This window comes from Haemaphysalis longicornis, unplaced genomic scaffold (assembly GCF_048455015.1).
Source record: "Haemaphysalis longicornis isolate Haplotype H1 unplaced genomic scaffold, Haemaphysalis longicornis Haplotype H1 scaffold_1, whole genome shotgun sequence".
Taxonomy (NCBI): domain Eukaryota; kingdom Metazoa; phylum Arthropoda; class Arachnida; order Ixodida; family Ixodidae; genus Haemaphysalis; species Haemaphysalis longicornis.
This window is the reverse complement of record NW_027526203.1, coordinates 251869468-252003786: the sequence shown is the minus strand read 5'-3', so window position 1 is coordinate 252003786 and position 134319 is coordinate 251869468. Positions and strand designations below refer to the sequence as shown.

General features: G+C 45.4%; 2 protein-coding genes across 4 annotated transcripts; both read right to left on the bottom strand.

Moving 5' to 3' along the window:
* Nucleotides 1-39980: 39980 nt before the first annotated feature.
* Nubpl (NUBP iron-sulfur cluster assembly factor, mitochondrial) lies at nt 39981-74898 on the bottom strand. 2 transcript variants are annotated; one of them, XM_077675647.1, is made up of 10 exons: nt 74739-74898; nt 69773-69914; nt 69617-69651; nt 66809-66899; nt 66081-66120; nt 59910-60000; nt 50946-51039; nt 49317-49523; nt 43149-43231; nt 39981-40315 (listed from the first exon to the last, which is right to left on the bottom strand). In XM_077675647.1, the coding sequence occupies exons 1-10, from the start codon at nt 74862-74864 to the stop codon at nt 40262-40264; spliced, it is 963 nt and encodes a 320-aa protein (XP_077531773.1). In that variant the 5' UTR covers nt 74865-74898; the 3' UTR covers nt 39981-40261. The 2 variants fall into 2 exon arrangements, with proteins under 2 accessions (XP_077531773.1, XP_077531780.1); XM_077675654.1 differs by having other exon boundaries at nt 49341-49523.
* A 1104-nt stretch (nt 74899-76002) lies between these two features.
* Nucleotides 76003-126294, bottom strand: Atf6 (bZIP_ATF6 domain-containing protein ATf6). Of its 2 annotated transcripts, XM_077675634.1 has the most exons (13): nt 126038-126293; nt 120274-120320; nt 115166-115303; nt 110692-110950; nt 109048-109451; nt 108088-108165; nt 107855-107962; nt 105994-106085; nt 101495-101800; nt 98473-98643; nt 93857-93980; nt 90127-90211; nt 76003-78994 (listed from the first exon to the last, which is right to left on the bottom strand). In XM_077675634.1, exons 1-13 carry the CDS (start codon nt 126144-126146, stop codon nt 78702-78704), a joined length of 2214 nt encoding a protein of 737 aa, XP_077531760.1. In that variant the 5' UTR covers nt 126147-126293; the 3' UTR covers nt 76003-78701. The 2 variants fall into 2 exon arrangements, with proteins under 2 accessions (XP_077531760.1, XP_077531766.1); XM_077675640.1 differs by lacking the exon at nt 98473-98643 and having other exon boundaries at nt 126038-126294.
* Nucleotides 126295-134319: the final 8025 nt, after the last annotated feature.

Here is a 134319-nt window from a genome sequence, read left to right as displayed (position 1 = left end):
GCACGGTCAAAGGGTCTTTGAGAAGCATACGCGCGTCACAGTTTCGCGTAAAGACCAGATCAATGCAACTCCCGTGAATGGTAGTGGGGCACGTGTCGAAGCCGGCAGAGAGACAATGCATAGAGTGCCTGGTGTGCATGTACTCGACCAGCCACTCGCCACTCTTCTTGCGCACGTCAACGTTGAAGTCGCCAACCAAGACTATGGGGTCAGAGGGCTTGGAGCGCACGCGCACACTTTCCATAGCGGCGTCCAGCTGCGCGGCAACGGCGTCTCGAGCGAGGTTGGGAGCGAGGTACACGGTCACCACAAAGACTCCGTCTCCGGTGTAGGCAAGGGTGTACAAGTCCTTGTACGGAGACGTGTCTCGAACGGGAGACGTGGCAACGGCGTGCGATATCAAGTTCCCATACACGTTAGACACGAGACTAACACTGCAGTACTCGCCGTCCTTGCCGCTTCGAGCAAACTAGTACAGCTCGCTTCAAGCGCATGCGTTCGGCATTGAGCGCGGAGAGATAACACCTGCGGGCGCACGCCGTCGGAGCACGACAACCCCCGACTAAGAAATGCATTCGCATTTACGACGACGACGACGACGAAGGCAGAACTACGAGGCGCGCGCTCACGTGCGCTCGCGCTGGAGGAATGCAGGCGCAGGCCGCTCGATGGACGCAAGACAACCCCCGACTAATAAATGCATTCGCATTTAAAACACCGGGACACTCGTTTACGCCGCGCGCTAGGGAGCTTCATGCTTCGAAGACAAGATGCATTTACAGCAAATCTGTATACCTGTGCCTCCAACGGTTTCATATTCGTTGGCAAAAACGCCAAGGCGCTAAGGATACAATAATACACTGCATGCTTCGCTTTTCTCAGGTTTCACGTTAGTGGAGATAGCCCAGGATTTTTTTTTTATGTGATAGCTTCAGTTAACTCAGTGGGTCAAGATGGGGGTGCTTAGAGCTTTCTAACAATGTGAAGGTGGAAAGCCTAGTTGGACCTTCTGTTGATCTGCTGCTGAGATTTCTGTTTCACTTCTGGCTTCTGCACAGGGTAATTAACCACCCCCACTACCATCGCGGCACTCCTGACCTCATCATGGCGGTTGATCTGCGAAAGGCGTTTGACAACGTTAGCCACCTGGTCATTCTGGAGGAACTGGCTCGTGCCTACCCCAGTGCCCGCACGCGGAATTGTATTTGAGCATTTCTCCAAAGCCGGCCTGTACGCCTTCATGGTTCGCACCCTGGATGGGAACCCACGACCTAATACCTCGACCGCGGTGTTCCCCAAGGGTAGATTTTAGGCCCTCTACTTTCAACCTGGCCATGACCAGAGTATACCTCGACAACTTGAAATTGACTCAGGCGCCCGCTTCACCATATACGCCGAAGATATCACGGTCTCAACGGAAGCGGCCATCTTTGATTCTTTAGAGGGCCAGGTTGTTCAGCTACAGGCCGCGGCTAATAGCCTTGAGCTCCCTCTGGCTCAGCTAGGTCTGCAACTCGCACCTGAAAAAACCGAATTTCTGGCAGTGTATACGGTTGTAAGCCACCTGACCCGCCCCACGAAATTGCAGTCAACATAGTCAACTGCGATGTATCTACTTCAACTGAGCCCATTACACTCCTATAGGCCTTCCAATTGGAACAAAAAAGAGTCCTGGCATTTGGCTGAAAAGCTATAAAGAGAAATGGAATGCCATATCGCACTCTATCCGTTGATTGTCTAATAAATATGGTGGAGCATCGCAGAAAGCCATCCTGATTATGGCCAGGGCTGTCACTGCGAGCACCCTCACGTATGGTGCAACGGCTTACGACCTCAACAAGACCAACATCAAAACCTTTCAGGTCCTACATCGGGCGACCCTCAGGACAGTCACTGGCTTACCAAAGCATACACCTATTTGTAAACTGGAGCAAGCTGTACCTCTTCCTCCTATTGAAGCCATCATTCAGGAGGCCAAAGCCCAAGCGGACTTCAAAAGACCCCTTACACACCGGGTACACGCCTTAGCAGCGTGGGGTGCCAGAACACCACCAGTGCTTCCCGAATCCCGATTACCCAGTCCCCATAGCACACTGCCGCGGCGACCAGCAGTTGATACTTCTACGCACAGCAAACCTTTCTGCGACAGCGGCGAATCCGACGCCTCCAAAGGGATCGCCTTCAGAACGAACTGGACATTTTTACGGACGCAAGCATAAACCATCATGGCGCGGGCATTGCTTGGACATGCCCTGAGGCCCCGATTCTCTCAGGGTACACCACCATACTTGGCAGAGAACTTTCCAGCCTCGATGCGGAGCTGTACGCTATTAACCACGCAGTGTCAGCTATCGCATTTGATTGTGACCCACCTCTACCGCCCTCCATAAACATACTCACAGATTCTTACGAGGCCCTCACAGCTTTACGATCGTATGATTCCACCCACCCTGTCGTCCGCGAAATTCTGTTTCAAATTCAACTCCTCCAACGAAACAACACCAACATCCGCGTTGACTGGGTACCTGGCCACGAACCATTTTCTTCAGGCAACCAGGCGGCTTCTGTGGCCGCTCAGGAGAGTTCCCCCTGTTATCCTCCACTGGTGCCTGGGGTAAGGCCGTCGCGGTCCCCCTCTCCCTCCCCGGCGATGCACATTCACCAGCACAAGAAGGACCGACGCACCCGTCTAAAAGCCCTAACTCCAGCTGGCTACCTCAGCCGCCTAGCTCCTATTCCCCGCTCAGGCGAAATTTTTATTAACAAATATATTGCAAATTCAGCCTACACACCCGAAACACTTCGCAAGTAGTATACCCCTCACCTGCCCCCTCGATGTCCTTACTGCCGTACCACCACTCCATCACACGTCACATACCTAGTTTGGTGGTGCCCAGCTTTCGCCAGGCATCGTATACATTCAATTCGCCCCAACCCCATCCCGAACAAACTGATGCACAACTATTATATGAAATAGCAGTTTATTCCATTAAAGGTGGTCTAGCACGGGTTGTTTGAGCGGGTCCTCCTTCGAACGAACTGGCGAACGTGCACAAACCCTATTGCGATCACCACGAACTGGCCCATGAATTGCAGGTTCCAAGAACTGGCCCAGTTAATGTGTCTACTGAGAACGACCAGCATTTTATTTTCTCTTACCCATTCCTTTCGCCCATCGTGACCAGTGGTCATCCTTTTCTATTAACCCTTTCGGCCCTGGTGTCCTATATTTAGGACATTAACCAAAAGTCTTCTAGCAATTTCAGAACAAAACGAAAACAGATAGTTTTCTGGGAAATAGTTCTTTAAGGATGCCCCTTCTGATTGATATAACTATTGTTCGTTTTTTGCTATAGCTGAACACATGAAAGAGGAAGGCATTGCAGTGGAGACCAAATTGACGTAAGGGTGACTCCAAAGACTGAAGTCATAGTTAGATTACATGGCTGACAATCGAAAAATATTTGCACTACCAGCTTCAATTTTTGTATGTGGGTTAAGTTCTTCCCAAAATTTGGGAAAACAAGCAAAAATATTTTTTCTACTCGACTTTATTGCCTAATTTTAATTGCCTAATAAACTAATTATTTGTCATGCCTGTTGATCCCTAATTACATGCATCACAAGCTCGATTTTTTGTTTGTAAACTAATATGGTACAAATATTAAAAAAACACATAGAAAAAATCTTTTCAGTAGAAAGAAAAAATTCTGGCCTGAAAGGGTTAAAGGTTCTCTCTCTCTCTCTCTCTCTCTCTCTCTCTCTCTCTCTCTCTCTCTCTCTCTCTCTCTCTCTCTCTCTCTCTCTCTCTCTATCTCTCTCTCTCTCTCTCCCCTCTCTCTCTCTCTCTCTCTCTCTCTCTCTCTCTCTCTCTCTCTCTCTCTCTCTCTCTCTCTCTCTCTCTGTTTCACTTTTCGGCCGCGCCCGTCACCACTTAGACACAATGGTGGAAATAAGCAGCAATTTCAAACTGGCGCATCTTTCAGTCGTATTATTGTGCACGTTTTAGCATTCCGGTTACACGAAATGACAGGCATAAAAATGACATATTTATTCATCGAACTGGAACATGAATGAAGATACACGTGCGCACAAGAAGAGGAGGGGGGGGGGAGCAATATCGAGTCCACACACAAACAGAGCATTTCACTTCCAGTTAAGGCTGAAAGTTGGGCTAGTTAATTGGTGTTGACTAAGAACCATATCGCCAGAGAAGGACCAAGAAAGAAGCCGACTAGCAATTGTCCTGTGTGCTTTTTTTCTGATTTCCCTGTCTCTTTTTTCGCTGGCAATATGGTTCTATTTCACTTCCGGTCAAGTAAGTAAGCTTTGCACATCGACCTTGATCTTTTTGGTTAGGTTAGGTTAGTTTAGGTCAGGTTAGCTTAGACGCGCAGACGGTGCGCGTCTGTGCGGGGAGGTGTCCCGATCGGCCTACCCAGGACACCGTGGAGACGTACGGCTCCCCGCAGTGTGCGTTCGCCATCCAAAGAGGCGATGTACTGAGTAGAACAATGCTGCAAAAACACGAATGCGCTAATTAATTGTGAGTGCGAAAATCTTAAAAGTCTAACCAAGCACCGCTGAGCGTCCCTTGGAATTTCGCATTGCGGGTAATGTTCGCTCTTATCCCTTGGCCGCCTTCGTCGAAGAAGCTGAAGATACCAGGGGTCAGGGACTCCTAGCTGACGACTGAAAAGGAGGAGAGGGCAGCCCCACCCCTTCCCCTTCTAGCTTCCTTGGAAAGAAAAGAAGTTGTTTATCTCTCTCCCCTCCCATGCTCCATCTTCCGTGTACCGGCGTAGACGGTCGGAGAGTGGCAGCCGTGTTGGCCGGCGCTGGCCGGCGGCTGATTTACTTTACCCATTCACCGCACCCTCTCCAGGAGAAGAGCCACTTTTATTGTAAAGCGTAAAACCAAGGTACAGGGAGCACTTTTTGCGCTGGGTGAAATATAAAAAGTACAGCGGTCAGCAGCACGACCACACATTTGCGATCGCTTTTCAGTTCAGTTCAGTTTAGTTCATTCATCACTCATTTACAGAAATATTCCATACACTGTTTGAACCCATAGCCGATTAGGGATACTATAGTATCCCGATAGTTCAAATCCACGATAGTACTATTTCAGTTGATTTTTGTGTACCTATAGGTAATGTTTTCTACGCTGAATTCCCCATCCTGCGCTTCAATCTTCAGTGCTCAACGAGCGAGTTACAGCAGATCGCGTTTAGACTGACACTGACGCGCTGGCGAGTTCTCGTTGGCGTGGTGTTGACATAAACATCGATTGATTGAGGGCACATTGCCGAATCAGCTGGCTCTAGGCCTGGTGCGAACACGCCTCTTACGACACAGGGACGAGCCAAGCAAGCTACAAAGATGGTGGCGGATCGTCTGGCAGTTGAGCGTCTCCCATGACGCAGATACCGTTCGGACACAGACACAGCGTACGCTTCGGCTAGTGAACGTTACGGGCTTTATAAACTAAATACTGCTTTATCAACCGGATAAACGATGAAAAGTGTTTATTTGTGCCAGTCTATGCAATGCAAACAAACAGAAGTTTGACAAATTCACTTCCTTATGTCCAAGGCCCTAACGCATTCACTAGGCCCGTCCTAATCCTTTTCCCTTTGCGCACTTTGTATTCTCTCCATTACTATGACTCGGCACATACCCACGTTGGCATCGCCAAGCAATGAGGGTACCTAGCTGGAACGTACGTTCCTACTCGCGTGATGGGTGCCTCTGCAATTAACACGCTCAAATTACTCACGCAATCTTCAATACGTGTCCCCAACATATGTTTCCAAGCCGAAGTACACAACTTATAGGTACTCGTTCAATCCGCTAGATTCACCGACCTGTGGTGGTCTTGAAGAATCGTTCCAGCCTCGCATACTGCAGGTTCATAGTACGAATTCCACCCAGACCTAAATTTTCTCAAAATTTTCTTCCGCTTACTAACCCCCTCTTTTTTTTTCTTTGAGCCATCGCTATTCTGTGAGTCTAGCTGAGGCCCTTTGTGTGCCGCCTGTAGCGCAGGGACGAGTGGTTTTCGATCTACCAGATTATTTAATGCTTTCGCATTAAAAACACGTAATTTCTGGAGATTAGCGCCTATAGTTTAAATGTGACAAGTTATCAAAAACGTTCTAATTAACTCATCATGTATATAGTAATATTCAAGATGATGTCTACAAGTTACGTACTAAAAACTGACGGTTGACAGCCACTTGAAGTCCTATGGCTACATGAGAGGGTATACATGTTTCTCGGGAAACTGTACACCGCAAATATACATGCCGTTACTGCTTGAGGCCCACATTCATGCACGCGTGACACATAACCACGCAGAGAAATGACGAATAATGAGCCCATTACCTTACTAGGTATACTTGGGAGGCCATCTGCCCCACGCCAATAAAAACGTAAGCACGCAGGTGCACATGGCGCATGCCCACGCTGGAAGTTTCTTTTTCTCATTTTAAAGCAAGGACTTCCGGGTGTATCGAGGACTTCCGGGTGTGCACAACCAGAACACCGAAAACATCCCATGCGGCCAGAAGTACCTACAAACGACGAGGTTTCCACAAAGTCAGATGCTTACGACGCCGCGTCTTAGACCGCTTAACCGCTTAACGAAATGGGACAGTAGACGGACTGTTGCCTTTGCTACACAGTAACTTTCAATTTACAATTTCGACTCACCCCCACAACTGCTCCCTATGTATTTACAATGGGACACTCGATAGACAATCGCTTCAATGGCCTTCCGAAGGCCTTTGAAAAGACTGTGTAGCACAGGTATTAGGTTTATGGCACTGCCAAAAGGGACTTGGGACTTTGCAGCCAGTGAATCCGCTTTTTTCGCCCTCTCTGCGCGTTCGTCGCAACTTTCAAGCCCAGAAAAGCCCTGGCTCACTGCGCAGCACGTGCACAAGGCGCAGACAGTGAGTCCTCGCACACAATGCCCCGCCCCCCCCCCCCCCCCCCCCCCCCATGGCTTTGAAATGTTTGTTGGATGACGAAGTGGGAATGCCAAGGGCTTGTTTGTACGCTTTTTGAAAGAGACAGTTTAGCTTTTCTTTTTCAGGGTTTTTGATCGGTGCTAGGAAGGGCGTCGCATAGGATACACGGCTGGTGATAAATGCCTGCACTAGTCTAGTGAGGTTGCTTTCTTTATCTCGTGATGCTTGTTTGCGATTCTAGATATGAGGCGAGCTATCTGATGTGCGCTTGCAGTGATCACCCGAATGGTCTCAATGTTCGATCCAACTGCTTGTATGCGGAGATCCAGAACCCTGATGCACTGTACAACAGGAATGGTCTGTTATTGAAGTGAAGCTGAATGTCGGGAGTTGCGTACGTCTGTACAGTTTTTAGATGCGACTGCATCTCATTCACTCGCCTTGTCCCTGCATCCGGCGTCGTCGGCGTTGTCGTCAGCGTCCGCCCCTCCCCCATTCTCCTCGCCGCGCCAGCTGCGCTCTCCGCCGCTCACCCCCTCTCCTCTCCGATAGCGAACACTCTCTTGTGAGGGGCATTGGATTGGATTCGATTGGATTGGCTTGGATTGGCTTGGCTTGAATTGGATTGGATTGGATTAAAGTGGATTGTGTTGGATTGTATTGCGTCAAAGCCGCGGCAGACGCACTGGCGCCGGCGCGTCCCCTCACCGTTATGCGCGCTATAAAACGCGGTGCCTGCGCCGCTCCGCTCCATCGTTCCAGCGCCGTTCCTCCGCTGTCCAACGCTGCAACGTGAACCCCCTATGCGTCGCATCTACACAGGGGTTCCCGCGAGGGGAGGTGGGAGTTTTTTGTAAAAAGTTTCTTGGCCAAGCCGGAAGTGCGCAGGCCGCAAAAAAATACAATGTACATGCTTACGTTCAGCGCAAGGCTGAAACGTTTTATGCCGGAAAGCTAGCGAAAACACCTTTCTTCCTTACTGTCATAAAATATTTTTGACACATTTAAAATTATTCGTTGAATTTTTCGTGCTCGAGAAGGCTTACGATTTACCTAGAAAGTTTTGACAAAGGGTATACGTCAGCGCCGTCGTGATGAAGGTTTTTAAATTATAAATTCGGATTTCTGTGGGGAACATGCGAAACCTTTGGGAGTTAAGTAGTCGTCCATTACGTCGTCTGCTCACTCCAGCGTTGTCTCTATTTCTTCATTGCTGCCCCCTGCCATCCAGATGTTATATCATCCGCGTATAGGTAGACTGCACCTGATACAGCTGCGACGGGGAGAAAGGTTGATCATACACGAAATTTCAAAGCTGAGATAACTATGTAAAATGCTTCCTTTTTATCAGGAGATATCTCCCAGCAAGTTTCAACAACAACCGTTCGACGTAACATATTTTAAATTCATTTCAATCTTCGCCCGCACGAGAAAGCCCAAAGCGGGCCGACATGACATCACCTGGTACTTGCTCCAAACTGCCGACGTCGGGGCTCCCGTGACGAAGCCGACGCGCTGGCTGTGGTTGGAGCGCGCTGCTCCGGCGTGTGTACACGTCATGGTTTTGGGACTGACGTCATGCTGCCCGGGCGCGTGGGGACGGTGGAGACCTCGGCCAGTCTGGGCGCGCGCGCGTCCAGAGCGGCAGCGGTACGGCAAGAATGGTGACGTCACGTGATACCTCCTGTCATGACGGCCGCTCGGCGTTCGTTTTGTCAAAACCGAAACTGACACGAATAAATGACGCCGTAAATGAATGTTTACGCTGCGCTCGACCGTTTAATGTGTCATTCTATGATTAGTGGGCTGGTAGGCACGCATAGCAGCGAAAAAAACGTAACACGAAATTCGTGTCAGTACTCCTTTAAATAGGCAAGGAGAGGGAACAGAGCCCTGCGGCGCCCCTCGACCACCAGTCTTATTCCACGTACCACGAGTTGGGCAGTGCGGTCGGAGAGGAAGTATTTGATGTAGTGGTAGGCGCGCTGACCAACTCCTAGGTTGGCGAAGTTGGTCATTATTGCTTCGTATCACAGGTTATCAAGCGTTTTCGTTAAAGGGAAGGTGAAGCGGTTTTAGAATTAAAAGAAAAGTTGACTAGCAGCAAGTACACATTGAATATTTCATGTGTACGAAATATTTTCGCAATACATGCAATAGAAGCGGCGCAATGAGCAAACAAAAGTGGCCCGATGCCCCGCCCCCATCTCGCCGCGCGATGCCGGAAGACCGAAGAGCGCGGGCGAAAACCGGCTGAAAAACGTCATACCTGGACTTCCGGCCGGATCGGCCGCCTCGGCCATGCTCTTTTCGCCGTGGTTCTTTGTGAATGATACTTGTTGTTGTGGTTGATAGCACTCATTTGTACAATTTTCGTGTTCAAAAAGTATGCACGAACGCCAAACGAGGCATACGTTATCATGCCGTATTCCCAAGTAGAATAATGCCACGCCGGGATGCTTGATAACTTACGGAAGCGACAGCCGAGGTGGCTGTGCTTGATGACAGAGAATATACTACATTACGTTAAATACTTTGTAAACCGCTTCAATGCGTTTTTTTTTTTTTTTTTTTTTTTTTTGAGGCGACGGACGTGAATGTTCACATTAGATTCATGAAGGATGGGGAATACTGCTGTACTTTGGCCGGGGATGTTTCATTCCGTTCCAGAAACCAAGTCACATTTGTTCAGGAAATACTTGTTTCGTTAAAGGCGTCGGTGTTCTTTCCCTATGGGCTCAGGACAGTGTTAAAAAAAACAACAATTTTTTGGCGAAACTAAAACAAGGGGCCAATCCTGATAGAAGTTCTCTCCCGGCTAAGAGGTGAACAGTATTCCTACAAAGTAAAAGAACCAAGACAACCAGATTACTTATTTTGCAAGTATACATGTCACGATAAGGGGATGTTTGTCTGGAATTAAAAAAAAAAAATGCCACTCCGAACCACCACCGTGCCATAATTTGTGTTGACTGCGGGGGCCTAATTTTTTGCCCAAGATTCCGTGTGGCTGCATATTATAACCTGGCAAGCACTTGTTGTCACTGAACCTCAAGTGTGCTCCAGTGATAGTCGGTGATATATATTATGATGATACTAAAAAAAATGGGAGCGAAGAGTAAATACACGGCCTCTGTCCGACTAGCGCGGTAAATGCTTAAATCTAGAAATGCTGAAACAGGACAACGATTCATTATCACAAACGTTTGGTGATTGTTACCTAAAGGAACGTAACTACAACGTAACTGCCTTGTCCGACTGGTCTGTTAATTATAACGAGGTGGCCGTAATATTGTAGCAGAATGCGCAACGCACAAGCGAATATCAAGCCCTACTACAGCCAATAATGCTGAGCAGGCACTAGTATGCTGCAGTGTTTTCAGAATAAATGCATGTGAAGCAGTAAGACGCCACTCATCGAGGTGCAGCTAGCAATCGCGGAGGCGCCGTAGCGCCGCTGCCGAAATGGCGCGCGCGTGTGGGTCTGTGTACGGGGATGAGTAACGGGGCTGGGGTGGGCGACAACGAACAAAGGAAATGCGGAAGCAGAGTCTGCTTGTTGGTTTATGCGTGTACCGGCAAGATTTGTCTCGCATATACGTTTACAGCGCATGAACGCTATTTTTTCGCGCAGTGCACGTACGTGCTTTTCGCTGGTAGATTGTTTATATAAAACGCCCATTAATCTTCGGCATAAATGGTTTTGTGTATAATAAGAAACAGTTAAGGCAGTACCTAATATTAACATAAGGTATGAAATCCCCCTATGCTGGTTGCCTAATTCAAAAATATTTTGATGGAACCCACTAGTCGACGTCACAGTCACTGCTTTGTGGTTCTCTGTCGTGTAAAGCAAATTTAAGCTCCAAGATAATTGAACCAACTGCACGGGAAATTATAAAACAAACTTCCAGTCATGTGCGAAAATTAAACTGCAAGCTAAATTGCCGCAAAGGCAACCGTGCGATCGTTCGCAATGCTTCCGACAACCCGCGCAGCCGAAGGGTGTCCTCCTTTGACGTCATGACGGGCGCAACCAATCAGGGGCGTCAAAAGACGAAAAGCGCGCGTCTTTCAAACGGGGCCGCGCTTTTTGCAAGATAAATGCCACTTGGACTCACGTACGATAAATTTCAATGTGATATTCGGAATCAGCGCGCAAGAAACTATATAACTGTTAATCTAACTCAATTTTTTTGGAAAGCGCTTCAGCTTCCCTTTAAATCGAGACCCATGACGACCCTCATATATCGAGCGGTGAACAGCCTTTCCCGTTACCCGTCTATGATTTGGTGTTTGATGAGAGAGCTTCGGTCTGAAACCGACCATTGTGTGTGGGAAGAGGTCCTTACACTCCATGAAATTAGTTGAGGACTACATGCTCTAACATTTTACCCGGACACGGAGTGAGCGAAATGGGTCGGAGATAGTCCATGTTGAGTTTTTTTACCCGCTTTGGATCCCGGATCATTGTTATCTTGGCAGTTTTCCATGTTTGGGGGATTGCACCGCGTTCCCAGCAGTGATTCATACAGCGCGCAAGCGCTTATCTACTTGCAATCAATAATCCTGGGCATCTTGTTGGTAATTCCCTCACGGCCCGGAGCTAATTTAAGGCGAAGGTCCCGGATGGCCTCACGTACCTCTAATACTGTGATGGGTTGGTCAAGATCGGTGTTAGGTAGGCCAGTACGACGGGAGAGGTACCACAACCGTTAATCAATGTAACGATTTCGTATTTCCTGAAAAAGGTCATTGTCAGATCCCTCACATGTATGCAACAGGGCACAGGCGCGTAGCCAGGAATTTTTTTTCGGGGTGTGCTAAGGTTGTTCTCGATCCCCCCCCCCCCCCCCGACTCCCGAAAGAAAGAAGAGCGCGGTAGTTTGCAAGCGCCCTTAAAGGCTACGAAGATAAAAAAATTACGCCCACCTCCCCTCGCGGGAACCCTGGTTTGATGCGACGCTGAGGGGGGTTCACGCGCAAGCGGAGAGCAACCGTCGACCGAAAGGCCGCCGGAGAGCGGCACACCGGTTATATGCGCAGCGCGCCCGAAGGAGAGGAGACCGCGGAGAGAGAGAGTGCCGCGGCTATGACGCAACACAATCCAACACAATCCACTTTAATCCAATCCAATCCAAATCCAAGTCAAGCCAAGCCAAGCCAAGCCAATCGAATCCAATCCAATGCCCCTCGCGACAGAGTGTTACTGAGAGAGGTTACTGCTTTGAACTTGCTGCTTTTTTTTTCTTTCTCAAACCCCCCACAGGAATGGGCGATGTAGGTATTTGTAACAAAAAAATAAACTTGTTACTGCGGCATCGTCGTTTCCGACAGCGCGCTGAAAGCACAGCACAACTGATGTATCAGGCCCTGCCGCAGAGGCGTCGGCGTTTGATATTTAGTTTCGGTATTTTTATTATTACCTGTAACCTGCATAAACGCTGTTGGATCTTTCCTTGTAAAAGCAGCCCACAAAATTATAATTTACTCGCATTATTCGCACTTAACCCGACCCAATTGCGCAAGTGGCAATAACAAAACGCTGTGCTCGGCTGCGTCTATCGAGCTCTGCTCGGCGCCTAATAAATATTCGTAAAGTGTGCTTGAACAATTTTGCAAGCATGGATGGAAGTGTGCCATCCTTTATAGAACCTGCAGTACCAACAAATGTTCACGCAGTGCGGTTGGCTGGTAACGCCATTCGGTTGCAGGCACAATCCCTCGATGTTCAGCATGTCATCGGTGGTCTCCCTAATGCCGCAAAACACTGTGTGACTGGCGTTATAAACTAATTCGCCTTCGAAAAAGCACCTTCGTGTCTCATCGCCAAGTGAAAAGATGGTCTGAAGAGGCACTAATGGGCCCGGATTGGCTTTTCCCTCCAGACGCGCGCGCTTACGCGACGTCCCGATCATTGTCCCGTCCTCCATTTTGGATACCCCGTCGCGCCACCTATACTCGCTGGAAAGTGCGAATACTGCACGCACGGTCACCTTGTGCAGGCATTGCAATTAATGGCCATAGTTTCATGTGATTACTTGCTTTATTTTAACGTGTGGAGTATGATGAGTGTGACATCCGCAATAAATGGGCGCAGGCCGTAAGAATGAGTTTCATTTATTTAGTTGTTCTTGTCCAAAATGCAGAGGAAATTTTTTTGCATATAAGCTGCGCAGTAAATTCTCGTCCCATAATTCTTAATGCGATGCGCTCGCGTTTACATGCCCTTTGAAAGTCGACTTACCCGTCTAAATCCACCCCTGTCTGGCGAATTAATGTTCACGCGCTCTCCTAGCGCATTAGCCCCGTTACATGGATGCGATGCGCTAGAAAGTTGATACGATGCAATGCTATGCGCCACTTGTCGCATTAACCAAGCAACCACCGGACGTCCGTCGGCCGTCCGCCGTACGTCCATTCCGGCTCTAGCGGACGTCCGTATGACGTCCGTTTCAGGGCCGATGGACGTACCATGTACGCCCGATGGGCGTCCGGCTTGGGGTGTAAACGCGGCTAATGCTTCAATGTTTTCAGTGTCTGTGCCATTGGGGCCTGGTTCAGCTGCGCGAAGTTGGCGGAGGTATCCCAATCAACAATTTGCAGTTATTCACGAACAGTCCTCGGCGAACCTGTTTGTATGGTGGGGGCTAGAATGTATACAGTGGTCGCGGCCTATATCTTCGCGAGTGAGGACTCACTTTCGCCATTTTTGGTGAAAGTGAGTCCTGGTGTGGTATCCCGAGATACACTATTGCATATATTCGTGGGGGACACATGGATTCTGTGAGGAGAGTAAGTTCAAGCTCCTTAGTATCTTGCCACAAAACACGGCCTTTCTCCACCTCCTTCCGGTAGCCCCAAGCCGGGTGCAGTAAATTAATTAAAGTCCCCGACTTCAGTAAAGTATGCTTGCTTGCGATGTCCAGTAATTTGCGGAAGAAGAGAGGACGAACAAGATACCTCACCCGCACTTCCTGTCCGAAATGACCTCAAGAAGCACTTGGTCGACAGCCGCTATGCCGGTCTCATGCTGTATGGCAAGAGGGTGGTCGCAAGCGTTTGGGATTCACCCGAGGCCTCGTCAAAATAAGATCTATACCCCGAAAATTTAGCTCTGCAGTCGGTTTCCTGCGAGGCTACGTCCGCAGGCTGCCGCAGGTTTCCCCGCTTCCGAGGAAACGCATGACAGCTCCATTGGCATATAATACTGTCTGTTATTGCTGTTTTGACCCATGACGGCCACTGGGGGGATACGGATTTTTTACATAATCCCCAACCGAGGGTCTTAGATATGGTTTCGATTTATGGGGTCCTATCCCCGACGTCTGCCGTGACAGGGTTCGAGGGAAACACTTCCGCAAGGGTGGAGAGCATGTCTGCTAATTTTGAGAAGCGCGGGCCTCCATTTTGGACTAGGGCTGATCGGGCGGTTCCTGCGGGTTCGGTTCACAGGATTGTGCACCCGGGGTGGAGAGCCGTCCTCAGAAGCACAGACAGGCAGTGATGAAAGGGGCTTAACGGAGACTAGGAACGGCGTGTTAGTCTCGGTTCCTTGCGGGCCATATGGCGCACTAAGGGAATTAAGTAATTTTGATTTTAAACCGAGCATTTTCTGCATTTAGTTAACTGTTCCCTCTGATAATTATTTGTTTTACTCGCGTTAGCTCTGCCTCGAGTGCCGAGGGTGGTCCTGTCGTGTCTGCCTAGCTCACCTTATTTTGTTCTTTGCGCCGGGGACTCCCAACTGCGACTGGGGCGTGAGGCGGACCGAGTATTGCACATGTGTTATGCCACTGCGGCGATGTCTGGAGCGGGAGCGTTGCTGGACACCTGTGTCTTCTAGCTCTCCACGTCCGTTCTCCTTGGCAGTGGGGGGAGGCGTGTGAACGAGTTGAGCGGCTGCGGTCCGCTTGGAGCGGAGAAGGTTAGGAATTCCGTTGTTGCAGGTTTCAAACACAGGGAATGACAAATTTCCCCACGAGACGCGGGTTAAATTTGCAGCCCATGTAAGGCATGTCTGGCGCCAGGCACGATCACGTGGCCCCTTCCCCCCCACCTCTCATTACTGGAAATTTGTGGGTCACGTACTGGTTAATTACCCTAGAGAAAGAGCTATACAGTGTAGGTGAAAGCGAAGAGGATAACGGAGAAAGGGGTATCGATGTACTGAAGAGGGAATGGGGACGGGCGGAGGGAAGTGGTAAGGGGTGGAGGAGTATAGGAAAGTGGATGAGGTAGAATGTGAATGGAGAGGGGGGAAGGATCAATGGACAAGGTAAACGAAAACGATCGATGGGAGAGTGAGGAAAAGAGTAATGCAGCGGCATGGAATGTGTGGTAGAGGGGGAAGACTACAGGAGAAGGAGGAGGAGGGACGGGAAGAAAACATATGGGTGTTGAATAAAGCTGCACGGAAAGTGGAGATGAGGAAGAGCAAAGTTAGGGGGAGGAAAGGAAGAATGAGACAGGTGCGGGAAGAGTGGAATGGGTCGGGAAAAGGTTGAGGAGAAACAGGATGGGTATATTGGGAGACGAGTGCGGGAGAGTGGGGAAGGGGAAGATGGAAATGGGAAGAGCAGAGCGCAAGTAGCAGGTGGGAAGGGAGAAGGGGCGTCACGTGGTAGGGGTGACAGTAACGCTGTCGCCCTTCGGTGCCATTGGCAGCAAGGCCAGCAAATACGCAGTCAATTTTGAAGCAAAGCTGAACCTATAGTCGAGCCGAGTTTCGCCGTCGCCAGCAATTTGACCTTCATTATGCTGCAGCTGCTCCGTAGCCTTCGCAAACGCATCATGTGACTCGCCGCCGCCGACCTGCACCACCTCCACGTACGCCGCCACCGGATTGGCGCATGCGCTCTCCGCAGCTGAGTCGCCGCCTGACCACGTGACTCACCGCGCGCATGCGAACTTGGCCATGGATGAGAGCGAGGCTGGGCCGTCTAGCTTCTCTGAGCGTTGCGCGGGAGCTGGAGACTTTGATCTCGTCGGCAAGCCCCGTCTGACCACCCCGCGGATATCGCCTGGCGAGCTGCTTCACTGAAGAAAGTCCGGAATGCCAAGCGCGCAAAGCTGGCATCGTAGACTGAGGAAGTGTCTACCCAAGCCTAATAACAGTCATGTCTAGCCACTTACCTTGGCACAGCCGACATACCTGGCTTAATGACGAGCGTATACCTCAGTATTATAATTACAGCTAAATCAAAGGGTAACCAACCGAAACCAAGACTTAAAGGAGCCATGAAGAGAAAACACAACTTTGGTTCATTCAAAAGATTGCCTCGTTAAAATCATACTGACACCACTTTTAACGTAAACTTCGCTCAAATAAGCTACATAATTAGGGAAAAAGGGGATGGCCATGCGACCCACTTGCTCATTTCCCGCAACAGAACCTATGATGTCTTACCAGCCAGCTCTGCGATTGGCGGAGGGCGGCAAAAGCAAACGCAAATTAGGCAGAGCTTATAAGCTTGCCGAACAAGCTATTTGCGCTTAACTCTAGGGCACATTCTTTTTAAAGCCATAAGAATGATGGGACAAACAGTGGAAGTTACGAAAGCACATGTAAACATAGAAGTACCGCTGCGTACTGCTGCTGTTGGTACTGCGCGCACTATGCTTCGTTTAGCTGCACAGGACTGCGGGGCCTTCGGGTTGTCTCAGACGACACTGGCTGATTGACGCAAGCATGACGTGACCATATTTGTCGAGTGAGCACTATGTTTCATGAAACGATTGTCTCCGTGAACAAAACAAGCCAGTTAAAAATATGTTCACAAACAAACCAAAGGCAGAAAGCGGCTTGCCACGGTGTGGTGGCGCCATCTTGGTTCAACACGGCCCTTTGATGTCATTCAGACCACGAAAACGCACGATTTAGCGGGAAAATCAAAATTTTAACTTAGATGAATTAATTTCTCACTGAGCAAAGCATCCTTTGCATTCGGACAAGCGCTGGGGGCACTATAAAACACGAAATCTTTCGAATAACACAAACTTGTGTTTTGTCTTCATGGCTCTTTTAACTAGGCTAAACCAAGCTTTGGCTTTGCATATCCAGGGTTAGCTGAGCTAAGCTGCAGCCATTTTTTTCTAGGGAAAAAAAAAACCAGGCAAACTTCTACTAGGCAATCGTGTGGGATACATGAAATGTATGCAAGCACACGGCTTAAACTGTTAAGCAATCTCCCAATTCCTATGCGATGTCATGCCACCTGACAATTTAATTCCATCCAAGCAAATTACACGTAGATTCCCCACTACACCCTATAGTTCCCCAGCATACAGTGTGAATGACCGCTCATACAATCCCACAACAGTGGAGACACGATACAGTTTTAGTAGAAAAAACACGAATCAGCCGTTTCCCGAAGCCGTTCCAGCAGCTTCTATAGGTATGACAAAAAGATTCCGAGTCAAGAGGTCCAATGAGTCAAGAGGTCCAACGCGTCAAAAGGTCCAATATTGGATCTTTTGACGCGTTGGACCTCTTGTCTCTTTGGACCTCTTGGCTCACCGTGGACCTCTTGACGCGGCTGAGGCGAGTCAAAAGGTCCAACGAGTCGAGAGGTCCAAGCTTTAACAAATCACCGCAAGCTGCCAACCGCACTGCGTGAACGCTTGTTGGCACTGCAGGTTCTATAAAGGATGCTACACTTGCATCCATGCTCGTAGAATTGTTCAAGCACTCTTACGAATATTTATTAGGCGTGAAGCAGAGCGCGGTAGACGCAACCATGCACAGCGTTTTGTTATTCCCACTTACGCAATTGTGTGGGTTAAGTGCGAATAATGCGAGTAAATAATAATTTTGTGGGCTGTCTTTACAAGGAAAGCTCCAACGGCGTTTATGCGGGTTACAGGTAATAATAAAAATACCGAAACTAAATATCAAACGCTGACGCCTCTACGGCAGGGCCTGTTACATCAGCTGTGCTGTGCTTTCAGCGCGCTGTCGGAAACGACGATGCCGCAGTAACAAGTGCATGTATTTATTAGAAATACCTACATCGTCCATTCCTGTGGGGGTTTGAGAAAAAAAAAAAGCAGCAAATTCAAAATAGCAATCACACATACTGCTAAAAAAGAGAACGAAGCACAAACAACCCAACAAAGCACAATATGCAACTGGAATGCAGCATTTATTAAAAGAAACCAGTACGTTAATGAAAGAACAATGACGTTCTCCAGTTTGTTCGTCGCTTCACTTTCTTCTCGTGCATGCGCATAGGAATGTTATGTGGCGGTACGGCGGCTTTCTTCAACCGTGGTTTCAGAGGCTGCAGACCATCTATTATTAAACGACACACCCAACATGCACAAAAGACACACCATCAATAACTAGAGTTATCACAAACTGCGGTTTTGGCTGTTACACTTGAAATTCCAAGTGTGGTGACCGTGGTCACTTGGTTGTGAGCCTAACAAAAATAAATAACCACACTTTTAATTTCACGATAAAAAACAAAAGAGAAGCAGTGTAGACAAAAGGAAATATCTTTAAAGCAGTCGCTTCAGAGCCAAACGCAATGCAGTCGCGCGCGGCGAGGAGAGGGGCTTCCCCAAAAGCTCGCAACCGGCTTGGTTTGCTCAGGTCTGCTCGTTGTTGTGAACTTTAGGCTTAGCATCGCGGTGGATATTTGACCGCCGCTATCTCTACAACTGCGAATTGCAATATATAGCAGAATTTTTCACCGCACTAACTTCCACTTTCTCGCATGTGGAAGTTCTTTTCCGCGATCAGGTTGATTTCGAAGAGCGGCGATAAGCTGTTGCTGCCGTGGTATGGCCCGGTTCGAGCCGCTTGCAGTTCCGTGCGGGCAGGCGCGCCGGCGTGTTCACAGACACGGCCGACGTGCGCGCCGATCGTTTCCGAATGCTGAAAACGCTTCACGATTGCCTGGTTTATCCTTTTTTTGTTGGCGGACGACCTTTTTTTGTTGGCGGACGACGCACGGAATTCACAAATTTAGCACGGCTTTTGTCGTAGTTGATCGGTTGGATCGGGAAACGAGCCGCTGCTGACGGGCAGTCGCGCTGCTTGCGAGAGCGACGCAAAGAACGAAAGCGCCTCTTGGGCACAGCTTTGGGGCGCCCGCTATTTGAGAACCTTCGTCTCCTCCGAACGCCAGGTGATTTTTATTATTTTTTTTTCGCCTTCGCTGATGCGCCACCACTTGCGTCCGAACTGACTTGCGCGATTTTGAGCACTGCGGCTGCGGCAACTGCGGTTAGCGTGACTTAACTGAGGTGGGCAAGTTCAGTTTGCGTTGACCATGGTTAGCGGGGTAACCGCAGTTTCGTCTGCCGTGTAACGCAGCAAACTGCGGTTTTGTCTAACCGCGGTTCGCTTGACCGTTGTTAACTGCGCTCGTGTAAGTAGGGTATTATTAGCAGTCTGTCTGTCTACTTTTCGCCAACAACCATATAGCAGTCGTATAGTACAGAATCATCAAAATAGCTAGAACAATCAGTAACCATCACAAGCACCCATTTATCGCAATCTAAACCCGCAAAACTTAAACCAGATATTACTAGGACATTTTATTGGATCCAGCGATTTTATAAAGTGAGCTGAAGGAGGCTCGTTGGACCTTTTGACGCGTTGGACCTCTTGACGCGTTGGACCTTTCGACGCGTTGGACCTCTTGACGCGTTGTACCTCTTGACCCAAATTGGACCTTTTGACTCGTTGTACCTCTTGACTCGGCTGTCACGTGACTATTGGACCTCTTGTCTCGTTGGACCTCTTGACTCAATGGACCTCTTGACCAGAAGCGTGACAAAAACCACAGTGAAACAGATTCAAAACCATATAATTGTACCAAATTTCATTTGGCTAATGCACTCATAATTACTAAACCGCTAATTACAAATGGTCATGTTGACTTTGCCAGGCTCATTTGGACAGTTGAGATCAACACGCTTCTTATTGGAATACATATCCAGCCAATTCAATGCCATTCACCCGAGGACAAGCTGCTACGTACCGTATTTTCGCGATTTTAACGCGCCCCCAATTCTAAGGCGCAGGTAGGTATGTGGGCAAATTCGAAAAAATAACTTGATGCCGATTCTGTCACGCATATCATACATGGCTGGAGACATTTTATTTGATGCATGCAGCAGCTGTCAGAGCAAACGCTTTGTGGTTCATAAACTTGCCTATCTGGCTTTTGCTGGCTGGAACAGGCACGCCGCGCGGAATTTCTCCGAAGCCGGGAGACGGTGATCGGCGGACAGCTCGCTCCGGCGGAGGCGGCCGGCGACATCCGTGCGGCTTCGCAGAAGCGAAGGGAAAACAGTAATGGGAAGTACAATAATGGACCGTGCCGTATAAATAAACGAGAAATATAGGCTAAACGCGCGTTCACATTCTCTCAACTCTCTTGAACCTTAGAAGGGGCGGGTAAATGAAAAAGTTGCGGACATCGTGGGTGTTTTCGGTGGAAAAGAACGCGTCTTTTGGACCCACCCATACTTAATTCCCTTCATCGGCTTAGCCGATGCCTATGAAGGGACTTTAACCCACGCGTATGTGGTGCTTAAATAATGGCTGCCGCAATTAATAGTAGTGTTTTGCTGTGATGGCGCCGCTTCTGTAGGCGTTTTGTACAACCTTGTGATCGTCGTTTTCGGATACTATTTACGTTCACTGCCGCATAATGTGCCACCCGATCTCCGCTTATGTGTTGTTAAGTTGACTCAATTCCACTGCTTTCAAACAGAGGCTGTCCAATCCGCTAGCTTTTATTTTCAATAAAGAAACAAATGAAAACGTTTTGTACGCGGAGGCGAGAAACAAATGTGGTGGTGCGTGTAAAGAATAATGACTCAAAAGTATATAAATATGTTGAAGCAAGATGTTTTCGCAATAACGTTTGGTCTGGTAGTTCAAATGCGAGTTCTTAAATGTTTTTGGTAACCCCCCTTCCGTTTTGGTAACTTGAGCATCGAGGCACTTCAAAATCTTACCGGCAGTCAAATAAGCGTAACGTAATTTCAGCCAGGAGATTTCTGTTAAATTAATTATCACAAGCCAAAAACGCACCTGTAAAGTAATGTCTGTATTTTCATGTACGTTTCATTATCGCGCGCCAGTGTATGCTACATGCATGCGTAGCTGTGTTGGCCTATATTATTTTTCTTCATATAATGCTAACATGTTCGCTTGTTTACCACTTGATTCAACGTAATGGCAGCATCACCTTCGAAGTTTTACTGCCCAAATTAAAAACTAGGCCTTACTACACCCATGGAAAACGTCGCAATACGCACATATCACACCCACATGATACGCATGGTCTTCTGCAGGACACCGGGAAAAAAATAAAACACCTGAAATATCGTACACTGCGGTGACTTACACTGAAATAACGTCCCAAAACTTAGCTTTGCACATCATATAGCAGTTTGTTTGCCGAATTAGGGGGAATTGCAATGTATTGTCCCAATGGGACCTTTGAGGAATCAATAAATAAAAAAAAAGATTGTTCTCAAGCCACTTCCCTGCGACCTGAGCCGTGCACAGCGATCGCGTCGCACGCGGCTCCTTTTACGCCGCATCCGACGCCATGAAAGGAATCGAATGTTGTATCGCATTCAGCAACGTATGCCGGTGTTCATTTTTCAAGAAAGTAATTGTTTCTAGCGGAACTACGGGACGTTTAGGGCGCTACTGATGCTGGCGCGCACGTTACTGCCATTACTACGCGGTCCCGATCACCGTCTCGTCCGCCATTGCCGTTTTCTGCAGCGCCACCTGTAGGGGCTGGAAAGAGCGGACTGGCTGTGTCTAGCGTTCCATCCAGACGGAACGATATACAAGTGCTAGAGTTCCGTCCAGACGGAATGGAGCTCTGCGGGTTATCCTTCCGTCCAGACGGAATACAAATGGGAGCATATAGCGTTCCGTCCAGACGGAGCCGGCGTGAAATTTGTACAGTTCCGTCCAGACGAAAGCAAAACCGGCTGATTAGATGCCATGCTCAGTCTTCAGATTTGGTGTAGACAATAAAGAAAAAAAAAAAAGATTTGGTGTAGAGGGTGCGCTTCCGACAATGGCACTCTTGTACCGGGTTCGATTTCCCCCGGACATGCTGTATTTTTTTTTTTTTTGCGCGGTTGTGCCAGCGTTTAGTAACAGCTAACTTCGAGAGCAGTCAGTCTTGATTTTGCACTCAACCGGCCGCTCCGCTACCGCTCACTAGAGCCAAGGCCGACGTATCCATCGCCAGCATGGAGGAAAAAAAAGCTTAGGAGAGGCCCCCAGCTATCCCCGCGCATTGGCAAAAGTGTGGAGGAAGTCACGTGTTTTCGGCGGCCATTGGAAGTCGCGTTAGCAACGGCGTCCTAGCAACAGCCCGCCCGCCGTTCGCCAGTCATGGAGGAAAGGCAGCGCCTGCCTTGTCGTCCGATTGCGAAGATTGCTGCTTCGCTTTGCTGCGCTGTGGTCTTGCGGTACTCGAAAAGGATGCTGCGAGTTGCGACAGCTGCGCCGATGTGAATATGTCATTTAATTTCTACTTGCAAGTGCACCTTGTACCGCGTCAAGCTTTTGCTCCGGTCGCGATCACGACGCGCCTATTGAAGTGCAGATATCGTGAACGCGCCGTCCCGTCGTACGCGCGGACACCCGTCAGGTAGATTTTCGGGAAGCGATACACGGTGTGCAGTACGTAGGCGACTTGCAACCGAACGATTCGCAACTCAATTTTTTGGTTATCGCCGCTGCAATATATAGTTTGCTAGGCCGGCAATGCGCGGCAGTGCCTTTGCAACTGTTACAAGGTAGATTCCCAGTTGATATAATTCCATCGTCCTATTACCTTAGTAGGTGTCCGTCTGTTGACTGGAAGAGTGCTGGATCTGGAATCTGGATCTTTTTGTGGTCTCGCTCTGGATTTCGCTTTTCAACGCTTCATACTGCGAGGTTAGTGTATGATTAACGTTTTCAACTGATATCACCTTGAATTTATTGACACTGAGACAAGTTGAAACTTGGCGAAAAAAAGTTTATTGACGCCACCCACCCTCTCATTTTTTTTACTCAATAAAACGTTTTGCCTCCTGCTCCTCCTCCTTCGCAAAAAATTCTATCGAAGGCACGCGAACAACGGTAAAAACATTCCACAATTTTTTAGCGTGAAATCTGCATGAAGTACTGCTTACCTATATATATAGAACGGCCGTTTAATTAACTTCTCTGGGATTGCCAGTGAAACTGCAACGCAAACTTGAGCACTTTCCAGTACCCCAAGTAGCACAGAACATTAGAATAACGTTATCTGGAAGTTGCGAAAGTTTAAATAACGTTAAATGTTACGAGGCAATGTTTATGTAACGTTTAAAAAAAACATTCAATGTTTATGTTATGTTAGAAACGTTATTTTTACGTTGAAAACAAACATGTATGTTAACGTTTTGTTCCCAACATTTATTTAACGTTTAGGAAACAACTTAAAACCAATGTTAGAAATACTAATGTTATTACAATGTTCATACTCAACATTAAAGTAATGTAAATATACAAACATTATAATAACGTTCAGGACATGTTCAGGAAACAACTTATCACCAATGTTAGAAATGGTAACGTTATTAAAATGCTCAGGACTCAACATTAAAGTAATGTACAAATTGAAACATTATAATAACGTTCAGGGCATGTTCACGGCAGAACATTAATGGGATGTAAAAATGTAAACATTATTATAATGTTAAGAAGTACCCGCAAAGCAACGTTATAGGTAACATCTTTATTGCAACATTATTACAATGTTCAAGGCATAACGTTGAAGTAATTTTAGAAATTTAACGTTATTAAAATGCTCGAGGTAATACTGTCAGGTAACATAATAAATCTGAACATAAGCATAACATTTATGTTACAACGGCAGGGTGATGTTATGCTTGAAGCATTAGCGAAATGTTCAAAATAATTGCACAATACAACTGGCTTTTACCAAAGTCTTCAGGGGTACAGGGGGTCAAAACAAGTCCTCCCCCCGAAATTTCTCGTGAGGGAAGTAGGGAGGGGGGGGGGGGGTCATCCAGGACGGGTGATTCGCGCGAACGTGAATCGCACGCGCCAGATAACGCTTCCAGGCTCCAGCACGTACCGGTCGGTTCTTCTGGCTCCCTCTTCACCATTTTGACATATTAAAGGGGGGGGGGGGGGAGGATATTTCGGGTTATTTCCTTATTTCACATATATAGAACTTTGCATCTCGTGCCGTCGGCGTGTCGCCACCGATTCTGCTATCTTTGGCGTGTCTTCCGCGGCCAACTTCCAGCTCGTTTGAGCAACTCTGGCGGCTCAACCCCCCCCCCCCCCCCCCCCCTTCCCATCCGATATAAAATCCTGGCTACGCCAATGCTTTTAAAAATCGCAGCCACATTATTTCAGTGCTTGACTGCATTTTGACGCCGCCGGAGATGTGCTGAGACAAATGTTGTAAGTGTGTATGCGTGCGTGTTTATTTTGTGTTATGAGCCCAGCCCAGCCCAGGACATGGGCAAGCCAACGTGTTGAGGAGGATAAATTACAGCGCCAATCGTGTCATCAGTTGTGGTTTTGGCCGCTGCGAGTCCGCGCGAAACATTTCTCAGGCAAGGCGGCTTTCCCCTCAGTTGCCTTTTGTTCCCTCAGAGGAATAGCTCCGTCAACAACCGGTCCCATTTATGACCAGTCCTATTGTTGCCCACCGCCGCTCCCCTCGTTTTGCAAGGCGTGTATCATGCGGGTGCGCGCGGCGGGTGGGGGCTTGCTCCCCCTCTCAAGACCTGCAGGGGAAGTGCGTCAAAAACCTGTTCTTGTGTCTTGTATTCCGGCGTGAGGCTGCCTGGTATTTTTCTTTTCTGTCATCTGCACCGAGCGCAAGAAAGAGCGACAGCACAGAGCAGCAGAAGGTGTTTTGCGTCATCGAGAAATACACTTGTTGCCGGGAAACAACGATTTGCAAGTCAAATGCAGGTTACTTCAAATATACACGAAGGCACGCTTTTAACTATTTTCAGTAAGCATCATATGAAGTTAAATTTATTTTAGGAATTGACTAGGAATGATTAGGAATGAATGACTAGGATGAATGAATGAATGAATGAAATAATGAATGAATGAATGAATGAAATAATGAATGAATGACTAGGAATGAATAGGAATAGAAAAAAAATGAATAGGAATTGACAGTGTTATGTGTAATTTTTACATTCCTGTCACGTTTGCACCGCAAATTCTGCGCCATTGAAGCAGAAAACAAAAATGCGAGAGCTGCTTCTTATCAATGCGGCGATCGAATTAACACCCATTGGATGATTTGGTAGATCTGTAACGAACTCACACCTACAGTGAAAGCCAGAGTTGCCCTGCGCATGCAACGCGAGACTGCGACACCGCAGTTTCGCGTTATTTTGTTTCGCATTAGCCATATAAAGTACAACAGTATTGTTATGGTCCGTCAGCCACAGAGGAAGGATACATGAACGCCAGTGCCTAGCCTGCTCGCACATGTGATTAATTGTAGCCAAAACAAGACGCTGGGCGCGCTCAGGTCGACTCTGAGGTGTACATGTATTGAAAAGGAAGAAGCCGAAGCTCTGGCGTTCTTGGTCTGCGCGGGGCCTTCTGTTCTGTAAATACGCCTTGTTGGTTGATGGATTGTAGGGTTTAACGCGCCGATGCAACGCAGGCGATGAGGCGCGCCGTAGTGAAGGGCTCCGGATTAATTTTGACCACCTGGGGATCTGTAACGTGCGCCTAAATCTCGTACGCACGGGCGTTTTTGCTTTTCGCCTCCATCGGAAAAGCGGCCGCAGCGGCCGGGAATCGAACCAGCGTCCTCGTGCCCAGCAGCACAACGCCTTAGCCACTGAGCCACCAAGGCGGGTGTAAATACGCCTTGTAAATACATCTTCGTTTCACGTCTTCCTCTCTGTAACACTTTGGTGGCGGTTGCTAACCATATATCCATGCTCCTGCCTTGAGCCTATACGAGCGCGTAAGTGCTCACTATCGATGATACCCTACGCTCACGCTCGCGCTACAAACGGCTAGCCTCCTGGTTATAAGTTTAGTCGGGAAATCGACTTCATGATGTCGATGGGCGGTGGACCCTAGGTGAAATCAAGCACCGGGACCCTTGCGAAGTATCTAACCAAGCTGTACAGCCTTCCTTTGTAGCCGCATTACTGTATTTCTAGAGTGGATTTCAACTTTTAATATCTACGTATATAAACTGCACTCCGCTGTCGCTCCAATTCCTCCCCATAGCGCTGCGCTGCAGGCACGATTGCTGCCTAAATATTTTGATGTCTGCTGCTGCGGTGTTGTTAATTCACTGCAAAAGCTATAATGTTTGACAACTGTATTACCTTTGATGAAACTTCATAAAAATATTTAGGCGACGAAATTGAAACTTTGAAAACTTCCCTTTGCGGCAGACGTAATCAATTCGTCAATTTTGATGCAAGCCTAGGTTTATCCGCCGTGTAAAAGCACGCACCACGTCGAAACATAGAGTTACGCGTACAGTTAAACCTGTATGTAAAGAAGTTGATAAAAATTCAAAATTTTCGTTACATGCAGGTTTTCATTATATGCAAGTTTCGATTTAAGGCACCCGTAAATGAAGCCGAAACTAAATCAGAATACTTGACATCAGGGACAGTGAACTCTCCCTTCAAGAATTTATTTCAGAGTGAAAAAAATGCTCTATTTGCGGCTTCTGCTTTTCCACGAAGTTTTTCAGTACACGGCAGTCCAAAGAATCAAGGTCACTTATACCCCTGTATTCGCAAGCGTAACGTAACTATCAATTTTGCCTTTTGACACTCTTCGCTGCTTTAACCAGTTTCAAGGAGCAAACGTGTGCTGAAAGGGCGCCCTTTCGCGAACTTGATGCTATTTAATTGTGCACTCAAACTTTTTGAGAAGGTGCTAGCTGGGATGCTGTACCGAACGACAACGTTGATCCTACTTGCCTGCGGAGACGGCACCTGAAATTGCGAGCTTGTCTTGAAAAGACAAATCTTTTTGTTTTCTAGTAGCAGAACTCATCACCAACGAACCTACACCTCAGAAATCAGTGGAGACGCGCGAATATACTCACCGACAGTTGGGCCTAGCACCTAAGCGACACCACACTCACATTGGAAACACACGGTAGTTTGCAGCGCGGGCAATGTTCGCTAAATTAGTGCATATCTCGAGCCAATTTTTCAGAAAAAGTGCAAAAAACGATGGCTCATCAGCGTAGCGAATTCGTTACATGAAGGTGTAACTGTTGCCATGCCTTCGTTATATAGAGGTCAGGTCGAAAACGCATCGTTTTCAATGAGGCTGGCAATGGGGATTTGAAAAACTTTGTTAAATCCAGGAATTCGTCACATGGAAGTTAGTTACATCCTGGTTCAAATGTAATTGAAATGACTCCTTTTTTCCCATTTTGTGCCTTGCAGACATTGTGCTAACTCAAAGCCCGAATTCTTCTCACAGGCAAGGGCAAAACGATTAGGAAGTATTCGAGTCCTTATAATCAGCCGAAGCGCAATGTTTAGCCTCCAATTACGCGAACTTCGTTTAAAACCTTGAGTTGCGTTAGTTGTTGAAAAGCTGCGTACCCATATTTTTCCCATCATCGTGTGCGGCGTAAGGACACGAAGCCCTCGAAAAATGGGGAGGGTGAGGGAAGAGGGGGGGGGTCGAGCCTTTCAGCGCCCACTTTGTTGGCGCCTATGCCATCGAGCTAATTTGAAACGAATCATCCGATCTCAGTGACTCCCTGTTACTGTTATGACGGGGTCTGGGACATTTCGGTGAAGCACGTTTCGGCGCACGGGCTTTCCGATGCACGGACTTCTCGGTTCAAAGGCATTTCGATGCGAAAACATTTTGAAGAACAGATATGGTTACTCGTAGTGTGCTCCTAACGTGCCACGATGGAAGAAGACAACGACGGTAGAAAACGACGACGAAGCGTTTGAGTACGCAAGCAGTGCACGTGCAGTTTTCTGGAAACAGCGGTAATAAGACAACGCCAGCGGTGCGCTAGCTGTCTCGAGCAGGTCATGTAAAATATATTTGTTGGTACTAGCCATCTACTTCGGTCTGGTTCTTGTATGCCTTATTTGCTTTGAACGTATTGTTGTATTTTGATTTTGGTAAATCATATGTCGTGAATGACTATTTACTGCACTTACTGAATTTTTTTTATTATATATTAATGCCGCGTTTCAAAAGTTTATCTTACGATTTGTGTCCATTGTTAGGTTTTTCTTTAACACACTTCAAGCAAAACCTATTATAAAGCAGATTTATTTTACTCGTTGCGGCTTATTTCCTATTAAGTTGTGGTTCTTCGGGCAGGGGAGAGATTGCTCTAGATTCACTCAGAAAACATTTTAGAAAACATTAGAAAGAGCAGTTTCTAGCCGTAATATCCCGTAATTTGCGTAATATTCCGTGATTTACTGTGAAATGATATCCTATTATTTCTAGTCGTGAGACTATGTAATTTTCGGAGCCGTTTAACGGGGGAGGAAGAAGGGGGGGGGGGGGGGAGATGGACTCCATGTGCGAAGGCATGCTTTATCGGCGATCAGGCGAGAAATTACGTAATCGTGTTCGCTAATAGTGCTCAAGGCTGCAGGGGTAACTCGCTTGTTTCAAGCATACATGTACGAAAAAAAAAAACCCTTTTTTGTAGTTATGTGACCACACAGTTATTCCGTACGCACCAGCCGGACTGGTTAAGTTGCCCACAATTCTTTTTTCATCGAAGCATGATATTTCTGACTAGTGAATCAAAACGTTTAAGTTCTAGTTTACAAAAAAAAATGCCACTGGTGTTTTTTACAAATTTTCTCCCCACACCACTCGTATTTCATGTTTGGTTATGAAGCGTTCCTTGATCCGGGCATCACGATCAGTCTCGTCAATCTTGTTCGCGAGTCCTCTTCATTCTGTTCGTTGAGACGAGCAGGTAAGGCTGTCTTCACTTTGCGATGTAAAAGGCGAACTTCGCGGCGCTGTCCCCAAGGGCGGGTGGAGAAGTTTCCCGTCGCATTGTGCGACGTTCCTTTGTGTAGCATCCCCCCACGGGTTTTTGTTCATTCAGACAGGTTTCAGCCGCAGACAGCGGCTGCGGAAAGTTGCTTGGAGATCCACTGCCTTCTCGCCCCATATGAGAGGGAAAGAAAAAAAGGGCAAGGGCTCAAGGGGTCTTTTCTCGCCACTGCCGACCCCGTGCGCACCCAGCTCCAGTCGTTACACCGGATCGTTTACCTGGAACACTGCAGTTGTAGACGTAAGTATATGCGCAAGCGCATGCTTGTTCAGTCGTAGCCTGTTCGATGGTGTTATATCTTTCTCCGTGGTCTGTCCAACCGAGACCCGTTTATCGCTGGATATTCAAAACGAAGCGCCAGAGGCGGCGTTTGGGCAATGTAAGCGACATACAAGGAAGGTGTGCAGGAGCAACTCGTGAGTATTTTCTTGCTTATAGGCCCGTGCACACTTGCGACGAACAACGCGATTTCTGTCGCGGCGACAAATTGGCCGAGACCGAACGACAAAACGGATCGCCGGGCGGCAAAAGTTTCCGAAATCGCGTCTCATCGTCGCAAGTGTGAACGGGCCTTATATGTTTGGTGAACTATATAGTAGGCAGTAATGATGGAAGAATCGATGTTACGGGTACGTTGAATGGAAACGATTTTTGTTCGTTGCATGGAAACGATTTTTGCGCGCTTTGTGCAAAGCAAAGTGAATTCGGATAACTAACCTCGCCCACACTCGAATGATCTTCACTTCAGCCGGGCAAGTGAGGTAGCGGCTTGGGCACGCGAAAAAAAATAATGTGCGTGTCACGTTAGTTCGCTGTGCGAAATTTTGAAAAAAAAAAAAGCATTACATTTGCCCCTAATTGCCTGGCAATGCGATAATTATGTTGGGAACGCCGGGGTTCCTTAACGTGAAAAAAAAAAAGGGGGGGGGGGGTGCAACCAGTGCAGCTACTTCGGAATGTAGTCGATACAAATGCAAACGAACAGGTCAGAATGCACCCCTTGGTAGCCTATTTTGCCGCTGGTTAACTTAGACGGTATGACGGTGTACCTATCGCAAAAAGTTAGTCAGACTTCTGGGATATATTGTTAAAAGCTGCAAACCTGAGACCACTGCCGCTTTCTTCGCTGGCGAGTAAGCAACCAGACAACCTGCGTGACTATATAGCCAACTTTGTTAGAAAGGGGCACTTTGAGGGCTGAAGGGGTTACAGAGGGTGGGAAAAAGTGCGCTGTTCGAATACATGCGTTCGTTTGCGACTTACATTTTTGAAATGCATTAAAGCAGCATAGCGCGTTCTTGAGTTGTGAGAAATGCACCCCAAAAGGCTGGTAAATAGCAGCTGGTAAAGAGTCGAAGTCACTTTCATTGCAGGCTATGGTTTTCAAGATACCCTCAAACCGGGAAAGCCGCGGAGTTCATCGACGATGAGTGCCAATCTCGAGACCATAGAAACTGGTAAGTAAATATTGTGTAAATGGCTAGCGGGTTTAGCGAATCAAAATGGAAAAGCGAATTCAATCGATAACGCACAGCACAACAGCTAGGAGCTGGAATGACCAGGGCAGGTGCCACTTTCAACTAAGCCGATAAAGATCCGAAGGGGGGAATTGGGGTTAAGAGGTACTTGGTCATGCTAGCGATCACCCCTCCCTCTAAAGGGAACCGTTCCGCCCAAAAGAGGTCACTCTGGATACAGAATTTTGCCTACTGCGCGTACTTTATCAGAAGTTTAGAACCAACACGCTTTCATTGGGGCCGCATTGATCATGCACAGCAGTCGTTCGCCGAAATAAAACCGACATGCTTCGAGCAAAAAGGCTAGTTCTAGTACTGTTCATCGGTGGTGCGGTTTCGAACAGCTTGAATCAAAGGCTTTTACAGCCGTGGTTCCAGGCGCTCTTCCCAACTTTTGAAAAATCCTGTAAATGCTCAGCAGTGACGAATAACAGGGTGCGTTTCATATGACGAGGTAACAACGCCGAGCGTGAAAAAACAAAAACCATGGTTCAAGTGAACGCTAACAAATTTAGTGGCTGCAATGATACGCATGGCTTTGACTGAAAAACAGAAAAAAAAAGAAGAATGCCCGGGTTGTAAAATGCTCAAATTCTTCCTCCTTTCTTCCCCTAGCCTGTTCCAAGCATGTATTAAACATGTCACACAACTCTTTTCAGTGCTGAGAAAGACTAGGATCGAAGTTGTTCGTTTATGAGTTCCCACTTTGGTTCCCTTTATTACGTAAGTAAACTTGGACCATTATACACATTCGTGTTTAATGGGTGTTTCTTTTGTGTGAACCATCTGTAATACCTCTGTAGCACTTTGTGTTCTTTTTTAGGTGAAAGATCTGCCGGACTGGAGGAGCAAACGTCGCTTCTACAACCAAGCGAATTTTCAGATGGGTTGTTTCGATTGAGGTAGCGGTCATCTATATACAGTTGGACAGGAAGAAAAGAAGAAAAAGGTCCGAGAGGTTAGTATCCGTTCCCGAATAGTATTTGGTGAGTGTAGAAAATTTCTGAGAGCGTATTTTGATTTGTTTTAGTAGTTCAATTTATGAACTGCTATGCAGCCCATAACTAGTCGCGCCCTATGCTTTCCAGCTGCTGCTGGTGTGACGCAGGTCACAGCAGTCACAGTCGATAACGGGCCACATCATTGGTGACTGGATCCACTTTGCGAATATTGGGCTTACAGGAACCCACAAGGTAAGCAATAAACTAATATTCTCAAAATTTAATAGTGCATTTATATTTAAATGATTTTCATCCTAATCTCTGCCTAATAAAAATACATGAACCATGCAGAAGACACAACACTCCGCTAGCGAGCGACTTTGACGAATAGTCACTAACCTCGGGACTCGGGACTCGCGACTCGGGAGATTCAAGTTGGGAGTCAGGTGACCCAAAATTTTGTGCGCTTGCTTTCTTCTGGTCATATGGTTAGCACGAGTTGCTGCGTAGCTGCTTGTTCAGTTACTCTCCTTTTAGTGCGTGCGTGTGTGCATGTGCGTGTGTGTGCGTGTGTGCGCTCGTTAACTAAACAAATCCTTAGGCGGCGACTACTTTTTCGCGCAAAAACCGCCTACTGCCGCAGCGTACTGAAGTAGGAATTGTTTGCTTTTTCCACACAGACGCAGCCAGCCCCTGGATGGAGCCTCCTCTCCTGCACAGCAGCAGCAATGGAATGTAAATAAAAAAAATGTTGTAACCATGCAAAAATAAAATAAAATTTTATTTGAAATTTCACTTTTCCTTGTTATTTTGAAAATGCTTTAAAATATATCGTAACCGGCAAACGTGGATAACAGAAACAATGCTCCACGAAACACATTCCACACGTTTGGCAAAACGTCACTGTAACGTTCCTGGTCCACATTCTGAAAAGGTTTTGCAACGTTAAAAGATTGTTTCAAGCGTGTTTTCTGCAACGTTAAGTAAATGTAAATCCAACATAATTACTATGTTGTCGAAATGCTTCCTCACAGTTCCAATAATGTTTGACGAAACGTTACTGTAACGTTTTTTAGTTGTTCTTAAAATGTTTTTGTAGGGTGCTTCTGCAACGTTAGGTAAACGTAACTCCAAAAGTATTTATATGTTGTAGAAATGCTTTCTTACTGTTCGCATAACGTTTGGCGAAATGTGATGTAACGTTTTACATTGTTTTTAAACGTTTTTTGAACGTTATTAGCTTGTTCGCTGCAACGTTAGGGAAATGTAACATTAACATTAATAATATGTTGTAAAAATGTTTTGTGGACGTTTAAATAATGTTTGACAAAACATTACTGTTACGTTTTTGATAACATTAGTTAAACATTTCAAAAAAATGACATTAAGAACATTACTCTAACGTTAGCACCAAACAAAAAAAATACGTTCTTCTAATGTTTTGGTGCTACTTGGGACGTCCGGTAGCCGCACGGCGTTCGCCCACTGTTTGCGGCGTTCTCCATCGCTTGGGAACCTATAAACGGCGGCGATTGCAAACAAAGGATGAATGCACACCAATGTACAGCAATACTTGTCAGCGGAATGATGCACTAACAGGTGGAAAGTGACGCCCAATTCCTTGGGTACCGATCGCGACTTGCAGCCTGGCACCGAGCATTGCGGCATTGTTAGAGCGAGCCGCTTCGCAAACCTGCTGCGGCCACACTGAAGACGTGTAACAGTGTAACCGCGCGTTTAGGTTCACGGTCACGCGCTGCAAAACGGCCTTCTACCTGCCTATCAGCTGATTTCCGCCGGCTCGGCGCTGGCAGATGCAGACGACAAGAGAGGCGATACAGGACGGAGGAGGCGGAGAAGGTGCACCGAGAGAGAGAGGCAAAAAGAGTCCGCCAATGGCATGGAGGGCCAATGGTCCGCCATTCGACTTACAGAAATGGCGTTTCCGGCTGCGCTGGGTGTGACGTCAGGGCCTCTCCTAAGCTTTTCTTTCCTCCATGATCGCCAGAGTTCCGATCATCTGTAGTGCGTAATGGTGATTACTAATTACGGTTATTCTTGCTAGTCAATGAGCGGAAGGGGGTCGTTCGGCTGGGTAAATATCAAGAAATACTGGTCGCGCTGCTCTTTGTGAAGCGGGCTTGGTCGAGCTTGGCGGTTCGTTTGACGGCCGATCATCTCATTGAGAGTGATTACAAATCGAATGTGACTCTGGCTAGTCAATGAACGGAAGCGGTTTGACCGGTTGGGTAAAATTTAACAAAGGCGATCGGACTAATACCCTAGTTACACGGGCACAGTTCACCACGGTTAAGCGAACCGCAGTTTGCTGCGTTAACGAAACTGCGGTTACCCCGCTAACCGTGGTTAATGCACACTGAGCCAACTGAGCTCGGCCACCTCGGTTCGGTCACGCTAACCGCACTTCCCGCAGCCGCAGTGCTTAAAATCGCACAAGTCAGTTGGGACGCAAGTTGCGGCGCATCAGAGGAGGTGAAAAAAAAAAAAAAAAAAAAAAAAAAAAGCACCTCGCGTTCGGAGGAGACGAAGGTTCTCAAATAGCGGGCGCCAAAAAGCTGCCCCCAAGAGGCGCTTGCGTTCTTAACGTCGCTCTCGCAGTCAGCGCGACTGCAAGTCAGCAGCGGCTCGTTTCCCGATCCACCCGATCAACTAGGACAAAAGCCGCGCTAAATTTGTCAATTCTGCGCGTCGTTTGCCAAAGCAGGCAATCATGGTGCGTTTTCAGCGCTCGGAAACGATCGGCGCGCACGTCGGCCGTGCCAGCAAACATGCCGGCGTGCCTGCCCGCACGGCACTGAAACCGGCTCGAACCGGCACAGACCACGGCAGCAACAGCTTGTCGCCGCTCTTCGAAATCAATCTGATCGCGCAAATGAACTTCCACATGCGCGAAAGTGGATGTTAGTGTGGTGAAAAATTGTGCTATGGATTGTAATTCGCAGTTGTAGTGATAGCGGCGGACCGGCGGTCAAATATCCACCGCGATGCTAAGCCTGAAGTTCCCAACACCGAGCAAACGCGAGAAAACCAAACCGGTTGCGAGCTGTTGTGGAAGCCCCTCTCCTAAATCTCGCCGCGCGCGAGTGCGTTGCGTTTGGGTCTGAAGCGACTGTTTTAACGATATTTCCTTTTGTCTACACTGCTTCCATTTTGTTTTTTATTGTGAAGTTAAAAGTGTGTTAATTTATTTTTGTTACGCTCACAATCAAGTGACCGTGGTCACCACACTTAAAATTTCGCGTGTAACAGCCAAAACCGCAGTTTGCGATAATCGCGGTTAAGGTTTAGTAACCACGGTTAGGCTTAACTGGGGTTACTTCCGCCGAGTCTCCATACAAACTAACTCTGTCAAACGGAACTCCAATTGCCGCTACCTCGACCACGCCCGCTTCACAACAAGCAGCGAGAGCAGTCTTTCTTGATATTTACCCAGCCGAATGAATCGCTTCCGCTCATTGACTAGCCAGAATAACCGTTAATTAGTGATCACCATTACGAACTACAGATGATCGGGACTCTGGCGATGGATACGTCGGCCTTGGCTCTAGTGAGCGGTAGCGGAGCGGCCGGTTGAGTGCAAAATCAAGACTGACTGCTCTCACCGCGTCAATTGTAAATTGGGCGCGAAGTTAGCTGTTACTAAACGCTGGCACAACCGCGGAAAAAAAAAATAAAGTATGTCCAAGGAGAATCGAACCCGGTACAAGAGTGCCAGTCGGAGGCGCACCCTCTACACCAAATCTGAAGACTGAGCATGGCGTCTAATCAGCCGGTTTTGCTTTTGTCTGGACGGAACTGTACAAATTTCACGCCGGCTCCGTCTGGACGGAACGCTAAGCTCTCATTTGTATTCCGTCTGGACGGAAGGATAACCCGCAGAGCTCCGTTCCGTCTGGACGGAACTTTAGCACTTGTATATCATTCCGTCTGGACGGAACGCTAGCCACAGCCAACATTATTTCCAATTTTAAGTGCCTTTGCCTTCATAATTTTAAACATGACGGGCGGTTGGTTACTCGCACGATGTTGGCGGACTGCTTTGCATGGGAATCAGTTAGATTTTGGGAGGAGTTCGAGTCCTTGGCAATGCTGCTTGCCGCTTTGAAGACGATTTCGGGTTTGAGCCCGACTGTAACGTGCCCGATTGTAACGTGCACACAAATCTGAAGGCTACTTTTAGCAAAAAAAAAGGTGCGCGTTAGAAGTGCATTACATAAGCGATCTGTTCAAAGATTAGTACAAGCCCGGCACTTCCTGTATACACCTAGCACCCCCTACAGGTTCAGTTCAAACACTCCTGCAATTCTCTTGTGAAAACTGCTACAGATAGTGTGCAGTTCCGCCAGTATGGCTGGAGATAGTCGCTGCATCAAATGCTAACAGCTGGGGTTAGAGCTCCAGCATTTTAACACCTTTTTGTCAAGTCCTGCATTTTTTCTTATTGCAAAAAAATGTCTTAAATGAATTCAGGGCACTGTTCTTGCAAATAAGGATCGTTTGGCATCTAGCTTGCTTAAATACCAGGCACAGGCTATTACATCTAATGAATGTTCTGAATGACCCCAGAAGTGCCAGGAGCGTACATATTGTGGTACAGAATGCCGCACCAACTACCGGGCGAGGAGCCCAAAAATACTTTCAATTTATTCGTATTTTAGGGGTTCCACATGTCCTAAACCTAAAAAAGATTACATATCCACTTTCCACACCACAACTACTCCGTTCTTTTCAGTGACGAAGTTCAGAGTGCCGATGCCCGCACACCGCATGTAAAGACTGCATAAAGAAACACTGGCAACCCCCCCCCCCCCCCCCTCCTTCCTTTTAAGCTTTTACTATTTGTGAATTCCATTCTTGAGCCTTCAGCAATTTCCGCATTCAACTGCTGCTGCCAAGGATGGTATAATTGTATTCTCTGCACTGTGAACTACTGACAAATAACCACTTACCTTCAACTGGTTGACACTGTCCAAAATGCGACATGCTTGATCTTAGCTCCCAGTGTCTTTTGTGGCCACACTAATAGCCATACTATTACAAAATTGAAACCTGCTCTACTAAGCCAGCCTGAGGCAATGAGTGTACAACAGCTTACATTTGCCAGTTCCCACTACAGCACTTCTCCAATAGATTTTTTTTATCAAATAAAAGTCCGCAAAATTACGAGCTGAATAAAAAAAAGCACGTCCTCCCTACAAAGTTAGTTTTTAATTTAGACGTGTGCAGCTGCGTATTGGCACCAGACGAGAAGGATGGAGATCCTGCAACTCATTTTCTTCAACACATCGATCAGGGGCAAGATGAAATCCTGCAATTCATCACACATACCATCGTGACCCCAGCCTGTTTTGTTCTCGACGCTAGTGAGGAGATGGTTGAAACACCTTTGCTTATTAAGAAGATCGTGACACTCTCCATTCCATGGGAGCAGTGCGAGAGGACGGAATGCATGAGGTCTCACTCCAGAGATGAAATGCTCATAACGACAGGGATCTCTTCATGCAAATTGGGATTAATGGCCCTGTTCTTCATGAGCAGTGGGATTTAACCTGCTTACCATTCTGTCCTTCATGTGAGTTAGGAGATGGATGAAATGCTGCTGTTGTTCATAAGTGGCTTCACGACCACAAGTACGACGACACAATGCGAGGCCCCCATCTACAGACTCAGCGAACGCCACTCTACTTGTGGCACACTGCAAGCAACTCTGATGACCTTGTTTGAAGTTAAACAAGAAAGAAATTGGCTGTGCATCAGCTTGCTTCGCAACAAATAATGTCGAAAGGTAATAGCGTTTCTGCTAGCCCTGCCACATTGTGCCTCCTCCTCTCTCTCTCTCCTCACCTCCACTGCACACACTGCTCTTCGTTCCCTTTCCTCCTACCAACTCCCTTTTCTCATCCTCTCCTAATCCCTGCCTCCTTCACTACTACTCTCATGTCCTTCCCCATCCCCTCCCACCACCCCTCCTGCTATGCTCTTCTTCTTCACCTCTCCCTTCACCTTACCTCCCAATCTTCCTTTCCTTCCCCCTATATCCCCTCCCTCTTCTCCCATCTATCCCCACTACCCTCCTGGTACATTTCTCTCCATTCTCCCTTTCTCTCTCTCTACCAAATTTCCCTCCAAATGCTCTTTTTGCCCTCCTTCCTTATCCTTCCCCAATCCTCATCTGCCTCATCCCTTTCCCCCACCCTCTTCCCTGTCTATCCAGCCTCCTTCCCATCTCGAGGGTTACACGGGTCACAACGGGGTTACCAGTGGTTCACTATAAATTTTATTCACAGGTTACTGGTTGCTGACACTGATTGGTCACCACTGGCAAATACCCACTGGCCCACCAGCTGCCAGAGAATCAGTGCGCAGACGAAATTTCTGAATGATGGTGGCGTACAGGCAGAGTGCAAAATTTTTCATGCTTACCTAGTCCAAGGGAGACCATTGTCTTTGAAAAAAGTTTGAACAGAAACTTTTCCCTCCAGGAATGGAAGGCAGTGTCTGCTGTACGCTTCAGGATTACAGCTCACTGAACAACTGTCACCATATTGGCTGCCCACACACCAAAATACTGTTTTTTATGATGTCTTCTAATGATGGGGTAAATAAGCAGCTGTCCATACAGCTCACAAATTTGAGAAGCAAACATTTCCAACATTTCACCAATCTGGGGACATAGTACTTTTCTAATTGTACTGACACTAAATGAGATGGGAATGTAACTGCTCTATTTTTTGTGGCAGCACTTCCTAATAAACACAAGCTGTACTGTGATTTTTTTGTATGGAAGCTCGATTAGAACTATCATAACACATCCTTGTACATTTAGTACTAAAGTGTGTGTTGGTAAACTTGCCCTGATGCAAACTCACTCAGTGAAACCTATGTGAACCATCAAGCACTGTTTGTTTCATTACCATTGTCTGCCAACATATTAAAAACTACCCTTCTCTAATACTGCCCACATTTTCATAAGGTTTGCAGTAAACCTGCCCGAATTCTAGTGGAACAGTAAATGCTTCAACAAGTTCTTGCTTAAGCCACAATTTTTGAACCAAAAAAATTACACAGGTTTTTTAATGAAGAAAAAAAATATATGGTCTGTGGAGATAAAAAAAATGTGCTAGAAATTAAAGGGGCCCATTAAAAATCTGTCTCCATCATTTCCTCCCCTCCAGAGAGCTGACTACCGATACTTAAGGAAACAAAAATTGATGCAACAGTACATGATCCATGGCTTTTAAATATTCACTGGGTGTTTTAACGAGAGATCGAACAGGCGTGTCCGGTCGACATCTTTGATTTTGACGACAATTTTATATGTAAAACTGTCCTTGTGCACAGTGCCCCTTGTGCTCCTTGTGCACAGGGAAAAACATGTCCGAAGTTAATTTGTGGAAGAAAAATTTTCATTCCTTAAAAAAACTCCCACAGTCAGCTCGGGTCACTGGCCCGTTGAGCAGCTTGCGGAAAATTTAAAACTTCTACCACTGTAAAACAAAAACTACAGCAGCGATCGCTTTAGTTCTTTTTATGTAAATACTTTGCATACTTTCAAATGATTTTCTGTATTCGTGTTTGTTGTGCAGAAAATTTTTTAAATAAACATTTCCAAATGGGAAAACATATTGAAAAATTGCCTAAAAGTGGGCCGTTTTCCCCTGCAACTAAACAAGCTAGGTAGTTCAAATTTTTCAGTGTAATTCTTCTATTCTTTTTCAGTCTTTATGCCAATTTTAGTTTATGTGGTCAAGACGGTTCAATTTGAAAAAAAAGCACTCTACTGCAGCTGGGTAATGCATTTCGGTGTATTTCGAAAGCCAATTAGAAAAAAAACGGCCACCTTTGATTTTTTTTTTAACTTTCACAAATTAGAGCAAAGGTTGCTCTCTATCACCTACATTAAAAACATGTTCCACTATTTTTGTTGTTTTGCAGCTACAAAGTGCCAAATACGGCCTTGTTAGCAGTATTGCAATGACATACTCAAGTTGTTTGTAAGAAGCTTGTGACCGCAATGTGAAAGAAAATTACCACTCGTGCAAATGCAGCCAATGGCTACATCTGTTATGAAATTACCATGTGCCTAAAAATGTATCCATTGGCGAGATTCAAGAGAACAAATGTTGCATTCCAACACTGCAAGTAAAAAATTGGCAGTGCACATTTTCCTTTTACTCAAATGCCCCTCATCATGTGCTTCTCTAAAAAATATTCTTTGATTCAAACACTACTTAAGTAAAACTGTAAGTAAGGCTGTTTACAAGTAAGGTTGTTTACTTCCAGAACTATCTTGTTTTAGAATTACACTTCCAGAACTGTCTTGTTTCAGAATTACCAGCCGCATGAGAACTGGTAAGAGCTCCATATTATCTGCCAAAGAAATGACAAGACACAATGGTGCTGTAAAACAATATGCTTGTTGAGCAGCAATTGGTCTTAAATGTGCCTGTTACATATATACATCCTTCAGGAAGAAGAGCATTTTATTTGTCTACTTCAACAACTCGAGAAATAACGTTTGAGGATTCACTACCCCTCCCCAGTACAGAAAAGCTAAAATGAGCCCAACCACATAAAATAAAGCCAGTCGTCTAGCTGCTGTCATGCCCTCAGCCTTACAATTCATGGCCCCAGCAATCATATCAATGAATACAAGGCATACGAACATGATACATTTGTACTTTGTCTGAGAGGGGGCTCACAATAATTGGAATAAATGCATAACGTCCTTGAAGGCATGCTCAGGCTTGTAGTTTCTGGACTATTTTGTTTGCTATATCCTTGTATACTTGAGCCTGCAATGGAAGAAAAAAGATAGAAATTTGAAAATTACATATAGAAAGTGAAAATATCAAAGTAAAAAAAATAATTATGCAGCAATAAATTCAGTCTGCAAGGAATAGACATGAACACATGAAAATTTTCAGGCAACATACAATAAGTTTCTGGGAGGAATCATAGCCAAAAGGATTTAAATCGGCCCACAATAAAAAGCACTTAAATTAATTAGCCCTTGGTCGCTTCCCAAAGAGCTTAAAAGGGTCCTTCTGAAGCACCCCCATTGACACTACAGAGCCCATAGGGTCCCGCAAACCATAGTGCGAATAATTGACTCTTCACAGGAGTTCTGCAAATGCAGTCAGTATAAACAGGGTTATTGCACATAAGAGTGCAGCATATATTCATGCCATTTTCTATCCTTTACACCTGAGCCTTCTGCAGTGCTGTGGCATGGAAAGTCAAACCCGGATGTATCAATCCTGGATGTATTGAATTATTGCATATATCGAACAGTCTAAACGTTCCTTTGGAAATCCCATGCCAAAGTATAGTGCTTTTGTATGCGAGTATTGAACTCCCATTCACTGGCACATTCCATATATCGAATGCTGCGCAAAAGGGCCGTGCAAGTGCGCTTCTCTTGGCAGGGTCGAGGTGATGATAATGACGACTTGTCGTGCGCACTGCCACGCTTGGCGACAGGAGGGCGGCGTTGCTTGGGTGGCCTTCAACACCTGCTTGCCCTGCTCACTGCACTAGCATGGGGATAGCCGCAAGACAACGAGAACACAGGGAGTGATTAGCTGAGAAAGGCAAAGGTGGAGGGGAAACCGACCCAGTGGCAGCTCTGCTAACGTGGGGAGACCGGTGTGGCATGACGCATGTGTGCTTTGATCATGGCCCCATGTCTTCGTGGCCACGGTCACGGAAAAACGGAGGAATTTGAATTTAGCGACAAAGGTGGACATCATTTGATGGGTGGAGGCCAGAGAAAAGAAGCTGCCCTTCGAAGAGGCATTCAAAATTCCTCGCAGCCCTTTTGAGCTCGACACTAGGCAGCAAAGCAGACGCATCATGAAGGTAGTGCAGCCCGACCGTTCTGGAGCGTGTCATGTGCGTGTTCCTGCAGCTTGTTCCGTAAAGTGGCTTCGTTGCGGCTCCAGACGAGAGGTATTTGGGCACAGAGGACGATGCCGTGCAGTGCCTCGAGTGCAAATTTAGAGAGCTGTCAGAATTCTCATGCACCGTTCGTGTGAGTTCGTAAGTGCTGACGACGACATTCAGGCTGTGGCAGATTGCAAAAATGCGGGGATCGTGGTGGGGATTGCCGATGACAAAGAAGCAGACCCTACTAGCAACCTTGGTGACATTCCCGACCACCTACCATAGTTGAGCTTGCATCAGCATAATTCGCTGCTGTAGCAGCACAGTGGACGGCACCAGACTTTCTCAATTGGATGGCGTCATTTGAAGGGGCCATGCAGACGAAATGCAAGTTTGGTTCATTCGAAAGGTTGCCTTGTTAGAACAACACTGACACCGCTTTTAACGCAAACTTCACTCAAATAAGCTATATAATCAGGAAGAAAGAGAATGGCCATGCGACCCACTAGCCCATTTCCTGCACTAGAACACATTATGTATTACGGACAGCTCTGCGATTGGCTGAGGCTGGTAAAAGCAAGCAAGCTAGGCAGGGCTTATAAGTGTGCAGAACGAGCTATTTGCACTTAAAATCAGTTCACATTCTTTTTACAGCAGTAAGAATGATGGAGCAAACAGGGAAACGTACAAACAAACACGTAAACATAAATCAACAGTGCGTACAGCACGCACTTTGATGGCCAAAGCTGCACAGGCGTCGGGCCCGTTGGGCTTGCCTGGCACGACACTGGCTAGCTGGCATAAGCAACATTGCTACTTACATGACCCTGTGTGTCGAGCACACCCAAATTTTCCCGAACAATTACTTTCAACTGTAACAAAACTAAGCCAAGTAAAATCCGGCCTCAAAAAGAGCAAGTGTGGACAGCGGCCTCTCAGCAGTATTGCAGCACCGTTAGTGAAAGGACACGGCAACCAAAAAAACGTTTCGCCATCTGCAGCAGCTCTTTAGCATTTTTCCTAGATACAGCATCGCTGACGTCCTGAAATACACGATTTAGTGGCACAATTAAAATTTTGGCCTATAGTGTTTAATTTCTCAGTTAATAAAGCATTGTTTTCTGCTGGACAAGTGCTAGGGGCACTATGAAACACCAAATCTTTTGTATAAAACAAACTTGTATTTTGTTTGCATGGCCCCTTCAAGCTCACACACAGTTTCTGAACTTGATGACACAGAAGAAGCAAGTAAAGCCCAAAGAGTTTTTTTATGCTAAATAAAGTGCAGTGGTTGTTGCATTGTGTTTCGTACTTGCCGTGCTCTGAGGAACAAATTTGTAAGCTAGTGCTTGTCATGATCTCAAAAAGCTCTCAATAATGGGTATAGTTATCAGGTAAGCTTTCGATAGGCATATTTTATATTTCCAATTGTCGATATATCGAACTATTTTGTGATCCTTGCGAAGTTCGATATAACCGGGTTGGACTATACCCCTGCACTGGCTCATAACAGTGAAAGGCCTGACCATGTGTATATCAGTGAACGATTCCCACTTCAAGCATCGCCTCGGGGGCCTAGAGCACTGAAGGTGAGTGACGAGCTTTTCTCTTTTTAAGACATATGTGATGATGTCCTTACTGGTAATCACAACAACAGCCAATGTTACCAGATATAAATGTGAAACACTGATGATTGCTGCCACCTTCATTTCACTCATGAATGGTTGCGCCAAGAAAACTTGCCTGAGGTGAGTTGGCATTGGACACAACGATCGGCTGGCCATTGTCGGAACATTCTCTGATTTCTATATCAAGTGGCACATCCCCTGCAAGGTCCAAAGAGCAGTACAGAGCTTTTGGCATTTTACTGATTGGGACAAGGAGTTGGCAATAAAACAAATGTACACAAGTTCACCCAATAAAATTGAATCTTTTTTTTTGCATGAATTATACATAGAGGTGTGTGAATATTAAATTTGGGCTGTGAATCAAATAAAAATAGTAAAAACTGACTGCGAAAGGAATCAAACATTTTGAAATAAGAATACCTTAGCTTTAGTGTGTATAGAGCTCCTAAAACAAAGCTATAAAAAAAGGCAACTTAGGCAGCCAAGACCTTACACATAATTGTGACACAACCAAACAAATATTGGACGATTTACTTGAGTAGGATGAATTTGACATAGACAGGAAAAGGCAATAAAGCTAGTATTGATTGATAGAGACCAAACATCAGTGGTGCATAGGTTCGTATGCCAGGCAATAAAATGTCAGGAATTTAGGCATAAATGGAAGGAAAGGATATTCTTGGGCAACTACAGAATGGATTGGTAATTCGTTTGTGCTAACAGAGTGCACTGAGATCTCAAAGCTGAGAATGGATAACAGTAACATTATTGGGTAACATCATGGGGAAAACAGTAGCACTGATGTGGTTTCAATCCAGCATGGCAAGATGCCCGGAGTCAAGGAACACCCATTTGAAAATGTGGATACACACACACACACACACACACACACACACACACACACACACACACACACACACACACACACACACACACACACACACACACACACACACACACACACACACAAACTACTCCAGAACTCACGGGGAACAACTTAAAATAAAGGAAAGAGAAACACAGCTATAATGAAGCATTGAGTGCACTGGGAGCATAACAAATCCAAAGTAGTGTGAGGAATCTAGAAAGGCGTAATGAAACGCATGATGCAGGGCACAGTGAAATGTGGCAGCAGATCAAAAACTTACTTTGTCACTTGTTTAGGATAATCCCACAGAGTTAGTTAAGAGTGGATACAGACTGTAATGGGATAATCCAACCTTCCTGAAACTGCATCGTGAATTTTGTTGCGAATACGCCAGGTGGGGCCCTATTTAAGGTGGCAATTTTTCCAACATGACCACCGGCTCTACCGTACAAAATTTCTTTTTATTCGATTTTTAAACAAGCAGGCAGTGTGTGCCCCAAAATCCAATTTTTCTATAAAGTTTCAACACAAATGAAGCAGTCTGCTCAGAAAAAAATGTTTCAAGATGCACGTTTGCTGCTGCAACATTACGTACGTATCTTGCATGTTTTAGTGGGGAATTTCTCATTTTGAACAAAGCATAACGTCATGTACCTTAGTTCACTGAAACAACAGTCTATTTGCGTTTTTGAACTTCAAAATACTTCAAAAATGTTCTAACTTTTCAAATACAGTCTAATACCCGTGCCACACGTACACAAAAAATGGCATTAAGTGCTGAAGGCCTTAAGATGCCAAATGACATTAACTGGCCGGGCCGTGCTACACGCGAAAACGCAAAGGCATTAAATGTGTTAGGCATGATGGTGATCATGACCAAAAAGAGAAATTCACTCATATTTTAGAAGTCTTCATTGTAGAGAAAAACGCCTTAGAAGCGTTAAAACTGTTTTTTGCGAAACAAAATTTTATGAGAAATAGTGTTTTCTTAAAAATGGTGGGAGCCGTTTCTAAAAGTGGCTTCAGCATGCCGTCGTTGGCCAGCGGTAGCCAAATCCGAAAAATTTAACACGAAGAGTAACGCGATGTTCTCACTTTTGCCTCTGTTCTAGTGAACTTCGTCTTCTTCAAAACTTCGCCACCAATTGTGCACAAGAAATCGTCATATTTGGAAGTTTAGCTACGTTTCCGCGTCAACACTCTGGTGGTGAGAGTTTCGTTGGTTTCATTTGGTGCTCATCGGGTTCGAGGGTAGGCAGATTTAAGGTGTTCGCGAAGGTAAATGAGTTGTGCGGAACTCATTAAGGGGGGACACTGCTCTTAAAAAAAACTTTTTTAATTTTTAAGTAAACTCTGTGAAACATGTCAGTCTTGCTGCTTTTCCTCCACTGATTTCAAATGTGGCATTATTTTTTTTGTTGGTCAATTAGGTCCCGAGATAATTAGAGGTAATTAACCATTTTTGGAGGAACAATAGACAAAACTGTGTTGGTAAGAAAACTGAAGTCTTTACATTTTCTAATACTATGAACACTGGTGAGTGCAATAAGACAATTAGTTTTTTGATGCGTCGCTTGAAACTAATTTTACAGCTCGTTAAACCTTGGTGGCAACACTGGAAAGGAGCCATTTTGAGTGCCAACTTCAAACACTGAAGTTTAATGAGCGGTAAAATCAGTTCCAAGTGATGAATAAAAAAACTGATTGTCTTATTGCACTCACCAGGGTTCATAGTGTTGGAAAATGTAAAGATTACAGTTTTCTGACCAACACAGTTTTGTCTATTGTTCCTCCAAAAATGGTTAATTACCACTAATTATCTCAGGACCTAATTGACCAACTAAAAAAATAATGCCATATTTGAAATCAGTGGGGGGAAAGCAGAAAGACTGACAAGTTTCACGGAGTTTACTTAAAAATTAAAAGAAATAGTTTTAAGAGGGGTGTCCCCCCTTAAACCAAACTGACATTAAAGCGAATGGCATTAGATTTTTGCGTGTAGCAGCAAATTAATGGCATTAAAACTTACGGCATTAAGCATTTAATGTCATTTTTCGTGTACGTGTGGCACGGGTATAACCCATTTATGACAATATTAAAGTGCCACAAAGAAGTCCTTGTTATAACCAGTAATTGTTTTAACAGGGTTGGGCAGAAAAAGTTACTTTTGTAGGCATTTAGTGGAACTTTTCACCCAATGTTAGAAAGTGGAAATGTAACTGCATGGCTGACCACCAAGACTATGCCATGTGTGTGCAAACCGACTCCACAAAACCCCTATGAAAGGCCACCATCTTTCACAAGAAGGAAGTCTTTGCACCAAATCCTTCACTTTGTTTTCTTTTTGAATAATCAGTAGATTTCATGTTACTGAAGTGGCGTTCCTTTCTGTCTCTTTTTTAACATTAGTAATCAACAGTAGCCTAGAGTATGATAAACAAGCATGCCAAAGGCGCCCTTTGCAGCATACGTAACACAACGCTAGAACAAGTAGAAGAATATATCTACCTCAGACAGACTGTCAGTATTGACCCCAACCCTGAAAGAGGAATCCGGCGCAGAATAGGTATGGGATGGGGTGCACTCGGGAGGCACTCCCAAACAATGAAAAGTAAGCTACCTCTGTCGCTCAAAAGAAGAACATACAACCTGCCGACGATGACATATGGAGCGGGAACTTGGCGCCTTACTAAACAACTGAAACGCAAACTTAGGTCAGCTCAACACACCATGGAACAAAAGAGGATAGGGCTAACACTTAGGGACAGGAAACGAGCTTCCTGGATCATGGAACAAACTCGAGTAGATGATATCATAGTTAAAATAAAGAAGAAGAAGTGGGCTTGGGCTGGCCACGTAATTAGGCAAAATGACAGCCAGTGGACCAGCAAGGAAACAGAGTGGATACTGAGGGACGGGTCCAGAAGAAGGGGAAGGCCATTAACCCGATGGAGGGACAAAATAGGGAAATTTGGAGGCAAAGAATGGACTCAAGCAGTGCAGGACAGGAGCGCTTGGAGGTCGACGGGAGAGGCCTTCATCCTGCAGTGGACCTAATGGGCTTTTTTCCAGTAGAGTAGCCCAGTAGCGGCGGCCGCCCGAGCCAAACTTGGGGGATTACGGAAGAACACACCCCCTTTTTTCCCACCTACCCGGCGCAGTTGCGGAAGCCGTCCCAGGCGCTGCGCGTGGTTTTGGTGGCAGAGAAATTTCTCGACGGCAGACGTATCGCCTACATGTCGGCCATTTTCAAGTGTTTTGAGCGAAGCGGGATGGTTAACCGAGTTTAAGGGTCCGCCGGCCATCGCCGCTGGGGAGTTGGTGTGGCATTATGCCCCGCAAGCTGGTTCGCCATGCGAACGGTTGATGCAGCATGGGTGGAACTTTCTCAAAAATCTCAAGCAACAGCCGGCATTCGAGCGGTTCACCCAGTCTACTACCACAACACAAGAGTGGGGGCTCCCGCAGCAGGTGCCCCTTTGGAAACACTACGCACATGCTTGCCTCACGACAGCGACACAGCAATAAAAACAGCACACAATAACCACGCAAACAAAGACAATTGAGCAAACAATGTTAAAGGGGATATGCTAAAGCAAAAAAATGATGAAAAGTAAGAAAAAATACAAAGACAGCAAAGCTCAGAAAACGGAGCAGAACTTAGCTGACTTGGCGCTCACAACTAGCTAATCCAATATGGCGTCGTTTTGTTAACATTTTGCCCCCCAATAACGCCAAATCGGTCGTTGGGAGCGAGAGTAGCACAGGGCGCTACTGGAAAAAGGCTCATTGGGCAGATGATGAAGACGATGCAAAGTTTCAAGCTTCACCGCACGGCATGGTCCTTTGGGCTGGCTTTTTTATATGACGCTGAAGTTATGCAAAAAAGCTTAGCCTGTGAAAGCTTACTGCAAAGAAACTATAGTGCATTATTGCTAAAATGGAGCACCACTTGTGCAAAATTAACAAGCCAAAAAGATGTTTCCTGTCAATATCATGGCACGAGCAAGAAATAAAGTGTTAAGCTGTTGACTTGCAGTGAGGTCATACCAGCCTAGAGATATGCCTAGCCTTTTTTCAATGATTGCAGGAGCCAGTACAATATATTTCCCGTATTCAGAGCACGTTGAGGAGCCTGCCTTTCTTCATGGCAATAGATGCCCTGTTTTTGTTCACAGCTCATATCTAAATATTATTTTAAATTTTTTGTACCATTTTTTTACCAAGCACTATTACAGGCCAACGAAATGTTTAACTAGCTAAGCGAGCTGCGATTTCACAGCCTTATGGCGCTCTTAGGAAGGAACAGCCTAGCAGACGATGGGCCTGTTTGCAACTTGGCTTTCGTCATACGCCACTGACGCATGAAAAGTCGCTGCTCCCAAACGCTAGTTAAAAGATTTGTCCGACTATACATGAACCGTAGGATGTGTAAGTCCCACCTGTTAAAGTTCCTTTCTTTCTTTTTTTTTTTTTGTAGCCTTGTTTCAGAAGCTAAAGCACACACTAAAGCAAAGATACACACTAAAGCAAAGATATTCATATTAGAAAATATGCGATCAATTTAATCCAGTGTCCCTTTTTACCATTCGTATTGATTCACAGTCTCAAATTTGAAATTTGCACACCTGTAGTTATAAGCAAACAGTTGAATCCACACATTTTCTTCTTTTTTTTTTTTTTGTGCCTGTTAACCAATGCCCCACATTTATTAAAATTCTGGTTGGTCTTCCCCATGTCCCCAGAATAACAGCCCCAATTTTTGGAAGTGACGTATAGCGATGACTCAAGAAGGTTGACCTATAATCATGTGCGAGGATATCATAAACAAAGCTTACAGGCGCGCCTGCACGTTAGCCACCTATAGGCCTATAAAAAGTATTCTTGCAAAAGCAAGTGGCTAGCAAAATTATGATTACATGACATCGAAGAGATGTCATAAGATGGCTGCTTTCAGTGAAGTTACATTACAGTGATGGATGTTAGAGAAAATGTGCCATTTGGCATTATATTAGCGAGTTATAGAAAACTTTGCCTTTAGTATGCACACAATATCATGAAAGATAAGATCATCTTATGAGCCAAGGGTACCGACAAATCATATGACAATAAAGACCTTCTTATTCTGATAACGCTGCCCCATGAGATTGAGGCTGGTGGTTTAGGCAAATGGGTCACAAAATACAACATGCTTTGGGAGCCGGCCAACATTTGGGTAAATAGGTCGCATTGAAAAGTTTGTTGTGCAACCATTGCAACCCACAGGTCAACAGCAGTAAGCAGCGCAATCACAGCAGTTTGCTGCACTTCTGCAAAGACTGGCGTCTAGAATTTGAGCAACACAGCGTGAAAAAAGACCAGGGACAAGACGAGAGCTAGAACTTAGCGGCAATGCCGAGCAAAATGGAGGCGCACCCAAGATATCCAGCGCCATCTCACGGGCAAGCTCGGTGGCGCCATCCTTGCCAAAGATGTGCGACTCGTGGCCGCAGCTGGGGCACGACAGCCGGCTCATGTTCTGCACCAGCCCCAGCACCGGCACGCTGACCTGGCGGAACATCTCGGCCCCCTTGCGCGCATCAATCAGGGCGATCTCCTGGGGTGTCGTCACCACGACCGCCCCTGCAGCGGGCCCAGAGGGAGAGCCAAGCGAACGCCACTGTTACCACACCACCAAACAGTTCGCAAAGCATTCGTCTCTGCACAGGCTTATTGACAAGCACAATGTCCCAAAGCATCACGACTCGTGCCACTGGCTTTGACAAGAACTTGCCGGTTGGCCGGGCACGTTGTTTTTTTTTTTTTTTTTTCTTCAAAGGCAGAAATTTAGAAGTTACGAAAGTTTGGCAAGGGCATCTACACTTTCCTTCCAAATTTACCACCCCCCTGCCAACAGCAGAAGAAGGTGTTTTGGGAACGAAGGTGAAAAACTTTGCAACATGGAAAACAGAATGTGCAAAGGTGAAAAGACACCCCAAATGCCCACTATTTTTAATTTCATAAAATCAGGTGGGGAAAAAAACGGCACAACTTGTCTGTTGAACATGGTCCTTTTTAACGTCATACATAGGTTGTGCACTGAGCTCATATCTCCAGTTTTATGACCACCACTTTAAGTGCCTATTTTTGTAACACAGATCAGATATAACAAATTAAATTTTGCTACTGATCCTACTTTGTTACAACAAGGTTGGACTGCAGATGCATTACCTACTTTGTGCGACATTACTGCACCCTGGGGTGAAATATACACCCTTAAAAAATTATTCTTGCTTATCTCTTTGGCTAAACCCCAGCAACAGCACGTGCCATCTCATCCACCCGCAAGTTTGGTGCCAAAGCTTGTTTCTGCCAACATCAACTACACAATACATCACAAACACTGTAATCATGACATTGCCAGCAGACAGTGTCTGTAAAACGGGTGACTCATTTAGGTAGCTGCAAAAAGAATGTACCATTACAGTAAATTTCAGATACAGTAGGCGATGGGAAAAGTTTATCTAGCATATCCCAGTGTACAAGTGGCAAGCTCAAAGCAAGCTGATGATGATGATGATTGCTATTGGTTTCCCCTTTGTAGCGGGGTGATGACATGTCATCTTACCAAAAAGGACTAATACCTATGTTTTATACTCTTGGTTCAATGCTAGCGCTGCTTAGGGCAGGCATAAAAAGCTTATTAGGCACAAAATATTTTTTTTTTATGTTACAGGTGGTAACTGTCTTAGGCAATATTCCCCTCTCTGCTTTTCGTCCACCAGCATTCTAATCCTCTTTTCGTCGCCTCGACAGCCTTGAAGTTAACTTCCTCTGTGATACCCTTAAATCCTAGGGCTTCTGGAAGCCAAAGCTCAAAGCAAAAGAAGTACATTTTTTTCCTAACAGCATAGAACAATGGAACTGCTTGCCCATATCGATTATGGAATGTGCAAGTGTTTGCGCGTTTGAACATGCTTTGTATAATCACCTTTTGTAACCCTCTCCTGCTTGGGGGGCAGCAATGCTGCCTGCAGTATTTCTAAATAAATTAAAAAAAATTACCTGACACAGGAATGTTCTGGGAAATGGACAGTTGTGTGTCCCCAGTCCCGGGTGGCATGTCCACAACAAGGTAGTCCAGTGGGCCCCATGCCACCTGCAAATAAGGCAAACAAATGCCAGAAAACGCTCCAATCATTCAACAATGCCTTCTGTTAAACAAGGCGAAACCCATGGTCCACAGTGAGAACATTGACAACATGAACACTTATGTTGAATTCCAATGGCAGATCTGGAGCATTTTCAGAGCAATGTTTCTGCTCCGTCTAGAGCACACACATTCCATTGGCAGATTGGGAGCACTGTCGCAGCCACAGTTGCTCCGTGGAGCAAGAAAAGTTGCTCCCCTGAAATCGGCAGATTCAGGCAGAACTCACAAAGTGCTTTTTCTCTCTCGTGACATCGTCACCATCTGCTTCCAGTATACTCTCCATTTTGAACCGCCATGCCATAGCATCCACTCAGGCAAATGTGAGAAGCATCCACAAAGGGAAAATAGAAAGTATAGAATAGGGAAAATCAAGCTTGCTGCTCGAAGAAAGCTAGTGTGACTCAAACAGCTAAAACTCGGAATCAAGCAGCAAGGAGTCTAGCTCCAATGATGACTGGATGCTGATGGCACATACACGCAGCTTTGGGATTTTTGTTTTGCATTCCCACAAAAAGGCAGATGAAAGTCACGAGCGGCATTGGACGTTTGGACATCGTTGAGACTAAAGGCCTTTCATCAGGAGCAGCCTTACCTCATTTGGCACCCTGCGCGAACTCCTGCCCCCCACCCCAGGGCCATCAAACTCACTGTTACAGTGAAGCTATCTATGGCTAGTATCCAGCAGATTGTCTCTGACTTCAAAGCGATGTAGACAAGAGTCGCACGCAAGTGCCCACTCATTTCCCCGGGATCGTAAAATTGTACGCCACACTTTCTGCACGAGGAAAAACTAAAAAAAATAAAAACGTCCTAGGGCCTTCATATTTTTATATCAGACAGCTTATATTTCCCCTGGAAAAATGTTTTCCCAGCAATGCACTTGCCCTTAGAGGTGAGCCGACTTCAAGGGAATCGACGTAAGCTTGGTCTTTGTGAGATGGCTTTCCCACATTGAGTGTTGCACAGTGAAACATGTGCAGCCACGGGATAATTGCTGCACCATCTGGTTGCGCAGCACTTGCTGTGGAGACTGCGCACAGCGCAGGCACAGCCTATCAGTATTGAACCCATGCAACTATCGCTCACTTTTTCAAGATTGCCCCATGCTCCGATAAATTGGCGCCAGGGAACCTTGCTAGCTTCCTGCAGGCTACTGGTAAACATACCTTCTGTGTTCACAGCATGCTCGCCTAATCGCCGGCAATGCTGCTCCGCTGGCAGACTTGACTCACTTGTGCTTATCTCGTGCTTATAGCTTTTTGTTTTCAACTCCTCCACTTTATATATATATATATATTTAGGCAGACAAAAATCACGGTGAAGTTGAAGAAAATAAGAGAGACAAAACACCCTCTTTTATCTTTCCCCGGCTTCGAGCATAGCTGCGGAATTATAGTGCACTAGAAATGTAAGCGAGCTTTCAAAAATTATTCATGAAAACATTAGTCTAAGGTTTCTACAAATGCTTCAGTGTTTATGTATATATTGCGATGATTTATAAAACTTGGTACGTCGTACGTATCTTACGTACTGTTATGTAATTTCTCAAGAGCATTCAACTAAGTAATTACTTTAACTATGCCGCAGCCACCCTTACATTTAATATTCAAAGACTCCATCGTGATATGAGATACCATACAACAGGGAAAAGATTTTGGACGCTCGGCACGTACCGAAATGTATGCAAACTATACTCTCGAATTATATTTATTTCGACATGAAAACAATAGTGACAGTTTTTCACATTTTCTATTGGTAGGTGTGTAATAAAGTGGAGCGGCCTTTGCAAAAATTATTATGCAGGGTTAATGTTTTCGCTCACAGTATAAGCAAATAGATATATTATACGTAACATTCCACATCAAACGAAGGGAAGAGGCATAGCTTCCCATTTGGAAAAAAATGCACGTATATGAGCTACTGCTAGATTAGTGCCAGGTTTGATTGCCATCAATGGCAATTCATGATTCAGAAGAGCTAAAAATAAGCAGCAAGTCCAACGTAGCTAAAGCGCGCCAAGTGTGACAGCATAGCAGCATTGCCACATATATCAAGTGAGTCGCAACGATGCACAGCAGCATTCCCTGAAATGGCGTAGTATTTCCCCTGGGGCTAATTTATGGAAGCAAGAGGCAGCCGCAAAGAAGCAAGTGATAGTGCCATGGTTGCAGCACTGGTTGGCCGTGCCTGCGTGGTTATGTTTTGCCACCGCTCCCATGGTCCTTAAACTTAAAGGGACCCTGCAACACTTGTGCAACCGCACTGGTCGCCCACCCTTAACTAAGACCAGCACTGCCTTTCATTGGCAAAAATCTGATGAAGGGACTTTATTCAAGACGGGGAAAAAAAACAAAGCACTGGAAGGGAAGCAGATGCTTTTGTACGGGCCCGACGTAAAGGCTGCTGGGGAATTCCTGTTCCGATCACGCTCCGACATTATTCTCTGGTGGGAATGGGCGCACTCCAAAGGCAGTTTTGGAGCACCTGCTCTTAAAGGGAGCAGCATGCTCTGTGGCAGAGCTCAGTGATCGTTCTGTATCTGCCTTTGAAATTCAACATAATTATAAAGTTCAGCAAATTAAAACCTCCGAGAGTCCTACACAAAAGATGGCAGTGGCAAGAAACAGGTGAGTAGGCAAGAAAGGTAACTGGGAGAGGCATGATGTCCCACCTAGTGAAGTGGAAGCACAAATACAGATAAATAATAGAGAATAGCAGAAGGCAAACATTTCACACTCATGATAATTACAGACCAGCGTTTGGTATTTAAATTTTACAGTACTAATTCTACCGTTCAATACATACGTTCCTTTCTTCTGTTTATATATTTTTTTCAATATTCAAAACTCATAAACAGTCAAAACAAATGCAAGTTGGCTTTGCCACAAGACATGCACGTTTTTTCCAACTTCCCTGCACGGCATGCGTTTTTTGCATTGGCTTCCTCGAAAAACACTGAAGCTATGCACACAAGCTTAGCATGCGCAATCCTTGCACAAAACATGTCTTGGCTGGCATGGGGTATGTTACTAAAGTGGAATGCTATTGTACATAAAATTAGAAACCAAAAACGGGTATGCATTGCTGTCAACACTGGCCCGTGTGAGTAGCATGTAGGAGCTATTGATTGCTGGCTGTCCTTGAAACAAAATACTTGTCTCCCACTAGCCACTAGTATGCTTAGTTGATTGATTGTAGGGTTTAACGCACTGACGCAATGCAGGCGATGAGGCGCACCGTAGTGGAGGGCTCCGGATTAATTTTGTCCACCTGGGGATCTTTAACGTGCGCCGACATCTCGTACACACGGGCGTTTTTGCTTTCCGCCTCCATTAGAAAAGGCCGCGGCGGCCGGGAATCGAACCCGCGACCTCGTGCTCAGCAGCACAACGCCTTAGCCACTGAGCCACCGCGGCGGGTAGTATGCTTAGTCTTTCAGTAACAGGAGGTACGTACTCCCTCTGCTCCAAACATGTTGGGGAACTCATATTTGACAACAATGTCAGTCAATGTCATTCTTGACAACAATGTCTGTAAAGTTTTACAATCCCCAGGCGCTCTTTGAAGAGTGCAGTGTCATCAATCACATGACCATGTCAGATTTATCTTTCGCCTCATCAATCATTCGACATGACACACATCATTGCATCAATTACTGATTGTCATTATTACGTGCTGGCACCATTAGGGCACAAGCACCTCATCCATCATGCTCTTGACGTAAGCAGAATCCGTGACCTGACATCACATTCTCCCATCGTAATGCAAACACAAAGCAAAGCTATTTCAATGGTGCACACAAGACATTTATCAACTGCTAGGCATTCAGGAAAAGCTCATACACGACAGAGGAAGTAATAGTTCAAAATTTGTGGCTGCTGCGATAAATGTGCCCATTGTAAAACAATTTTATATTTCAGACAACGGCAGGCATAATCTCAAAACCTCCCCATCTTCCTTCCTTCCTCTCTCTAAAATAAAAAGAGCAAAATATTCGTGTTTACTCAGAATGTGGATGCTGCCTCAAAAACTCAGATACCAAAGGATGCTGTGCAGTAAGTGTTGGCATGTCTTTCCAGTAGAGCTAGTGCAAAAATTTGCATTATAATACATACATGTGAGTTTTTTGTTGTTGTTATTTTTGTTGCTGCAATTCCATTATTTCCCAAATTGTCTTGATTTCTTATTTAAAATTTTTCCCTTTTTTTATGTAAGCACTAGTGCATAAGAAACTATATTTTTTTCATAGCCATGTTCTGAAGTACCATACACTTGAAATAAAAATATTCTCATTGAAAAATGTTAATTTGCAGTGAAAAATTTGATATTGGCACAATTAAAAAATGCAAATTGATGCTGCTCAGCTACCCAAGTAGCAACAAATGCAAATCCCGCAAGACTTGCTGAAGGCTTTCAAAACTGGTAGTTGGAGCTGGTTTATTTGTTTTCTTTCATGTTACCTTCCACCATGTAGCCTAAAGTTACACCCAACCACAGTGTCTTTTGAGCCCAGAGGGAGATGCCTTGGCTGCAGCTCTCTTTAGGTACACAGTAATACAGAGACATCTGTCATGCCTCACCGATTTTGACAGCACTTGTCATCCATACGAAAATTAAAATAAAAGTGAATGACATAGAAAAGAAAGGTAAACCTCCTCCTTTAACTAAATAGTAAATACCAATAAATGTGCCCACAAGGTACTGACATACCAAACTGAAATTACTTCATCTTAAAAAAAAAAAAAAAAAGATTGCATAAGTACTAAATATTCTGTGCAGCCATTAACGGCAGTAATAGCAGACAGTAGCTCTTATAAACAAAAGCCGGCATATGCTAATATCCATTTTTCCTCCCAATATTCCATCAGAATAATACATCATTCATTTATCGCTTCGATCAGAATTTAAGTATTTATTATACTCAAAGTATTCGGAACTAACAAATAGTGAAGGTTCGGCTGTTTTTGTGTGGGGTATTCTCCGTGCAAGGAACGCCTAAGCCCACTTTTTTTTTCCATTGTGATACCAAAATTTGTCTCTCTCTTCCCCACTGGGACTTGGTCGCTAAATGTAATCTAAATGCACATGCCATGACCAGCTTTCGACCACGGCCAAGCACTGTGCAAAATCCCCTCAAGCAGAGTCAGAAACAGAAGCCATCTATTCAAAGAACTACCTTTTATCATTTTTTTTATGGCTGGAGTTCCGCACGTGCGGGCCATTCTTATCATCTCCTTAAACAGTCCTCCCTCGTAGTTGGAAGGTCAGACTTTGCTACACTGAAGAGGAGAGCGTCGATGGCGATCACTGGTGCAGTGACTGGCAGATGCAAGAGAGCTTTTTGGGGTATTTTAACACACTCGCATTACTACAATACCTAACGAGGCGCACAAGTCGTACACCTTTTTCCTCTATATACTTGAGGTTAACCTCACAGGTGCAAATAAAAAAAAAGAAAAAGAAAAAGAACAGGACACGTCTGATAAAGGAAGTCCAAATGCCATAGTTTTCGTGTCCGAACCCTGTAGATGCTTGTCACCACACCTATGTCAGCCTATCAGCTAGGAAAACAAACTGCACTGTGGTTAACTAACTCATTGAGGACCTCAAGGACCTCCTAAATAAAATTTTTCCATCTGTGTTCGCGTCTTGTGTGCTTGTGTGCGGCCATCTCTTTCAGTGGTGGCAGTTCTTGATAATGACAGTGATGGTGTTGCCACTGCTAAGGAAAATTCTGCTGGGGACTACCACTGCTCAGCACATAAAATGCAAAGCAGTTCTCTAGACTCCAACTGGAGTCTTCCGAACTGTGTTGCACTTGTCCAAGGTTATCACTGCAGCACGCGTTACTTGAAAATGAATGGCAAGTAGTGTTCACACTGCAGTGTTTGCGACAGCTGCTCGTTATTTGTTTTTTTTTTTTGACACTACTCAAATTGTTCACTTTGAGATTATTCAAAGAAAATCTTTATTTGCTTAGTATTCACTTCGAAAGTTCAAATCCCTAGTCGCATATGCCTATCCAACAAAAGCTTTCATGCCCTTTTCACATTACGAAATAATTCTTGGACAAATAAATTGGATTAAAGTTTACATGAGCAAGGACCAGTAAGTGAGGTATCTATATGTGGTTTTTTTTTTTTTTGCATTACAAATACATCAATACATGACACCACCAGAATCATGGTCAATGTCTGTTGTGAGAATACAATGTAAAATAGGCATTTTGAAGAGACACTCCAATGGGTCATAAACACTGTGTAGTTATACCTCCCCAGATTAAAGACTGATTAAAGCCTAAAATGCTCAGGCCACATTCTCAGTTTTTCTGGTTTTCGGCCAATTTACGAGCAATTTTAACAAGTAAAGTGCATTCTTAAGTGCCATGTCACCACTGTCTTGCCGATGTCTGCTATCAGGACAGAACGGCAAATACACACGACCAAATCCAGAGGCGTGCAGGCATGCTTAACCTGGCCTGCGTATGAACAGCAATAAAGACAGGCACTGAAAAAGTGAACAAAACAAGCATGGACTCACAACTGGTGCATTTGTCGATTGCACAAAGTATATAAACTTTGGCCTCAACAACGACGAAAGGAAAGAAAAAAACACTCACGTTTATCATACTCCTGCCCCCTCCATGAATCCTCTAAAAAACGCTATCTTAAAGTGGAAAAAAAAAAACGTGGTAGGGGAATATTACCGGGTAAACCCGAGGATGGGGTGACACGTACTTCTTTCGAGCATTCATGTTACAATAATTCATGCTGGATAGGAAGCCATATTCCTTTTCAGACAGCGCTATCGATGTACAGCTTATGCATGCCTCCACCATTCTTCCAACGTGGAACGCCTGGATAAGTTCCCAGCATGTCTGCTCGGAATGTGAAGATTCCAAGCATAGGTACTCCCAGCAGACATGCAGGGAACATGTTTCTGCACCCAGTGAACTAGGCTGGTCAAGATTTTGAAAAGGCGAGACGCTAAGGTGAATGTCCACAAGAAGGACAAGGACAGGCGCCAGTGCAACCAGTGCGCACTTTTTCGTACCAAAAATGTGCGTTTAAGCCTGATGACCAAATGATATTGAATTTTGCTCACTGCTGATTTGCTCACTGCTCTTCGAAATCTCAAGAATCTTCACTCTTTCCACACTGATGGTCAGTTTTGAGGTTGAAGGCTTTCCCACGTGATTCTTGTCTTTGCACGACCCTCTAAAAATGCCTTGTGCCATCCCAGCAATTTGGCCCTCAGTATGAAATGTTCTCCATTGGGCCTTTGTACCTTTTCAAAGATAATAAAAGCACATTCATCAAGCTTCATGCAAAATTTCAAAGACATGCCATTGGTCAAAATCTTGTCAGTAAATTTTCGTAATGCCACCAACAATCTGGTAGAAAGTGCAGAGTTGAATCTTAACACCCTTCGTGACCGCCCCTATTCTTATCGATAGTATGTTATCGATGAATACAAATTCAAATTTTGGCGCTCTCAGAGGGCTTCTGGACCAGCTAACGCCATCCAAAGGGTAAAAGAGGAAGTATTTCATCAGTTTTGCTTTCAAGCTTCTTTTCAGCGCCACGGGGGAGGGGGCTCCTTTGCTGTCCGGCGCATGTGGTTTCGGTTGCGACATCAATGCCGCTTGCTGATGCCCCCCAGGAATGGCGAATTTCGACGGATTCCAATAAATCTGAGCTGTAATTTCTGGATGATGGTAGCAGCACAGGCACATAAGACGACTTCGATTCATAAGACTTCAGTACAGACGGCGAAAGTGCATCAAACTTGCCCCGGAACGTCGGCAGGTATCCACCGGTAAGTTTCGCTTTTTCCTCAGGCCGTTCTATCGCTGCCGCACATTGCTGTAAACATATCCGGCCTGTTCTACCGATCACAGCTCTCATCTGCAGGGTGTCGACTTTGTTCGGGCGGGACCACTTGGCACCGGCTGCACAGTGGAGCTAACCTTTGTTTCACCGCGTCGAGAAACTGCTTCATGCAGTGGCACGATAGGCCACATATATGTATCTACGTAAATATGCATGAAAATGTATGCATTTACATACATATATTTTTGCATATATGCAAATAACTTCTGTACTTACAGAGCTCATATTCGCAGTACTATTCTATAAGGGCCTTGTATTCAAAGTGTATATTTCAATTTTATTTTTTATGTTTACCCTGTGCAAAGTAGCATTGATGTTTTCATCATTTTTTTTCTTCTTACTTTTTTTTTTTGTTTTGACAGCTTTTTTTTGATAATATTCGTAATAAATCCGTTGTTTGAAATTCATACTGTTGGAAAGCCCTATCCTTCCGCTATCGTTCCGTACCTTACACTTTAGCATCACTGTGGCAGGACAAAAAATATTTCTTGGACTACTCAAAAACAACCGATTTTTCCCCGGTCAGGAAAGTGTTCAACTGAACCAATGCCAGCCTAACTGCCATACAAAGTTGCACACAGCACCATAGTTATTTTGCAGATAATATTGCCAGTTTCATCACTTTTCCTGCTTCACCCCGTAAAAGCAACAACTCATTCCCACCCACAGTGTTTTTGGCAAAACATATGTGTATGATCAAAAAGTCCTGAAGACTTTCTGGCTGAGCAAGTTCAGGAGCTTATATAGACTGAAAAAAAAATCACTCTCGAGAACAATGCAAATGCATGCCAGACAAGGTCAAATCTGCACTGGACAGCGGGAAATTTTAAAGTGACCACAAAAAAATAGCTCCACTTTTTGGTGCACCTGCCCTTCAAACAGTACAGATGCATTTTTAACACCAAAACGTGTGTTGAAACATACCTGCCTGAGCAGTTTCTCAATGGCTGACATGACCATGAGGCCTCGCCAAACAATTGGCATCTTGTAGTCCACCAAAAACCCCATTGACATGCTGCGCAATACATAAAGCAAAGCACAGATTCACAATCACACAGGTGCAACAATAATCCATTGCAAGTTCCAAGCTCAACAGGTTGGTTTGACAACTCAAGCTGAGACCATGTTTTACCGCAACTTGTAAACAAAAATTATGGGAAGGGGAACCAACCATCTAAAGCATCCATAGACAGCTTTAACCCTTGGCGGTTCGAAACCTTTACCCACTTTCCGGCTGTCCTGGTCCGAAACTATTTCGTCCGAAAACTGGTCCGAAACCAGTTTATGAACACAAACTGTGCAAGAAAAACTCACAGGATATTTATTTTTTTCGCTTGCATTCTGCACTCAGTTCTGTTGAATTACTGTCAGCACTATCTGACGGAGGCACGTAACTCTCCTCCCCACTATAAAGTCACCATCGCTTTCGCTAAATGCACCAGCGTAAAATGCATGCAGTGAAACTTCTGTTCCTCACTAAAGTCATTTACATTTTCACTAAATGCAACAGCGTAAAATGCACGCGGTGAACAAGCGACCTTACTTCTCAGCGAACAGCATGCGAGAACGCTCTGCGATCCGAAAGGCCCGTTCTGAACATGGTGCTGCAGCCCAGTGCAAAAAAAAAAGTAAACTACTACAAACAAAGTTCACTTATCCCTCATGAGATGGCGCATTATGTATACAAAAATACATGCGCACTACCCCTCAAGAGATGGCGCATCACGTTTACAAAGAATGCGCATGCATTGCAGTGAGAAAAATTGCGAATTTAACCCCGAACACCCTTGGCCCGCTACGGCCATGTTGCATTGTCGGGCAGGGTGCAACAACAGAGCACAAAGGGTTAACACTACGCGTATTGGATCTAACATAGATCTTCAAAGCAGAAGAAAAAAAAGTGGCTGCGTATCTGCTTTCTCCGCTGCTAATGACGTCAAAAAATGCAGCATACCGTATTTACACGATTGTAGGTCGACCCCCCCCATAATTGCACCTCTCAAAAAAAAAAAAAAAAATGCGAACGCCGCCTAGAAAATTGTATCACAAAGAGCTCTTTCGTCCCACACGGCGGCTCATGCTCCCACAGGAGCCGTGCGCTCGCGGCATGCGCGGTAGATGTTAAAAAAGAAAACCTTTTGTATAAGCACCCAGAATAACCATGCGCTGTAGGTTTAACGGGAAGAACACATTCGCTGCAGATGACAACCATCGAAGCAACCGGCAGCGGCCACTGCCGCGCGATACCAAAACAAACAACATGGCGGCTGACGGAAGCGGCCGCGCGCGATTTACATTTAGATGCGACTGCATCTCATTCACTCGCCTTGTCCCTGCATCCGGTGGCGGCGGCGTCCGCCCCTCCCCCATTCTCCTCGCCGCGCGAGCTGAGCTCTCCGCTGCTCACCCCTTCTCCTCTCCGATAGCGAACACTCTCTTGCGAGGGGCATTGGATTGGATTCGATTGGATTGGCTTGGATTGGATTAAAATGGATTGTGTTGCGTCATAGCCGCGGCAGATGCACTGGCGCCGGCGCGTCCCCTCACCGTTATGTCCGCTATAAAACGCGGTGCCCGCGCCGCTCCGCTCCATCGTTCCAGCGCCGTTCCTCCGCTGTCCAACGCTGCAACGTGAACCCCCTATGCGTCGCATCTACACAGGGGTTCCCGCGAGGGGAGGTGGGAGTTTTTTTTGAGCAACTAACCTCCCACCATCGCGTTCGGAAGTGTACTGAACAATGTACTATATTTGTGGCTACGTTAGCGCCGCGCATTGAATCAATGGATTCGCTAATACTTTAGAGACGAATAAAACGCTTCTTTACACGTTTTTGCACGCGATTCGTGCGCGTCCGCGTTGCGCGGGCGATTTTTTCACGCCCGTGTCGACGATTCCGCGCACGCGGCAGGTTCTGCTTCTAAGTTCTACTGGTTCTACCTTGGTATGACGCGTGACAAGCGCGGCACTGGGAGAAGCCTGACGACTTGCGGCACTTTGAAAGCGCTCGGGACAGCCGGCTGGCGCCGCCGGAGATGTTTAGGCACCACGGTGGCGGATATTTGATTGGCGCTTTCCCTAGCGGCGCAAATGATGCTTTATAGTGTCGTTTTCAAACACATTATAAGCTCCTTTCCTGCACAACCATCTTCTATTGTGCCTTCAGTGATTTAAAGAGCGGTTAGCTACGCGCACCTCTTCGCGGCTGGTGACGCCGCCATGTTGCCGTCCCCGATCGCGTAGCGCGCAGCACACGGGTGGTATTCGCGGCAGCGTCGGCGCGGCTGTGTCATGCACGGCACGCTTTCGCGAGCAGAAAACGCCTCATGCGGTTCACACTTTAGACCATAACCATGGAAATGAGGGTGCAAAGCTGTCCCCACCTCGCAGCACCTCCGATTTCTCGTTTCTCTTTCCGTTACTAACGGTAGGCGGTTCGATTCCGATTCTAAGTCGACCCCCCAACATTGGATTGTCAAATTTGAAAAAAAAAGGGTCGACCTACAATCGTGTAAATACGGTATCTGCCACCCCTCCCGCCCTTTACACCCTTTCCCTCCCACTCCTCCCATGAGGAATACAACTGAGGTATATGCACTATGCTACCAGTTTAGCGTGCGCAGTTGACTTCACACAGACCATATGTTTTTGCTAGAGTTTCAAATTCTATTTTTCAGGTGAAAGATGCATGCTTTTGAGAGCGTGGTTGGTGTGGTTAGGTGCGCATGGCTATGAGGATTACACGGGCGTTGTTTTTGCATGATTAGTTTGGTTAGAAGGTAGGGTACGTGTTGGAAGCAACTAGGCCCAAGCTCAAACGTGTAGGTTTTCAACACAAACAAGCAAAAATTTTCAAAAGCAATCTCCGGAGTTAGCATTTACAAGCTGATTTTAATGATTAAAGTGTCGTCACATTATGAATCAAATCACAATTAGTGCACACCCGGTGGCAAAATAAGCCGGGGCACGCGAGTGCGTGGCAAAATGCATCGCCGCGCTATCTGACGTTGCACTTCTGGTGTCGAGACATTGGTGTGCGAGTGCAACCACGCCCGTTATCCTGTCTTTTTCTTCACTTAAAGAGGCAAAACTGATCACATTAAGCATTTGGCGATAGGGGTCACTGTCTTTGCTAACATGCCTCGCTCGCACACGCTTCAGCGGCGAAAGGGGAGGGTGAAGTGTGCGTTGCTCACTCGGCCACAATACGACAAATAACATATCTTGCCCGCCTAACGAACTTGTGCCACAGATATTCCATCGTGTCTTTGTATTTTTTGCCTAAAACATGCAGTAGGTTGGCAACTAAAATTGAGCACACCAAAACAGGAAGGTATAGAGGTGAGAAATAGTTTATCTAAATAAAGTGTAATGAGCGGTCAACTTGCACAAGTACTAAAACAGGTATACTGACGAGGAAAAACGCGAGAAGAAATCGGCGCGGTCATGGGTTTGACAAAAAAATAAATAAATAATACGTTTCCATACGCGTTCGATTGGTTCACACAGACACAGACCGAAAATTCCCTCTTAGACCGTCAACCAAACCATATCGCCTTTCAAATTAACTCTTTCGCTACCGCAGAAAATTGACCAATTTTGGGGGGTCCAAGAAAACATTTTTTTTTCTGCTAAAAAATTATTTAGGCACTAATTGCAGGAGCACAAAATGCAGATTATTTACCGGCCTTTCCAATAACACCAGTTTTTTAAAGGTTTTCATATATCATAGTTGTGAAAAAAAATATCACAATCAAAAGTTTTGTCAAGTTGTCGAAAAAAATGATAAAAAAGGAGTTGTGTATATCAAACCACCGGTAGTAGAAAAAAATTAGAATATACATTTTGCAGGGAAACATTTCAAAAACACACCCTAAAAAAAATGTCGACTTGCGAGGAACAGTTTTTCAGATATAAAAAAAAAATGTTAGCACGCACGGTGCTCGTGTCATGCGGTGAAGCCCAACCTCTAATTCAAACTGTGCAATTTTGGGTGGTTCCTTGGAATAAATCTGGCGGTTTGACGTTATCAGAGGCACCAATTTGCCCCCACATAACGTAAAAACATCTTGTCAATGGCTGACTTTGCATTTACAGCGAGCACAATATTTGGGACAAGCACGCGATGCAGAAAAAAACATGCATGAAGTTGAAAACGGAACGCCGTGGCTGATGTTTGTTGTTGTTCACGGTCAGTTATCTTTAAAAACATAAAGCTGAGCTTTATTATCATCTTCTTACTCGCAATTGTAGCCTTGCTCGCAAAAATGAGGTACGATGAGCTAGAATCGCCCCCTGCGATCTTTGGCCGAGTAGCAGTCGCGCGCTAAAAAAGATCAGCACAACGAGCCTCCTCTATTGCAGCGCCATCTAACATTTTTCAAATGAAACAGTACAAAAACTTATCAGAGACTCCGTCCGAATAGACAGTTCAACTAAGCAGCAACATTAGACACCCGGATATACCCTCGCATGAAAACGAAACTGGAAGGCGAACAGCTGGCAGTGTAAGGCCGGTTTGAAGCGCTGTCCTCGGCGGAACAGATATCTGGCGACTGGGTGTGACCTTTTGACTTGCATCTGAAGTTCTTATCGCAGAAATCGGGTTAGGGTGGGGGGAAATGAGGAGCGGCGTGCTTTGTTCGAGGATCAGTCGCGGACGCTTCAGGCGCCATGGCAGTTAGCCTTGAAGTTGGGTAACTGCGTAGTTGCGCTAAATATGAATTTCGCGATGCAGAAACGAAACCGAAACTGTTGTAAACTGTTTGGGAATGGTCCTGGGGTAAGTAGAACTACCAGAGTACTTAGGACAACTTGCGCAAAGGCAATAAAACTGCCTAAAATCATAAAGTAGCTTTGCAACCAGGCACTGCTTGACATTTTCAGCCGATTTCTGGGATTATTACTGTCAGAGCGTGAACCTGACGATTGAAAATCGTTTGCTAGTTCCCCATTCACGCCCTGATAGCAAAAAACAAGCGCTGGTGCAGAGTAATTACGAGTTGCACGCATTCTTCGTTGGTAGCCTTGAGGCGCGATGACCACGCCCCTTTTCCACAACCAGGTGATTCAAAAGCGTGTCAAAAATCACGTTTCCGTTGCAAAAATGAAAACAAAACTGATTTTGAAAGGCCATTTTCTGATCTAACTCCGAACAGCTTTACTTGTTCGAGAAACGCCTGGAACGCTATGAAAAGGCGCTCCCAAAAGTATCGATCAAATTGATCGATTTTGATAGGCGCGGTAGCGAAAGAGTTAAGATACCGAAATCTCGTTGCAATTTGTGTTTAGACAGAGCCAGGCAGATAGAGCAAAGCCCGCTTCACCCTTGCCGTCCGCCACCAAAGCGTGTGCCAGCAACATGTGTTGAGCACAGAAAGTGGCCGGTAGCACTAAGCACTCAATGCTATCAGCTTTGTCGCTTGAAGCCAAGGAAAAGACAGGGCAGTATACAGGGTTGGACGCGCACGAGCACAGCAGTATCTGGACACCAGAAGTGCAGCGTCAGATGGCATGGCGATGCATTTTGCCACGCGCTCGCGTGCCCCGGTTTATTTTGCTGCCGGGTGTACATATTACAGCTAGATTTAAATAACAGAATTAGAGGGTCGAGTTAGAGCCCCCCAAAGGTTTGTTTTCCAACTTAAAGATTCATTTAAATAAAAAGAATACGAGTGTAATCATGCGGCAGAAATGAAGGAATTGGTGTTAATTTCATAATAGGTATGACGAACTTGACGAACTAGAAAGATCTGGCAAAAAGAGCAGGCAATAAAGAATTGCAAGAGCTCATACACTGCATCCTTTCTTGGCGGTGTGGGCAAGATGGAGCGACCTGACTTTGACCCAACCAACTGACCGAAATTTTTGCATTTACGTAGCCCAAGGAAGGCTACCGCCTTTAAAAACTAAAAATTTGAAGAACAAAAACAGGAATGCACACACAGAGAAGTCCACACTTGTAGCAGTGCTCAAGAAAGAGGAAGACCAAACCCTACTGCCCCCTCACAGAATATTGAAATAAGCAACCTTGCACAACAATTGTACAAAATGCTACAGAGCTAGTTCACCACCCCGACACAGAATATCGAGCTCACCACTTGATCCCGTAGTTGACGAGTGGCTTCATGAGGTTCTCTGCAACAGACAAGATAAAGGCCACACCTTACAGGATGAAATTTAAGGGTAACCAGAACATTAGGCGGCACCTTTTCATGAAGAAGGATGTAACGCACTTTATACAGTTTGGGTAGTTACAGCCCAAGAACATCTTGGTCTACAAAAGCTACAGGACTCCATAAGGTCAAGCTAGTTACAAATCCACAGACTCAGAGGATTTCTAGAATACTATTTTCATTTTAACTAACAATTTAAAGGCCTGAGATGTTCATGCTGTAAGTCACCCAGTTAATAAAGTTATCACAATATGTGGCTTAAACACAATTGACAAAATTTGGTGCTGATCGTGTAAACAAGCAGAAACAGGTTACAGTCATCAACCCTTTTATGTACATCTTATAGGTGAAAATGACAAGCTTAAAGCATGTAGAAGAGCTTAAAATCCCATGAAAAAACACAGGTGGATGCTGGAAAGGTATGAGCCCAGAATTTTTGCCCATCCTAAGCAATATTCTACCTACCAAGTGACAGAGCTGTCAGTTAGTCTGCAAAAACACCCTGTTTTTGTTGTTGTTTGTTTTTGTTTTCTTTTTAGGTTTTTTAAGGAAGGACGCACACATGCTTTATGACATTATAACATCCTTTGAAACTGAAGCAGCACCCTTTTTCAGTAAATGCGAGCAAGAAACGAAAGCATTCTACATACGCTGTGTCAATTCTGGTTCGCCACTCAAGTTCATCATTCGTGGAATGGAAGGTCCGTACACATCTGCATCAAGCAGCCCCACAGAAGGCTTCTAGGGAAGTGACCAAACAGTACGCCGAATTGTAATCTTGAGTCTCATACCCTTTCAATCCACAGCCTCATCATCTAAAGAGCTGTCATCTTGGCAGCGACTTTAGACTGCACAGGCTATACCAACATAACAAAAATGTGCACCACAACCTCTGACAGAGACCGAAGATTGCTCGCACAAATAGGTACTGCTGGGAAAAAATTAGGGACGTGTGAATGTTCAAGTTTCACAATCAAATAAAAAATATTGATTGCGTGAATCATTTGATAAAAACTTCAAATTCAAATAGTCGAATACTATTTGAAGTTCCGCACTTCTTTCGACCCTCACTGTTGGCGCGTGAGCCAAATCTGCTAGATCTCCTTGCACAAACCACTTTTATAAGAACTAGTAATATCTATGTTCCTTTTTTTTCGACACTTCAGCATTTGACTGCAAGGAAAGGCGCGCCGTCATATTTAGAGACAGCACCCACATGGAGGCAGCTGTGCTCCCTCTCGTTAAGGTGGCAAGAGACACGCTTGTTATTGGACTGCGATCATGGCCGAATTAGGAGTTTTGCCTGTTTCAAAGTGTCTACTTCAAGTGAGCCATGATTGGCTGGAGGCAAACAACACGGATGTGATGCAAAACAAGCAAGGCAATGCAAGTAAGGCTGGTTTGCTGCTTTATTGAGCAGTTCAAAAATAAAAATTCACTGTCTCGCATGGTTATGAAGGGCACGTTTACACACAGCATTCCTTTTTTCTCTGTGGCAAGCCTCAATCACCTCCCTCGTCAGCTGATTGCTGTGCACAGAAAGAATTGTGCTATCTTTAAATATTGGAGTTCCAAGCAATGCCATGCGACGTGGGAGTCTATATTTCCTTCTAGCGAGTATTTATGATCTGACAAACTAATATTTAACCAGCAGCCAGTTTTTCCAGTAAAAGCATAACTGCTAGCAAAAAAAGGAAGTTGATAAACAACGGTCATTCTACAAGGCGCAAAGAGGAACTTGTGCTTAACAGGTGGCATGAGAGTTGTCCCCCGGTGACATCAATCAGGTGACAGGAGAGATTATTGAGGCTTACATCATCAAGAAAAAAGGAATGTTGTGTGTATGCATGCCCTCAATAGCCTCGCACGTCAGCAAATTTTCATTTTTGAATCACTCCACGAAGTAGGTCCAGTTTTCATGGTAAGTACAGGCATTGTGTGCTGTTTATATAAGTATTTTAGAAAGATATCGTTCATGTGAAATAACATAGTTTGGCAATCATATTTATCTGCGAGTTTGTCTTTCCAATAAACTTCACTGCAAGTTCAACACTGTCCTGTCAGTTCCACGTCATCTGTATTCATCTCTTGAGCACTTTTCAAGATGCACCTTTGTTATGAATATGACACGCACCCGCAACCGATACACAAAATGATAGTTAAAAGGAAATGTAGCAATTAAAGGAAAATTACCAATACAAAGGAGAATAAGTTTTTGTGACTGCTACCTAGTCCATGCCCAAAACCTGAAGTGAAATTCTGCATATTTAGCTCGAGTACTACAATTCAACCTTCGAGCTACTACTTCTCCGGTCAACATAAATTCTAATTCTTAACCTTAAAGGCAGCACACTCTTTTTTTTAAAGCTGGTTATGACAGTTTTCAAACTTCAAGAATTACTGACTACTTGCTGATCACTTAAGTGATTGGATTATCAGCATTGATAGGTTCCTCACGAGTGGTTCCAAGGAACACATGGGCCCAATTTAGCTAGAAACTACGGCAAGTCATGAAAGTCATGAAAAGTCATGAAAAAAAAAAAGGGAAGCATTCAACATGAAAGAGCAGGCCGTAATTTTTCTGTATTTCCTACTGTTCAAGTAATGCGCTGCTCACTTCTTGACAGCGACGACAAGGTTGAACAATGTAAGCCCAACTATCGCAAGCCACTTTAGCATGTATGCCTTGCATGACTAAGGGCCGTATTCTGAGTCCCTCCTCCATTCCATTTGCTCCCTCCACTCGGCTAAGGAGAGGATTCTGCCAATGCCTATGCATGGGGAAATCGATTTCAAGGCTCTCCTCCACTCGGGGCTCGAGTGGAGGAAGGACTCAGAATACCAGGGTAAGTTGCAATGTGGCTTTCAGCTGGCTGGCATACAGCATTGTGTTGCAATTTTTGATCAAATAAAGTGCTGTCAACTGCTTATTGGTGGCAGACAGCTTGCAATGGCCAACAAAAGGCGATGTAGCCACAGGATAGCCTCCCAAGAAGGATTATTAGGCCCCACATAAGTTACATTATTCAACACTGAAAACTTCCTACAAAATTTTAGATCGCTTACCTAACCTTTTAGTTGAAAGGTTACTTTTTTTTTTCTCTAATTTGTAAGGCTACCTTAAGAAATCACACAAATCCCTTTTGTAAGTACATGATGCTAGTTTGTCTTTTGGCAGATAGCTAGGCAGGGCGGAAAGAACAGGTTTTCGGACGTGCGCTGCTCACCGATAAAAAAAAAATGAATACGTGAGCTGAAACCGAGTGCAGTGCATGGTGTGATGTGAATGGTTGCTTGGAAGATATAAAAAGTACCTTTTTGACAAGAATTCGCAGTTTATCTTGAAGCCCAATTGAAAACAAAACAAGGGACCGGTTTAACACTGAAGCGAAAAATAGTTTTCTTGCTTTGCATAGGTGCAAGAAAAAGACTACACAATACAAGCTGGTTGAACTTACCGTCTGATGCATGGACAGTGCCAGGGCTAAGTTGACTGGAAAAGAATTATTTATAATAATAATTATAAGCATTGCGAGTTGATCATCCAATGTAGAACTCAAAAATTTCATAAGACAGTCAAAAAAAAAAAAAAAGACGTCAGTAGTACCCCTCACCTGCAGTAGTCGACTTTCCAACGCCGCCTTTCCCGGACGCCACAAGTACAACATGTTTCACACCTGCGACTGGAAACTTCTTTGGGAGCCCTTTTGAAGCTCTCTCCTCTGCCTGAGCACTTGAGTCACTGCATCGGCTTCGCTGAAAATACACAAGTCTGTAATCAAATAATGAGGTTGCCCCACACATATTTGTCATTACTATAATTATCATGTTAGTCTGGTATCAATGGTTGAAAATAGCCTTGGTATCAATCAGTTCCATGATCGACACACAAAGAGTGTGTCATTTTTATTAAGTGCACTCCAGAATTTATTTGTACTCAATCCTTCACCAATGAGCCCCCTGTGACCTGCAGCTACCACTTACAACAAGCAAATGAAAAATCAATACAAAAGTTAAAGCAATTACCGAAATTTCATGTACCTTCCACAGAAACAAGAGCAGAAGTGTGAAGTTTAGAGTGTCTACACTAAAACGTTCACAAGTCCATGTGTAGCATATGTAATTTGGGGGTATTCTAAAAAATCTAGGAAAACTCTGCCCAAAGGATATATTATGTACTATTACGAGCAATATGAAAGGGAACACAGGAACGCGTGGCAAACAGCCTCGAAACAGACTCGGAGCGATACGCGGATGGCGCTGTGAAAAATAGAGGGGGAAAGGAGGGCGCTCTTCCACTAACTGTTGGCACTCCCACCGCGCTGGGATTTATAAAAAGCAGCAGCTTACGTCATTTCACCGATGATATAGTATCGTCCGAAAGCCGATAAGACGCACGGCGGGAATGGAAACAGTTGTTAGAACAGCGTCTCCCTTTCCACTTCGTTTCCAGCGGCGGCCGCTGCGTATCACTGATAGCTGGGTCTGAGGGTGTTTTCCACGCGTTCCTGTGTTCCCTTTCATATTGCTCATAATAGTACATTCTTTGTGGTGAACATTAGAGTCAACCCCAAACGTGACATGTTGTCGTCAAAAAAGCAACTCTTCCCGAAAATTAAAAGGAAGTACGAATTCACAAGAGATAACACATTGACCCCATATCTAAATAAAGGCTCACGTTATATGCTTAATTGGAGTAGAAAATTGATAAGAAAAAATATTGTATAAAAAATGTCAGAGTATAGTGAAATCATACAACGGCCGGCTGTTTCACACACAGTGAAAGCTCATTAATTCGCATCTTTAGGGAGTAAAAAAATGTATGAATTATCCACATGTCAAATTATCAAATGAAGGAAAAAGAGCACATTTACAATTCCTTTATGCATATACCTTTATTTTGTGAAATCGGTGGCGCTAATTTGTCTTTTGGTGGATAGCTGCGCAGAAAGAACAAGTTTTCGGACATCCGATGACAAACAAACAGAGAGAGCACCCACAGCTTCTTTTGGGTGTTGCCAGCTGTTTACTGGGTGCAATGTACGCTCGTATTCTCCCCACCGCGAGGGGGAGAGGGCGGGTGAGCAAAGGAAGGCGCGTTGCGGCTCACGTTCCGAGAAGGCATTGGTCCTTAAGTGGTGCGCGTGTAAATTTGCGCCGAAATAACAAAGGTTTGCTGCCACAGGGCAATATACATTTTTCAAGAGAGGGAGTAGGAACGCCGAATTAACAGGGGCCGAATTAATGAATATGTTCACCACAATTGAGGCGCATCGACCTTGGTAAAGTACTGAAGGGCAAAAGCAATTAACCCGGAATAACTTTTCTCAGGAGTACTTGCTTGTGGGGTAGATGGTACATCTTAGCTGTGAAAGCATTGTGCTTTTTGGTAAGGTTTACAAACACGGGAATAAGGAGGAAACAGCCAAATACAAGAAAATATAATTAGTTCCATATGAATAAAATTTCAGTTTAAAAATCTACTTTGAACTCTAATTTCACACAATGCCAAAATGAAGTGTCATTGTGACCCCGCATTCGCCAAAAGTAATTCATCGCTTTTGAATAAAAATACAAAAATGGTGGTCATCTGGAAGGAGCTCTTGCCTGCAGTCGGTATGTTTTGAAGAGGCAATGTGGACAGGATACTAACCCCCACCCTTCCAGGAACATACCATGACAGCCCACCATAGTGTCGTTTGAGGCGAACACATGCTTAAATTCAACCTTCAGGAGGTAAGCGAGCGATAACCATTTAAACAATAGTGCTTTTTTAGACAAAACAATATTTATGCAGCAGAAAGGAGATTAAGGCAATTTGGTATGTGCACATAATGCTAGGAGTGCAAACAATACGAGATTAGGAGAAAGATTTATTCCTGTTTTTTGCGCTTGAACTTTTATATTTATGCACTACCGAGTCACTTTTTATGGGCGTCAGCAGCTAGTCTTGTGAAACATTTTACAGCATGTGATGCAAGCAGCAGAGCAAGCGACGCATGCCTCCGCTTTTTCTTTCTTTCCAACCATCTAACAACTGAAACGTGCTCTCCTCTACAAACGCTTCCCTTGCCTATATAAAAAGTCAGATCGGCATCCTCCAAAGGGCAATTTAAAACTCAAAATTTGACTGAAATGTCTATGAGCAATGAACATACAGTTAAACCTGGATATAACGAAGTTGACAAAACCTCGCAATTTTTCGTTACATCCAGGTTTTCGTTACATGCAGGTTTCGAGTTGAGGCTCGCGTGAATGAAGCAGAAACGAGACCAGAATGCTAGATATCAGTGAAGGTGAACTCACCCTTCAAGGACTTATTCCACAGTAGAAAACTGCGTGATTTGTGCCTTCTGCTTTCGCACGAGCTTAGGCACTACAGGGTGCTCCAACGAAGCAAGTTCACTTACCCCCGTATTCACCAGCGTAACTTAATTATCACTTTTACCTTTCGAAACCGTGGTTCCAAATGCGTTTCAAGAACCAAACTTGTGCTGAAAAGGGCACCTTTTCGCAAACTTGCCCACTCCCGCACTCAAAATTGTTGAGAGGGTGCCAGCTGGGATACTTTACCGGGCTGCGACGGCATTTACTTGCTTGTTTTGAAATGAGAAAAGGTTACGTTTTCTGGCAGCAGAAGTCATCACAGATGAGCCAACACCCCAGATAGCAGTAAAGGCTCGCGACTGCACGACGACAGGGAGGCCTAGCAGCTTAAAACTTGTGTCGAACGGACACCACACTCAGACGTGGGAACGCACGGTTGTTTGCGAAGTGTAGCTACCCTTGCGACGTGGTGTCACGCTACACAAGCGAAACCTCAAGTGGGTGCTACGTTGGCCATCGGATGGCATTAGCCGCTCCCTTCATCGTCATCACCATAACGAATTTTGTTTTTGTAGCTGCTGGCTCCTTAAAGTAGTGCTAGTATTCGGTAAGTTAGTGCGTTTCACCAGCCGATTTTTCAGTAAAATGTAAAAAAACAATGAGTGATCAGCTTAGCGAGTTTGTTACATCAAGCTTAACCACCGCAACACCTTCATTACATGGAGGTCGCAGACACATGGGCTTCAATGGGGGTGGGAAAAAATTCGTTAAATCCAGGAATTCATTATATAGAGGTTCGTTACATCCAGGTTTAACTGTAATTAACAGTGGTACAGTGCTTATAATGGGGCATACACAGGTGACATTTGCGGCAAGAGCAAGAAATCCAGTTAGCTGCAAGCAACATGTACTATTGTGATAAATTGAAATACGAACAACGGAGCGCGTGGCTTTCAGTACATGCCACGCATCCTGGCGACGGGCCACATATGAGCAGTGCGAACAAGTTACGAGAGTTCGTGACCAACCCTGATATGGAAAGACCATAGTATTTCCGTCGTAACTAGGGCACTCAGCACGAAATAAAATAAAAATATATAGCTGCATGCGCCATTTTCACTGATCGCAGCAACAAAGTTGGATAACGCTTGCGTGAGCGGTCGCCAAACAGGGTGGGAAGACAAACCAAAACGCTTGCACGCCGAATGACGGTGTTTCCAGATCAACGCTGGACACAAACTCTCGTAACTTGTTCGCACCGCGCATACGCGGCCCGTGGCCAGGATGCGCAGCATGTACTGAAAGCCACGCGCTCCACTGTTCATATTTCAATTTATCACTCGAAGGATGTGGCTCGGATAAATCTAGTTCTGGTAAAATCAGAGAGAGTGTGCATGGTTACTGCCCTATTCTGCATGACAGCTCTGCTTTCGGGTCAAAAATAGCTTAATACACCTGGGCAGGAAAAGGCAAGTTGTACTTGATAAAACTTACTTGCACCAAAATAAGCTTAAACGAAGGGTACAAGTAAATACAACTTGTGCATGTGCAGACAATGGCCGTTTTGATGAATGTGCCAGACTCGACATCAAAAGTTATCTACACCACCGAAGTTGAAAACGGCGTAAAAATATGAACTGAAGTGGCAAAATGAGTACGGAAATTATGCTGGCTTCTGCAATAATTTGTTACATCCGCAATAAATCAACCCGAAGGCAACGCTGGGCAACGTTTACGCTGGGTTCCTGAAAGTTGTCGATTAAATCGACCTTGCGCTGTCGTCTGCTAGGCGCGCCTTTCATTGGATCACGTGGGAACAGCCGCTGCATCGGAATGGCGGACGTCGTAAGCAGCCCAGACGCGTCAGATGCATTGGTCTCGGGCAACTCACGAGCTCCATAAAAAGATCGAGCCGAATTTAAATGTGGATGCAGTAGGGCTGACACACCACGCACTTTCTTTACAGCCCCACCGCGCACGATAAAAACAAAAAACAAAAGTATTTATCTCCTTGTCAGACTTTTACTCATCGTTTTGTCAGATTTCTATTTGCACTTCATTACCGCAGCCTCTACAGGGATAGTCTCTGGCGTGCCCGCATATATTCAAAAAAGTCACCAAGTGAGACAGATCTTATAAACAGAGACGGCGTCGACGTGTAGCAAACTACCCGCTCAGCTGAGTAGCTCGTCAGCTCTTTAAAAAAAATGCCTTCATGTCTAACAGAGAGCTTTCACTAAAAGTTGTACGTACCAGAGGTACAGTCTGACCAAGTATGAAGAAAGCAGGAGAGGTGTTCACACTTTTTAGCGCGTGGGAACCCGGATAAAAAGGCCTCGAAAGCCAGCGCACTGAAATTAAACACCAGCTAGCCGCCATTTTTAAAGATGTTTATCGTTCACTCTAGCTACTCTAGCGCTCTAGCGGCAGAAAAAGAAAAGCTCAATGTTGGTGGGCGTGGACATGCATATATCAGGCATAGAGTTTCTCACTGACCAAAGTCATATATGTTAACTTTTCGTTTTAAAAGTTTCTAAAAACAATTACAAGAGCAGTTTTTTTAACTATTTTTCCACAAACTAGTTTCGGCAGTTTCGGTTGAGCTCTGGCGCGAAGTGTAAAACCCCTAGATTCATATAGCTCCTCTTTTCGATCTGTTCTGATTATAGTTACGATTCCAGTATTTCTCGGGGCCCGCGGGTGATTTAGCCATAGAGTATAAAACCCCATGGCCTTCAGCTTTTGCTGTTTTGCTCGGACATCATAAATTAGTAGGTATTTCTCCCCATATAAAAGCCTTTTTCATAATTGTAAAACATTTCCAAGCTGCGCACTATTCGAACTCCTGAAATAGCCCAATAAACTTTTCAATCAGTTTTCTATTTGCCAATCTGACATGCTGATTAAGATTTTTTCCTGGTCCTATCAATCCTCATTTCAGGTTTCACTGACACTGTTCAACTCAGCGATGTCTGACAACCGCTCCCTTCTTATTAATGCAGTACTAGTACTCGGCAGTACGCAAAGAGGATAAAAAGGCATCTACAAGGATATATCAATGCGTGTGTTACCGCCCAAGCATAATTTTCTGTGCATTTGTTTTCCTCTGCCTTCCTCAAGCAGGCAGCATTATGCAGCTACACACATTAACTTTCACTTATGCCTCACCATAGTGCTAAAAAATGATGACCCATGAAGCATGATGCAGCAGGGTTGTACCAAGAGCATACCGCATCCATTGTAATTACCGCATGAACAAACAATCTCTTCACTTATGCCTTACCATAGAGCTCAAGAATGATGACCCATGAAGCATGATGCAGCAGGGTTGTACCAAGAGCATACCACATACATTGTAATTACCGCAGGCAGGAATGAGAAACCCAGAACACTCACCCTGTCCAAGGTGGTGTGCGTTCTATCTTTTGGCATTCAGGCCTACAGATTATTCTGTTACGTACCGATAGTACTTGCTCATGCGATATATTTGGACAGATAGATAAAAAAATAAGCAAGGTAACCGGAACCAACAAACACTTTTATTTCGTGTGTAGAAAAGTTTCATACAACACTGGACTAGGAGAAATTGCACGTACATGCACACATACAAAATGGATCAAAATGTCACCAGAATAAATACAACTACGGTCAAGCAAAAGTAGGTGCATGGCAAGATATGAACAACAAAAAGAAAAAAAGAAGGCAAATGCAAGATTTCACACTCCACATAATGCCAAGTCTCATTGCAAGCAGTGCTTGCCACACTTGTCAGCATTAGTTACTACACAACAAGTGAAACATGACAACACACAGTGCACACACTGTCTTCACATTTACTCCACCAGGTAGGAATGTCATGAAATGCTATAGGCTAAGTGCTTTGCTCAGCAAGGTTACCATTGCATCTCTATATTGTCAATGTAATCGTTAATAAATTATTTCATTCGTGCTGAAAAACGTAGAGTTCAACGAAATTAAAATACCAGGCAAAAGCTGATGGGGCACTTTCTGCAATTTACCGCATGGTTATTTATGAAGTAGTTTGAATTTAGTAACTAAAATCTCCAAAGCCTAGCTTTTAATTTTAGGATGAATGTGTTATGACAATGAGGCGCCACTATGCTCTTTGCAGTCACATGCAAGGACCTATGATGCATGCTCGAACTGAAGTCCCGATAAAATATATTCCGAATTTAAAAAGACCATAGATGTAAGTGTAAGGGAACCTTTGCCAATCAACGCAACCTACAGCTATATTCCTCTCAACAATATGAGGACAATTCCTCAAGCTTCCCAAAGTCCCAATTTGGTGCTTCCCATATAAATTTGCATTTTCACCTTCGGTTAATCTTTCCTCAAACAATATAAATTTGCCCACACAGGCCTCGGTATCCAGCCCAAGACGGTGAAATTCTTTCGAGCCTTTTGATGTATACATATATAATTCAAAATATCTTCATATAAATATATATATATTAAATGAATTCAACATGGTTAATTGACCAGGAGGTGCAAGGTCCTAATGTCACACACACACACACACACACACGACCTTGCATTCTTCGACAAAAAATATTGTACTCTAATGTGGCATCAGTGTTGAGCTGAGAAAGAATGGAAGCCTAGGGCTCATCAAGCAAATTATTACAGCAAACGGGAAGGAAAGAAACAGAGCTTAGATGATAGCAGGACTGAAGGTATTTACATATAATACATTCGTTATTTTTTTCCCTGCTAATTTCATTTTTTCTAAGGAGCATCATTGTTGCCCGCACGACATTTGCGTACGATAATGAGGAGCCGGCCAGTCGTCAATCACAGAATAACGGTGCAGTAGCTGATCTATTGCACGTACATCGCCCTGCTTCTCCAAATACACTAGAATCGGAAATGCCCCACGCACACACTTTTTGGGCCTGTACGTCGCACTGCCACACACAGATGTGAACACATACAAAGTCGACTACGGAATGTGGTGAATGTGCACAGCTCTCAGGCCCAAGAAGGGGCCGTGTAAAAAAACGTCGATGCAAGTGACATGTACAAGACAGGTGACAGCATGGCACAGCCACAGGACAGCAGTGCGACAAGTCAGGCCAGTTTAGAACCAGTGCCTCAATCGCTGCGCCACATGGTCGTGCCATATATACACGGTGGGTACGACTGAATTTCATCGATTTGTACATAACTGTTTGCCAATACAAAGGCACAGAGCTTCTTGAAGAAATTCACATCGGGTTGCAATCCAACCAGTGAGCGAATAGTTGCCTGTATAATGCGATTCACAAATAAAAATGAGAATCCAGTCTCTTGTACAATATTACAACTGGGGACGACGAGCTAGGTCCTACAGTGACGGTGGTTGCTGTGAAATCGCAGTAGTTTTGGACCAGAGCTGGCCAGCCAGCATGTGGTGCACAATGTGTGCAAACGGACGACGCAGGCACAGAGCATGAGTCAATGGAATGTGCTTGGTGCTTATCTCAATAGGTGGTGGCTGACTGTGGCAGGTGGAACCAGTGCTCCTGCCGGCAAGAAACTGTGGCAGGGGAGAGGAGAAGAGCTATGCCCAACACCACCCTGGTCACGCTACAGCTGCAGAGAATTGCTCAACTCTGAATGGGGCATCTGTACAGCAGTACAGGGAAGACTAATTTAATGGGGAAAAAAAAAACGGCCATGATTTGTAGCACAGATTTTTCTATATGTGCAATGAAGGGCCTAATGATTTCACTACAAAAATTTTCCATTTCCACTTTAGGCAATCAAAAAAAAAAAAAATAGTGCCTTGTGAGAAAAGACAGCGATACAGAGAGAAGGGGGAAGAAAACAACCCACCCCAGCTATAGATAATGTTCATTAATTTCCCTAGCTCAGAACTACAAACCCAACCCCAAGAAGAAGAGAGAAAAACCAACAGTGGAAATATTCACCCCCCACATGCCAGGTCCCGACAACGAGAAAAAAGCCACTAAGTCAAACCAGTAAACGGACAAGCAACAAACAGCACTCCAACAGATCACGAGAACTACCGTTAAGTCACAAACCAAAGTGCAACGCTAGGCAGTGAGCACTTTCAGGAACCCCGAGGGGAAAAGCCCCGACAGCCTTTCCCAAGTCCCCTCGACAAGAGGCACTGAGTTTGCACAGAACAGGGCAAGCCAAGGCAGATGCACGGTCCCCCAACAGGCAAGATGCAGGGGGCCAGTGCAGGAGCTACTGGCCGCCGCCACCGCCGCCGCCCGCCCGCGTGTGGTTCCTCAGCTGTCCCTGGGAAAGGCTACGCAGGTACGACGGGCCGTCTTCCTCCCCCGGCTTGGCTTCCTTGATGGCCGGCAAGCTGGCTTTCAGCTTGGGGTTGCCCCGCAGCGCCAGCGGGTTGTTGTGTGGATGCTGCTGCCGCAGGTGTGGGGGAATGACAGACTCCTTGACATACATGATCTTGGTGCTCATCACTTCACAGTCGATCTGCATCATGGGCACGTGCGCCTTCACCTTGCGCGTTGATGCTGGCACGGGGGAAAAAAGAACAACAAAGCGGCAATCAATGGCTGTTGCCACACTGCCCGCACCTCCAGCTCTCTCTGGGCACACTCGAGTGAATCCAAGGCTGAATTCAGTTCAACGGGTTGCCAATCAGCAATTTGCTTCGTTCGCACAATGAGAGAGCGGATGACAATGGAAAGTGTATGAAATGTGCAAAACGTGTTACATGTGGCATAAACATTGCTGCTGACAGAGACCATCTTTTTGCTACAAAAATCACAAATGCCATCCCAGCACAACTGAATTTCAGGAAGCCAGTGCTATTGTAGCCCGTTACAAATTGACCTACAGTGTAGATCAATTACGGCGTATGTTGCGGGAGCCCCGCAAATCCACACGAGTGGTACCGCACTATGTCCAAATAGACCCCGAACAAAAGCCACATGCACAACCTGCCATTGAAGCATACTTTACATACCATCACCAAAACACTCACCACTTCATAAACCTCAACAATGTTTACTTAAAAATCTTTTTCACATCACCTGCTGCAGCACACAATTCTCACAAAAAATTGGATGCACTTTAACTTTGTTTTTTATTGCTTTGACATAGAGTGCTTCGTTTCTTAGAGTATGTAGAATGGATGTCACAGTGGCAGAAAGCTTGCTACCACTGCCAGCGCAACATGATTGGAGCGTTCGTAACTCTGTTGCATGCTACCTCTTCACTGGCAATGTGAAATGCTGTTGCTTATCAGCATAGCAGTCTGGCAGAGGCAACTCGTGGTGCAATAGCTTGCTATCTACAAAAGTGCACCACGGAAATTGGTGGTTGTTGTTATCACTTGACTTCAAGGCTGATACAAATGCCTCAAAGAAAGGGCACGTTATTTTTTTGCTCTCCACAACCATGTTAGAGGGGAGCGCACACCACATCGAATTTGCGCTTTCCTTTTCTCTTTTTTTCTTTCTTTCGTTACTTTTTTTTCTTTGGGGGGGAAGGGGGGTCGGCACCATAAAATTGCCTGCCAGCTGCTTTGATTGAGCAGCAAGAAGCCCCACAAAGTGCACTATCCCCACTATGCTTCAGGAAGGTGGGAGGCCCCTTTCAGAAGTCAGTGCCTATAGACTGAGTTCTATGGCAGGCAAACCAGTGGTCACAAAACCTGCATCACACCTGGTCCTTCCCCGCATAACGTCGACTACAGCCACACATTGGACACAATGTACAGCCCCTGTTCTGCTCACTGCAATGTTCAGATTCCCTTTTGCTGAATTAATTCCAATTTCTAAATCATGACGGCCCAAATTTCTACTGGTCTTGAGGACCAAAAATTTGCCAAAAAATCAATTTTCTGTATTAATTCTATTTGCAGTCTATAGGTCCCAAAGAATGTACCTGCAAAATATTTATAGCTGTACCATAAGTACAGTGTAGACCATTTATAACGTAACCGCTTATAGTGCGGGACCGGATATAACGCGGGTTTTTGCGACCACCGGTTTGCCTCCCATAGAACTCAATGCATAAGCATACCGCTTAAGATGCGGTTCGCCGAAGCACAATACCGTTTATAGTGCGGTTTTTCGGCGGGTCTGCTGATCGACCGGCGCAGCTGAGGCATCGTTTTAGGGTAGCAAAAGAAAAAAAAAAAGGGTGAAATCGGCCATCTGACGCAGCGTGCACCCCTTGCCCTCCTCTAACGTAGACACCCAAAGAAAAAAAAATAGGCACCCTTTAGTTCGTGCGTACCTGATAACCACAACTGACCTTGCTTGATGCATCTCGGAAGATAGCGACAGTATCCCCATCCGCGCGCGGCAAGTTGATTTTATTAATCGTGAACCGCATGGCCCGTTTTCGCGCTCGAATCGTGCACATCAGCGTTGCGCGTATTTTTTTTTTTTTTTTTTTTTTCGTGCTCGTGTCGACGATTCCGCGCTCGCGGTGGCTTCTTCGCGTGGCAGTGGGAGGAGCCTGACAACTTGCACCAATGGGGAGACGCGTACGTAATGGCGGGAGATTCGAAGCGCTCCGAGCCGGCTAGCCGCGCCCACACCGTGGCCGCGCCAGAGATGTTTAGGCTTACCACCGCGGTATTTTTTGATGGGCGCTTTCACAAGCAGCGTGGATGGCAGTTTATATTCCACTTTTCGCCCACATTATTAGCTCCTTTCTTGCATGAGCGTCTTCGCTTGCGCCCCGTGCGGCATTTCAGCGAGCGGTTAGATGCGGTCGCTGGAACTTACTGGAACTGCCTGCACCGCTTCACGGCCAGTGCCGACGCCATGTTGCCGCCTTTTACCGCGCCGCTCACACCACGCCAGTTGTATCCGCGCTGGCGTGCACTGCACGTTTTCGCGATACCAAATCTACCACGCGGTTCACGCTTTAGAACGTTGTTGCTGATAAGCCACCGCTCTTTCCCTTTCCGAACATTCGAGCCGCGCGAAGCCGAAGATTTCCACCACCAGTACGTTGCGCTGATAAGCAGCCGCCTTCGGCATCGTGAACACAAGGTGGGGTAAAAAAAAAAAAAAAATCCCGCTGGCGTTCTTATCACGTCTTGCGGCATCTGTTCATATATGCTAAAAACGCAGCCATGGGGCCCTATTCTCGACTGCACAAATTGCCGGCATTTCGCCCATGTTTTTTTGCGTAAGCACGACGTAAGCAATTAGTGACGTGCTATACCTATAGCTATGACGACATGCAGTGTAATTTGACGAGTCACTCATAAAGATCGCTACCAAGGTATCAAATATTGTGCAAGAAAGATATAAAAACACTTGGCATGTACTATAAAAATTAAGACGCTAGCTGAGGCTGACAAGAAAAACACATTTCTGGAGGTCAGAATTGGCGTCAACACCACAAGGCGATCGAGTAACGTTGATCCAAAATCGAGCGAAAGGCGGATGTCGAGCTAAACAACATCACACAATTTTTTTACCGTATCTATTTATTTATTTCAATCGCTTTTAGTAACATATCTGGGCTCTCTGCTTCAATGCAAGCTTTGTTGCGTTATCACCTTCCCTGCCGCCACCGCCGCCACGCCATCGTCTGCTGCTACGTTACAAGTTCATGGCGTGATCACAGAAAAAGACGGCCGCGACCATCGCTTAAGAGCAGCGAAGCCCTACGCCTGATAACCGCGGAGCGCACCGATGTCACCGATTCACTCATTCGTCAAGCTCGACTGCAATTAGCGCTGTAATGAACCAAATCGTCACTTTTCTTTGTTATTTTTCTCTTGAGTTCGATCATGCGACCCAACAACTTACTAGGACAAGTATGGACAAATACCAAGCATTGGGTTCTCTTTGTCATGGAGAGGCTTGTACTGCCCTCTTATGTTGCGGTTACGCCAAACAAATAATTTTTATTTTATTGCCAAACATAAAAGCAAAATACTGCATGTTATTTGTATGTTCCATGATCGCTGACTTGGAAGCAGTTGAAACTATAATTTGTTTCGGTAGGAAACATGCTTTAAACAGCGCGCATGCGAAACTGCGCCTGCTGCAAATTGCCGCACATTTCGCGGCGCCGTAAGCCGGGGCAATATTGTGCACTATTTTGCTTGTATTTTGCGACAAAAACAGCCGCCATTTTCAAGCTGTTACGTAGCATTACGTCACTTTTACGCAGGCTGAAGTTGCCAATGCAAGACGTAACCGTTCCCGCCAACTGTTTAAATTACGTCACGCCTTCTCAGCCAATCACAGAGTGGGTGTGTATTACAAGCAGTATTGTTGTTGAATAGCAAAGACAGGCTTACGTTGTCAAGTCCGCTGCATTTAGTCTGGTTTTTCATTGCCGGCCAAGAATTATGCGCCTTAAGTAACGAGAAATAAGGCAAACTTTAGAACTGGTGTCCGTAGACGACATGAAACGTCAAAATGACGACAGCACACACAACCGCTTTGTCAACCGGAAGCACGTGACCAAAATTGAAAGCCAATCAGAAAAGACTTCCGAAAAATTGCCTGAATTGCCGGCAATTTGTGCAGTCGAGAATAGGGCCCATGGTCTCAAAACAAACACAACGGAAGTTAAAGCCGCGCTCGCCGTTTGTGAGACTGCGCTTTTGCCCTGCAGCAGCGGCTGATGTTAAAAATAACACGAAATATAGACCGTGCCTTCGTTTTTAAGTGCTGTGCGTTTGAGTGATGATAAATATAGGTTGACTTGAGAGATAGGTGGCGATGTGGTTGAATTCGCGCGTGTTTTGGTTATAGTGCGGTACCGCTTATAGTGCGGATTTTTGCGGCTCCCGCGACATACGTTATAAGCGGTCTACACTGTATTTACAAAGCTGTCACCATTTGAAGTTGGCTAAATGGCCATTTTCCCCCGCATTTCCGAACTTCAAGCCTTGTTTTCTCAAAACCAGTTTTTTCCCCATGAGGTCAACTGTCGGGTACAATATCTTGGGATGTACTGGTCAGATTTGCGTCATTCTTGCTGCATTGGAAAGCTTAAGAACTTAACAGTGCAATAAAACCAGAAAAATATAAAATTTCTTTGTACTAGTACAATTTTTTATGCATTTTGTTTTACGAAAACATTGATAATTGATGATCTGACATTTGATAAGTTCACAGCAATTGCAGAAACAGTGATAAAATTACTGCTGTGGTATAGTTGCACTCCCTGGTCCTTCGAGAGCACAAAGTAACAAGAATTATTCAAGTACATCATAAGCAGATAATTAAAAAATTGCCCGAAATGGAATGACATAACCTGTTGCAAAACTCTGAACTTAGACTATATAGATGAAAACTGACTGCATATTTGTGCTCAGGATGTTAAAACACACTTAATGGGCAAATTTCAAGGAGATTGGTTCAAAAATAACAAAAATGTCTTCAAGACCAGTGTCCCCCCTTAAATTTGAGGATGTACGTAAAAATGCACAGTGTGCTCATCAAAACACACAAAGTGGCACATAGTTAGCACTGCCCTGAGGATTTCCTGCAGAGGCAAGCTGTAGTCTTGGTTGGTGCATACTATGGTCATAGGTGTGGATTTTTATGGCTCCCACAAGGTACATAAGCGATCCATGCACGCACGCATGCACGTGCACACTGTTAGGAGGCCTTACTGCCTAAACTGGCAAAAGGTCCAGCTCCAAGCTCTACCATGGCTAGGCCTAGCGTCAGTCTTAGTCTTTCACTCAACGCATTTGGAATGCAGCTCCTGCCACACACGCTTGCTGCCTCTTTCTTTTCAGGGATTCGCCAGAGTGGCTGAAGCTCGTTGTTGCTTTTCCAAGATGGGTTATCACCAATCATTGGCGCACTTGATAGGTTGATTTGATTGATTATGGAGGTTTAATGCGCCAACACTACACGGGCAATGAGGCACGCCGTGGTGGAGAGCTCGGGATTAATTTTGACCACCTGGGGATTTTTAATGTGCGCCGAAATCTCGAACACATGGGCCATTTCGCTTTCGCATCACTTGATAGGATCTTCATGGTTGCACGTAATCATGTATAATACATTAGTAATTCAAGGTACAGGTTAATTAGGGGAAGTTGCATGGCTTGAAAGACTGAGTTCACGGAAGAAAGCAATGTGGTGCACATGACTGCCTCGAGTTCCAAACCTTGTACTCTTAAATTATGCCATTTCCTGTGTGCCCGCCAAATTCTCATGAACAATAATTTGGAGCAGGTTTTGGAGCACAAAAAAGTTATTTTAGGGTGGTTTGGAGCCCCAAAGAGCCAATTTTGGCGCAGTTTGGAGCAACCAATATCAGTTTTTGAGGTTGTTGAAGTACCACAAGAAATGCACACCAGAACACTTTCCAATTATAAATTCTGAGAAATGTTTAGGTACTATTTCGGTATTTTCAACATGTGGCACGGGAGTATAACTTGTAAAGAAACTACAGGAGTGCTGCAACCTAGCCATAGAGCCATTCCATTTAATATTGCAAACGTAAAGTTTATTTTGTTTGTAGGGTATAGAAGGCAAGGTTGGGGTGGGAGGGTACTTGCTAACCAGGGAAGGAGACTAGTGAACAGGAAAGGAGACTAGTGAACAGAAACAAAATATTTGGGAAGTCATATATTGTGAAAAATTACAGGACTAGATTGTTTAGGAGGTAGAGGGAACAGGGAAAAGCACTAGACAGATATAGAAAATAAACAGTAAAGGAATGAAACAGATTACCTCTATCATGCAAAACAAAATTCCAATCAAGAAGCTGTTTGGAAAACAAAGTTCTATTATTTTAAAGGTTTCAGGACAGGCTGTATTTAAATATTTAAAATAGCTAGGTTTCAACAGCGAAAGTAGAACAGCAATATTAATAAAAAAGTGATGATCCTGCCTGCAAAGAATTTTGTTCATAAAGAAGTCTCAGATACCCGACACTACCACACACTGCCACAACGTTGTTAGCAGGGCTAATACGAGCATTATCTAAGCAGGTGCCCAGGATGTTGAATACAATCTGGGAAGCGCGCTGCCTCACCTTTCACATTTCTGCGCAGGACAATTATTGTCCCCACTACTCCGCGCCCTCAGGAACGCGTAATGATAATGCAGCGAACCATGCACTGGGCTTGTTTGCTTTGTTTTTGCCGGGCATGTTATCGGTGTAATCTGTGGGCCGAGTGAAGCATGTGTTCCATTTTTATGCCGCACGTGCTATCTGCTTTGATAGGGACAGTGTTTCAAACTAACGTCACCAGCTTAGAATAATCTTCCAACTAAGTGTTCTGGATGTAATTCGATGGTTCGAGAAACACTCGTGCCAAGAGATAAATGCCCGCAGAGGAGACGCCACGGTATTCGATTCGCTGACACTTGCCTGCGACGTCACTTTGTTGACTGCTGCTTTGCCGCCATTCTTTGAGTTGTTAGGGGAGCACAAGTTTGCTCCAATAAACTTCTTTCTCTTGAAGACCACTGCGTCGTCTTCGGCTTCGTGACATCTGGTCCTCTGCAGGCCAGATGTCACGAAGAAAGCAAGCAAACAAGCAAAGCAAACAAGCAACAAAGGTAGACTCTTGGCGCGAGTGTTTCTCGAACCCTCGAATTACATCCAGAACACTGTAGATCAAAGAAGATTATTCTAGGCTGGTGATGCTAGTCGAAAACACTCTTCCTATCAAAGCAAATAACATGTGCAGCATAAAGAAGGGAACACGCGTTTCACTTGGCCCACGGATAACCCAGATAACACAGCCCGACGCAGCTGGTCGGCAAAAACAAAACACAAATAAACAAACCAAATGCATGGTTCGTGGCAATATCTGCTAAGTTATAACCTACGTACAGGCGGGAAATATTAAAAATCACTCCGCAAGTGCTGATTAATGTGCAAGCAAGCGCTTTATCACAGCACAGCACCAGCAGTGAGTGCGCACAATGCTGACGGCATAATGAACACTTTGTGCGTGAGGTTTCCATGCCAGCACCGCGATAAGGCGCGACTACAGGGACAGTCACGAAAGTACGTCAAAACAAAACATTCAATGATTTTCAATCCCCGGAGCAAGCTGCTTAAGATCAGCTTAACGCAAGCCTCAAAGGCAACGGTACTCTTGGTTGAGAATGCTGCACTGCCGCTCGGCGTCTGTATACAATTCACATGTGGCAGCGTCAATCCGACAAAGGCACCTTCTGTCACAAGAAAGGCAAGCAAAAAAAATGAACTTACTGACAGGAAGACCAAGTTTACTCAGTGACAATCAGTGCCAGCCCGCAACTGTGCGTGGGCATGTTACGTACATCTGGGGCACAATTAGGGTTAACTTAGTCATCAGGATGTTTCATTTTGACTTTTATGTGCCACAATATTTGTTCTTTTCCTGAGTAAGATCAGAGCTCGAAGGAGTCCTCGCCAGTTTTAGTGCGCAAACGGACAGTGCTTGCAGTGTGCTGCAGCATCGGCCCAACGCGGACACCGAAGCGGAACTTGAGGGTACATTGTAAATAAACAACTTTTCTCAATGGCAGCATACCCCATTACAGTTGGCACGCATGCAAAACCGTAGTAAAGAGTCATTTCACAGCCTTCAGTGAGGGCAGCCCAGAGGGAAGCAACATGTGCATGCCACTACAGCCCCTAAATGCTATCTAGTGGCTCTACATGCCACTACGCGTTACATCTGCTATCTCTCCGACTGACCACAGTGTCACTAGATGTCTTTTGTTAGCTCCCCTTACTTCCTCATTGCCTCCAGACCCCCTTTAAAATCGCGGTAGTAGTGCAAAATGACACCCTCTAAAGCCACAACCATTAATTTGGAGCACTTTGGCACAATTTCGTAGATATTTGTCAGAATGGCGCAATTCTCGTTTGGCGCAATTTGGCACATCTGGCACAAAAGTGGCATCACTGCTAAATTGAAAAAAAAGAGTTTGTGCCAAAAGCCATTGCCTACACCTCCCCTCCCCCACGGATTGGGTGTTCAACTGAAGGATTAAACTTTGACCCACTTACTCGATTTCAATAAAATCTGCAATGTTAAGCGGTAGCCACACGGAGATATTTTTTTGAGTGACTCGACGAGCAAAGCGACAGTGAAACGCAATCCCAATACGCCGCACTGCGCCAATACGATCATCTAAGTACACACGGCCGCAAGGTTTTTTATGCGTGCATTTATCACAAAAACAGGAAATAAACGTATTTCAGTAAGCTGAGGGTCGTACTTTTCTAGGATGCACTGTGCTGCCGCTTGCCCCCTCCTATCGTTCTCTCCCTAAGCTGGAAGTTGTGCCCCTTCTGGCTCTCCTATACGCCTCGAGCGCGGCCTGTAGGGGCGCCACTGAAATCCCCCTAGCGGCCCGTTTCGAAAGCAGGCGCGGGAGTCCGCGCCCCGCTCCCCAGTGCCGCCGCTGCTTTTACGACACATTCACGACTGAGATTTACCGTTTGTGGGCGTTTGAAATTCATGTTTGTGTGGAGCAGTCGCCCTGTTCGCAAATGGGGTGTGTTTACGAGAAAGTAATTGTTTCCGACGCGATCTTAGTGTTGTATTTTCGGTGTGTATAAGCGCCAGGTGTGTGCTACAGGCCAGCGTCGCGGAACCCGAGTATGATGGAGCCGATTGTAGTTACACTGACCTGAATTCAATAGCCATGTCTCCATAACCACCGGTTCCTCAGATGTTCATGCTACGGCTATACACTACGATTTAAATCGGTTTTGTGCGCATACATAATCAACGGAGCACTCATACCTGACAGCACACCAGTTACGTTTGCCAATATTATACCTCAGATATGATCACCACCTTACAAGCCAGTCTGTGTTAATTTCGGGAATATTCAACAAAAGTACGTATGGATAATGCATAATTATACTCGGGGATCAGCACACGACAGAGTCGTCTTGTCGTGAGGTGCGCGCCCGCAGAACTTCATTTGCTACATATATCCTCTCCGAGCAGCGCGGAGACAGGCTTACAATATAATCCGCGTCCGCGACTAAATGCTTCTTCGAAATATCGTCATATGGCACAGGGAGCCTGCAGAATAAACCAGAAACTGAAATCAGAGGGCCTTATCACATACCACACTCTTCCAACGACACATTTCATCGCTTGTTGAACAGCCTACCCTGTATACTTCCAAAACTGCGTCCGCCGTACGATCAGCTCTTTGTTGAAGTAGAAAAACAAAAGGAAAGTGAACGCGAGATTTATGTGTGGGATTACTAAAACGTTCATTGCTTGATTCCGCTCCGCATTTGTACACGGCGTCCCCCTCCCCGCCCCCTCACCGATTTCTCGCGAAATAGCAGTGCATTTCGCGTATAGTTGGTCTAGTGAAACCTACCTGGCTTAAGTTTAGACGAACGTCTTTAGCATGCCAGAAGCCGCACTGTTTTTTTTTTCATTTCCGTTAGAGCTATTATGTTTCTAAATCCCGCATTGGCACAGCATTTATTTTTCTGTGGTTTCATTTCCTTGGTTTTTGCTATATGTCGTTTGTGGGCACATGTTTAACGACGCACAGGCTTGGAATATACTTTACATTTTCGTATGGTTTATATTCTTATAAAAGGCATAAATTATTGTCCGGGATTGGGTAATCACATCAGCGAAACATATTTTGCTGCAGCGTATATATGCGAAACGAAGCCGCGTTCGTTTTCCACGCTGCAAAATGAAGCCAACCTCTCATTGTGCCAGTATCAGGTCTAAACGAGGTGTCAGTAGAATCCATTTGTGCCTGATGTTTTGGAGGTGACATGGGTGATATGTTGTTGCCGTTGCCGACGCCCGGAAGAGCGGCGACGAAGCGCGCAGAACCGCGTCCCCGGGTAGCTCTTGCAGGCTATCGTATACTCTACGAAGACGAAGCTGCTTTTTAAGTGACCTAAACGTACTCTTTGCCTATAGTCGTCACCGTAACAAGTTTTTTTAGGGCGCGGAAAGGCGAAAAGAAGCGAAATAGAACCAAAACACTGCACGAGCCCCTATCAGTCACGCAGCGCAAATCCCGTCAACGCCGCGGAGAAGCGGCGGCAGGCGGCGCAGCGATCGCGAAGCTCGAGGCGTATTGGCTGGTCACTGAGGCCCCTTCGTGGCAATGCACGATGTTTTCTGGCGTACAAAAGATGAGTGAAGCGATAAGTGATTTCCAGCGCGGCGAAAAGTAATTTCCTCCCGCACCCAGGTTCTTACATAATTCTACGCAAAATTCACGTTTGGTTCGCCACATAGCTGCGACTTCATCCTCATATGCCACAATGAGGACCAATGCTGTGCAGTGAAGTCAGGAGGGTGTGCTTGGCTTGCAGCAAAGCCAGTTTCTATTTGCGCTGTTATTGCTCACAATTTTAGAATACAGTCAAACCCCGCGACAGCAAAATCCCACAAGTACAAAATTCCCGTGGCAACAAAATATTTTCGGATCCCCGGTGAATGTCCATAGAAGCCCACAGTATTTCATATCTCACGGCAACGAAATGTTTTTAAAAAGCGATCCCGCATTAACGAAATTCGCTGCAAGTCTGGTCGACATTTTACCTACCCATTTGAGGCTAACAATGTCCAAAAAGTGCTCGAATGCATTTTTTTTTTTTTTGCGCTCAAAGTGCGGAAATACAACAAATGCGGAAACACAAAACCTTAAGTACGAGCAAACTTTTCTCGTTTCTAGCACTTGAATATGCTCACCATTGAACTTTCCTGCAGGCATGACGAGTGACATCCTGGGCATCCGAGTCCTATTTTCGGAGTTGGCAGACAGAAGAAGATAATCCTGCAAGAGTGAACAAAAGGGTTGCACATCAAGCTATGTTGGCAGAACACACTGAGAAAGCAAACAAGCAACAAGGGTTGACTTAATCTTCAGATCTCCACCGCACATAGGCAGATGAAAAGAATTTGAGCCTTGACAGGGAATCTACATGCCATTGAACTTCCTGCAGGCAATTCTGCCTGCTCACCCCATTATAAAACCCTTGTTGAACATGTCAGTGAGATGTGTCTATGTAAGCATGCCTGCATCACTTTCACAGCAACTTAAATACTACCCACGGTGCCTTTCCATTTTATTTTAAAGGGACACTGAAGTGAATTTGTCAAGCCCTCGGTTTTGCTTGCACTGCATAGACTGGCTCAAATTAACACACTTTTCATTGTTTATCCGGTTGATAAGTCAGTAATTATTTTATAAAGCACGAAAGAAGAAAAACTGCCATGCGCGGTCTGCGGCGGCCGCACCAACTTACGGCTGTGACGACGGAAGGAGATGCACCTTGATTGGACGATGTCCAAGGTAAGCATTCAAACAAGTTTCGGTTTCGGTACTGTAAAACAACATGCTTGACATCCAACGGCATCGTTGGATGGGCATTCTCAATATCTCAGTAATCATCGTACCGCGCTTCTGCCATGTTGTCGGCTGTAAAATGCCCAAGATAAGCCTCTCAGAACGGCTTGGAATTGTAGCAATCACTGGCCGAGGCCTACGCAGTGGATGAACGCCCTCCGCGTCACCGCAGACGCTCAAATGCCATGCGCTTTTCCCCCATATTTGGAGCTTGCCTCGCATGCCTGTATCGTAAAAAGCATGTTCGCACTAGGCCAAGTGTCTGTTGATTCTGGCCTGTGCCCACTGCCCGAAAGCAGTCGGTGCTTATGGCCACAGCACGCCAACGAGAACTGGCTAGCGCGTCAGTGTCAGTCTGCGCACGTTCTGCGAACTAGTTCGTGGAGCAGTGAACGCTACGGCCCAAAAATGGTGAACTCAGTATAGAAAACATAGGCCGAAAACGAGAAAGTCAACTTACAAAAAAAAAAAAAAAAAAAAAACAATGTATTCTTGGGGATTCGAACTTGTGACTTGCAAAACTGTATACCTAGCACTCCAGACCACTCAGCAACGGGCCAGTGCTGCCAGCATTGGAAATATAAGGTGTATAATTGTATAACCAGTTTACGCTTTTATTTAGTTTTAGCATTTCAAGCAGCTTAGGTGACTATTTGTTGTATAGCGCTTGTGCAGTAGGCGTCCCCCAAATTTCCACAATATCTCACGTCTAGCAATTGCATTTCTTAGACAGAAAAGCGTTCGCAGATGAGTGGTCATGCTGCTGACCGCTGTGCTTGTTCTCCCAGCGCAAAAAAGTGCTTCATGCTCCCTAGTTTTACGCTGTACGGTAAAAGTATCAGTTGGTTTTATTTTCTTAGTACCTATATTAACTTCGCTGACTCTTTTCCCGCCTTCAAGTGGCCTCAGATTTTCCTACTAGCGCACCAGTCAGCGAAGCGTCGCACGTGCACTTGTGCAGCGCTTATGTAGAGCGACCTTGACTTGGAGCTAGATACAGTGTACAAACTAACAAAGTAAAGAAAGGCACACATTCTTCCATTCACAAACGTGTCGTGGCTTCGTTTCAACTGGGCGAACGAATTGCGACGACCCGCCGGCGGCCGGCGGAATAAATGCTGGGCCGATTGGCTCTGCCGGAAGGTCGGCGAGCCGTGCAGTAGCTCAGTCAAGCCAAGTCATCTCCTCCTGACGTCACACGAAAACGCCACAGAAAATGGGTGAGGATGCAGAGAGGAAGACAGCATTTTCGAATTGATTTTTTCAACTAAATAAATTCGTGTAAACGCGCTCAGAATGGTCGAAACATAGCCTATGGACTCCGGACTAAAATTTGCGCTAGTAATCCCGCAATATTTACAAATCCCTTCAGTGTCCCTTTAAACTCCATGTCACCATCTTAATAACTTGGTGCACCCCAAACTTCTAGTATAAAGCTTTCAACCCCAGTGCACCCTCCAACGAAGTGGTCAATTTTAAATTGGACATGCCAAAGCAGCAATTGGCATATAAGTGGGGTCCTTTTGTTTCAGAGCTTTATAATGCTGTAATTTCGCAAGGAAAAACTGAGTGATACTTTTTAATGTTGTAAACCAGAAAAAAATATTCCTAGCTCTCAAACAATCTTTCAGAAATTTGGGTTTGATTTTAATTTGAATAAATATTCAGCATTGTTTCTTTTCAGGCACAAACCTTTGCTCATAAGCAGTCTACACCAGAGAATCGGTAACAGTACAAAAAGAAGTTGCTGAACTCTGCAGTTCAACATGTTGAAATTTTCATCATGCCACGACTGACAGCTGCATCAATAGCTGCATGAATTAGTAATTAATGCTCTCATGAATGCAACAGACTGCTGTAATTTTTGATCGTACACCTGTAGGGTGCACTGGGATTGAATTTTTACGCACATCCCTCATCAAAAACGCAAAAAGGTGAAGGATGTTGGCTAAAGTTGGGGCACTGAACTCGGACAACTAAGAACACGATCAAAAATAGGTGTTGCAGCATGTGACAGCACATCTCCCGACTAGCTACCAGTTGCCAAAGACTGCTCCAGGACCAGTAAATGGCGTCTGCACTAGAGTTTGCGCGTGCTTGAATACCCAATCACTTCTGTTCCTTACAGTCAATCATCCTAATTAATATTTTAGCAGCTTTGATTTCACCCTTCTTAAAGGTTAAACAGTCCTATACCTCATGCGTATTCAAATGAATAAGTTCCAGTACTTGCTTTCACCAATTTTGGTGAAAGCAAGCACTGGCACTCATTCTTAATTTCTAATTAATGGTTTCCGCTTGTGCTGGGTTTCTTTTAAAACTGACACTGCACCTGTTACATGGACTTGTTTTGGGATGGCTTCTCTGCTTGTTCCACAAGCTGAATCCAGTCACCTTGGTCTCTGGTAATATTCTAAGGATTACCTCCTAGTAGGGAGGCAAAATTAACCAGCAAGCTGGTTCTGTATGCTCTTACCAGAGTAAGCACAGCTTAGACATTGTAATTTGATTCTCCATGTGGCATATTTGCTCTTCATTGGGTGCCAATCTTCCTCGTAACCAGAATTTTGCCTCAGGCTACAGTGAGAGCAGATATATTTCTCCAAATAGCAGAATTTCTTGTTTAGAACGAGGAATCACCCAATGCATTTTTGAAACTGGCAAAAAAATATATCAGGTGAGACCGGGTTCATAAGATACATTTCACTAGAAGGTTGTGAATTATGGCGAATACTGGTCGATTTACTGTGGCAATAGAATCTGCCAAAAATGATTCCATGTAGAGCGACAGAAAACCCACATAAACCAGTAAATCACAATTGATTCCCACTTAATGAGACCTTTCTCACCCGAACAAAAAAGCAAAGCCCTTTGCCACACAGCTCATTCACCTGGGATGGCCAGTGAATAACCTGCTGTGAAGCAAAAAATTTGCCCAAGATCAGCCAGTGGAATTTTCCAATGGATTCCCAGAAGTTTTAACATGCAATGAAGTCCACTGCCATCACAAACCGCTTGCTGCCCTGCTTTCAGCCTTTCCTAGCCTTAACACTTAGAGGGCGAGCTGCCTACCCCAGAGAATGAGACGAAGTAGAAGGTGTCGTCTTTCCTCTGGATGGCTTCGTAGAGTTGCTCGTAGCTTCGGCGCAATGCCTGGTATAACTGGAAGTAGTTCTGGCCACGACCGTCAGTCTCCCTGCAATTGAAAACAGTGGCGTTTTATAACGTCCTAGAAAACTGCAATTACGAATGCACAATGCGTAGCATCAAGAGTACGGGGGGAAATGTAGTCACAGAACAAAGATGCTTGCAAGAAGCAAAGGCCCATGGTTGAAGGTACACACACAAAAGGAGGTGGCTAGTACAGGCACTACTTGCACTACATCCTGAAACCACACAATAATACCACATGCCCTGTGACTGGCGTACATAGGGTATTCACTAACATGATTTCAGAATAAAGTTAGTTGAAGTAGTGCCTGTATGATCTGCCTCTTGTGTGCATCTGACATTGTTTAATATGATTTCACTAGACAATATAAACCAACTTAAAGTTTTACTCACTCTCCTTAACATACCAAAATCATTTTTTCTGCAAATAATGAACCTATATTGCACCACTTTAAAATGTACATGATTTTCCTCCGAATGATTCTTGCCAATAAAAACACATTAAAAAACAGCTCAAACATGAAAACTAGCAAAATCGAAATTTTTGTGGTGACTCACAAAACTGATGGAAAAAAAGTGAATGCATCTCAAAAACATAAAATATCACGACTACATGTTAGTGATAATGCGTATCAGGAATATTCATCAGGGGAAAAAAAAAAAGATTTAGCCCCAGCGGTGCGCACACCAGTGGTGCAATGGTCTTCAGATTCCAGGCACGTCTTTGGATCATCCTGAGAAAATCGGCACTCGGTCCTAGTTCCGATCCACAAGAACAATAACTGGTTCATCATGGTTTCAACTGACCACTGCACTCAAACGGGCAAAAAATAATTGTCATCATGGTTTCAACTGACCATTGCACTCAAACATGCAAAAAATAATTGATCAAAAAATTACTCCTTTTATTTCTCGCCAAACAATCAAACACCAAAAGACTACTGCAATGAGTAGTGACAATGCAGTTCATGAAATATTCAGAGATATCCACGGGGAATACCGTATTTTCACGATTCTAACGCGCACCCTTTTTTGCTAAAAGGTAGCCTAATATTTTTGTGCACGTTACAATCGGGCTTATAACCGAAGTAGGCTTTAAAGCAGCCAGCAGCATTGCCATATGGAACGGACACGAAGTCCCCCCAAAATCCAACTCAATCCAAAAAAAACAATCCGTAAACACCACGTGAGTGAATTTCGGCGCACTAACTCCTCCATGGCACGCCGCATACCTTGGTCAGCTGTTGCACGTTTTTTTGTGCTCCTACAATTAGCCCGTCACGCCTAAAATTATGAAGATCAAGGCACTTGAAATCGCAAACAGCTTCAATGTTCCCCGCTATAACTTTATCTCCAGCAGCAGCTGGATAAACAATCTTGTGATTTGGCTTCCACAGCTGGACATGCCAAATAAAATGTCCTCCTTCCAGGTGTGCGGTGTCATGTCTTTTTCATCTGCCCAGAACACTCAGTGTCAAATTATTTTTTCGAATTTTCCTGCGCGATTTTACCCGCGCATTACAATCGGGGGCGCGTTAGAACCACGCAAATACGGAATTCAATCAGAACAAAAAGCCACAGCTACTCATGCTGTCAATGTTTTCAGCTGCGCTACCCATTACGGTCGTCTAAGCTGAAATCGGACTATTCGACGTTGTCTTCTGATTAACTGTCGGAGCCCCAACCACAAAAATCAAATGCAGATATGTTTCCATGAGTGGTATGTTTTTAAATCTTTTTTCTACATTTCATTTTGCCTATTTCTTCACTTTAGTAGCTGCAACTTTGCATAAGAAATCTTACTTTCACAGTAAAGGTAATTTCAACTCATTGCACGAGGTCGCGGGTTCGATTCCCGGCCGCGGCGGCCGCTTTTCTGATGGAGGCGAAAAGCAAAAACGCCCGTGTGTACGAGATTTCGGCGCACGATAAAGATCCCCAGGTGGTCAAAATTAATCCGGAGCCCTCCACTTCGGCGCGCCTCATCGCCTGTGTTGCGTCAGCGCGTTACACAATCAATCAATTTCAACTCATTATGAAAGCCCATTTTCTAAGCTAACCTTTGATTGGTTTTGCGCTAACCTTTGATTGGTTTTGAGAAGTGCCGTGTGCACAATATCAGGGTTCGAAATCATCAATCAGTTGAGATCAACTTTATTCGGGGGCAGATTGGTCTTTGGGGCCAAAAAAATGGTCAAAAAAATTGTTTTCTGGAAAATGGCATTTGTGGCATCCCTGGCTATTTTTCTATAAGTCAGCAAATTTTCTCATCATAAGGCACCATATCTTATTGTAAACAGCATTTTAAAATGCACTCTGCAGCTCAGTTTGTGCAGAATTTGATGGTGAAACAGCACTTTTCTTGCAACGCTAAGCTAGCATTTCACCCCGATATCTCGGCACCCAGAGCAGGTACAACTGTGCTTTTTATACCTAAATGAGTGGAGAATACAATGTTGAAAACAAATTTTCAAGTGGAGGCTTCAGAAGATTATCATTGAGTTCAACTGACATCACCTGTGAGCTATTTCTGGCAGAGCGCGGGAGGAGTGAAGCTCAGTGTGTTGTAAAATGACCAAAAATAGCTAAATAAAAATTCTTTCAACACTGCATTCTTCAGTCATTCGTCTGCCTAGCCACAGGGTAATCGTCATCCTGTATGGAGTGGTTATTTTGTGATTGCGACCGAAAATAATGGCAATTAATCATTAATTATCTAAAAATATAATCAACTTGCAAAAAATCTAATTGCAGATTTGAAATTAGCACAAAAAAACTCCATAATGCTGTGCAGTTTCATAAAAATTGGTTGGTAAATAAAAAAAATAGCTCTAAGACCAGTCTGCCCCTTCAATTAGGTGCCATAAGAAATGAATTTGGAGTACACATAACAGCACACCAGATTGTTCAACACTATAACAGAACTCCCTGCACTATAGCTTTCTTCTGACGACCTTTTTTTAATTGGTGTCAACGCAAACTTTCTTATGTGCACTGCGTGCTTTCACTTTCTTTTTGTTTCAAATTAGCACCAAGATTTTATGCCCTGAAGCTCCATTTTGGCTATGAGGTGCGCTGTAGCAAAGGGCTACAGGGTTAATTTGAACCACCAACAGATCCCACATAAGACAATATTTTGAACAAGCCCCCACAAGCACGAATCGAACCCGCAATCTTGTGCCCAGCAGTACGACACTTTAGCCACTAAGCCACCCCGATGGACACACGTTATCACGTGCTTTAAAACAGACAGGAACGGATTATAGAAGTTAAGTAGTTTGTAGATTAATTTTGTGTTAAGTAATATGTATTACTTGATCCTTTCCTCACCCCCAACATGTTTTTGAAGTTTTCAAGCTACAGTGGAACCCCGCTGATAGCATTTGCGGTCCGCTTCATACGACGGACCCTGGCAGGTATAAACCGGCGTTTTTCCAATTTTTTTACACTGCTTCACCGCCTCCTTTCGACCTTTTTTTTATTCTGAACCTCCATTTGACGCTGCCTGATGTGCAAAGGTCTGCAGGCAGGCCCGACCACTTGCTGAAGAGACGCAAGCACGCAGACGGGTACTCGCCAGCGGAAGTTAACCTTCGGTGACCCCATGCGGCAGCAGAACGCCAACACGCCAACTGCGAGAAGTCAAGTCCAGGTGGCCGGCAGACAATGAATCTGAAGCTCCCACCGAGCCCACGAACGTGGAAACATATGATGCAACCCCACGGCGATGACTGAACACCCGCTTTCTTCGCCTGCTCGATCCAAGTTTCTTCCTTTCACGACGCTCTCGGCTTCTCAGTGTCTTTCAAAGCCGTGTTGTCGCTTCGCTCCTTTCTTCGCGGCCTTTTTTTTCCATCATCACCTGGTACTATCGTTCGTTTCGCTTGGCCTTGGCAGCTCCATGCTCTCACCTTTTCCCCTCTCAATTTTCAATTTGCTCAACCACGTCAGCATTACCTCGCGCGTGCGAGGATCGGGGGCTGGTGGGCTATAAATAGCGCTGGACTGCAAGAGAGGGGGGGGGGGGGGGCAGGCCAGCTCGGACGCTGTGGAGGGGAGGGGAGGGCACAAAATAGGTGCTTGCTTTTTTCTTTTATAAACTAGGGTTTTTAGCTAAAGGTTCGCAAATAACATGAAAACATGCGAAATATAGTCATTTAAATAAGTTCTTAGCCCACCTGTTGTGTGAGACTATCTACTAGGCCGGCATTTACCTGCACCCTGGTCATACGACCTCCCCGGTTTTCCACCGCTTTTGCACGGTCCCTTGAAAGTCGTATTATCAGGGTTCCACTGTTCAAAAAATCCAGAGACATTTCAAGCAAATTTAAAGCTTCATCATATGCAGCAGAGAGCTAGCACATCTCCCTCAGCTCAATGAGAAATGTCATTCTTCAAAAATGCATATGCTTTTCCTCCAAAAGTAAGAGTGGTTGGGTGGTCAAGTTGATCAACCAATTTTGCACAGCTTCAGCTTAAGACTTGCAGTGAAAGGCAAAACAGAAGAGTCTGCGCACCACTTGTCGGCATAGACACCGTCGTCCGTGTACTGAGCACTGAGCACGGTATGGAGTCGAGGCCGCTGCACCGGCGGCCGCTGTTTCGGGGGCGGCTTCTTGCGGTGCTCCGTCAGCCGCATGTTCATGTGCTCCACATGGTGGGCCCAGCCACGCAGCTGGCTTTGCAGCCTGCACCCCAAAGCAGTGCCTTCTTTCAGTGGCCTCGGGTAAAGCGGGTTGGGGGAAGGGTGGTGCGTTTGGATGTCGTAATGGGTTACACAAGCAGTGGCACAGAGGAGCTGAATGCTGAAAGGCAGCAGGAAGAAGCTTGGAATGCAGAGACTGCAGAGTGCCCACTCATCTTGTAACAAGAAAGCACTCCATTCAAACATGGAGAAACTGCTGCTGTGCGCACCTGGCCTTTCAGTTCGCTACTCCTAGTTCTCAGCACTAAATTGTGCTGGTTCTACCAGCCGTTAAACTTGGTGCAACTTAGCCCAGTGAATATACCAGCTCTTCCAGGTGTCCCCTTAAAGCAACCAATTTCTGCCTGCGTAACTAAGAGCCCCATAGCCCTGTGTACACTACAAAAGTTCCTTGAATACCAGCGCAGTCCAAGCTCGGACAAAGCTCACGTAGAAATACAAAACAGCACTTTTCAGGAGCAGGGGTCGGGTCAACATGGGATTAAATCAACTAAGGTGAGATAATCTAAACGAACACTCGATTAAGCAGTGCAGACGGGTGCATATAACTGCATTTGTTGCCTAACTATACACCACACTCGTGGGTAAATAATGCAAACAAAAATATGGCATCAGGGGAGCCTTCCGAGGGCTAAACAGATGGTACAGCCACCATAGTATAGACTGATGCCACAGCTACTAGAGAGTTGATTCTACAAAGTAATATAGACCCCTGTTCTGCTCGCCATTCACTGTAGTTTATTTGCGGTCTACTCAATGCACTCGTCTCATTTCCTCTTGGTTACAACATGCTCTGCTCAGTGCCCTCGGTCCCTCCCGTTCCCGATCGTTACTTGTGCACGCATGAGTGAAAACTAGGCCGCAGACACACTGGCTGCACCACGCAGCTCAAGTGCGGTGCAGTTGAGCCTCCCGCATGCAGAGGAAAGGAAAAAAGAAATTTTGCTATTAAGAAAAAGAAATATTTCGAGAACCATTTATATAGAAGCGGTGAAGACAGCATTGCTATGCAGGTGATCATGGACTGCCAATCATTTAGCAGCTTCGTGCAGCTGACCAGGAAGTGCCAATTGCTGAACGCCACTTCTGTCAAAGGAAGGTGAATAAACAGTGTCACAAAGTGATTACCATAAGTATTCGAATTCAAACGTGCGTAGCGTCAGAGTGTGCCCAGCCCGCAAAAACATCCAATGCCAAAATAAAAGAAGGCTTTCAGGGTTTATCTTTTTGCACAGAATGAAAACACCAACAGCACAATATGTCACAGAAATAGAAAATTTTTTCGAAGAACTTAAGAAAAACGCACACAGGAGATAATTATTTTTTGGTGGGTGTGGGTATGTTATTACCAATTTGCAAAGGTTGCATGCAGCCTGTACAAGGGACTCCTTGAGTCCACACTAATCCTTTCTGCTCCTACCAAATTTAAAAAATGATAAAACTTGCAGACGAGAAGCTGCCGTGTTTACTCGAGCCTTTATTCACTGGCATACTTTGCCTCACCAATCAAGATAAGATTTTTGTACATAAGTGCGCATTTCCACAAAATAAGCTTCCATTGTGAAAATAGCTGCGGGAGTTTGCTTCCCTCGTTCCTTTCTGTCATTTTTACCACAATGAAGTTTCACCACAACAAACCTTTTTGAGAACCCCATAAATTTCTTCATAGTGGGATTTGGCTGCAGTAAATTCAGTTGAGAGAAGCACCCTTATCTGAAGTTACAATTATTCCTAAACAAATACGATCTACAAATACAAACTCGATACTAAATTGTTTGATCACCATTACTTGATGTAAATTTGAATCTTTAATTCCTGTATCCCTAATTTTGAGACATCCCAATTTCGAGTGCAAGATGCAGGCGCAATGTGCAAAGAAGAGCTCTTTGCGACTTTAAATGACGGCATGTTTTTAGCAGTGGAGCTGTTCAAGCTTTCTTCTATCATCATGGATCGTTAACAGGAAATTATCATCGGTGAAGCGGAGAGGGGAAAATGCAAGGCCAAGAAGTGCGAGGGAAAGTGGCGAGGATGCAAGGGGCCGACGAGCAGGCGCTGGGAGTGTGCGCCTCAAGAAAAGAAACGTGGTTAGGCAGGTCCCGGGAATCAAACCCAGGACCTGCACGCCGTGAAACCAGCAACCTAACCATTGGGCCACTCCAAAGGTCCGAGGGATGTGGGGTCAGTAGCGGGGGGAACGAAAACATAATCCTAATGGGCACCCAATTGGAAACAAAAAACGCTCCCATGGTTGGAATCGCACCTGGGACCCTCGCGTTATGAAACTGGCGTCTATCCAATTGCGCTATCATTGCACTCAGGGCGCACAGCATTTCCTTTGGGTTTGTAGCGCGGGTGCTGGCTTTGGACTTTGGCTTGAGTTGAAGCGGACTTTGGAAATTTGGATTATGGACATCAGGTGGGTGGCTTGTGGACTTTGATTTAATTCATTTTGCATGAAGAAAACTCCACCATTTAACCATCTTTTTCTTATGAAAGCAGCAGACCTAGGAAAAGTCAAATTAAAGTTTTGTACGTTCTAACATGTTCCTGAATTGTGTGTTAGTGTAATGGCTGCTCCTGTGGCCTTGTCAAACTGGCATTGCACTAGCTTTTTCTGCAGGGCGCCTGCATCACGTAACTTTGATGTGAAATAAGCTTATAATGACCGCACCAAGCTCTGCGAGACAGCTTCGAAAGGAAAGAGGCAAGCCTCTTGGAGGCAGCAAATCACAAGCAGATGGAAACACATTTATGGCGGTTGCTTGCAGCCACAAACGGTAACCTAAAAAGCTAGCAAATTGAGAGGGCTCTCGGTGGGCATGCAAGATCACCTGAGAGACTCCGTCTGATTGACGTCAGAAGGGCACTTGACAGATCCGTTGCGTCCCCCACTTTGAGCGTCCAGGGCCCCCAGGAATTCAGCCGATGAAGGTTCCGCCTCACTACCCGCGGCTGGGAGGTCGCCAGGAGACTCGGGAACCGGTGGCTGCAGGTCCGGGACAAAGTTGCCCCCGTCGTCCGGCAGCCCCGACTGGGACGACCAGAGCAGGTGACGCCCCAACCGGTGGTTCTGCGCTGCTGCCGGGTACAACTCCTGCTTCCCGCCACTGCCTGCCAGTGGGCCGCGGGACAGCAGGCTTGCAAGAGGGAAAGCATCACAGATGTAACACCACACCTACCTCGCTCAATAAGAAGCAGAAGGCCCAGAGTGGGAAGAAATTGGAGAAGAGAGAGAGGAAACAACCCTGTGCCAGACTTCAGGCACCATGCAGTAATAGTACAAGCAGTGCATGCTAGAAGCTTTCAGTACGGCCTGAGCTTGCACGGTGCACTATGCCTAGACCACCGTCTGACAACACTACAAGCATTCCATTGAAGTGCGTCTGGCCGCGCTAGAGTTACTAACCTAACCTAACTAACCTAACCAAACAAAACCAAAATTAACAATAATTTAGATACATAAAAACTAATTTAAAGAACCAAAACAATAAAAATAACAAAAAAATACAACAACTAAGAAAGAAACAGGCAAGCGCTCAACTCGAACTTGCTCCCCCTGTATTAGAAAGCGAGGACATAACCCCTACACCCCTATGCCACACATTCTAATGGTGACAGCTCTGCCCTGGGAATACAAATGCCATCAGATGGCACTCGAGAAACTGCATGCAAGATAAGGAAAGCATCTGACTACACATATCAGGAATGCCTGCATCTGAATCAAGCACAAATTCCTTTGGTGAAAGTTAGCTGCACTCAGTGCATGCAAGTTCATGTTCCTCTGAAGAGCTCTCTCAACTACAACCCCCTAAATGCAAAATAGGGTAATTCCCGTTTGTCCTTATGCAAGAAAGGAAACTGCCACCTTGCTGCCATGAGGCCTTTTTGTTTTCTTGTCAACAAGATAGCAAGTGAAGCATTACAGCATTCTGGATGTTCCATGGGCATTAGGCAATTGGGCTCAATCATAACAGAGTCAGAAAGTAAGAAAGCAAGATGCAGGTATAGACAGCCAATTTCGTGACAGTTTCTGAAAAAAAGCAAAACTGAAAATTTGATTTTATCACAAAGCTACAGAGCTGAATCCCAAATATTTTCAGTCAGATTTTGGAGCTTTACGCATGAAAACTGTACGTGGGCTTTAGAAAAGGTATGCTGGAGTAAAGGACTACACATCAATTCAGACTGCCTGTGTAACGTACGCCAAAATTTCGACAACGGCATTTTCATTTTTTGCCTTCATCACCAAAACAGCCACAGTGGCTCCAATCGAACCCCCATTCTCGGGCTCAGCAGCATACTGCCTCAGCCACTGAGCCACAACAGTGGGTGAACACTTATACATTCTCTTTACATGGTCGCACAAGAACTATTTGGTAGGTCAAGTGTTATGCCGAGACACAACTATGACATACGAATGAAGACTGCTTAATTTATTATAAGCTCATCAGAAATACAGTTCAGCTGACCCTGAAATTTGCTACATCATTACAAGAAAAAGACATCTGAAATGAATAATAAGTAGGGGTGTGCCAATATTTGAAATGATTGAATATTGAAGCAAACAAAACAATATTGGATTTTGGTTTGAATCGAATGGCTATATATTTGAAAATCCTGAATTTTTTTTGCCACAAGGAACTCTGCTGCATAATATTATGCCTTGTTGAAAGCCATAAATGCCCCGCTAAAAACGAACCAAAAATATATTCTTTGCAACAAGTGAACTAATTGGGCACTTGGTGAATTGCACTTAGAGCGTCTGCAATCAACCACCGCAAAGATGCACCGACTGCCTCCGCTAGTGGTGTCAGGCATTTCCTCAATGCACCAGTGACTTGCAATTAAAGGGCAAGGCAAGGGTGCTTAGAAGCCCCTCCTATCCCCTTAGCATTAGGCCAGCTCCGCTCTGGTGCTTTTCTTTTGGCATCCTGAAAATGTGGTCTCACTAAAGCTGCCCTGGTCAGCACTCTCTAAGAAAGCCTAGATGTGTACTGCCATAGTCTTTCGACAAATCCCCAGTTTTATGGTCAAATGATGCGCAAAGCTGATCCTTTTTAAACCTGCAATGTTCCCTTTTACTTCTCTTCGTATTCCATATAGGACACCAGGAAAATGGCGAGCTTGCCAAGCTCGTGCCAATTTTAGTCCAACTCTATACATTTACATTAGACTTGAACTGCCCTGTGCAGAGCCCGTATTTAAGATTCTTGACGGTGCACCAAATATATATTCTTTCTCACGAGTCTTAACTGGTCGGGCATTTGGTGTACTGCACTTTGAGCACCTGCGATCGATTGACACAAACATATGCCGCTATTGCCTCCGCTAGCGGGGACAGGCTCTTCCACGATGCTGCTTAGGAGCCTCTCGCATCTCCTTGACATTAGGCAAACTACACCCTCATGCTCCTCTTTGGGCATCCTGATAACCTGGTACCACTCAGGTGTGAACTCCCTCGTAATGGAGAGAAAAAAAAAAAAAAAAAAAAAAAAAAAACCTCTGCATTGTTAGTACTAAAAGGAACCCGCGAGCATGTGCCACTGGGATGATGCCACCACTCCACTAGGGCATGGCTGCGAGGTTTCTAAAATAAGAGAAATATTTCCCACGTTGCATAAGCCCTTTACTCCGAGTTTACTTTCTAGAATTGACATGAACATTCAAGCCTGTTAAACACAGCTTGGCAGAATATATACATTCATTGCCCTAACACTGGAACACCCAGGTTAAGGTCACCACATAAAACATTGATTTATTGTAGGGTTTAACGCGCCGACGCAACGCAGGCGATGAGGCGCGCCGTAATGGAGGGCTCCGGATTAATTTTGACCTCCTGGGGATCTTTAACGTGCGCCGAAATCTCGTACACACGGGCATTTTTGCTTTTCGCCTCCATCAGAAAAGCGACCGCCGCGGCCAGGAATCAAACCCGCAACCTCGTGCTCAGCAGTGCAACACCTTATACCCCTGTCACATGGGCACTTTCAATCGTGATTGAAGTGAATCGCGATCGAATTTTCGAGCGCGCTCGACGCACTGCCGCTGCTACACGGCCCGTTTCAATCGCGATCGAGAAGTTGCACCGGTTGCGCTCGTGTACGCCAGATGGTGTTAACAATGTACTTAAGGCCAGCGTCTGGTAACTTCGCGCGGTCGTAGGTATGCGTAACTATGTAAATGTTACCCAACGCTTATTTCGGTCAAGTTATTTGACACAATTTGCGGCATTAGTTGAAGTTGTAACCTTCTGTGCCATTGCTGAGCGGGGACGAGAGTATCGCCGCTTTCGTTCGATCGAGTTTGAGAAACCAGGATTGAGTTTGAGCGGGACCGAGCTCGATCGCGTTTGAAACTGCCATGTAGCAGCGGCCCGATTCGGATCGACCTCGATCCGGATCAACTCAATTGCGATTGAAAGTGCCCGTCTGACAGGGGTATTAGCCACTGAGCCACCGTGGCGGGTCACCACATAAAACAAAAGCTGCCCCATACTATAATACCATAAATAAACCTGCAGAAAAATTTTGCAAACCCTTTTAAACGAGCCTTTTATTTTTCCAGAGGCTTGAAGCATGCTTGAAAAATTGCAAGTTTCAGTTCTCTTATTGGGAATTGCTAAATATTCACTTCAACTCAAAAATACTATTTGCATCGATTCACAACTAGAAGCAAAATCATTATTCCCTTCGCATTCACTTCAAACTCAAATATCGCTATTTGCACACCGCTAATAATAAGTAACAATATAATTACGCAGTTCAAGTAAGGTGTTACTGTACACAGTCAGAACTGACAGCTAGCTAGGTGTGTGGTGTTCATTTGTGCAAGCAAACAAATGACAGCAAACCAAATTATGTCATGATCTAATGGAGATTCAATTTATGTATGCAAGCAAGACTCGTCTGGTTCACTTGTGCCATCAAGCGAGCCCAACAGGATCTTTCTCGTCCTCTGCAACATGTCGTTCCTCAGACTCACATACAGCCCAGCTTATAAAGCTGTGCCCAGTACACCTCTGCGGGCGTGTGCAACTTGGTCTGTGTGTGTAACACTGTGCTACAGTTCAGAGTGGGCGCACAGATTTTTGTGGTTGACCTTACCAAAGTTGATTGAGTTCATAAGATTTTGCATAAAGCATTGTTCTGCATACCTCTGTCCAATACCCCATTGTGGGTACTGCTACTCCGTGAACATGGAATACACAAGGTTTAAGCACATGCAAACTTTTTCTGTAGCTGACGACTTAGTGCTTGCAGACTACAAGAAAATCCCCCCCCCCCCCCCCCTTGCATCCAAAGTAAAGTAGAGAGATCTAATACAGGCTTACCTAAAAGGTGCAAAGTTAAGAGTCAGCAAGAACATGATGGCCATGACAGCCGTAGTCTTCTTGGCGGTAGGAACTGAAGCCGCTTTATGAAGCTGAAATCAAACAATAGACCTTATGTCAACCTCGTAACAACGGGGCATTTACGGCACCCATAGACTAATGGCATGCTTGTAAACGGAGGGGGAAAGGTGTAGGCAAAAGATGTATATGCATTAAAAAATCCATTTATGCTTGCACTTTTGAGGTGATATCCATGTACTGTGCAAGATACACAGAACAGCAATGAAAGGCCCTCTGAACAGCCATATGCGATGTATTTAGCGCAAGTGGCAAATGAAGATACCAGCAAACTGCACTGCTGCTACGCTCACAGTGCGCACATGCGGCGACATGTCACTAGGCTGTGCCAGCCAATGGCCGCCCAGCAGCACTTGCTGATGCCTATGCAACCAATTCTGCGTGACACCACAACGAGACTGAATGGAGTAGTCAGATAGAATAAAAAATTCAAATCAGTCTGTTTTATGCACCAAAGCTACATTTTTCACTCTGAGGCATAGTGGAGGGCCCAAAGACTAATTTCAACCAGCTTCGACCAAAATTTCAACGCACAGACATTTTCATTTTTCGCATCGATCTTGGAGGGTCAACAGGTGACCACTGGCAATGGTTGATGGCAGTTGCGCTGGGAATTTCTGGCATTCCTCAACTTCTGTCCATCTCGCTAAATCACCTAGTGACAACAAGTCGCATGGCCAGGTTGTTTTGTAGATATGACCTTAATTGGCGCATTATATCTGCCTAGCCTAGACAGCATGAGCACATTTAATGATGGGGAACTGCTCTCCGTCAAAGAAGGCAAGTGAGCTATCGTGAATGTACTGTACCTCTGCACCCACCTTGTGAAATGTAAAGCAGCAATTTGTTGAAATGGGAGGGATGTTACAGTACAACAGTGAAAATTACATTTATGCCGTACCAGGGCGATTTCCCAAATTAGGCCATTCTTTTATTTGCAAGCTGATCACAGTTTCACACTATTCACGGCAGTCATGCCATAGCTTTAAAACCAAGTTTTACTTCACTTACAGATTCCGAGGAAGCAAGAGCCAGCCAACACGTTTGTTTCACAAGATTTGGCACTTCCGCGGAAATATTTTGACACCCAATTTTTTGCGAATCGAAGGCGATTTGCAAAAGACAAAAATTAAGCCATTTGCAGCATGTTTTCTGCCATTAGAAAGTGGACCCAAGATAAAGAAGTTACTTAATTGGCTGTCGAAAGTTTTGTGTTGGCTCGAAGAAAAAGGTGGGATCTGACCCAACATTTTCTTTTCTTGATAGCTCTAAACAATGGCACACACATACACTAATCAGAAAGAAAGATCGAATGTACTACCTTTTTCCACATTTTTCTAAGATGCTGAAATTCTAAAAAAGATTATATTTTTCTGCATGCACATGAAATTCTGTGGCACAAAAATAAAAGCTTAGAATAACCAATTAATAATTGCAATGGTACTTAATAACTATGTTGAATCACCATAACTTGGACATGGTTTTTAAGTGAGACAGCTTTTTATGCCACCGAATTCCACTTACCACTTTTAAAACGAGGTTGAGCATTCTTAGAACAGTAAACAGAGCAAGTCGGTACAGATGCACAGTGAAAAACACACACAAAAGAGGAGAAAACTGAAGCGCAGTCGATTTCCCCGTCTTTGGGCCACACTTTCGTTGCACAGCTTCTCAGAGAATGGTTGAGCACTCAGCAGCTTTCCCACTTCCTCCAACACTCCCTCCACACCCCGTGCTCGGTTCATGCAAGCAGGTTTCAATGCGCAAAAATGCAAACACTTGCCTGGCTTTCCAGCTGAGCCACTCGTTGACGAAGCTGTGTGTTCTCCTGCTTCAGACGGGAGTTCTCGTCCGTCAGGTCGCGCACATCATGCTCCAACTTTTGCAGGTACTGTGTGGAAACAAGAGGGGAGTGACTGACAGAGTGGACACCGTTTCAGCGCATGTGGCCAGCGGGAACCAACATGCGGTACCGGCAAAGAGAAGGAAGAAGGCAGGACAAGTGCTGCACCCCACCTCTTTCCTTTTCTTGCGGGATAGACAGGCAGATTCCCTGTTTTTTATCATCCTTTGCTGCCTCTTGATAGCCTTGGCCTGCAATCAAAAAACACACTTTCAATGCAGCAACGCCCCGGCAACAACTTAGGCTTAAAATGGAAGTTTTGTTTGCACTTCATAGCAGCACACAGAAGTATGCACCAGAGGACTAAAGGGGCAGTGCTGCTAGAACACAAACGATGAATAGGGTAGTCAAAATGACAGCATTCCTCAGCTGTACAGTAGTAACACTAACACAGCAGGCAACAAGGTTCAGCCATAATAAAAAAAAAGCAATACTAAAATGTTAAGATTGAGCAAACAAAAAAAAAGGCAGGATACAAAGCAATAACTGCCGATCTGTTAAAGAACGGAGAAAATACTGTACAAGAAAAGTTTTCAAAGGCACACAGACTGCCTCAGGATGTACCTGTGCACAGAAAACTGTCAGCAAAATTCATGACAAAATGTCCAGAAAAGTCAACGCCAAGCAGCTAAATATATATATATATATATATATATATCTCGTTTGGCAAGCTTATAAGCTCAGCCTAATTTACGTTTGCTTTTGCCTCCCTCCGCCAATCGCAGAGCTGGCTGGAATGACATCATAGGTTCTGTTGCGGGAAATGAGCTACTGGGTCGCATGGCCGTTCCCTTTTTTCCTAATTATGCAGCTTATTTGAGCGAAGTTTACGTTAAAAGTGGTGTCAGTACGATTCTAACAAGGCAATTTTTAGAATGAACCAAACTTGTGTTTTCTCTTCATGGCTCCTTTAAGGAACGGGGACAAAGATAGGATGTTCCGTCCATACTTTTTCTTCGTCCCCTTGTTGTAGTGCTGCCCCAGCACTGCAAAGAAGGCCCTTTACTGCCCTCTGCATTGTACAGGCACTGCATGGCAAGGCATGAAATTCCACGAACGGCAGGAACGCTTACGTCGTTGACTTGCTGGAGCAGCGAAGCCGTATTGGGAGACAAGGCTCCATTGACAACGGCGAGGGGCTCCGTCTTGATGATGGGCACACCACTGCTAGTGGCCACCTGGCGACCCACAGAGGCCGCAGGGATGACGGGGCCGACGGGCGTCACCTTGACTCGCCCCACGGTCGACGGGGCTGCCGCTGGGGAGGGAATGACGACCTTGGAGGCCATCACCACCGTGGTGGGGGCCCCGCTGGCGCCTATCGTGGTTGGCACATAAGGAAACCCGTTACGGGCTGGAACATGGGTGAAGTTGCCCTGGGCTCCAGACACCCCAGGGCGTGCAGTTGAAGGGCCCGCTCCAGGGACTCTGGCTGGTGGAGCAGCTGGAGCAGCTCGGGCAGCCCTGGCTGCAGCCACTGCAAGTAGCGGGCACCAGTGTTACGATTTGCAAGCAAGCCCACTGCAGACTGGCCGCACCGCATGCAGAAAAAAGATTAACTGTAACCCCACAGCCTGCAGCATGTAATTAATTTTGTTTTCTTCCTTGCCAAAAAACGAATTTGCCCGCGAGGCATGGACTAAACGTCATATCCCAAGAATCACAACATGCTCAGCTATGCAGAAATATGACAAATTTCATTTGAACAAATATTAGCTTTACTAGAATTAACAAGCTAGGCAGTAAGAAGATGCGCCTGTGACTCCTGAAAGCAGTTAGTGCATGCCCAGGCCGGACAGTCATGAGAGCAACCAATTTCACCCCAGAACGAGAAATTATGAAGAATGGACAGTACACCGAAAGAGTTATGTGCAGCCATTCGCAGAGCTACATACCCACTACAAGTTTATCCTATCACTGAAAAAACTTCCGGCGACTTACAAAAGCCTCAAATTTTACATGGCGCTTGTTGAAGCAGAACTACAAGCCTCAGCTTTGCAATCCTGTAATTTCTACCACCTCGCCAGTCAAGTCCCAGATTCCCAAGAGAAAAAGATCATTTCGATTTTCGCTTTCATTGCTAGCAGGCTTTCGCAGGCAGCCAGTGTACAAGACTTATCAAAACACAGAATTATTTCATAAGCAGCAAATAAAAAAATGTTTGCAAGCAGGGGGTATATTGAGTTGTCTGACAGTTCAGTACATTGAGCTGTCCAACAAATGGCAACTTTTTATCCTGCCTAAACAGTGCGTAGCATCAACACACCGCTGTCCCCCCTGTGGAGTAGTACCATCTTGATTAGCAGTCATAATGAAGACAGCGGCCATTACGGTCCACTCAAGCAGCGAGGGCAGAGCCAGGAAAAGCTACTTGGGCTGTCTGCTTTTAGGGGCACCCTACCTCAAGACAAGGGCAACTTATTTTTAACACAGTGTTTTTCGTCAGTGTAACAGAAATCGTTGCGACGATGTGCAGTCCCCATCCACTAATGTGCATTTAATTTGCAAGGATGAAGGCAACATGAGGAACAAGGAAGCTTCCCACCGACAACAGCACCTCGCCCTCCACAGCTTTAACTTAACTTACACTACCCTCCCTCTATCCAGCTTTGGAGCCCTTTTTACCAAAGCCCAAAGCACTGGCCCTCCCGCAGAGGCGCCCATTTCCCACCTAGCCGCCACTTGCAAGGCATGCAGTAGGAACTAGCGCCACTTACGCGCGCTTTCCACCCTCGGGGGCAGAGTGACCTTAACCACAGCAGGCACCACGAAGGGTCGCGGCTTCACCAGCTCCGTGGAGGCCGACTCCACCGCGGCGGGCAAAGAAGTCGGGGCGGTGGCTGTGGGCGGAGGGCTATCCTGCAGGTAGGTGGGCGAGCTGGAACCACTGTGCATGGGCGGCGTGTCTGGAGGCGTCTCGGGCACGGGGCCACCCGCGGTGGGGCTGTGCGGCTGGCTCGGCTCGCTCATGTGCACCTGGAAGAACCAGGGGAAAAGAAGGTGCAGCACCCCGTGGCAAGGACATGCGGCTGACGCAGAACACAGCACCTTCAAGCCCTGCTTCAAGCTCCACTTTCTGCGGCATGGCGAAAGAACAGGCGCAGCACTGGCTGGACCGGGTATCAAGGGCAAAACAGAAGTGCCCTCCTATCATTTACTGCATATTTGGAACTGTGCCCAAAAACAGTTTAGCAACTCGATTTTATTATCTGAAAGAACATATACATATATGAAGGCTTTGCAACTAAAGTTCATCACAAAAGACGCATATATGAATAGCGTTACGTGACCTACAGTAGTACACATGCGCAAGGGAAAATTCCCTTCAATCTTTTTCTCGGATAAAACGAACAAAGTCACCCTTCTGTGGCGAAATATGGAAAGCTTGCACCAACTCTCTTGGAACCTGATTTTTGCAAGAAAATGAAACATCAATGTTGCTGAAACATTCTCAACTAGCCAGGCTTTCCACGGTGCATCATTTACTTCTCGCTTGAATGCCACACTTACTTTCCAATGCTTTACGCATGCCAGAATCTGTTCCCGATTGTGGACAAATACGAACCATACACACAATTTCTCCAAAATCATGGGTAGTGGACATCCACGTAATGGCACAGTTTAGGGGATACGGAAGTGGTAATAACTGAACTTCAGTACACTAAGTCACGCTATTATGTGGGTTGCATAGAAAGAGATCCAGACATGTTGTCGGATTTTCCCACGATATTTTCCCACTCCCACTGCACATAGGTAGGGAGAAACGAATTAAACTTGTTTTTAAGGCTATTTGCAAGGCTAAATTTAAGGCGGTCACAGTTTTGCTCAACTTAAGCCTCACATGGTATAAAATATACAAGGTGCCCCAGCTATCATGCACCAAGATTTAAAAAAAGAGAAATTGTGCAACTCGAAGAAAACCTAGTGCATAATGTTTGCAGTACTGTGAAGAAGCGGAGAATAATTTTTTCGTTAATGAGACTTAATTAATTGTAATTAATTATCTAACTCGAGAAATACTGTCCTAATCACTAAAGTGTCAATGAGGCACTTGTAGGTAACCACGAGGGGCATCTAACTGCGCTATTTTCAGCGACGAACTAATTGCATACTCATTTATTTTGACTGATAAAGGAAACCCGCGAAATATGAAAAATACCACGTGACGACGCTTACGCGCGCATTGTAAAGCAGCGTCCCCAAACAAAGCTGATTGAAAGCAACTGCTTCGCGTGTTACCCGCCCGAAGAGACAGCGCATCACCTTGATAATAGCATACATGGAAGGAGCAGCAGCAGCAAGATTCGCGGGACGCGTGTGCAGATAAGGAACAAACTCGGTTGCGATTTCTTCTTTCTTTCTTTTGTCTATTTCATTCTGGCTAACTCAGAGGCAGCCTGTTTGAGGGCGTTGCTTTACGGTGCGCGCGGAGGCGCCGTCACGTGGTATTTTTCATATTTCGCGGGTTTCCTTTATCAGTCAGAATAAATGTGTACGCAATTAGTTCATCACTGAAAATACCGCAGTTAGATACCCCTCGTGGTTACCTTCAAGTGCCTCATTGACACTTTAGTGATTAGGAGAGTATTTCTCGAGTTAGATAATTAATTACAATTAGTTAATTAAGTCTCATTAAAGAAAAAAATACTGTCCGCTTCTTCACAGTACTGCAAACATTATGCACCTGGTTTCTTTCGAGTTACGCCTTTACTCTCTTTTTAAATCTTGGTGCATGATAGCTGGGACACCCTGTATAACCAGTTAAACACACATGAGAGCACAAAGGAGTTGTGCACATACAAAAACAAAACTCTCCTTGCATTACTAACACAGGGACTATTTAAATGCTCTTTTTATGAGGCATTAAGATTAGATAACTTCATGCTGGCATATGATTTATTTACTCATAAACCCCTGCTTCTTTCCATGAACAAAAGAAAACTGCAACCTTCAGACAGCAAGAGAAAATATATGCCGACTATGCTGGCATGTTAGCATGCATAGCTTTATGGATACAGTAAATCTTGACGATTGATTGATTGTAGGGTTTAACGCGCCAACGCAACGCAGGCAATGAGGTGCGCCGTAGTGGAGGGCTCCGGATTAATTTTGACCACCTGGGGATCTTTAACGTGCGCCGAAATCTCGTACACACGGGCGTTTTTGCTTTTCGCCTCCATCAGAGAAGCGGCCGCCGCGGCCAGGAATCGAACCCGCAACCTCGTGCTCAGCAGCGCAACACCTTAGCCACTGAGCCACCGCGGCGGGTATCTTGACAATTGAGACCCAGTTATTTCAAAATTTGGATTGAATACAATTATTCGAGCAGTCGTGGCATTTCCTACGCAAATTCAACCACATCATTTAAACAGCCCGCGCGGCTCTATCTGGATAATTTGTAGTTTCCAGTTGAGAGCAATGTGCCCAGCAATGAGCATCTCTGAGGTAGCAAAGTCTATCTTTTGGCTACAATTCAGCTTGCCTTCAGTGGTGTTGAAGCGTGAAGGTGCAGCCAGTGAAATTACTTGAAAATTAAAAGATAAAAGTTACACAGTAAGTACGAAAACTTTCCATTTCATCTTTACGACAATATACTATGCAAGTCTGTGGTGTGCAGTTTTTTGCTATCAAGCCCATTTATCCACTCTCTGGAAGTCAAACATGTGGTATGTATTTGAAGGTGATGAAGTGAGGTCTGATTCCTCCCTTACAAACACGAACACCAGGCTCCTTACAAGTACTGCCTGAAAGCCGAAACTGCATCGCACATACTTTTGTCCTCGATACTGCAGTCACATCACGATCACAGCCGTACTCCGTTCTGCATGGTGCAGTGCCTCCTAACTTTGGACGCTGCATAGGAGGTTGCATAGCCTTTTCAACAAAAAACACAATGGGGGCTCTTTTCTTTCAAGTTATTGCCTAACAGAAAGTGAAACACCTCATACGACCAACACGGAAATCACAATAACATGTCAAAGGGTGGTTCCTGATGGGGTTTCTGGACAAGCAGACATAATGCAGTGAATGCAAGATGTATACAAAGCCAACTGTATGCAATCACCCCCTTATCTCCTACTCTGATTCATCATTCCCCTTAGTCCCCAAAGCTTTCAATGCTCCTAAAGTACTAAAGCCTTGACCCAGAAGAAACTTGAAATTAACACCCTCATGGGGCAGCAGCAATTCCAAGGATTCCTAACTGAGATTATCATAAGTAAAACCTTTTTCAGAGCAACAATTCTCGACGATCAAAAAAAAAAAGGGGGGGGGGTGCTTTGAAAGTGTGCAGCTGGAAAAAAAAAAAAAAAAAAAAAGGAGTTCGACAATGTGAGTGGTCGCTTTTGTTTGTTATGAATGCCCCTCAATTTCTTAATCTGAAGACATTGGGTTTAAGAATACGAAATGCCTCAATATCATGGCATTTTCACAGCAATTCCAGGAAGGTAACGCGGCTGTCGTTGCAGAGCGGCCATCTTGTTGGCGCACCAAGATGCCCAAGAGCGCTCCGGTGAACCCTCAGGTTAAATGAAATGCGCCCCATCAGTTCCCCCAGAGTGGCCTCTCGGCATGGGGCACAGGTTTACTCAAGTATGCATCTGAGACGCAGTCGTGGCCTGATGTCCACCCCGTAAAGCAGGTGCCCAGCAAGCAGAGAACAGTACAGACCAGCACAGCAACAATACGTGGTGCAAGAAGCAAATGCACAAGTGCTTTTCCTTACCATAGGCTGGTACAGCTTACCAACATAAAATTGGCCACCACAGGACAGGAAGAGGCAACACAACACACACACCAAAATTAATAAAACAATGTGGATATTTCTGCCCTTTCTGTTTAGTGACAAACACAAATGTAACAAACGAATTAGCAAACATGCACAGGCGTGTTAAAAACTGTACATGACGACGATTCTGAAGCATCGAAGAGTTATTTAGTGTTCTCATTTTTAATGCTCATAATGAGAGCATTAAAAAGGTTGCGAAGTGTCTCAACTAACTTTAATGCGGAAAGTTAAAGAGGGTTTCATTCTGTAGAGATAGTGCCGGCCCTTCTTAAAAAGTCAGGTGCAAACAAATCTGCGAAAGGACGCAGCAGCCCTTCAATGCTCGTACACTATGAAGTTCACTGGTCCAATCTCATTAGGGTCCAGGCAATAGAAAATGAAAAGAAAGTAACGAGCAAACTTACATTATTCAGAAATATACTGGGGTCTGCACAGTATTTGATTTTTTCAGATTCCATCTTGAAGCCAGAGGAATAGTTTCCATCGTCACTGTAGAAAGTTTTTTCCATGTTCTCAGTGTCTTCCACTTCCATTGCAGAGGCCTGCAAACAGTGAATATTAACAAGAATGTTCTTATTCTAATTCCATTAACACATAAATGCAGCCTTGCTGTGGCACCTCAAAAAGCAACTTGTGCCACCTAATAAGGAATCAGACAATGAAGTCGACTGTGATTACCTTGGTTTATCAGTTAGGGAAAGCAACTTTTAAGAACTACTATAAGAAACTGAAATTTACTCTGACATACTGAAATATGTGCTAAACATTTTCTTTTTCATACTGCACCCCCCCCCCCCCTTCTTTAATCTATGGGAAGCCACTCAAATCACTGTTTCAGTTTTTTTTTTACTTACAAGCTTTAATTTCCCAAAAATTTAAAATTAACTGATGTCTACACAGCACAACGGGCAACTTCGATAACATTCTAACTAGGAAAAATGACAATCTTCTTACCCTGCCATTAGAAATTTGTACAATTATACAAGCTTGTAAAAAACCTTTCCGAAAGCCTCAACAGCCTAGCTTGAGACAGAATTCTAATATCGTAATTGTTTCCTCACACAAAAAACCAGCCAAAACAACAAAAAGGAGCATGAACGAGATAACACATGATCAGGCAGCCAGGGCAGGGTTCTTATTAACAAAATAAAATACCAACAGCCAGTCTTAGACAGTGAACTGCTTCTTCAGTGGAACTAAATCTAAATGAAATATAAATTCTTCCCTAAATTTGCGCACTTTTTCCAATTGCATACGTGAAAATAGATATGGTTTATGGTGACATATTAAGTTCCGTATCCTTGTTTTTTTGTTTTTTTTTTGCTAAAATTTTACAAAAGTATTTCAAAGTGAACTTTTCCCCCGAACAATCATTGTTTAAGGGAATTCGCTAACTTTCGACTCACACAAAATCCAGTGCCTAATTTTGTTGACTGGGGTTAATCAGATGTAAACAAGAATATATCAGTCTCAAATTCTAACGAATTATTGACTGCAAAATTCAATTCAAACTTCAAATAAGCAAAGCGGCACTTGAACTTCATTTGCTAGATCTACTGCCACTAACCACCTTCATAAAAACTACTGCCGACACATTATTTTTTTTTAATTGAGCAAGTCTCTCTTGTGTCGCCCAACACAACCTTGCAGTAGGTATTTCTCTCAAACAGGGGCACCACTAGATGCCCCCCCCCCCCCCCCCCCCCCTCCTAGTCTTGTTAAAGGGACCCTGCAACACTTACCATCGACTACTCGGAATGTATTTTGAGGTAAAGTCTATTGTCCCAGCAATCTCCTCCCGCAAGAATAATGAAAATCCGTTCACTTTCACCGAAACTACGCGCGATGAAACATCACGCATAAATGTTCCCTCTCAACTCAACCGCGAACAACGCGATGAAAGCTGCGTGCTCTCTCCCAGAGAAGGGGGCAGCGTGCGGCGGTCTGTTCGGCAGCCTTCGATATGTCACAGGCCGGGGAGTTTTGTCCTTTTCCCCGCAACGTGGACGGGTCTATTTCCGGTCTGGTGCTACAAAAAAGCAGGCATGGCGGCCTGCTCGCAAGCAAGCGCTCAGGCTAATAGGGCGTTTTTGAAGCAATAAACGTTTGTAGTCGAGTGGGCTCATTGAAAGTGGAATATTTAGTTCGTCACTCAAAGTCCACGCGCACTCAAAACAAAAGAAACACCAAAAGCATGTGGACAGGTTCAGACATAGAAGAGGTTGATACACAGCGCCGACGATGGCGGATCGTCACAGGAAATGCCAGAATTTAGCCGCGAAGTTTACCAGCGACAGCCAATAGGACAGCCAGGACAGCCATGGACCGATTGACGTCGCAAAGGCCATGCCAGGGGTGCATAATGAGGAGAATTGAAGAGAGTGCGGTTGGTTTTTCCGCGTCTTTCACGACGATTTTCGCGCTTACCGCTTCACGTGCACGTGTAATATTTGGCTCGGGTGTTCCTGGCAGTGTAATCTAAACGTCGCGCAGGTTTACTTGCACTGCACGAAGAGTGTTGCAGGGTCCCTTTAAGTGGCAAAAGGTGCACTTTTTACTGCATTTCACTAGTGAAAAAAAGATGGACGAAGAAGAACACAGGACGCTCGCTAGACTTGCTCTGAAATTTTACTTCGTGTACATACATGCATTAACTGTGCCCTTATTATCTGATTATTGTTTTATCAGCACAAAGATTGCACACATGACATGTAACTTGGCATGCGATCTTTACGCTGCATGCAAGTGATCAGAACCTGCAAAAAGCAGGTAGCAAGCCACCTCCCTAGAAGCCAGGGGAAAATGGGGGAGCAGGAGCAATAACCACCCTAATCACATGAAAAGGATAACTACATGCTCTCCTGATTTATCTTTTTTTTTTTTTTCTGGTTTGACTTGAGGTGTGAAGCCAGTGTTTGAAACAGGGAATAAAAGGGAGGGGGAGGGGGGGGGGGGGCACAAGCCAGGGAATAAGTAAGTTATGCCTGCGTATTGCATGCTTAACTTTGGCAACAGCTGGTTCACGGTGCCAGCTAAGCGTCAGGTGCAACAAAATATGGTTCCTTCAGATACTGATAACAGTGTCGCATTTTATCCACACCTTATTTATCAAAATTGCAATAAAAAGCCTCTCAGTAAACCAAAACACCACATTTTTCGTAACCTATGGATCGAGAGCAAATATGAATTAAGATACATAACTAAGTTCACAATTTTGTTTGGGCAGCTTCTTTCAACTTGAAGTAAAAATTGCTACTCAATTTGAATTGGCTGGCTCCTAATCCTCGCAGGAACATTGACAGCTCAAAACTACACAAGACAGAGACAGGACTACAAAAGACGCAGGATATGTCCATGCCCCATTCATGCCTATTAACAACCATCGCAAGGAGAACAAGGGCCACATGTTTCATGCATGGCCCAGTGTCTGGGTTAAAGGCTAACTGCTCTTATTTTACCCTCCAGTCAGTCTTACACACAATTCTAGTTTATATCAATTTCTTTCTGGCTCAATATGATACTGTTTGAGCTAAGCTACAGCTGGTCTAGATTAGAAAGGACACTGGAACAATGCAGTAAAACTTTCACCGACTTGGCCTTTGTTAGTTTCATATTCCAGAGAGTTCACAATAGTACAATCCACAGCTGTTTTTTACCAATGTACAATTCAAATCAATGGTTGGTTGCCTCTAACCACAAGTTTGCTGTAACATATGGCTCCTTTAAAATTAGCTCACTTGCTCTTGTGAGTTATGGTGAGAAAGCAAAAGAAATGGCCCATTGAACCTCCCAAGGAGAATACAAAACAGTGCAGTACAAGACGAAACCCAACAAAAAGGAACTGAGCAGGTCCTCTCTGCTTCTATATATTGTGTTCAGTCTTGCATTACAGTGTTATACATCATCCACCGAATCGAAAAACCTCCTGTGTTATTTCAACTGGCCTGGATATTTACTAACGAAAAGCAATAGACCATTTTCCAGTAGTGATCTGCGCATGCGCGCACTGCCGGTCTGCCATTCCATTATCCCGGGCAACATAAACAACTGGGCACATTTTCACCTTGCTGCTTGGAGAGCAGCTACTACTTCCTAGTGCTGCACCTTTTTACACCCACTTTTTTAGCAGCTTGTGAATTTGTACAGTCTCGGGAATGTGCACCTGCTTCCATCACTTTCCCATGAGGCAAACGGGTGACAGGTGGAGGGGAGAGATTGAGCAATGAGGATGTTTAAATGACAAGTTTTTTTGACAGCGACACTTTTCCTGCCCTGGCAGCTTAGTTCCCCGTGGCAGCCACTAGGAGGTCCGGTACTGGAAACTGATTTATTGTACAACATAACATAATAAAAGTAAGTATACAGAAGCAAAAAACAAACAGCTGCTACAAACCAATAACAACAAATGTATTAATCAATAACCCCTCGGTAAGCTTTCACTACTCATGAATAGTCTTGATGAAAAATACCGATGATTTCTTAATACATTACTACAACATGAACTGGTAGCCATGCACAAACGCACACGATTTAATGTCCCCTGTATAACAGGGAAATACATATTTCCACATGCAGCTACTTCTGAACCACCTATGGAAAATTGTTTCAATACACTTTCTTTCTTGTGTGTGTGGTGTAATACCAGCTCAGATGCTTACTGAATACTTTGTTGCCAGACCTGTCACAACAGAAAAACATTTCAAAGTGCAAAGGTAAGGCACAAGAGCACCAACGGTTGAAGCAACATACAAAGTGTCACTGCTGCTACGATTCCACTCATGCCTGCAAATTTACACACACACTGAACAAATAAGAAAGCAAAGTTTCTTTAATAAGCATCAAATGGTGCCTCCTTTCTTGAAGCCCTACTTCAAGGTCACGTACAAATTCTCGGGTTGCTAAATTTTGTTGCTTATGACATTAGAAAATGCCACAGAAGTACATACTTTCATTTATTTAAAAAAAAAAAAAACCTTACAGGCCCATGACAGGGCATAGGCCAGTAAAAGTACACGTACCAACAGTAAAAGTACCGACAGTAAAAGTACAAATTTCAGGTAGAAACAGTGCTGACACAAAACATGGATGCCTTGTAGAAAATTCTAGGTACAAGGCATACGAAGCAATAGTAGAGGGCACAAAAGTACTTGTTGCCATTAACAGATAGAAAAGAACTACAATTTATGAAAATTAAATACAATACCGCCGTAATCCACAATAATGTGCACTGGACTGGACATTCACAAACAGAATTAAATATGTAAAGTGCAAGTAGCTGACATCAGAACATTTGGAGTTGCATATGAGACGCAGTGCTAGTGAATTGGTTGAATTTGTTTTACTATAGATGTGCGAGAAACTTAACTGATTATGCAATCTGCATGAAAAAGAGTAACGTATATGCAGTAAAGTGAGTTACCTAACAGTAATACTCATACGCAAGGCATTTGTGGCTACAAAATTGGCAACCCAGTTCGTAGAATAAATCACCTCGGAAATAAGTTGTACTCACCCGAAGGATCTTGTCATAGGGATCGTCCTCACTAGATTCTCTGAAGACTGAAATTAGAGAAGTAAGAGAATAAGAATGTAGTGATACTTCTGTTTTCCAAAAAAATCAAATAATAACAGTGATACCCCTGTTTTTTAAAAATCAAAAAGAGGCAAAATGAACTTACTAAGTTAGTAACCAAGAAGGCTACGATCTACGCAAGTACACACACAAGCTGCTTCTACAGACACCAAAACTTTCAAAAGCCAAAGAACGGCTAAGAAAGAATGGGCACTTCGTAAAAGCAAGCCCCTGTAAGAATGGTGTTAAAAGCTTTAAAGTTGACATGTCTTAATTGGATAAAACAATAACTAACACTACAAACCACCCAACTCCAGTCACTAATACTTGAGACACAGAAGGCACTTCCAAATATTTTGGAATTAGTCAACAATTAAAGTAAGCTCGTTTCCGATATGAAAGATGTGTCGAAAACTCGCAACCAGGGCAGCCAAATCCCATTTTGGTGACCTGTTTTTTGTCCCGGAAGGCGCTCCTACACATTATGGTATCACCTGTCTAGATAAGCCTCACTGGTAAAAGATCCGATTTAAAAGATCGATGGTAAAGATCGATAAAAGCATCGATTTTTCCCCTTTAACAGTTGCCATTACTTGTGCCACCATTCAATGTAACGAAGACACAAAGCACACACTTTGACCCCGATTGTTTCAATTTGGCTGTCTTCAATAATGCTGGCAAACATATAGCAAACACATTTCATGTACAAATATACACAATCCAGGCATCAGGGTCAGCAAAATATGCGATCGACTGTGCCTGCGACAGTATTCAACAATACGCTAGTGACACATGCAAGTGTTTACCAACAAAAACAAAAAAAATCCAATGCTTGCAGCAACCTTGACAGGTCGCTGCAAGCAACCGACTTCTATTTTCTGAACAATACTTACACTTGTCCACAAATAATAAACAGAAAATAAAACAACAACACCCATCAATGCAGGAACCAAAAAATGTTCCTGCATGCTTGCGAGGTCTTGGAATGCATCAAAATGCACAAAACATTAAGAAATGATGACAGGTGGAAGCTGCAGGAGGACAAGGATGCAACAGTTGTTCCAAGGGGGGCCCAACAAATTTAAGGTACAACTCAACTTCCCCTTGGTTATTTAAAGCAAAATGGGCACCAGAACGATGCATTTTTCCAACAATAAATGGTTTTGCACTAAAATTGGGTTTCGCCATCTGGCCTTTCTAAAAAGAATACTGAGAATACAAAATTTGTAGCTAAGGTGCCATGAAAGCATGCACCCGAAGTTTCATGACGAAACACTCAGCTGGCGTGCCCCTGGTCTTAACCCCCTATCATTTCTTTCCCAGTCGAGCAGCTTTATTATCTGCCGTTTTCTTTCAATGCCACAAAATTTAACCAAAAAAAGCCAACTTTCAGGCTTTTCTCAGTTCAACAGCCCTTGTGGTGCTACATTCTCTAAAAAGGCTGGACGGAAGCTGGCTACCCTTGAACCCTTCCAGTTTCATGCCGGTCTGATTTGTCTATCGTCCAGTCACTGATAAAAAGCCAGCCGGAATTTACATAAATGTGACAAGTACCTCCAGTTCAGTTTCAACCATGTCCTCCCGTTCATGCAAGACGGGTCAGTTTGTTAAGGAGACACACTGAATTTGAGGCACCATGGAAGGAAGGCAAGAGAGGGCGACTGTTCCTCGCAAAAGCCCACTAAACACTAAACATTCACAGCATGATATAGAGGGGAAGCACGGATTGTGAGTGGGTTGACAATTCTCCAATCACCCCTCCGCATTTTCATTTGGACGCTGTATGGAGCCACCACTGCAGTAGACCCTGTGAGCACCCCTTTCAATCCTTTCGGAGTCACTGATGTAATGTCTTCCCGTTTCTGTCCAGCCATGCCGCACATTTTCTACTTGCGCGTTTTCTAACGCACCTATGATAAAAACCCGGCACTGGGAATGCAGCACCAAACCCCAAACTGCAAGGTTTGAAGATGCCACCTTACGACGTAGGAATGCTACGAGTTTCTAGAGCATTCCTCCAAACAGCTCCAGCCATCATCTGGCCACACATGGACCGGTCACGTCCTGCCATGACTGCAGCAGTGACACCCACATATAACTTTGAAATCTGTCGCTGCCTTGACTTTTTTTACAGCTAAAATTAGTGCACGCCTTTCTACACTGGTATTTTCTCATTACGAAATCAATGCTACGTAAATAATACTGGACACATTAAAAGCCAGCTAACAGGATCTTCAGAGTTATTTTTTCAGGCATTTCAGCTTCTTTCTGACAGCTGCAATGGAACGCATTATTTATTTTCAACATCAACTCATGTTTTTGATACCCACTTTGCGTGTTGTCAGACAACCGGTGCTTTTGTGTTCTGCATACATTGTTTTGCATTGTATAGCTCTATTACAAACAGATGTGCTGCCCAAGTGTGATATGCCAGAAGACCAATATGTGGCTGACTAACTTTTACCATCCCATACTGTAACCTCCCTGGCACTGCGGGTATTAGATAAATTAACCAGCAATGAAGCAGCAGATTACATGACTTTTCGAAACAGCATCTATCCTTAGTGCTTGCTTCCAATCAAAGCTATGCATGCAGGTGCAGTGCTGTTCTGTGCTGTCTGAGGCCGAAGTAACAAAATGAGCAGCTGCACTTCCAGGCCTTCCTACAACAAAGACTGTCAACAAGAACCCCGCATCCTTCCACTCAGACTGCGTGTGTGATAATGGACTGCAGGGACATGCGAGTTCCCAGAATCACGATTACATGAGGCAAATGACGACCAAACAAATGTACGCAACAGCAACCACAAACAAAACGAGGGCATTTCCTAGCACACAACAACACAGATTCCCCAAGCTGCACTTTATAGTACTGACATCTGTTTGCCCGTGCTAAAAAAACTTCCACCCAAAAATAACAAGCCAGTGGGAAATGACGTTTCAACTCATCCGGTATTCACTTCAAAGTAAAATTAGGTGAAAGAAAAAAAAAAAAAAAAACTCTACATTTACACAAGCTGCTGCAGACCGAAACAATAGCCTTTTGAGTGCGAGGTTCGGCATGTTTCAACACAATGCACAACAATGGGGGGGAAAAATTTTTTTAACCTAAACACACAAACCTACGTTCCAAGCTCCCTTGTGTTGAAAAGCTGTTGCAGGACTGCAAACAAGCCTGCTAGTTCAGTTAAAACGGTCTGCTTAAGTCTTGAAGAAGAGGAAAGGAAATTAATGTGGGCCTCCAGCCAACAAAAGCTGCTGTGTGTGCGAGAATTTATTAGCACATGAAACCACGAAAAAGTGAAGGCACTTGTTGCTTAACCCGAGAAAGGTAGCTATCTAAATTAATGTCCTACTGATTGCTACAAAACCTTGTAATTTCCCTCTTGCAATTTTAACAGACACTGGAGAAGGGAACCATCTGCAGCCTAAAATTTCTCGTCATTCCGGAGGGTGAAATCAGATCCGTTAAATGGTATGCAAGGCAGACCAAGTTCCCTTAACATGACAAACAGCTGTAACAAAAGCGACAGCGCCAGCTCCTTTGGCAAGAATTACTCTCATCTGTTTCTGCCTAAAGAACTGATTTAATAGGCGTCCCTCAGAGCCTTTCAATGCTGCCCCCGTACTGAACTAAAGAGAAGCCATCTTAGGTAACATGTGAAGCCAAGAGACTAAAATAATGCTCCTCCTTTGAAAATACCTCACTACGGACAGGGGGCACACGACTGCACTGTGGATGGGACATTCTAGGCAACGTCTGAGCACATTTGGCCGCAACAAAATCCTGCCTGGCGCCGAAATCTCTCCACAGCTCTCCCCCATCCCACTAGTCACACTCCCATACAGCTGCTGCACAACTCCCCACTGTGGAGAAGTCTGCATTTTTTTTTGGCTAACCTACTCATTTGTAGGCTAGCCAAACTACCTACTCATTTGTAGGCTGCATTTGACCTACTCATGCACGTCACATGCCACACACAATGCTTGAAGTAGAAAGTATCTCTCCACCACACAGAATTCACAAAAAATAAGAACAGGATTGGGACTTGCTTGCAATGCTGGTCCAACACGCCTCATTTTGTAGGAACCCTTCCGAGATTACTTACTGTTGAAGCAATCCTACCGCTCATCTTTAGAGCCCCATCGTGCAAACACCCCTCGTGCTAAAGATTCTTTGAAGAGCTTTCAAAGCTCTATATATGCCACCAATCTGACTTTTAGAGTGCTATCATGGAACCCTACGATATCCCCATTCCATCACCCACTATGAGAATGACTGAGTGGAGGCTTTTGGTGCCAACTTTATCAATGAAACGACCACATGCCGTGTCAACAACTAAGCTATGGGGCCTGCTTAGTGACAAGTCTGACACTGATGCTGCAATATTTCAGACAAGTGCTGTTTTGAAGCATTTGATAGGAATGTATTCGTAGTGGTTTCTCAAGGCGTCCAAAATTTCGAAATTTCTTCCTTTCAGAAGTTATGCAGTGATACATTCCGAGTTCCTGTGTTTTTGCTGCCCGCCTAAACGAGCTGAACGCAAATATTTTTCTACCCGTCCTCCTGCCTTTGGAAGGGCTGCCAACCATTCATTATCCCCCCCCCCCCCCCTTCCCCTGCCCATTCGTAAATTCACAAGGGCAATGGTGAATTCACGAATGCGATTTCACCACGGCCAGTATTCAACACGAGCAGCATAAGCGACAGCCCGACGACCGTGTTCTAATCAGCAAAGAGCCACTTCTGATGCAGTGAAACGAATACAAATTTTGCTATTAAGCTAGCCCTTTTGCCGGCCAGTGTTCAAGAATGAGGTACAACACAATTAATAAGGACAAATAAAGCAAAAGATCCTCAGGTACCCGAACAACAACGTGGACCGAGCGGCAGCGAGGCCGACGCGCGATAATTAGCTATAGCTGTTCTGCCCATGAACGTGCCCGATGCGAGAATGTGCCAAGTTTACGTCCATGAATCAACACTCAACCTTTGACTACATGACGATAATCGCCGAAACATTCGTTCACAGAACACGTGGCCCACGGTGTTCGAAAATGCCCGGCTGCGCGCAAGACACAAGATCTGGCAAACCGAACGCAACGGAAATACGCCAAGCGCCTTTTTTGCTTTGCCTTCCTTCCTGGATGGCTTTAATCCCGCGAGATGACCATGAAACGATCGACGGGCGCGCGTCCGATGCAAATACGTGGTGCCAGCCAAGCACGCGCGTTAAAAGCGGCCTTCGGAAAGCAAAATGCGGCGAGCGATAAAAACAAAAAAGAGGAAACAGAAACAGCCGCGGCGGTGTTTAGTGGCATCCTCTTTCTTTTCTCCTTCACCATGGCGATACATCTAGAGTGGGGAAAAACGCCGAAAAGACGAGAGAAAAGTGAAACCCGCAGCACAAGTCGGTCGGCGGGCCAGCCTACGCGGCGCTTTTTAGTTGTCGTCGCAGGCCTCCGCCGCGACCAAACAGGCGAAACTGAAAACACACTGCGCCAGCAAGATGCGCGTTCCATAGCAACGTGGTGGGTACCGGCGTGACAGGCGCCACGCCGCAAAGACTCGCACCGCAAAAAAAAAACAAAATACACGTCGCGGGGCGACAGTTTTCGTCGACAAATTTCCCTTGTGTCCACGAAAACTGCGACGCCAACTGGATGCGAGAAAATGTTGCAGAGAACAGTGGGTGTGACTTACTGTAATTGTAGTCCTCCTTGGAGAACATGTTGTCGGCGAGGAACGTTCGGTCTACCTCATGGGTAATTTCCACAAAGCTACCTGTCATAGAAAGGAAATCAGACTCCATTTCGAGATCACAGCTAATCCTTAACGAGATCGAATCAATCGCGTAGCATCGCAGTGATGTTCACCGGCAAGCCCAAGCCCTACAGCTCCGTCATGGACGACTGCAAGCCCTGACGGCTGACATATGATTGTGAGGTCTAAGTGGTCCAAGGCGAGTTCTAAAAGCGGTTGTTCAGTGGCGTGGGTTGAGCGGTAGACGGCGCTGCGGTTGCTAGCGATTAACATCATTGTCACCACTATGATTTGTAAACTCAAATACTTGAATATTTCTTTATATAAAACGCTGGTGCACCGTAACAAACTATCGTCAATAACATAAAGCCTTTTTTTAACATTTCGTAGGCGCGAAGTCACCTCCGGCGCCAAGCCGCAGGCATTGTTCAAATTTACTAATGTTTTATCAAAAAAAGGCGGACATTTGGCAAAAAGGTAATATAAGCTGTCGTTATCTCCGGTTGCGAGTTAAAATAGTACAAATTAGTACGGTTATGGTGGCTAGAAGAGGAGGTTGGGGAGGTGTCAGCATCGGCTAGCATCGGTGCGCCGGAGAGGCAACCCCGATGCGGCGGCGCTGCTGTCGGCTCCGAGATGCCCGCGCGAGTCCCCGCGCGTAGCAGACGGCTTTCGCCGCAGCTATTTCACGGTAATGCGGTTGTAGCGGGTCCTACAATAAAGGCTAGTTGGCTCACTTTCCTGACTGCTTGCTGCAAAACGTGTATTGGCCCTGAAAACTAGCGTCTTGAACTTCTTCCTTGCATGTCAGCTGCGAGCGACGCTCGCATCGTGAAGCGCTGGAGGGTAGCGCATCAAGTGACTTGCCGTGAGCTTGTCACCAAAACAACATCCGTGGCGTTTTCGCTTTGGTGCCTAAGTGCCCTGTCCTCGCAATGTCTTAGTTTATATTATTACTCAGCACAAACCATACTAGAAACGGTTCGTTTGAAGCAATTGTAGGTTGAAAAGTAAGTTCTCTTTCGTACAAGCTTTTTTTATATTTGACACAGACTCCCAAGACTAATTGGTTAAAAACACCCTCAGGAGGAAAGGTAGGCAGAAAATGTGCATCAACATAATGGTGAACTGTACAAGCTGTAGCAAACATGCTATATCAAGTAAAGACACAGTCAGTATTTAATTAGCAAACACAGATCAAGTCATAACATTCAGTGTCCGGAAACTTATTGCTACCTATAGTTTCAAGCATCACCAGATCGGGATATCAAATATGCGAATAAGACCGTTGTAATAAGACCGTTAAGAAGGGATGAGGACATAAGCCATAGAATAGGAATCGTATAGTCTCAAAAACGTTTTGTCTAACAGCGCTATTTCAACTGAAACTAGGTATACATTTGAGAACTGCCGAGGCATTCTCTTTACAAACAGATTGGAGACAAAAGGGGAGGGTTTAGACTTCAGAACACCGCAGCAGTTCTCTTCAAAGCCCGCTAGGGCGACACACGATAAGGCTGAAAGTAGGAAGCTGTGTTATATCTGGCAGGCGCTTTACCGACTGTAAACGACACAAGAAATTACGAGCCTCTGTGAAGGTGGATGCGTCACCAGTGAAGCTGTATGCAATGCACATCCCTAAACATGGTTAGATAATGTGTGCATATCTACAGGAGCCCCGGAATTCAGTGGGGTTGGGGGGGGGGGGGGGGGGGAGGGGGGAGTCGCGGGGGCTCGAGCCCCCCGCCCACCCTTTTTGAAATGATGGGGCTTAGCTTCCCCCCTCCTGGACCTCGCATGATTAGAAAAATCATGACTGTAAAATAAGACAAAACAAAAAACTGTCTGACTCAAATTACGATCGTAATGAACGTGCACCTTGGGGATTGAAATGAGGGTGGGGGGGGGGGGGGGGGAGGAGGTGCGACGACTGTCGCCTCGCTTTGCGCAACTTTTGCCGTGGCTCTACACTCGTGCGTAAAGCCCAGTCTGTGATTACAGGCAGACAGACAGACAATGAACTTTATTGAAGGTCCTGAGGAGCACCGCCGCCGCTCAGGGCGACAGCGCGGCGGGCCGCTCCCACGTGGGGACGGGGAGGCCGAGCCTCACCGCCGCGTCGTGGGCCCTCTAACAAAAATAATAATTTAGGCATTCACATGATAATAAAAATGCTTTACAGTTGCTTAGTTTTTCAATTCGATATACTCAACGGCGTTCCACGCATAGAGCATAAAAAATTAAAAAAATGGTTGGTACACACATGCAGTTCGTACCTTGTGATACTCTGGTAGAAAAACTTTATTGAAAGGCTGTTTCAGTGTTATGTACGTTCAAAACCGATTAAAAAGGGCACTCTGCCCCCCCCCCCCCCCCTTCTCCCTCCTTCCTGAGTTGCCGAAAATTTGATATTTCAGGCTCCTAAGGGGACATAATAAATGTAGTTCTTCTGCTCCCAAATCGAGATTTTGCTGCTCCAAAAACTACTCCCAAATCTGGTTCAGCTGTCTCATCCCTGATAAAACAAATGTGCCCTACTACTTTGGCGTGCGAATAGTAAAAACATTTTTTTCTAACACCTGTCTTCCTCTCTTGCTAATATCGTCGATAACGGTATTCTCATGGAGGATGGGTATTCTTGTTTGTCCGCATGGGCAGAACAGCCTGGTTCGTGGATGTTGTACTGCATACACAACAGCATGAATTCACAAAGCTTCCATGCTTGCGTATGCAGAGCACGTGTTTCTTCGTCGGCGTCGCCAGGCCAGCGGTTTGATTGCCGCTGCTCAATTTGAATCCGAGAAAGCTAGTACTTCGGCATTTCTTTTTATTAGCACCGGTACTCAAGCTCCGTCTTGCTAAAAGTTTGAACGCGTTAACAATTGTCAGATTTCTGCTTGCTTTCCCACTCCTTGAAATCGTGCAATTCTGGCCATAATGCACGGCGTTCAACTTAATTCCTTTTTCGCACGGGATTGTCACGCCGCAATCGAGGGAAGGCCATGCAGCCAAAATAGGGGTAGGGGAAGGAGGGGAAGGGAGGAGCAGCCCAGTTAAAAAGATGATGCGTCCATGAAGGCCGCACAGGGCGGAGGTCAGGCTGAGGTGAAGATCTACCATAAGGGGATTTTCACGACCGGAGTAGGCCCCAGTCTACACTAATCTTGACAGGCCATTCCCTACGGATGACCATGCAAGGGCTCTGAAAAAATGTGGATCTTCAAATTGAGGATCATCTTCTGAGGCATCGGGAGGCATAGCATTGGTGAGGATAGGCCCGGACAGTGAAAACGCGGAGCAGCGCCAGATTAGGTGGTCAAGGGTGGCGAATACGGTCATCCGGCCGTGGGGACAGTAAGGAGGTGGAGACCCCGTTGGGTAAATCCATTTTCTGGTAATGTGGGGTGTGAAAGCTGCGTTGACCCTGGCTTCGTTGACGAATACTTCTGCAGAGCGAGGCATCGGAGGAGCCAGAGCTACGTAGCCAGGAGGGGTAACGGAAGACAGCACTTCCGTTCGTGGCGTGCGTGATCAAGTTGAAGGCGAGGGCAAGGGGAGGAGGGCGACGCGTTGTCAACCAGGAAATGTGTACTATCAAGACGCTCCCGTGCTGCATCATGTGGAGCCTGGTTGCCCCAATCCGGATACGTGTGACCCGGCACCCATGCCATACGGGTAGTGATCCAATTACGCGCCAGAATGGCGGTCATATGTTGGATTCAATGCACTGTTGGATAATCGGTGAAGGGCTTGCGCAGCTCTTAGAGGGCTTGGTGAGAGTCTGTGAGAATGCGGACGCGTGGACGTGGCGGGTTTGCAATAGTGAAGGCCAAACGATCCAGTGCGCAAAGGATGCTCTGGAGCTCCGCTTCCAGGGGGACGAGTTAAAAGCGTGACGTGTGAGGGAGCCGTCCAGGTCCGGTCGAGCTGGGCAGCGCCAGGCCAGACCCATATTGGAAGGGGAGAGGCTAGCATCCGTAAAAATATCGACCTCGTTCGGCAATTTCGCTGCGAGGACGCGCTGAAGGGCCTTTTCTCGAGCAGTACCACGGGAACGCGAAATTCCGATACGTTGGTTCGCAACTGTTTACAGGCGGACTTAACCGAGGGGGAGGGGATGGTGAGGCCGATGGAAGTACTGGAGGTACACGTTCGTCCCACGCACAGAGTGCAGTCCCCTGTTGTGTTAATGTCCGCCGAAGCCGTTGTACGGCTTCCGCAAGGAGCTCTTCCATCGGAGGGACCGGGGCAGCCCGTCCAAGAGCGTCAATGCGAGTATGCCTCGGAAGTCCGGTGATCGTACGAAGCATGGCCCGGTAAAGCACCGCGAAGTGCTTTTTGTCAGTCGAAGAGAGGTCATAAGCCGGGGCGCCATAAGTCAGACGACCGACGGCTACTGCCCTTGAGAACCTGAGACACGCCGATTGGTCAGCGCCCCCAAATTTATTGGAAAGGCGAGAGATTAGGCGCAGCATCGGTTTCCAATTTTTGTGCAGCTGCGTTATCCATTGCCGAGCACTGTTGTGGCTGGCGAGGGGAACACCTAGTAGATGGATATGGCGACAGTGTGAGGCAATGGGTGTGTCGCCGATGTAGATAGTATGATGCATGTCGGCGGGCAATGGGTGCTTACCGTGGACCAGGAGAAATAGTTGAGAGGCTGTTTGCCGCCGCCTGCAATTCTATAGCCATGACTTCAGGGCATTTGTAGTCGGCGGCTTCAACCAACACTGTGAGGTCGTCAGGGAAGATAGCAAAACGAGCCACAGTGTCCCGTTCCAGGTTGCGGGCTGCGCGTGCCATGGCCAAATTAAAAAAAACGGGTCCAAGGACAGATCCCTGAGATAAAATTTTCTTGGGCTTCATCCTGGATGCGTGCTGTTGAGCTGAATTGGTCGATTTTCAAGAAAATTCCGAATCCAGTTTTGGGCACTTTGGCTGGGGAAGGCCATAGCGAGCTCTTCGAGGATCGCCGATTGGCTAACGTTGTCGAATGCTTTTCGCACGTCAAAAGTGAGGACGTAATCCGGATTGCCAGCCCGTGATGTGCGATTAAGAACACGTCGGAGCAGCCAAAGGTAGTCGTGCGTACTTAGATGAGAACGGAATACAGTTTGAGACGGGTGAAACCACGGACGCACGTATTCCAAATAATACTGAAGGCGGTTATTGATTAGGCGCTCAATAAGTTTGCAGATGGTGGGTGTGAGTGAAATTGGCCGAAGGTTGGTCAGCACAGAGGGATATTTGTTTGGCTTGGGTATTAGATGAACGAGCGTCAGTTTGAGGTCACTGGGAACGTTGCCCGAGGTCCAGTAAGTATTAATTATATCAAGCAGTATTAGGTGTGCAGACTCATCCAAGTTACGCAGGTGCTGCCATGTCACACCATCATGACCAGGTGCAGAATGTAGTTTGCCCTGGTGAAGAGCCGCTTTAAACTCCCCCATAGTGGATGGGGTATCGAGATCGATCTCTATCCACGTCTGGAACCATTATGGTCGGCAGCGGAGGGTGGGGACTGAGAGAGGCGTAAGGAAAAAACTTCGTAATAAGGCGATGCTCAACGTCCTCTGGCGTGTCTCGGAGAGTGAGGGAAGAAAACAACGTGGGTTTTTGCTTGCGCTTGCCCGACAAGCTCCGCCAGGTGCTCCATAGTTTGGAAAGCCCTCGTTCTTTACCAAGCTTCTCACAAAGGCTCTATGCCAATGCTCGTTGGAAAAGGATCGTTGGTAATCTCGGATGATTTGGTATTGGCGACGAATCCAGATCAGGTCTTGCTGACGTTTGCCGTTGTTGAGGTAACGAGTGGTGAGAGATTGCACACGCTTCCAGAGGTTAGTGAAATGTGCGTCCAGGGCAGGTGTTGAGTTGCATATGATTTTCTCTGTAGCCTGCAATTTCGCACACTGTACAGTAAATTGAGACAGGGTAGCATCTTCAGGGATATCAATGCTGGTTCTCAAGGCTGTCCAATTGATGTGCGAAAGGCATTGGTGAGCGCGAAAGCGCTTTCCTCGAAGAGTAAGGAGGATCGGGTAATGATCGCTTCCCCAAGTGGTGATATAGGTGCTCCACGCGCGAATCACCCCAGTAGTAGAAATGGTGAGGTCAGGTGAACTGTTATTAAATGCAGAGCATTGCAGTAACTCACGATGTCACCCGCGTTGACGTCCGTAGTCCGCACCACACCCCTCCCTACTATATAAAAAAAATACTATCCGACACCCGGTTTCGATCCCTCGACCATGCGGGCGGAACGCAATGTACATGGTGCTCTACCCACTGCGCCACAAAGCCGACACAGATCGAGACGCTACGAACGCGCCTTATATCGTTGACTCATTCAAATTACTGCTGACGAGCGCTCTCTCGTCAGCAGTTGCCACAAGTGCAACAACATTAACGTATACCGCAAACTACTTAACGACGTGCGCCCCCGGAAATGCTCTGCATTTGATCGTGCCCCTCGCGAGGGGGATGTTTCAGTGTGCGTCTTTTTTGCTTGGGATGAAGACCCAAGGGGATATGCCTCGGCTATCGGTAGAGGCATATCCCCATGTGGTACTTTTTCGCATTAAAGGGACCCTGCAACCCTCTTTGAGCAGTGCAAGTAAACCTGCGCGACGTTTAGATTACACTGCCAGGAATACCTGAGCCAAATATTACACGTGCACGTGAAGCGGTGAGCGCGCAAATCGATGTGAAAGACGCGGAAAAACCAACCGCTCTCTCTTCAGTTGTCCTCATTATGCAACCCCTGGCATGGCCTAAGGGACGTCACATAGGCCATGGCTGCCCGATCGGCTGTCACTGGTCAACTTCGCGGCTAGATTCTCCCATTTACGTCGTCGTCATCGCTGTGTACGAACCTCTTCTATGCCTGAACCTGTAGGCACAGTTTTGCCGTTTCTTTTGTGTTTTGAGTGCGCGCGGAGTTTGAGTGATGAGCTCAATACTTCCCTTTCAACGGGACCACTCGACTACAAACGTTTATTGCTTCAAAAACGCCCTACCAGCCCGAGCACGCACTTGCGAACAGGCACCCATGCCTGCTTTTTTTGTGGCACCAGACCGGAAATAATCCCCTCCGCGTTGCGGAAAAAAGGAGAAAACTAGTACCCGGCATGTGATATATCGAAGGCCGCTGAAGAGAACGCCGCGAGCCCCTCCCCTCTCCGGGAAAGAGAGCGCAGCTTTCGTCGCGTTGGCCGCGGACGAGTTGAGAGGGAACGATTATGCGCGATTTCTCATCATAATTCTTGCGGGAGGAGATTTCTGAGACAATAGAATTCATCCCAAAATACATTACTAGTAGTCGATGGTAAGTGTTGCAGGGTCCCTTTAAAGTCACCGCCGATGACAATGGGAGTGCGTGGGTACTGCGAAATGAGGTGGTGTAGCCAATTATAGTTGATGGATTTTTTAGAGCCTGTGACTGGACGGTAGTACACGGATGCTGCGATTATTTGTTTCCCGTCAGGCAGGCGAACCTGTACGATAACCATCTCGTGATCCTTAGAGCATTGGCCTGGAACGGACATCTTGCAGCAACCTAGGTCCGATCGTACGTACTGCTTGTTCGACCACTAGAGGCTTGGCGAGTGGCGTGCTCTTGCCACGGTGAGTTATTGATGGTTCTGAATAACTGGTGTATCCTGTAAGTTTGGGCATGGATCGGGTCTCTTCAAGGAGAATAAGAACAGGAAGAATTTGTGATACTCGACTGGACAGAATAGAAGCCGATTGATTGAAAATACGGCAGCTCCACTGTAAAACGCAAAGGGACCGCTTCATTGTCCAAGGGTAGCACAGATGGTTACCTTTCTAGACGGTTCATCGCCTTCATTTGGTCGACCGGGTAGGGTTTGGAGGTAATTCATTATGGCCGTAGCTTGTTCAGCATATTTTTCTGTGAAGGTTCGAAGCTTGTCCATGTCAGCCATTCGAGCGCGCCGTTCTTGCTGGATGTCAGCGCGAATAAATTTTAGAATCTCCATAATATCGTTCGTGTTGGTCGCTTTTTGCGAAGGGGGGGTACGCTTGACGCTAGTGCGGCTTTTTTGTTGCTTGGGCATGGAGGGAAGGGGATTGTGGAGGGCCGACTTTGCAGGTGCCATAATGGAAGTAGAAGGGTGATCAGCCATTTTTTCGGGCGTGATTGAGGTCGAGGAAGCTGCGTGGGTGCATGGGCGTGGTATGAGACCCAAGCTTGGGTGCTG

What these genes read in the sequence shown, in the direction of transcription:
- Nubpl (XM_077675647.1), bottom strand. Translation starts at nt 74,864, where the DNA reads ATGGCGGCTAGCTGGTGTTTAATTTCAGTGCGCTGGCTTTCGAGGCCT. An exon ending in TTGGTCAGACTGTACCTCTG is followed by an intron (nt 69,915 to 74,738) that starts GTACGTACAACT and finishes GTGTATTTTCAG; the next exon opens with CGAAGCCGATGCAGTGACTC. An exon ending in CACTGTCCATGCATCAGACG is followed by an intron (nt 66,900 to 69,616) that starts GTAAGTTCAACC and finishes TCACTTCCCTAG; the next exon opens with AAGCCTTCTGTGGGGCTGCT.
- Atf6 (XM_077675634.1), bottom strand. Translation starts at nt 126,146, where the DNA reads ATGGAGTCTGATTTCCTTTCTATGACAGGTAGCTTTGTGGAAATTACC. An exon ending in CCTATGACAAGATCCTTCGG is followed by an intron (nt 115,304 to 120,273) that starts GTGAGTACAACT and finishes CACTGTTTGCAG; the next exon opens with GCCTCTGCAATGGAAGTGGA. An exon ending in TGGCTCAGCTGGAAAGCCAG is followed by an intron (nt 106,086 to 107,854) that starts GCAAGTGTTTGC and finishes GTTTGATTTCAG; the next exon opens with CTTCATAAAGCGGCTTCAGT.